The 115096-nt window shown below is 50.9% G+C and overlaps 2 protein-coding genes across 3 annotated transcripts; one reads left to right on the top strand and one right to left on the bottom strand.

The window, feature by feature from the left end:
• Positions 1-7492: 7492 nt before the first annotated feature.
• On the top strand, positions 7493-39515 carry MATCAP2 (microtubule associated tyrosine carboxypeptidase 2; the record flags this gene model as incomplete). The annotated part of the gene is made up of 8 exons (XM_081102007.1): positions 7493-7609; positions 25238-25301; positions 27916-28613; positions 33052-33195; positions 33772-33904; positions 34401-34706; positions 35716-35813; positions 36860-39515. 8 exons carry the CDS (start codon positions 7493-7495, stop codon positions 37019-37021), a joined length of 1722 nt encoding a protein of 573 aa, XP_080958133.1. The 3' UTR covers positions 37022-39515.
• A 5227-nt stretch (positions 39516-44742) lies between these two features.
• On the bottom strand, positions 44743-113498 carry EEPD1 (endonuclease/exonuclease/phosphatase family domain containing 1). Of its 2 annotated transcripts, none has more exons than XM_081102379.1 (8): positions 113054-113498; positions 111724-112728; positions 69733-69784; positions 55176-55286; positions 53375-53509; positions 51220-51358; positions 46879-47073; positions 44743-45355 (listed from the first exon to the last, which is right to left on the bottom strand). In XM_081102379.1, the coding sequence occupies exons 2-8, from the start codon at positions 112599-112601 to the stop codon at positions 45156-45158; spliced, it is 1710 nt and encodes a 569-aa protein (XP_080958505.1). In that variant the 5' UTR covers positions 112602-112728; positions 113054-113498; the 3' UTR covers positions 44743-45155. The 2 variants fall into 2 exon arrangements, with proteins under 2 accessions (XP_080958505.1, XP_080958506.1); XM_081102380.1 differs by having other exon boundaries at positions 113066-113492.
• Positions 113499-115096: the final 1598 nt, after the last annotated feature.

The raw sequence follows: 115096 nt of genomic DNA, 5'->3' as shown, positions 1-115096 counted from the left end.
AATAAAAGGCGTATGATCTCAACCCAGGAATGAGTTTTAATACAGCTCCTGGAAAGTTAGTATTTTTAAAGAGTCAGGATGTAAATTTCCTAAGGTCAGTTTCACTGGTTGTCTAACCAAGTATTCTTGTTCTGGCAGTGACCAAAGCTGTATTAGTAAGAGGCTATGACTGCCCTTAGCAACATCCATCTAAGTAAAATACAGCATGAAACTTTCTACTCTTCTGAAACTCATTTTCCATTGACCTAGCTGATCATTTTTAACATGTTTCTATTTTAACATGCAATACCACCTGGAAAAACAGAATCCTTTACATTTACAGTTCTTGTGAACAACAGTAAATACCTACATTTTAGCATCAAAATGTAGTCCCAACCTCTGGTTTTCAAGCACACAGCACTCACTATGTGATTGTACGAACCCATGTCACAGCAAAAGCAGAAGATCCTGGACTGAGCCAGGCCTCTATTTTCCTGGCCGAATACCATCTATATGTAACGTATTCCCCTCCCTTCCCTCAACATAAATATGTGAAAATAAATTATCATTCTATGGTTAGTTTCCAAAATAACTGTAAGCCAGCCCCAAGCCCTTATCTCTGTAACCTCTTTTTCTACCTGTGCTTTAAAAGTTATACCAAGGATTATCTCCAGACTATTCCACACTCAGAATAAGTTTGCATTGAGGAAAATAAAGTTCAACCGATTAATTTGAACTATTTGTTAAAGGAAGCTCTGCCATGGCCCAGTAGGGTCTAACATAAAACAAATCCTGGCACAGAGGGAGAAGGCTGGTCGCTCCCCAGGGGCTGCTACGTTTGCCTCCCCCGGATGCTGATTCTTGCACATGCACGAGGAAATGTTTGGGGCTCCTCTCCTTCCATCACCTCACAGTCCTACCTTGCACCCCGGGCAGGGGTTGCTGGTTACTGGCTTCTGCGAGCGGCTCTCTGGCGCGCTTGGCGAGAGGCACCGACCTCGGTGCTGCCGTGGGCCTCTCGGCCATCTTCCTCTGGAGATTTTCTCGCCTGGCACGGGTTCGTTCGAGTAGTTTCTACGTAGATAATATTTAAAATACGGTTTAGTCAAAGCCTCACTAAACTTCAGGTAACTTCTAAAATCACCAACTGCCATGCAGAAAAAGAGTTAAATACATTTCAAAAGTGAAATCCCAAGGCACTCAAGATCCACTAAATGAGCACTCCAATGTCAAAATTACACCTGATGTAATATGAACATTACAGGGGGAGTAAAGTCCGGCTGGTGTGGCTCGGTGGACTGAGTGGTAAGCAAACAGGGGAACCCATGCACCAAGAGGTCACCGGTTCGATTACCAGTCAGGGCACATGCCTGTATTGTGGGCTCCATCCCCAGTAGGGGATGTACAGGAGGCAGCCGATTAAGGATGCTCCTCTCTCATCCCTCTCCCTTCCTCTCTCTAAAAATCAGTAGAAACATATTTTTAAAAAAAGAAATAGTGTGGTCATTGTTTTAAGCACTAAGGTAGGTGGGCAGAATAATGGTCTCCAAAGATTCTCATATCCTACTGTCCTGAAACTATGAATATGTTGCATGGCCTAAGGAAGCTTGCTGGTGTGACTAAGTTGAGAATCTGGCGATGGAGAGACCATCATGGGTTATCTGGACCGATGTAATCACAATGGCCCTTATAAGGGAAAAGAGGGGCAGGAAACTCGGAGGCAGAGAAGAGGTGGCAGGGGAAGCAGAGGTCAGAGTGACGTGACTGGTGGCTGTGAAGGTGGATGAAGGGGGACAGGGCCCTAGAAGTGCAGGAGGCGCCAGAAGCTGGAGAAGGTTAGGAAATAAATTCTCCCCTAGAATCTCCAAAGGAACCCAATCCTGTCTGCACCCTGATTTTAACCCAGTAAAACCCATCAGACTTCTGACCTACGAAGCGAAGGTGTGAATCTGAGCCACCAAGTCTGTGGTCATTTGGTACAGCAGCAGCACGAATACAGCCACTGAGATCTGGGGTGGTAAACAGCAAGAGATAACTGAAAACATAAGACACTTCCTAAGAGGAAAAAAATACACTAACCAATCTTAATGTTTTACTTAATTAAATGTCAATATAAAAGTTTTATGTTGAAATCTGAGCCATTTCATAAAGTTATCAATACTTTTATGAACTCTGACGCTCCTGTTTGAATTGTGGCAAAACAAACACGAGACCCGTAAAACAGCTCATTCTCTGCCAAATGCACACAACTGAGGGAGGGCAGATTGCTGGCTGGAGTTTATGTACTGCCCTGCAGCACAGGTATAGTACTTGGCAGACTAAGAAATTAAACTCCATCTGGCCTTTTCATTCCTTAATTAAAATAACTTTATTTTTAATCCTCTGAAGCATGAGCTAAATTGGGAAGAAAGCTCAACTCTCTCTTCTCCTCAGGATGATTTCTAGCTTACAGTCCATTGAGCCCGGGCCAGTATGGCTCCGTTGGCTGAGTGTTATCTTGTGCAGAGAGGCCAAGGGTTCGATTCCCTGTCAGGGCACATGCCCGGGTTATGGGTTGGATCACCAGTAGGGGATGTACTGGAGGCAGTAGATTGATGTTTCTATTTCTCTGTCTCTTCCCCACCTCTAAAATCAATAAAAAAATTTTTTTTTAAAGTTGGTTGAAAAAAGTGACACAAAATCTAAATGCTCTGGCACTGACAGGATGATTTATGAACCAAGTGCCTTCCAAAACACAAAACCTTCCCCCTTTAAATAAAAGTCTTGCATAAACTCAAAGGTGATAGACAAATTTATGTCTGATCATTTCTCCAGCAATAAAATCACTCCTCGGACAAAACTAGCCTAATTATATTCACTCATGGACATGCCCACATCCCATTCCAGTCTGTTAGAATACTTGTGAGTCAGTGTATCTTCAGTTACTATGAGCAATGGGTCACAACAAAAGAATGTGGTTGTGTCATTCTAACTGACACAACTGTCCTATTGTCTACTCTGGATCCAAATTTTTCCAAATTAAAAATAGATAAGTAAAAAGAGAAAAAACAAAACAATCAAACAAAAAAACAAGTTCCCTACTCTGTAAAATAAAAACTAATAAATACCGAAGGTTATTAATTTAAAAGAAATGATATACATATAAAAACAACAGCTCAGTAAATGTAAGTCACCCTTCCTTATAATGGTGTATTAGGAAGTTAAAGATTCTTTTGTTTATAACGTACATTCCTTCAAAGAGTAGAGGAATAAAAAAATAAAACATTGCAATAATTAACAGAATTAGGACATAAGATACTCCACATAGATGAATCTAAGACAACTGAAGCATATAGTCCCTAAGCAATTTCTGCCACACACACTTTGAATCATTTGTGACAAAAATTTTCTAGGAAGGATTACTGACTCCCTGCCTTCTTAAACAGAGTAGATTCAATAGAAATTAACTTATTTTTTAAATATATTTTTATTGATTTCAGAGAGGAAGGGAGAGGGAGAGAGAGACAGAAACTTCAATGAGAGAGAATCATTGATTCGCTACCTCCTGCACGCCCCCTACTGGGGATCAAGCCTGCAACCCAGGCATGTGCCCTTGACCGGAATCCAACCTGGGACCCTTCAGTTCATAGGCCAAGGCTCTATCTACTGAGCCAAACCAGCTAGGGCAGAAATTAACTTATTATTCTCAGTGTACTCCAGTAGCATTCCCTCCTGGGTCAATAGAGACTGTCACAATTCTGGAAAATAAAAAAGGCTCCCTTCAAAACAGTAACAGCATGTTTGTTTGTTTTTATCACAGGGAAAGGTGTTTTATAAAGTACGTTCATTGTAGCCTTTTCTCTTTTAGCGTTCCTCCATAGAAAGTTCTGACTTGGCACACCTAGCCCTGGTTTCCCTATGCTCGTCTTGGACTGGGATGACCATTGCCCACGGGTGGATCTTTAAATTAAGAGGCTAACACCAATGTTATGTGTAAGTGTAAATTCACCTAACAGTACAATCACTAACACTGTGTAGGATTTAATATAAAGTACTTTCAGTGTTTGCACACATTAACTCATTTCATTTTCAAAGCCTAGAAACAAAAACAAAAACCACCTTATGTGGGACGCTCTCTTTTTACTGCTGTTTAGAGATGAAGAAATCCAGGCATGGGTTGCATAACAAGCCATAGGTCACAGAGCTAAGGAAAGGCGAGGCAGAATTCAAACAAGGGCTCCTGAGTCAGGGATCTTACTTTGCTATAAACTTGTCTTTTGACAAAATCCAATTGCTCATTTTAAGAACTTTTGTCAGAGAACTAACTTCATATCATCAACATAACTTTTTTAATGCTATCAGCTCATATCAGATCATAATAATAAACATCTGCTGAAACTGCTTGTTCGCGCATGAACCGAGATGCAGTCATTACTTCCGGTTGGTCCATGTAAAACTTTGAAGACCCTGTCTACATCCTGATTCATGTAAACTGCAAAAGCATTAGACGCTTAGGGAAATCTGAACATTCGCAGGATACCTGATGTTAAGGAACTGTTACTATTTAGGTGTGATGGCATATTGATGTTTTGCTTTTAAAGTCCTTAGCATTTAGTGGTAAACACTGAAATACTTAAGCATGAAATTATATGACCTCTAGGATTTGCTTTCAAATAATTCAGTGAAACACTGGCCTGTGCTGCTGGGTAATGGGTGCATGAGAGGTTATCGTGCCTGTGTCATTCGAAATGTTCTACACTTTAAAAACACTGCTAAAATGCCCTAACAGCTACTGTGGTGTGTAATTACTTGATTGTAAAGTAATAGCACGGAATGGCTCTCTCCTATATTAATTCAGCACTGTTACTGGGTGTGCTTGAGGTGAGGGAAACCTCTCTCTGAATAGAAAAAACAGGCCTACCTTCGAGAAGCTTACATCCAGCAAGTAACATGCTCAAGAGGTAAATGCAAGTGAGCTGAGCACTGTGAAAGGTGTCCTCTCCTCTGAAGCAGGGAGATCAGTGTGGCCAGAGGTTAAACCAGAGTTTGCCAGGCAGAAGAGCAGGGAGCAGAGTGTACCAGAGAGCACCAGCGGCAGCAGGGAGGACCCAGGAAACGGAGGGTAGGGGGCTGCAGCCTTTCTCAACCAGTTACCTGGAGAAGCAAGCCCCGGCTCCCTGACATCAATGTCACCAATACAGTATCTGCCGTGCTTGGAGGAGGGCACGGGAAAACTGAGGAAACGGTCTCTGCATCTCCTGTGCTCTATGGTCCTGATGAGAACTGCGCGTTGAGGAAGTCATTTCAACTGACTTTCAGTCCTTTCAGACAAGGAGCTGTGCCAGTTCCCTTCACTGTGCAAAAATGTGATGAATGCTGTAATGAAGCACCTACTGGTGGGAACCAATTCAAACAGCTCACTCACTACCAATTAAGGGAAAGATGTCAAAGCCATTTATTCCAACGGCAACGGACCGAACTTTTCATAATACAAACCATACATATTAAACAATACATACTTCTGAGCACATGCTAAAATGAAAGGTTTCTTTCAAATAAAGTTTCTTTCAATTGAGATTTGTCCTGCTTCAGAATGACATTTTTAACATTTTCAGCCAACATTCAAAATGCTTTGTTCCTGTTAGCTCCTTGGGAGAATAAAAAAATAAAAAAAACTATTCAGAACACAGAGGACTAATGTTTTAAGGAATCCCATTCTAAGTTAGTAACATTAAAAAAATATCCATGAGAATTTCAATTAAGTGAAAAATATGGTGCATGACCAGGCCTATTCTTTAAAGCTGATACAAAGATGTGTTCTGAAAAAAAAAAAAAAAATTCTGGCTTTTTGTGAGAATTTTTAAAAGTAAACAGCCCCTCTCTCTTCCATTCTCGCTAAAAAAAATAAATGGTAAAAAATATCCTCGGGTGAGGATTTAAATAAAATAAAATAAAAATAAAAAGGTAAGCGAACTGGTGTTTTCTCCCAAGATGATTGAGAACTTGAAACAAAAATACTGTTGCCCCAGCTGGTGTGGCTCCGTGGATAGAGTGTCAGCCTGCAGACCAAAGGGTCCTGGGTTCGATTCCTATCAAGGGCACCTACCTCAGATACAGGCTGCACCCTGCCGGGGCCCTGGTTGGGCGTGCAGGAGGCAACCAACCGATCAATGTGTTTCTGTCTTTCCCTCTCTCTTCCACTCTCCTTAAAAATCAATGGAAAAACATCCTTGGGTGAGAATTAAAAATAATGATAATATGCCCTAGCCGGTTTGGCTCAGTGGATAGAGCCTCGGCCTGTGAACTGAAGGGTCCCGGGTTCCATTCCAGTCATGCCGGGGTTATGGGCTCGATCCCCAGTGGGGGAGCGCAGGAGGCAGCCGATCCATGATTCTCTCTCATCATGGATGTTTCTATCTCTCTCCCTTACCCTTCTACTCTGAAATCAATAAAAATATGTTTTTAAAAAATAATAACAAATACTGTTGTGTCTGAAAACAAGTAAAGTCTAACTGTTGAAACTTTTAAATACCTTACACTTTATGGAATTGTAACATTTCCAAAAAAAAAAAAAGTATTACTCTCCAAAGCATTTAAGTTTTTTAATCTGATGTAGAGACGTTTAGGTTCCCTTTGCAGAAACTCAAAAAACAACAGTTTGAAGCTTGTGCAACCACCTTAAAAAGAGGAAGAAAAGAGAGTGGACACAGCTGGCAACACGCAACCCCTGAACCGCCCCTGCCGCACGGGTCAGAGCCGGAGGATTAATCACACAGTAAGAATGTAATTACCCGCATCCAGTCCCCCGGACCGAAAGGGGAGTGGAACCCTGCGGCGATGTCACCCATAAACACACATAAAAAGGTTTATTTCTTTACTCTGGGCCGTGGGCTCGTAAACTTGATTTGTACACGTCCAGCTACCGCTTTCCCTTTCAATGTGCGGCCAAGCGGGATGAACCTTCAGCCCGGCCGGCCGAGCGGCGGGATCTGCAGAACCGTCTGACCTTCCGGGAGCGGAGGCCACGGTCTCAGGCGCCAGCTTATTCCAACGCTCGGCTGTTACCTCGGGAACCGCAGCCTCAAAGGCACCCGTAGCTCCCGGCGGGCCGCACGGATCCCGCAGATCCCATTCCATCTCCCGGCGGCGGTTGCACATGCAACGGTGAGTCACCCGGGCACCGGCCTCCGCCCGAGCCGGCGCGCCGCGGGCGCTCCCAGCGGGACCGGTTCCGTCGGACCCCACCCTCCCTCTCGGGGGGACAGGGTCCCACTCCACGGGGGCATCCCCTTAACAACCGGGCCGACCGGACGTCTTTCACTACCTTTAGGGACAGACTCTACACGCCCCTCCCCAGGTTTCCCGGGCGGGAGAGTGCGGACGGGCCGCCGAGGTGGGCGCCCCGCGGCCCCTCCCGGCGGCCCCCGCGGGACCCCGCACGCAGGCTCTGCGCACGCGCGCGCACGCGCCCTCCGCCCGGGGGTCCCGGAGGTTGACAGGAGGTGGGCAGGGCGGGTGGGGGCCGAGAAGGGTCATGCCCGGCGGCGCCCCCAGGTTCCCTCACCTCGGTAAACGGGTCCATCGCCCCGGGCTTCGCGTGTCGATTGCGAGACGACGGAGGCGGTGGTTCAAATTCCGGAAAAGGAAAGAAGTGAGTCCCAGTTCGGCGTGTCGTCGGGAGAGAACGAGGAGTCCAGGGCCGGGACACTCTTCCCAGCCTGCGCTCCTGCCCCCCGCAGCCTCCAGTGTGGGACTCGGGCTCCGGCTGCCGTTCAAATTTGAATTTCAGCGCCGGGAGCCGCGCGCATGCGTGGGGGGCGGGGCGGGGCGCGCCTCTCCCCGCCCCCGCACTGGGTCACGTGGCCGCGGCGGCCGGGAGGTTCCCAGGGCGGCTCCGCTCCCCCAGCTCAGCCCCGGCCTGTAGCCCGGCGCCCGGGCTCCGCGGAGGGTGCGGTGCTGCTGGTACAAGAACCGCCTCGGGCCGAAGCCCCGCCTGCAACGTTCGCGCACCCCACCCGCTCCCTTCCCCCGGGCTGGGCTGGGGCGTTCCCCTGCCTGCATTCCTCAGGGCGGGATTGAGAGCCCTGGGTTCCTGTGAAATCCCCCCGGACCTTGCCAGGCATCCTCTCCGCCCACCCTGACATCACCCAAAGTGGGCTGCAGGCTGAGCCTTACTAAGGGGCAGGTCTAGTGCGTCCCCCAGACACTTGGGGTTCATGACCGCTAGCCCCCCTTGGACGCTGGAGGCCTTTCTCATGGGGAAAATGCGGCCGACATTCACAGGCTGTGCCACGAGTTTATACCCATTGGCGCTCCTCAGTCCTGTCCAAGCTGCAAAGGTGGTGGAGTGGGAAGGGTTCGGAGAGAGCGATCCGCTCTAATCCTTCCTTTTCCATCTGGGAGAAAGGGACCCTGAGACGTACGGTAACCGGCCCAGGAGAAGTGAAAATCCGCTCATGGTCTGCTTCCCGCCTCCAGATCGAGAAGCTGTGTCTCAGGATTTTAATTTTTTCCGTGATTATTGTTTATAGATTACTCGCAATTGTAAAATACGTTACATAGCCACTGCGTCAGATTCCTTTTCTTAGCAAGTTTGTGCTGGGGCTTGTAGGAACAGCTCTTGACTTGTTCGTTTGAAATATAACACCCTGTAGATTAGAGGGCCCAGCAGCTGGACAAACTCCCCAAATAAGGTGTTTCCGTAAATTGAATAACACTTGCGCCTTAGCGGTGGGTAAACAGTACAAATCGTATTCCACCAGTAATAGCTCCAGTTGGAAGGCTGATGCTGTGAGTTGTAATGAGAAGAAGGCAGGGTGTGAGGTCGGAGGAAATGGCTTGGGGTCTTGGCTGCACCAGGACCCTGCTTAACCCACTGTTTCGTAAACCTTCTGGGGGAGTCGTGAACTCCTTAACAATACCATTAACGTTAACCCTCAACCTAGAAAAGTGCCCATTCAGTCATAAGCTACTTAACATAGGAACTCATGAAGTTCATGGTCACACGCGCTAAGGATTTCTGAGGTAGCCTCTTTGGGTTTAAAGTTTACGCATCTGTAAAACAGGAATGATCAACTGCCCTTCCTCGGAGTTGTTTGGAGGATCAAGTGAAAAATTGAGAGCGATCCAAAAGTATTCTGTGATAAGTAACAAGGCACTAATCCAAGTGTTTGGTGGATCGAGCTATTAAACTTTAACTCAAAATATGCTGCTTAAGAACCAAAGAGAAAAGATGTTTGCATTTTTTTCAAATGCTAGACAGGGAAAGGGTGTGTGTGTATCTTGGCGGGAGAGAGTGTATGTTTTAAACAACATTGAAAAATGAGTCATTAGACATGTATGTAGCCTTGAGCCTCCTGCCTTTCTCTGAGCCTTAGATTCTTTATAACTAGATTCTAGGTAAGACCAAAGGATAAATAAAGCACCTAGTACAACATAGCTACTTGAAACATTTTAGTTTCTCTTTTTTCACAGGCCCCCCAATGTCTTTGATCTTTGCCCTGATGATGATGATGATGATGATAGCAACCACCTCAACAATAACTACCATTTGTTAAACACGGACTATGCCAGAAACTGCTAGATACCCAATTCCACCCTTCAGGAGCACAGCGAGTGTCCCTAACGTGCCTCCTCTCTCCCTCTCTTAGCCCTTGGTAGTTCATGCTTCAGTTCATAAGCTAGACTTACTTTTCTCCTTTTAAAAGTTGTTATAAAATATGTCCAGTTTACAAAAACATAATGAATAAAATAATCATGTACCTAACACCTAGCTTATGAAATATGGAATCTCATAATTGAAGTCTCCCGCGTCCTTCCTTAATACCATTCACCTTCCACTCCCCAGGAGTAAAATTGTCCTGATTTTCATGGTTATCCTTCCCATGACATGTATGTACTTTTATTATATCTACATATATAGTCATAACAACATGTTTTACATAAATTTTATTATCACTATACATACCTTTCTGCAGTTTTCCCCTCAATATTCTCTTTATGAGAGTCAACCTCATTAGTAGCTCCAGCTGCATTTCATTCATTTTTTTACTGCTGTATACTTGTAACTCCAAGATTCCATGATGCCATGAATATTTCGATGTCTCCTTATACACATAAGCAAAATTTTCTCTAAAGTAACATAGGACTTAGAGGATCATTTCAATCAATATATTTCAATATTATTGCCAGAAGCTAAAAATAAAAGCAACAACAAAAGTGGTAATAGGAATAAGTTAAAGAATTTAAAGATCTTCAGGGAAGCACTCTATAAATAAACATTTTTGGAAGATATAAAGCACACCTGCCCTAGCTGGTTGTCTCAGAGCATTGGCCTATGGAATGAAGGGTCCCGGGTTCGATTCTGGTCAAGGGCACATACCTCAGTTGCAGGCTCCATCCCTGGCCCTGGTCAGGGTGCCTATGAGAGGCAACCAATCAATGTGTCTCTCTCACGCTGAAATTTCTCTCTGTTTTTGCCTCTCTCTGCCACTCTCTAAAAATCAATGGAAGAAGTATCCTCAGGTGAGGATTAACAGGAAAAAAAATTAAAGTAGGCCTAAATTAGTGAAGATATATCATGTTCATGAATGCAAAGTCTTGATATCACAAAGATATAAATTTTCTCCAAGTTATGTGATAAATTCAGTATGATTTCAATTAAAAATCTCAAGAGGATTTTTTTCCTTTATGAAGCTTAACAATCTGATCCTAAAATGTATAAATTGTATCTTTTAAGATATATTTTTAAACTATCTATTACTGGTATAAAGGAACATAAGTAATCATTGCAAACTTATGAACTATGAGGGATCTTTTTTCCATTGATTTTTTTTTAGGGATCTTTTTAAAATGTAAATTATGCAGTGTCAATTTCTTGTTTAGGGTCAGCTTATGTCTTCCATTGCAATTAGAATAATATCCACATTCTTTATTATACGTGACCTCAACCCTGTCTACCTACTCCTCCTAATATCCTCTGAATATCATAACACACTCCCCTTTTCCCCCCACTAGTTTCTAACTCCATAGGCCTTTAATCTGGTCATTTAAAAATGCTAAATTCTTTCCTGCCTCAAGAACTTTCCACTTCCTGGATACTGCTCCTCTAGATATACCCATGTCTCTCCCCTCATTAGTTGGGTCTAAGCTTGAAATCTCTACCTCCTCAAAGAAGACGTCCCTGATCCGATGGCCACACCCCTTCTCTATGCTCCCCCATCACTTTTCACCCTGTTACTCTGATTTATTTCCTTTATTTCATTCACCACTTACATGGAATTATTTTAGTTCTGTGTTTTTGTTTCTTATTTACCCCTCCTACTATACTGTAAACTATGGAATGGCAGGAGCTTGTCTTGTTTATAGCTGTAACCGAGCATTTTGGGGCTCACAATATATGTTGAAGGAATGAATGTAAGGTAACTATTTTTCCTGTTTTAGAGATGTGGAGACTGAGATGCGAAGAGGCTAAATGATGGCCTAAGACCATCAGCATATCATTTGAACCAGATCTACCTGATTTCAAATCCAGTTCTTTATACTCTTAACATTTCAGTTTATTTATTTTGATCACCAAAGATATAATACTGCTATGTGTTCCCTTGAGCTATAGCTTAAGTGCTAAATAAATACCAACCATGTGTGTTTTTTTTTCTTGGAATTGCTTGATTTAAAAAATTTTTTAAATTATTAATTTAGGAGAGAAAATAAATGTGTGCCATATTTGCATGATTATTAGCTATACAGTTTGACCTAAATGATGTTAATATTCTAAAAGTCATCAAAAGTGTCTTCCCTAGTTATTTAAATAAAAACCACAACCTTCAAAGTTATTTAGGTAAAGACCACAGGTAATTATATTAATTTAAGGATAAATTCAAAGCCCCTGAAGCAGAGATAATGAGAGATTAAAGGTGGCCTTGTAAATGAGTATTGATTCTTCCTTTTCAACAAAGGAAATAGTAATCATATCTTTCACAGACAAAATTAATGGAGGGATGAAAAATACAAAATTCAAAAGTATTTACTTCAGTAAAGACACTCCAAATGGAATATATTTACAGTTAATTTTCAAAATATATTTACACATTCTCACTTCACTCACAAAATAATTACAATGCCATAAATATTCTTATTTTTACAGAGCGTGCAAAGGCCAAGATCCAACCATAAGGCAGCGGCAAGAAAGATTCAAGCCAAGTCCTGTGCTTCAGGTTATCTGGCCGAAGGGCCACTTCTCCTATACGGTTATTATAATGAAGGAATAAGAACCATCAAAGGATGTTGTATACATGTTACAGAAAAGGGCCATTTTATTTGTTATAATCTCTGCTGTTAATGGTACTTAGCATTACATTTTATTGGTCCTTAGCACCAGACTTTTTTCTCTCTAATTGAATCATTGACTTAAAGTTTCATATTCCACAGTGAGAGAAAACAGATTGTGTTTGCTGAACATAGTACATGTATTGTTTCCAAAAAACAATGCAACTACAGGCAGATTTCCTTTATCTTCCAAACACTTCAATAGGCTCAAAATTTATACAGCTTTAATTTCTTTTTTCTTTTTTCAAGTGGTCAATAAGGGTATTAGGGAATTCACTTTTTAATGTTTTTTATTGGTTTTAGAGAGAGAGAAGAAGGGAGAGGGAAAGAGAGATAGAAACATCAATGGGCTGCTTCCTACATGCTCCCCACAGGGGATCCAGCCTGCACCCGGGCATGTGCCCAGACCTGGAATCAAACCAGTGACCTCTTGGTGCAGGGGATGATGCTCAATCCACTGAGCCAGGCTCGGGAATTCACATTAACAGACCACAGTAAATCCTTTCATAAAGAGGAAGAATTCTTTTATGTACTTATCACACTGTAATTCATATATTGATAACATTACTTTTCCATATCTAAATTTCTTAAAGCTATATTCACAGATCCTATTTTTAAAAGTAGCTCTTAAATATTTAAAAATAGCAGAAGCAAATGTTTCTTAAACATCAAATTTCCTTTATTGAACAGCAAAAATAAAATCTCCTTAAGTTTGATATAAGAAGAAGGTTCATTGTACTCCATTGATGTCTGTTGTGACCTTTGTTTTTCAAGCATTTCAAAAGTTTCTCCTTATTGCTTCTCGGCCTTTTGGCTAAGATCAAGCGTAGGCATTCTGTTTTAATCAGTTTAACATCTGATACATCCTTTATCTGTGGGCCACATATTGGATGGAATTTTGGAAGGGAGAGATGGAATAGGAGCTTGCTCCGTCAATAAACAAAAAATTTGTCTCCTTACACACTAGTTCTAGACCATCGTTCTTCTCCTCTCTCTTTAACCCTTCCAAATTTCTGGTGTTCATGACATCCACATTCATATTCTCTCTCTCTCTCCACACACACGCACACACAAACACATATACACACATATATACATGTATTTACTCTTAAATACATCACAGTATGTATATACATGGTGGAGCAAAAGTAGGCTAACAGTTGTGAGCCTATGAAATAGTTTATTCGTGTATTATTATTTATTAACATTATTTTCCATACAGACAACTGTAAACCTACTCTTACCCCACCCTGAATATACGTACTGTGATGTATTTAGGAGTAAAGGGGCATCATGTTTGCAAAGTACTCTTAAACAGTTCAGAAAAGAGAGAGAGAGTTATATAGTTATGTGTCTATTGCTGTGTGTGTGTGTGTGTGTGTGTGTGTGTATAAACCTTTGTTGGCTCCTCTTCCTGTGCTTCACCACTAAATGACTAAACTCAAAATTCTACTCTTGTCTACCTTTACACACACTCCCTAGTCAGTGGTCGGCAAACTGTGGCTCGCGAGCCACATGCGGCTCTTTGGCCCCTTGAGTGTGGCTCTTCCACAAAATACCGACTTCTGCGCATGGGCCACGAAGTTTCAATCACACTGTATGTGCGCGCCCACACGTGGTATTTTGTGGAAGAGCCACACTCAAGGGGCCAAAGAGCCGCATGTGGCTCGCAAGCCGCAGTTTGCCGACCACGGCCCTTGGTGATCTCTTGGTCCTATTGCCTTAAAGTGCCACCGTATACTGATGGCTCCCAAATTTATTTCTTTTCATGATCTCTTCCCTGAGCTCCAAACTCTAATATCCAACCACCTATTTGAAATCTTGACTTGTACCCTAACTGCCAGATTGAACTTAACATTTCTGAAATAGAATTTCCCCAGCAAGCCTGTTCTTCTTCAATCTTCTCCATTTCTTTGAATAGCACCACTAGCTACCCAGTTGCTCAAGCCAGAAACCTAGGGGTCATGTCAATTTCCTTCTTCCTTTCCTCCCAGCTATCCACATGTCCAACCTGCAGCTATATCCTGGGTCTTCTTCGCTCCCTCTCACAGCTTCCTTTTCCCTCTCAGCCATCATCACCTCACTTGGCCCCCTGCAAGAGTCTCCTATCTGGTTTCCCTGCTTCCATGCCACCCTCTTAGGCACTGTCCTCAGAGCAGTCAATGCAATCTTTTTTTTTCTTCTAAATTTTAATCTTTATTGTTGAAAGTGCTACATAGGTCCTCCTTTTCCTCCATTAACCTCTTCCAGTTGTCAGTGCAATCTTAAGAAGAAGAAAAAAAGCCAATTATGTCACTGCTCTCTTTAAAATCCACCAGTGGTTTCTGATTGCACTTAGACTAAAAGACAAATCCCTTTCCCCGGCCCCTGCCCGCCTCTGAGATCTTTCTTCTATCACTTTTCCCCAGCTCCCTGGACTCCAACCATGCCGACCTTCATGCAGCCACAGGGATTATGTCAAGATCATTCCCATCTCAGGGCTTTTACCTTTGCAATCCCTCTACCTAGGATGCGTGTGCTCCCAGATTTCCTACGGCTGGCTCTTTTCCTTCAACTCTCAGCTCAAAAGTTACCTCCTCAGAGGCATTTTCTGACACACACACACCCTTATCCACATCACCACCTAGCATACTTCCCTGACTCACTGTGCTTCGTAGCACCTGTCTGTACCAGAAATTACAGCGTTTGTGAAGTTCATGTCAGGTGGTTTCTCCAACTGTAACATAAGTTCCAAGAGAACTATCTGGTTTACTCACCAGAGCATCCCTGATGTATGTGTCAAGGACTGGTTGATATATGTACATCATGTTTACATACATAGGTGTGTGTGGACTATCGGTAACTTCTGAGGGCAGGATTGTGTCTTTTTCCTCTTTTTGTCTTGCACATAGTAGGCACTTAATAAATATCTGTGGCATAATTAATGTACATCCTATTTTCTTCCAAATATGATAAAGATGGGCAGTATTTTTGTCTGATTAAAAAATATCTGTCCACCCCAATCACTTACAACAAAATGTCCTATTTTTAAAAATCACTTTCCCAGGATTTTTTGTGCTGTTCTGACCATTTTCATTGACGTGCAAAGGCGGAGGCGGTTTCACAAAGCATTCTCTTATTGGCCTTCCACGTAATGCTTTTCATTCTCCTGAAAAAGACATACTGAAAACATTCCATTCTCAGGACAGGCATTTTGAAAGCTCTCAAGCTTTGCCGACAATTTTTTTAAATCCACAAAACCAACGATTCCGTGGATTTTGGTCTAAGATAAATGAAGGAACGTTGTTGCCAGCCTGCCCCCGGGCTTCTGTTAATGCCGCTTAGAATCTGGGTTAGAATCTGGGTGTCGCAGCTGAGTTGCCCTGTTGTTTTACAGCAGAAGCTGCAGACCAACTCTCCTCAAGTCATGCATTTCCATAACATAGATTATCATAAATTGATTCCAGTAGAACAGAGAAGAAAGTCTTTTCTTGAAGCTTCCCCTCCCCCAGTCTTTTAAATTCTCATGTGAAATTTATATTTTAATGTTCTAATTTTTTAAAGTTACTAAGCTAACTTCTCCTTAAGAAAGTAAACTTTTCTCAGTTCCCAGCCTAACATACGCTTGATCTGTTCTCAACGAAATGAACTTTTGCTGGAAAGTGAACCCTTGCAGTTGTTTGTCTCTCCCTAGCACGAGCAATACTTGGGAGCAGCCTTCTCTGGTCTCCACCACCCCTCTTCCTCTTTCTTGGTCTTTATTACCCGCTCCTCCGTTGACAGTAAATGATCAGATGTGTTCTACGACTTTCAAAAGGAGGATGTTAATCTTTTTTCTTTAAAAAAAAATCCTCTCTTATTACAGAGATTTTTAGACCGGATTTTTATTATCCCCAAACTCCATCAACTGAATAGTTTGCCATGTAGCATGGAATATACAGATTAACATATGAGTTAACTAAACAAAAGTTACTGATAAAATAAGAAAACTTTAAGCTCTTTATTCATAAATAAAAATCCCACATAAAAGAATAATATTTCTATTAAAGTACCCATTTCCTTATTTTTGTATTTAAATTGAATGGAAGTCATCATTAAATTAAAATAATCCACAACTAATGCTGGTAGTGCACAGGGAGCTGAGCATAAAAGGGAAGTACAGTAGGATAACTACAATGGTATTCTTGGCTAGTATTGGAAAACTTAAGTTTAGTAAAACTTTAAAGAGGGGAAAAGGTGCATCTTTAAAGATAAACATAACTTACTAAAGTCAGTTTTAATATATTTTGATTTTATTTTACATTCAGTGCTTTGAAATGGGTAATCACATCAATTCTCTTGAAATTAATGGTTTATATAGAATCAGGTATAAAGATATACGGGTCTCAGAAAAATGGAACTGTTCATTGTTCTGGCACATATGCAGAGACAATGCTGACTCAAAAGCAGCCAAGTGGGCAGCTGCAAATGGAAATACTAGGCAGGCATAGCTCGAAGCAGTAATTAACAGAGCAGATGCAGAGCTGACGAGGATGAATAATTGCATAGACAGTAACGGTAAAAGGAGCCGATAACAGTACTAGTTTTGTAAGAAGTTAGATAAGCTCTTTGTGCTCATGGATTTGTTAGCAAGAGCACTTCAGTGCCTAATAGCACAGGAAGATCTTTTAAAATGCTTTGATTAAATTGACATGCAACTTTATATAATACTTATCAGTAAAGATATTTACAAATCAGTCAGACACAAGAAAATGTAGAGTGAACATAAAAATAATTTTGAAAGTAAAGAATGAAATAATATTCTAGGGGCATCCGACTGTTTTTTGGAATTCGTAAGTTAAATGAACCTTTGAAGGAGGCCCCTTTAGTGCGCATCATTTCCTAATGTGTGTGTGATGGATGTATAAAACGTTCCCTACTAACCATAACCAGCAAGGCTCTTGAGGATAAGTTTCATGTCTTTTATGTACTCTAAAAGTACAAGTCCCAGTGACTGTGTATAAATAAATGGAATGAGTGAAATAATACATTTTGGTTTCTTCAAAATATAATGAAAATGGACATTCTGATTAAGCATGCTTTAGTAAAAACATTCAGAGTAATGTTTAAATGGATGGTGACATATGACTCGGAAAAATCAGGAGTCTTTATATGTTGAGAAACAGTGACTTTAAAAACTAGAAATATGCAGGAGTAATAGATGCATTTATAGCAAACTTGGAAAATGGGTTTCAGAGTTTTAGGTATACAAAGAAGCTAAGGGAGGCATATAAGGAAGCTTGGTATGTACGATTCATTTACAGCCTCTTAGGACATGTTTTGCAAGGATAATTGCTCTTATGAATGCAAAGGATTCAGTGCTCATTACAATATCAAGTGCTTTAACCTAGAGAGTTTTCTTATATACCCATTTTATATCATTCTATTTTCCCTAAGTTATCATTGAAAATGCATACTTTCTATTGTCTACTTATTCATTAACTCACAAATAATTGAGTACCTACTGCATGCCAGGCACTATCATAGATGCTGGAAACATTGCAATGAAACCCCTCTCCCCCCCAATTTTTGCACTTACAGAAATTTTATTCTAAGGACAGACAAGACAAATCAGAAAATATATAATAAAATGGATAATGTTAAGTGTTAAGGGAAAGAATGAAGCAGAGAAGGGGGATAAGAAATCTGAGAAAGGAGTGGAATTTTAAATTGAGTGGCCAGGTAAGTCCTCACTGAGGCGTGGCATTTGGACTAAGTTCTGAAAGAATTGAAGGAGCTGGTCGTGGGCATCTGGGGGGAGAGCCTTCCAAGCAGGGGAAATCCCAGCCTGCAAAGGCCGTGAGGTGAAAGTGCTTGTCATAGTTGCAGAGCATTGAGGGTGCCCCGAGGGGACCAAGGAGGCGAGAGTAGAGGGAGATGAGATCAAAGGGGTGGCAGCAGACCAGGTCATAAAGGACCTCATAGGTAAGAAAGGAAGCCATTGGCGTGTTTTACTTAGGGGAGTGACATTATCTCCCGGCCACGGGATCACACTGATCACCAGTCCTATCAATACAATTTGTATTGTAGCATTGAGGATATCATGCAGGGGTACTCAAATGGTAAATGTATCTGGGCTTCCTCCAGTAATAAAAGGTGCTCATATTACCCAGCTCAACTTCAGGTTTTTAGCTTTTCCGCATCTTCTAAGTTAACTGAAGGGCGGAGAAGACTGGCTTTGCAATTCGCAGCTGGGGCTGAGTTTCACGTCACAACCCCTTCCCTTGTGAAGCTACTGCCCAGTTAAGCCCATTTGAACAGCGCACAAACGCCGGTGCGGGTTATCAGTCAAAACGCGTGCGTCGCAGGAGACGCGAGCTGTGCACGCCGGGAGTTGTAGTTCTTCCCTGTCTCGTGCTGCGAGCCCGGCCCGGACCCGCGAGCGCCCCCAGCGGCGCGCAGGCTCCGGGAAGCGCAGCTCCTGCGGACGCCAGGAGCGTTTCCTAGCAACGGGGGAGCGGCCACGTCACAGCGCGGGTTCTAAACGCTGCTACCCTCCGTTGGGCCGCGGTGTGAACCTTCAGTCACCTGCGTGCTGCAGGGAGCACGGCTCACAGCCCCGTGTCCGTCTGTCCTTACCCGCATATCCTGCCCCAGGTCGCTGACCGCTACCTCCCCCGTGACCTCGTCTCTGAGGCCCCGGCCGGCCCGCCCGGCTCTCGTCCCCCGCGCCCGCGGAGCCCACCGCCCGCGACCTCGGCCGGACGATGCTGGAGTCCATTCGCGTGACGGGTGAGTGCGGAAAGGGCAGGCCGGGTGCCGCTGTCTGTCCCCCCTGCTGGCGCCATCCTGACAGCCCCGAGGCCCAGGTAACGGTAGATGCGGGCGGAGATGCGGGACCAGGAGATGTTGCGGGGGGAGGGGGACGGGAGGGCGATGTGCAGAGGGGGACGAAAAACGGTCCCTTTTCATTTTGTCACTTATTATCATGCACAGATTACTGGCCCTACAAATGCACAGTCTAAACACGCATTGTTAAATTCTATTTCAAAACACAGTATGTATGTCAGTAGGCATTATAGTGCCCTAGGACATAATTTTCTAGACTGCTCATAAAAATCAGAGCTAACCAGAAGAACACATTTCTGTGTGTACGTATTTATACTGCTTATTTGTATGCTTGCTTCTATAAGGTCAGTAAGGCGTTTTGAGATGATGTTTTTAAAAGGTCACTTTAGTATGTACTATACCTAGGTCAGAAAGTTTACTGACTTCATTATTTTTTTAAATAACTATGGATATTAATCATTTAAAAACTATCTCACATAATACTAGGGTAATTCTCTAGCCACGTTCCCAGCATTTGGTTCGTATAACGTTTCTGCGAGACAGGGCTGGTGGTAGTCCGGTGTTCTGAGGAAGAACAGAGTAAGAGGAAACGCCAAATTCTAACACTAGGCATCACTGCAAGGCATTGCAGTAGCTAATAAACCACCTTTTCTCTGAATATTTTAAGTGTAAAACTAAATTCCTTTCCATATATCCATGGTCTTGATTTTGCACTATTTTATTTCAGTTCTGTAGTATAAACTAGGGGGCAGATTTTGCTCGGCCATGCCACTGCTGGGGTTTATCTCATTGCTATGTTGACAGGAGGTACAGACAGTTACAGGATCTAAGGTCTAAGAGGCCACTTAAATTGGCATTAGATTTTTTAAATGTGATGTGATGTAGATGCTATTTGCATCTTAAAAGACAATGAAAATGTTGAAAGTGACTTAAAAATGCCATCCCATCTTTTTGTCTTGGAGCAGGGCTCCCAGCCATGGCTCTGTAACATTGAATTGATAGAGAACGGTTGGTTGTGGGGCTGTTCTGTGCATGGTGGAATGTTTAGCAGCATCCCCCGCCTCTATCCACAGGTGCCAGGAGCAACACCGTCCCTTACCCAGTGGTGACAGCCAGAAATGTCCCCAGACATTGCCAAGTGTCCCCTGGAGGGCAAAATTCCGCCCCCCTCCACCCCACCCTCATTTGAGGGCCACTGCCTTATACAGTTAGATTCTGTCAGAGTGATAGTTATTAGGTAACAATTTAGAAGTAAAATCAATTAAAATAACTTCCCCAAGGCATAACAATCCTTGCAGAGAGAGTACGATAGTATTAGAAAGCAGATGTTCTGACCAGCTAGTCAGCGATTTTTTGTTTTATATGCAGAGTTGGAAGTCTGAAGAGAGCTTTATAAAACAGTAGACACAGACCTCTTGCCTCAACTCTCTTCCTGTAATTTAATGCAGTGCATGTATCAATGTAGCGCTTCATGTTGAATACCTTGAGAGAGAGAATTTGGCAGTGAATTTCTATAGTTTATTAAAAATTCAAACAGCCATTTGAGACAACTCAGGCCTCACATTTACAGCCTCTTTAAAAAGAATTGACCAGGTCATTTTTCAGAATAGTTTCCCCATTTCTTTGACATAGTGCTTGACCAGTTAGGATGATAGCTCCGGAGCCCTAGGCCAGCTTTCATGGCCATGCAGAATGCGTTATGGAGAGCATTTAGCCGAGAACATGCCCCCTCCCCCTCACTATCCCCTCACTCTTCACTCATGCCCAGGAGGCCCGGTCCTGGCTAGCAGGAGAACTTAGTTATTTGGGGTGAGAGTACTGATGGAAATGTGTGTGCGTTTGATTTTTCAGCTCTAGAAGCGCCATAAAGTTAGGACAAACTGGTGTCTATTTCAGGACTGAGCAATTAAATGTTTCTGAAATCACTCCCTATGTGATATCTTACGCACTTTTGACTTATTCGTCGTGATTTCATATAACCTAAATACAACATTGTGGTGTAACTGCCGATTAGGAGAACTATAGTAAGAAAGTTGTGTGTGCTGTGTATGCTCTGTATGCTGTGTGAAGTGAAATCACGTCAGAAAAGGTTTCTGTGCCTTCCCACAGCTTTTTAAAGAAGATAGTTGATTATACTAACGCCACAAAAACGTTGGTGGTAGAATGCAGAATTAATTGCTTAATGTTAAATTTACCTGGGAAATCCAAATTTAAAGATTCTAAGTATTTTCCCATTTATGTTATTTCATGGAGTATTTCTATAGGAGCTGAATAAAATAATTGAATAAAATAATGATACTGATCATTAACACCGGCTGCACTGGTCTCAGCACTTAAAAGATTAACTGTGTTGTTCCTCGCACCAATACTATAACGTATGTAGCTTATTATCCCTTTTTACAGATAAGAAACACAGCACAAAGTTCAGTGACTTGGTCAAGGTCACAGCTACTGATAAAGATTCAATTCAGCTGAGCTCCATCCCAAAGTCCACGTTCCCAACCACTAGGAAAGGCACGACACTGTTACAAAGACTATACGACACAAATTCAACATGAAGATCTCATTTAACAGCAGTGGCACATTATCTGGTAGCTCACGCAAGTTTTTATCACAGACAAGTCTGTAAATTTTGGTCTGAAAAGACCATATTTTACTAAAAAAATGTTTGAAAATAAAAAATAAGACATCGAGCTCATTCAATGAGGAGCAAGTGCTGTCAGAACCCATATAAGACTGTGTCAGTTTATGGCTTCTTACTGCCCCTATTTTGTATGTGACATAGATGTGATCGATGCGTCATCTGGAAATGAAGCTCCTTTGTAACAAAAGTGAATGTTTAAAATACCGGGGACCAGCGTCGTCTTGAGCTCAATGCGTGGACTTATGGGCTGAAACACTTCGGCACAGTGCTCCCGTGTGTCCCGCAGCAGTAGGCACCTGCCATTAACACTTGTCTTCAACACCACTAGTTGTTTCTCTTTTAAAAATATTTTTAATTGATTTGAGAGAGAAAGAGAGGGTGAGAGAAAGAGAAACATCCATGAGAGAGAAACATCAATGGGCTGCCCCCCCACCCCCTACTGGGGATTGAGCCCACAACCCAGGCATGTGCCCAGACCTGGCATCGAACGGGCAAACGGGTGACCTCTCGGGGCATGGCAGGACACTCAACCACCTGAGCCACGCCAGCCAGGGCAACTAGTTGTTTCATTTTCTTATGCTGGACTGGTATGACTTTTTCTCAACCATCACGCATTCAAATCTTATATTTTTTCTCGCCTCTCAGATTTTCTCTTCCCTTCGCTACATCCTTGCATGATCAGAGCAGCGAGCAAAGACGAACACAATGTCTCCGTAAGGGATCATACAGTTTCAGTGTCGGGGAGGCCATCATATAACAAACGTAAGGCCGCAGCCATGGCACGTGCTTGGAAGACCCCCCCAGAGGCTCCTGAGCAAGTGGTGTTGAAGTGAAGGACGAGGAGAAGTGTATCCAATAGAGGGGAGGGAAGAACTCGCCAAACACAGGGACAGTGTGAGGAGGTGCTGGGTCTGGAAGGAGAGGTGAGCGTGGGGCTGATGCGTGAAAGGAAGCTCCCGTGGACTGAGTCCGGGAACTGTGCAGGGCGCGGCCGCGGCAGAACTGACCACGAGTGACCATGTGTGCCATGGTGAGGGGTTTTCTGTTCATCTTAAGTGGAAACCAGGGGGAAGTTCGCCGCTGTTCTAGATGGTGTTTAATGCTTCTCTCACCACAATCATCATTTCTGGCATTATAGACACTGCGTATTTCCAACTGTAAAACAATAACACCACAACAGTTTCTGACCAAAAAACAAGTGTCACGTTATAAAGAATCATGGCCACTAACAGAGTAACATGAGGTGCTCCTAGCTGGGACGGTGGCATTTTTAGGAATCCTGGAATACAGTTGTGTTCCTCAGTTCCTGGAATTGTAATAGTAGGATCTTTTTGTTTCATCTTTCAACTTACAGTTGAGAAACTATAGTGGGTGCTGTTGGATTTAGAGATGATATAATTAACTAGAGGCCCGGTGCATGAAATTCTGCCTCGGGGCCCTGCGGCCCTGCCCACTGGTCATTCCGGAAGGTCGTTCTGCCGTCTGGTCTAATTAGCATATTAGCTCTTATTGTATAGGATAGCTTTTCTATTATAATGCAGACTGTTGGGGAACAAATGTGTTTTCAAAGATACCGATAAATCATTTTAAAAAATTAAGGTGTAACTTACATTCATTAAGGTTCACAAGTCTTAAGTGTGTTGCCTGATGAATTTGCACATATGTAACCACTACCCAGAACAAGATGTCGAACATTTCTTGCACTCATTACCCTGGTACCTCCTCCTAGTTATAACCCCTCCCTCAAAGCTAACCACTGTGCTAACTTCTGGTTTTGAACTAGATATAAATGGACTTATATGGCATGTGCTCCTGATCTGGTTACATTTGCCCATTATTACCTGTAAGCTTCATCTGTATTGTTGCTTGCAACCACGGTTTGTTCTTTTCATTGCAATATACTATTCTATTATCTGAATACACCACAGCTTGGTCATCCTTTCTACTGTCCACAGAGATGATATCTTTTGAGGTTTAATTAATTTAATCCCCAAATAGGATAAACACTTGATCTTATGTGGGGATTATTTTGTTTGGCTTAGCCTTTTCTTCTGTTTGTCATCAAGCAACCTGTTGTTTTGTGGTGAAATTACCCCAGGTTCTCAGGTTTCATAAGTATTAGTGAACCATATAAAATTGCCGTCTTGTGGGTCAAAATCGGTTGAATGGTAGTTTTCCACTAGGCTTTGTTTCTGGTGATGTAATCTTCCTTTCAGCCCAGGGCCTCCTAATTACTGTGAAACCTCACCTCCTCACAACCCAGAAACTCTGAGAGCCAGTGCGCAGTGCTCCCCGCTCCCCGCTCCTCTAGAAGAGGAATGAGAGGCACTGATGGGCTGGTGATTAGACTGATGTTACAGAGAGGCAATTGAAAGCGCTGGGAATGGACGCCAGGGCTCCTGGTACCTTTGCTCCCGTTCTAGATACAAACGGAGCTTTCATTGTGTTGGTAATCTCAGCGCACTCACCTAGTTGTGTGAATATACTGAGTATCAGTTCTAATGCAATATTTCCCTTTTTGCCTCAGTTTGAGTAATCAGGTTGGGATGAATGATTTCTTTGATCAACAAATGATGTTCATTTACACCCTTCCCTTCTCCCCCCCCCCCCCCCCCCCGTTCTAGTGCAGCAGATTTCGAATGGCTCAAATGCCACTTTAGTGACTTTTAATATGAGAATGTTTGATTTTTTAGTTACCTTATTACGCTTCAGAGGGAAAATGAGTTACACTTCCCCCAAAGTTTAAATTTTTCGGGAAAGAGGAGTTAGAATAGGATTTTCTTCAGTGAAACTCCTGATTGGGCTTTTACTATGTTCTTATGCAGGTTTAAACGTCATTTTTCTTAAACAATAGTATTTAAAATTACAAAAAACTTTCAGGTTCTCTAATACTTTTCATGTAACTGAAAACAAGGTTCGTGTGCCTACTGTGAGGAATTAATTTATATCCTTCTTGTGGGAGTGACGGGCCACCTGCCCACGTTCATGAACTTCGTGGGATGTCAGCATTTGGCAGGATTGGCATTTACTAAATCAAAACCCGGGGGCGCTCCCAGACTTGACTCAGCAGATGGGGCTGAGAAAGGGCTGAGGCTGGGGCTCTCAGGCAGACGATTAGCACGTGAAGGGAGATGCTGCACCTGCTGGGAGGGGCCGTGTCACAGGCTGCTGCAGGCTGCCACCTCCCCGCCCCGCTCCTCCTGGAGGGTTTGGCAGATGGTTCCGGACTTCGTTAAGGTACCCGGAGTGTGCAGGCTGTTGGAGGTGGGACAGAATTACGGAGGAACAGGTCACCGATGCTCTATGACAAAACAGAAGAGCTCTGTGAGCTCCCGCTTTGGTCACGGAGCTACTGAGTCTTAGGAACCAAAGAGAGCACTTTTCCTTGAATGTTCTTTTTAAAAAATCAACACAACATAAATGCAATAACTTTCAAAGTTAGAAATTCCTCAGAGTAGTTTTCTGCATTGACTTTCATTGGGCAACTTCCCCTCTTTTCAGGCGAGAGCCCTGTTACCTCCCTCGACCTTCCTGGCCGTGCCCAGTCCTCACCTGACTTTTCTAGGTGTGCGATCCCCTGTTCTTATCTCAGTTCTCTTGCTCTTTCCCTTTTAGTGTCCATTTCATTCTTCCTTTCTTATCTCCTGAACTCCTGGTGTCTTTGGAGAAACTGACCTTGCCCGTGGGCATTGGGGCTGCAGCCTGTGACCTGGTGTTCCTTAGCCCGTGTTTGCCCGGCCTGCCCAGCTCAGAGTACCAGTCGGCAACACTTAAGTCCGAAACCCAAGGAACCGGGACCCACCCACCGCCGTGAGAGTTTGTTTGTCCCGTTGATTTTTGGCTGGTCGTTAGCATTGATTGAATGGCTTCTTTATGCGGTCAACCTTCAACTTGACCTGTGCAGTCTCGCTCCTGCCTCTCACCTCTCAGCTTGGACATGCAGTAGACATTGAACCCCCATAAGTTCATACTTTCATGTTATTGTCTAGACACCAGAATTCAAACTTCACATGTTGGCCTAGAAAATGTTAAGTAGGACTTTTAAGTACCTTACATGTTTGGATTATTATCCACTTTTGACCTGGTACTGTTTCTTTACCCTCAACCCTATGAATTTCTGGACTTTAAGTAAACACATTTAGAGCAAATGTCTCTACCGTGGCACTGTCTTCGGATGAGTATTTTGTTGCCGGAGCTGTCCTGTGCATGGAAGGATGTTTAGCATCATCTCTGGCCTCTACCCACAAGATGCCAGTAGCTCCCCCCATAGTGTGACAGAAGAATGTCTCCAGACGTTGCCAATTCCCCATTATATTTCCGCTGGTGCGGTGTCTCCTCATGTAAATACAGAATGCTCCCAGAACTACTTACACCTGCTGACCCACCATGGTCGGAGAGTGGCATGTTCAAGGCCATGCTGTCCTGTCAGTGTACATTTACGGAATGTCTGCCTGATCCCAGGCTAGATGTTGGAACGAAAGAGAAGCCTAAGACACGGTCCTGGCACCTGTCCGAGGACATCAGCGTCCACATTACACGTCTTCCTGGGGCCGGGCTCTCTGCAGAGAAGTGATGTGTGTGGTGCATGCAGCCGAGTTAATCCTGAGTGTCTGTGGGTAACTGAATGAGTGACCCTGCACGAGAGAATGAGCATGGAGCCTGTGACCAGACACACCTGCATTCAAACACACTTTGCTGTTTATTACTCTCGTGTCCTATAACCTTGAGCCAATTACTTAACATTGCCAAGGCATGATATAACGTACAGTTTTGGTGTGAAATCCCAAACTCACATAAGTATGGCAGCAGATGACGGCGCTATTGTTGTTATTATTTATTCCTACTTATTGTGGAAAGGATCCCTGAACGCCTCATCTTGAATGGGTGAATGACAGATGTGTGTGGATAAATAATTTTTTAAAAAATGAAAATGAAATAAAGCGTGTCTTTCTTGGCAAGGTAAGCACTCGTCCAAGTCAGCCAGCATTGAACTTGCCTCAGTGGGAGGGTCCCAGGGTTGCGGGCTAGAGGCTCCACGGTCCAGGAGACCTGGGAGCGAGGCCTGGCTGAGAACCACAGTGCATCCCATCTGCAGAAAGGAGTTAGAACAGGATAGTGACCAGACTATGCCAGATGTACAGGTAGGACGTTGGCTGGAGCCTCGTTCAGACCAGCAGGATGAAGGCAAACGCAGCCGCTGTCAGTGTAGACTGAAGCTGAAAGCCCTGAGGCTCTGCTGAAACCCCCTCATCCGTTTCCCTTCACGTTGCTCTCCTCCTCTCTCAGTCTAGGTTATAGCTCCTGCTTTTCATGTTTAAGCTTCTACTCCCTTGTGTTACTATGCATGTCTTCCTAGGACTGCCTCGCCTTCAGAGCCAGATTAGAAGCTGGTTGAAGGCAGGAACCATGCATTTGTGCAGATGTATTGTAAGAATACTTAGTCACATTCCGAGTATTTGTGGAAAGAAGGGGTGCAAATCCAGTCTTACAGCAGCACCTGAGCAGCAGTATATCAAGTGATTCTTGTCTTTTTAAGCCACTTGGGAGGTTTAAAGACAAAGTTGACTTCTCCTTAATTTGCCATTTGATATGCTGGTGTCTATGTAATAGTCATTACAATTTTTTTTCAGACATGGCAAGAAAAATCCTTGATTTTCTTTCATCTTAATCTATAGCCTAGAATTAAGAAAACCAACCAGCTAATACTGAGTGACATAGCTAAAACATGCTTGGACATAAGCATATCATTTTTAATCTTAAAAGTGGTTTTCAAGGTCAATAAGGCAGTGTTATTCTTCCTTTACCGATGGCTACCTTTGTATAAACACTCTGATTTCAAGATTGTATTGGCTTTGAAGGTGACTCGGACTTATGAAATCCCCGTTCTTTGGTAGAGTTGAGTAGTCAGATTAGTTACATGTGCCGTCTCACATCTATATTAAACCTTGATCATCGAGATGGTTTGGAGCTGTGGACCTCTTTAGATAACTCAGAAGTGACAATGTTTAGCATGACCACAGTTTAGTCACGTCTCCTTTTAATGCTTAAAAGGTCTTTTCTAAAGATGGTTGCACAGTTATAAAGTCTGCAGAACCTTCAGCACCCTTCCCATGTCATCAGCAACTCGCTTCATGTGGTGTCTTTGTTATTTCTTGTGTTTGATTTGTTTACCAACACAGAAAAGCTTCACTGGCCCGAGCAGGAGCTGGCCCAGAAGTCCGTGCTGCACGCGGAAGAGGCCGTGGCCGCGGACTGCCGCCGGAGCGCCCCCCAGCTACCGCCCGGGATCCTGAAGGACATTTTCACCACCGGCACCAGCAGCTACAATGTCCTCCTCCAGAGCAGAGAGGAGAAGAGGCATCCGTCGCAAAGGCGGCCTTCCTCCGCCCAGCCCAAAAGATGTAGGAAGCCCAGCAAGTCTCCCTGCTCGCCTCACAGCAAAGAGCTTCGCAAGACGAAGGCCCTGGTGCCGGGGCTGAGCAGCGGCGCCTGGTGCTGCCTCGACAAGCAGTCCGCTGCCCTCATCACGAGCGCCCTGTCGAGTCCTGTGGCCTTTACACATGGTATCTCTGTTACAGGGAACGGCATAGCCCTGACACCCAAATCCAAACACAAGGTCAAGCAGCACCATTTCTCCCCTCTCCCCAAGCCGAAGCCGCAGCCCCCGCCCCAGCTGTGTCGGAGTTTTGAGAAAGATGATTCTTCTGGGAAGAAGTTTTGTATTCTGACGGCCATAAAGCCCACCAACCTGGAGAGGGAGAAGCTCAAGTTCTTCAAGTCCGACTACACCTACGACCCGCAGTTTGAGTACTCGAACCCCTCTCTGCCCAGCGTGCTGGCCAAGCACAGCCACGCGTCGGACCGGTTCCTTAAGCAGGTAAAGCGCCCCTGCAGGAACGGTGTTTCATGGTTACGTAGCTGAACAGTTATTTGCTGTCTTATAAAACGAAAAAAGACTTTAAAAGTATTGCAGGTGTTTACACGTTATAGTCAATCCCCATCCTGTCCACCTGGACACGTGACAAGAAATTTCCAGGTAAGCGGCACAGCCTCTATGTAAACTCCTTCACGCCCCATAAAGAATCTGTTTCATCGACTCTGTGGCAGGAGGACTCTTTATTAGATTTTTGTTGCTGTTGTTGTTAATCCTCTCCCGAGGATCTTTTCCCATTGGTTTTTAGAGGGAGTGGAAGAGAGAGGCAAAGACAGAGAGAAACATCGAAGTGAGAGAAACACATCCATTGGTTGCTTTCTCTACAAGCCCTGACCAGGGCCCGGGCTGGGGAGGAGCCTACAACCAAGGTATGTGCCCTTGACCCGAATCGAACCTGGGACCCTTTGGGCCGCAGGCCGATGCTCTATCCACTGAGCCACACCGGCCAGGGCAGGAAGACTCTCTATGAGGAAGAAAGCTTCAGATCTGGCTCCCGGCTTTCCTGTGGGAGTTACAGGCCTGGGCCGTTAGTGAGCCCACAGGCAAGTGCAGCCCTTTTCCATTTGAGCGGAGGAAATGGGCTGACTGGTTCTGCTTGGCTCTGGACCGCAGTCTCTGGTTCTCCTGGTCGGATCCCACCCCCAGCTGGCTCAGGCCCCACCACACATGGGGGCCATGAGCTTTCTAGTGCTTTGCTCACCTAGTTTATCACCATCAAGTCAATATGTAGGCGCTCATTTAAAGAAGAAAAGGATGAAAGTATAAAAGTTATCTTCAAGGTTCGCCAATCCTATGTGACTGGCATGAGCAGCACTTTCCAGAGTCCCGTGCAGACACGCAGCCCATAGCTCCGTGGCATGCGTGTTAGGGCTAAACTTCTCAGGTACCTGAGCTTCACCTGCAGGGCACGGTGCGACCGGCAAAGGCAGACGTTTGGTGAAATTAACCTTGCCCCGGCTGTTCTGGCGCAGCAGGCTCGGCGTGGCTTTGTGGGGGCTGCACGGCGCTGGCAGGCGGGGTAGCACGCATGGCTCCACCGGCCTGGGCCGCGTGCCCTGTGGTAGCGTTTCTGCCGCATGCGGTTCTTTGGGTTTGTGCCAGCAGGTTTGGTGGTGTTACAACTGACATGCAATCTGACCAATCATTTAAGCCATTAGGTAGAGCTGATTTTAAGATGAAAATAATTTTCATATTGCTATCTAATTTCCTTTGCTAGAAGAAACCTTTTTTACCACACCTCTGTTTTTTTAGAGGGCAGTCACTTTTTATTTAAATGTGCTGAGATTGTGCCAAACATTAATGTAAAAAGTCAGCTGTTGCTTTTATTCCTATTTTGGCAATCACTTTGTGATTTTTTTGGTGGAAATTGCAATTGGTTGAATGTGGGGATATCACATTTTAAATTTATGATAATCATTAAAAAGCTGTTTGCTCTCCCCTCCTCAGTGCTGAGAGGAAGGGCTGAGATTTATTCGCCAACACTTTCTAATTTGGAGTCCCACCCCAACCCCTGCCAGTCGGGAGAGGTTTCCCGCCACTAAATCCAAGCGAATGTGCTCTCATTTCTGTGGGAGGCGGTGAGGGAGCAGCCGCAGCCGCACAGACTGAGAGCTGACATGACTTGGCCTGTGGCCCCACAATCTGTGCTTCACCCAATTCCCATGTTATCCTATTCCTTAGATTATGTTTCTCAGAATAACTGTTATTTGCAAATACACTACGTTTTTGATTACACATATTACTGGAAGGAAACCTTTATATGGATTAGCTCAGGTGGAAAGGTCGTTCCCTGCTCCCTCCCTGGAACAGCTGTCGCCAGGGCAGCCCTTGCTCTCCTGCGGTAACAATGCACCGGGGCGCAGGTCTGCGGGAGGGTCAGTACAGGGAGCACGCGCGGTCAGAGGGGGAGACGCAGTCATAGAAGGAGCCACCAGTGGTGGTGTGGGAAGGAGCGTGTCGGAGGAGGTGATGTTTAAAAACAAACACCTCAGCGAGAATGCACCACTGAATTGACTTACAAAGAAGAAGGCTGTTGAACCTGTGATTTGGTCCCAGGCATCTTGCATGGTAACCTGTGGGGGGAGAGATGCAGTGAGGAAAGACGAGGGACTAAGTATTGAGGTGAAGACAGATGTTACAGCCAGTGACACCGGCTTCATTTCTTACGAAACGATCTGTCCAGGAGCAGAGCTATGTGACTTTAAATATGGCCCCGGAAAGCAGTGTCTTGCTTTTAGAGTTTAGAGTGTAAGAGGAACAGGTGACTCATTGTTGTTTAATCCAGTATTTTCCAGCCGCATTTGGCCACGGAGCCCTTTTTAAAATGATACTTTGGCCACCACTTTTCCACAGAAACAGTTTGGTCAGCACTGGCCTAGGAAAGAGGACTGTGACCTCTGGGGTGACCTCCGGGGGTGATTCAGGATTGGGGGGGGGGGGGGCTCTAGATGGTAGAGTTTATAAAAGGGGGGAAGTGAAGGGAGGGTTGGAATTGAGTGGAGGTCAAACCAATGACCTTAAATTCTAAAATTAAAACCCAGCCTTTCATTCTGTTAAAACTTAAATACGATACACAGGCATATGGGAAATAGACAACAAACCCATTCAGTCTCTCTTCCTGTCGCCTCTTTTCTAACTTTGTCCTCACAACAACCCTGTGAAGTAAGTAGGACACACATTTTCATCTCCATTTGCCAGCGGAGAAACTCAGCCTGAGAGGGAGGAATGACATGCCTGGGCTGTCACAGCCCGTGAAGGGCAGGCGCCAGGTGAACAGGCCGGCTGGCCGCCCGTCTCCCGCCCCGTCGCACCCGTGTCCCTATTGCACCGAGCGACACGGCAGCTGAGCAGGGAGATAGCTTTAAGCACATGACTGGTGAGGTGGCTCGTGACGGATGGTCAGATTTCCAGCTTGCTGAGCCGTGGACAGAACCAGCAGGCCAGCCAGCAGCAGGTCCCTCACAGAACGTGTCAGAAGCTTGTTGGACCCGAGACGCTGCTGCACAGTTTGTACGGATTTTTCATTTCCTGGGGTAGTGTTTAAAAGTTACACAGTGCCATTTGATGCACTATTCCTTTTTATTATTGTTTTTATGTTACTTTTTAAAATAGATTTTTATTGATTTCAGAGAGGAAGGGAGAGGGAGAGAGAAACATCAATGATAAGAGAGAATCATGGATCGGCTGCCTTCTGCACGCCGCCCCCCCCCCCCCCACCCCACCACCACTGGGGACTGAGCCTGTAACCTGGGCATGTGCCCTTGACCGGAATTGAACTAATGACCCTTTAGTCCCCAGGCGATGCTCTATCCACTGAGCCAATCCAGCTAGGACTGGACTATTCCTTTTTAAATGACAGCTTAAGATAAAAGTCACATGCCATGCAGTTCACCCACCTACAGTGTACAGTCAGTGATTTTCAGTATGTTTAGAATTATGCAACATCACCGCTATCCAATTCAAGGACATTTCACCACCTGCTGCAAAAGAAACTCTGTACCCATTAGAAATGACTCACCGTTTGCCACCAACCTCTCAGCCCTAGGCCAACGCCAGTCTACTCTCTCTTTTTCTATGGATTTGCCTATTCTGGAGATTTCATATAAATGGAATCATTCAGTATGTGGTCCTTTGTAACAAGCTTCTTTTACTTAGCATAATGTTGTCAAGATTCATCCGTGTCGTAGCTTGTATCAGGACTTTATTGTTGAGTAATACCCAAGTATGTATCTCACATTTTATGTATCCATTCATCAGTTGATAGACATTTGGGTTGTTTCTGTTTTTTGGCTATTATGAATAATGCTGCTATGAATATGTGTGCACATTTTTGTGTGGACCTATGTTTTAAGTTATCTTAGGTGTACACCTGGTAGTGGGTCATGTGTAGTTGGTCATATGGTGGTAGATTGTGCAGTAGTGAGTCATTTGTGTTAAAGAGAAGTGAACACATTGGAATCTTGGAGGGAAGGCAGGGGAGGGTGGGTGGGAGGTTATCAATCAAAGAACTTGTATGCATATATGCAAACCCATGGACACAGACAATAGGGTGGTGAAGGCCTGGGGCAGAGGACGGGAGTGGGTTGGAGGGGGTTAGTGGGGGAAAAAGGGGGACATATTTAATTATTTTCAACAATAAAGATTTTTAAAAGAGAGAAGTGAGTACAGAAAGAGAGTAGTATTTGTAACTACAGATGTTTGTGAAAGTATGTGCAAGGGCGTGAAAGCTGCTTAGGATTAGAAAGAGGCGGTGCCTCAGTTGTATTTTCATTTGGGATCAATAAACACAGACACAGTCACGATAAATGAGAGTATTGCCGGCTTATTACTCCCCTCGAAGTAACGGGAGGCTGTTCGCTTCCGCGATCTCTTTCTTCTCCAGTCCATCAATATCATGGAGCTGACTTTGCAGAAATACGGAAGCTACGAGAAGTTCGAGCAGGCCACGGGCGGGAGCCTGCTCTCCAAGAGTCGGATCTGGAGCCACGTCAGGAAGTACATGATGAAGGAAGGCTGCCTGGGGGAGGTGAGTCCTGGCGTGAGCGCCATGGGCACATAGCCCTCCTCAGGGCCTGCGGCGCTGGCTGCAGGCTGTCTCTCTCCAACCCTGTCTAGCTCCTTAAATTAGTCATGCAGATTTCTGACTAAATACTGTAAGTCTGATTTCCCATTGCATGGAGTTGTGTTTAATTTCTTTTCTTACTCCCATTTCTGTATCGCTTGTGGGAACAGGTGAGCAGTTTCATGAAAACGGTCAATGAAGGGATTGCCCTGGTGGCCCCTCCCATTGGAAGCCAGGTCCTGGCGTTGAGTGTGGACATAGCTCTGGCCGCAGTGAGCAGGCCTCCGCCTACACCCGCCCTGCGTCTGCAGCCGGGCTGAGTGCAGCGGGACAGGGCCCGGTCCTCGTGTCTTCCCCGCAGAGCCCTTGCCTTCCTTCCAGTCCAGGGAGGGCCCTGAGGTCCCACAGGCTCAGCATCGGAAGGGCCAAGGGACCGGCCCTCAGTTCATCCTCTTGGTTCTGGGAGCATCGGGGTGTTCCTGGGCTGTTCCCCCACCTTCACATTTGCTGACGTCTCCGTACCCTCCCTGTGGCCCTCAGGTCGTTGTCCACCTCACCGAGGACCTGCTCTCCCGCGCCTCCATGACGGTGGTCAACGGCTGCCCCACGCTGACCATCAATGTGTCCACGGCCCGTGAGCACTGGCTGGAGGGGATGCTGAGGCACGAAATCGGTAGGGCGGCCCCTGCCCCGCCTGCGTCATACCGAATGAGCCCCACAGACACGCCCTTTGTAATGGGGCGTTCGCTGTTGTATTTGGCAAAAGGCCATGGAGTTAGTTATTAGGCTTCACTTGAACTCGAGCTTCGCTGATTAACGTCCCATTTCAAGTCAGCTCCTCGGGGCCTGTCAGCAGCATTAAGCTTAAAACGTCACTGACCCCAGGATTTCTGTTCCTTGACCTTAAACTGAAGGAACTGAATGACCTGATCTCTGAGATTCTTTTCAAATACCAAGTCTATGATTCTTCCCTTTAGAAAAATAACCTCTTCCGAGGAGCCCTGGGAGCCTGGGGGGCGGGAGGGGAGGGGGCAGTGTGCTCCTTCCCACCAGAGGCTTTGGGTGGCTGGCTTCTGCTCTTGGGGTTGATTTGGGCTGAGAACGGCCGGCAGGGTCTTGGGGGAGGAAGTACAGACTGGCGTTTCCTGCGTCCCCGGCTCCTCCCGCAGGCACACATTACTTCCGGGGCATCAACAACCTGCAGCAGCCCTGGGGCAGCTGGACGGGCCGCAGGAAGCACGAGCTGAAGCCCAACAACCCCACGGAGGAGGGGCTGGCGAGCATCCACAGCGTCCTGTTCCGGAAAGACCCCTTCCTGTGGCGGGCGGCGCTGCTCTACTACACCGTGTTCCAGGCCAGCCGCCTGTCCTTCTGCCAGCTCTTCCAGGACATCGGGAAGTTTGTCAAGGACCCCAACACGCGGTGGGACTACTGCGTGCGGGCCAAGAGGGGCTGCACCGACACGGCCCAGCCAGGTGGGTGGCCCCGGGCCCGAGGTCCTCTGACTTGGGGTGAGGATAAACAGAAAAAACAGGAGTGATGAATGTGCCCACTGAACCCTCGTTAAACACGACGCAGGCTTAATGATTAGGAACCACTCTCTGTGGTTCACCAGTTGTCCTTAGAGTATTTGAAACCAATTCCAGACATCTGTCCTTTTACCTGCAGATACTCTTTACGCGTCCCAAACCGATAAGGACAACTTGTTCACAACCCCCGGGCCATTAGCATAGCTAACCAAATCCACAATGTCAGAGCACAGGACTCCGGTATGGTGGGTTTCAGTACACTTAACAGCAACATTTAACCAATTCACACGTATGTCATGGTGGGAGGAGCGTTTTCTTTGTAAATGAACACTTTTTTTAAAAAGGATCAGATCTCATGAGCTGTTTCTGCTCATCATGTCTTCATCCACATTTTTTCTATTTATAAACCCCATATTCTTTAAAGCCCAGTCCTAATTCTGGATTTCTTAGGGAAGAACAGTATCAGAATCACCTACAGTTATTTTAATGGTGTGTGTTTTTAAACTAGTAGTTCAGACATCCTGTGCTTCCACATTGCCCCCATGAGACCTAATGCTGTAAGCCGACCTCCGCCCTCCCCACTGGACACCTGCATTGCATCATGGGAGTTAAGGCTGCAGTCGGAGGGTGGGGTGGGGGTGAGGGTGGGATAATTATTTATAGGAGTCGTACCATTTAAGTTACCAGTGTTTCTTTATAATTAGGGAAATGCCATTTTAATTATGGGGATGGGGACCTGGGGAGGAGAGATTCGTAGAAGGGAGCTGCTGGTCTCCGTGTGATCCTGGTCTTGCAGAGACCTTACACTGGATGTTTCAGAGACAGAGCAGTTACACACAAGGACACGCGGCACCTTAGCAAAGCCTTCTGTACAGGCCGGTTCCTAGACGGGATGGTCAGCACCTCATTCCTGGGCGCTGTCTCGGACTGGGGTAACAGGCTGTGGTCCCCGCAGGCTGCTTCAGTAAGGACCAGGTGTACCTGGACGGCATCCTGCAGCTGCTGCGGCACCGGGCCTCCATCGACTTCCCCCTGCTGACCGCCCTGGGCAAGGTGAGTGACAGGGAAGGCGCCAGGCCCCGCGCAACGCGCAGCACTTCCGCCCTCCGCTTTGTGATGACATCCGGCGCAGGTTCAGACTGCTTTTATCTGTGCTCGGAATTAGCTTCTTCAGCGTGATACAGGAGGGAAGAAATGTGTTCTGTCACAGAACCGAACGGCAAAATTTCTTTGTGGCCAACGAGATAAAGAAGGGAATAGGAAATGTGGGGATGCGGTTTCATTTATAAATATCTTTTTAAAATACATTTTATTGATCTTTTACAGAGAGGAAGGGAGAGGGATAGAGAGCTAGAAACATCAATGAGAGAGAAACATCCATCAGCTGCCTCCTGCACGCCTCCCACTGGGGATGTGCCCGCAACCAAGGTACGTGCCCTCGACCGGAATCGAACCCGGGACCCTCCAGTCCACAGGCCGACGCTCTATTCACTGAGCCAAACCAGTCAGGGCTATAACATCTTTTTCTAAAACATTTGAAAGCAGTCTGTAGATATAACACTACCGCCTCCCCCCTTTAAAATATATTTTTATTAATTTCAGAGAGGTAGGGAGAGGGAGAGAGAGATAGAAACATCAATGATGAGAGAGAATCATTGATTGGCTGCCTCCCACACACCCCACACTGAGGACTGAGCCTGCACCTGGGTACACATACAAGAAGCAACCAATGAATGCATGAATAAGTGGAACAACAAACCGATGCTTCTCTTTCTCCCTCTCCCTCCCTCCCTCTTCTCTTTCCTCTTTCTCTCTAAACTCAAATAAAAGGGTCCCGGGCTCGATTCCAGTCAAGGGCACAGGCCTGGGTTGCAGGTTCGGTCCCCAGTAGGGGGCGTGCAGGAGGCAGCCAATCAATGATTCTCTCTCATCATTGATGTTTCTATCTCTCCCTCTCCCTTCCTCTCTGAAATCAATAAAAATGTATTTAAAAAAAAAATAGTCCACATACTTAAAGTTTACTTACTACCCAGGGAAGAAATTGCTCTTTAAATGTGACTGATAGTTACATTTAAAACGGACCCGCCTCCGTTCCTCAGGTCTCCTATGAAGACGTGGATCGCCTGAAGGGCCTGGGCGTCACCGAGAACATGAGGGTCCCGCAGTTCCTGCTGGACCAGGAGCGGTACATGGAGCACCTGGAGAAGATCATGGAAGTGAATGAGCTGACCGACCGGGAGCTCAGAGACCTTATCTGTTAATTCGTGTCCTTGCGAGCAGCGCGAAAGTGTACCCTTATCTTCCCGTTTGGTGCCTCAGCACCGGCGGATTTGTAAAGAAGGACTGTTTACATGAGTTTCTGCAGACTGGTCGGCAGTATTCAGCTGAGTGTTTAGGATAAGTACAAACCTGAAACTGTTTCCTAAAACGGGTTCTACAGGCTGCAAGGGAAGTGACCTGTTTTCATCTGATTCCATCCGATTCTCAACGCACGGAGTCAGATGAAAATACTATAATGAGCGTTTTTGGAGAAACTTGGTCAGACTGAGCGATGAGCTTCTGCCTGAGCACCAAGACCAGCTTCGGCCAGAGCCTGCCCCCGGCTGTTCACACGCCACGGTTACGCTTTATTTTCCGAGGATGGTCGTTATTCTCCTCTGAAAAGTTAGTTTTTTATGCCCCCGAACAGCTCCATCTAAGGTTTCTTATTTCTCTTATATGTTAAGTAATGTTAAGGGGGTGGGGACAATTTGAAAAGTTTCATTACTTCTTTATATCTTATTTTTTCACCTTACCAGTTTGTAGGAACTCAATTAGAGAATTGTGTCCAGTTATCCCTTATCTAAACTCTGTTTTCATTTGCTGAAACATATTATACCCCTTGTAAATTTTAACCAAGGTTTAGGGTCCCTCCCTCGCTATTCCTTTATAGAAATGTAAGTACAGGTTCCAGAGAGGCTTGTCTGCGTACATTGGAATAGTTGGGGAAGAGAGAAGCTACTCACCTTCTCATTAAATGGAGCAACAAACAGGACAGGTAGGCTGACCCACTTCCCACTGGAGCCAGATGTCGACAGGTAGCGTCTACAGTGCGCCTGACCTTGCTCTGAGAACTGGCATTGCCAGGCCCTGCCATCGGCTGAACCGTCCCTGTGATTGGCTTGTGTCCTTGATCAAAACCTTTGGCTTCCCCAACCCAACAGTGACATAGTTTAAATTTCAAAAATGAGAGTTCTGATTGGCTACATTTCTCCTGCCAAAAGCTTACCCACCTGGCTTTGTAATTTATTTTGATATATACTTGCATATACATACTTGGGATCAAATGGCTCTTCAAACAACTTATTTTAATGATCAGAAAGAATACTGCTGTAGATAGCCCATCCAGAATTGCTATTGTAACAAAATTGAAGAGTAAAGACCCCCCACCCCACAAAAAAAGTAACCCACACAAAATTGCTACTGAAATTTCTACCTAAAGCTACCTGAGAGTTTATGTTTACCTCACTTCAGGCGTAAATATGGTGCTACGATGGGTGGGTGTCCACTGACAGCCTGGCCATCATGCTGGGAAAGACTGGGCACCCTCCCGCAGGCCGCAGGCTGGTGTGTGATTGTTCTCCTTCACGTGGCCACAAGGGCTTGCCTTAAAGGAGATCGCTGCAGCAGGCAGGGTGTGGCTGCAGAGCCCTGCTTCCCCCTTGGGGGCCGGGAGCCAGCCCTCGGCCTGGGGTGGGGCTGCACATCTCCGTGGCTGGCCGTGCGCTGGCCTCACACACACGGCAGCACCACTGTGGACCCACTGCACTGCTTCCTTGTAGCGGAGCCCTCCAGGCTCAGCTTCATGTTTTGTCTCTGATTTCATCGTCAAACTTCTCCAAGGTGACTGTGGAAAGTGTCTGATTAGCTGGAATAGAAGCATAGGCAGAAACGGCAGGATCTGTGTCCTGCGACTTAAGCTCAATGCTCGTGAGCTGAGCATCTGTGGGCAGTGACACGGCTCCCCCTGCGGACGATTCCGCTGCAGAGGAAGGTCCAGTAGCCCTTGGCTCCTGGGTGGGCGGCCTGCGTGTTAAGTGGGTGACATTCTCTGTCTGGTTTGGGAAAGGGAGACGTTCCTGCCTTACGGCTTCCAATAAAAACAAGAAACATGAGCACCAGCCAGACAAAAACAACTTTAAATCACACCGACTGTCTTGGGACATTTTAAAAGTTAGCGAACCAAAAGTAGTTTCAAATGCGCAGAAAAGCTAAGCTTTAAAAGCTGGGATTGAAGATTTAATTAAGGTAATAATTCTCTTTCCTGAGATAGAATTCTAATGTCAGTTTTATTCCCTAAATAAAGGTTTAATAAATAGAAAATTATAGCAGCAGTACTTAGGGGAATAATTGAAGATCACCTTTTAGAATTGTAATAGTTATTTGTCCTAGACTGTTTATGCTTAGGATTTCATCAGTGGTGTCTACTGAAATTCTAGCAGATAGTATCAAATACCCTTTCTGATGCACTGTCTGGTTTTCACACAAGACAGGACTCAAAGTGAAATTGTTGGCAAACAAAATTCCATAGTCTTCATTTCTCTGTATTTTCACCTTTGTACACATGTTTAAAATTTGTATGGCTGGTTTTGTAAATCTCTGGGCATTTTGTGTCTAGATATAACAGAAACGAGCACTGAGGTTCTTCGTGGAGTATGTGACTATATGTGCATGCAGACTTCTGTCCTTTGGAACCTAATTATATTTTTCTTGTGGAATTTCTGGGTGGCTGTGTGGTGATTATTGAGAGGAGCGTGGATCACGTTGAGCCTTATTTATAGAGAAAGGTTACATTTGCCACCCTCCACCTCGCCCCAGTTAGTGCAGCTTGTATTCTCATGGGAAAGGAGAGAGGGATCATTCTGTCTTTATTTACTGCCCTGTTCATTGAGTAAATTTTGTTTAATTTTTTTAATTGATAGAGAGAGGAAGAGAGAAGGGAGAGAGAGAGAGAGATAGAAATATCAGTGAGAGAGAATCAGCTCTAGCCAGTTTGGCTCAGTGGATAGAGCATCGGCCTGCGGACCAAAGGGTCCCAGGTTCAATTCCGGTCAAGGGCACATACCTTGGTTGCAGGCTCCTCCCCAGCCCAGGCCCTGGTCAGGACTCACACAGGAGGCAACCGATCAATGTGCTTCTCTCACATCCATGTTTCTCTGTCTTTCCCTCTCTCTTCTATTCTCCCTAAAAATCAATGGAAATGTATCCTCAGGTGAGGATTAACAACAACAACAACAACGAAGTTGCTACACAGCAAAAGAAAACACAAAAAGACAACCTAAGAAATGCAAGAAAATCATATACCTGATTAGTTAATATCCAAAATATGTAAGGAACTCCTAAAACTCAATAGCATAAAAATAATCTGATTTTAAAATGAGCAGAATTGGCCGAAACCGGTTTGGCTCAGTGGATAGAGCGTCGGCCTGCGGACTGAAAGGTCCCAGGTTCGATTCCGGTCAAGGGCATATACCTGGGTTGCGGGCACATCCCCAGTAGGAGATGTGCAGGAGGCAGCTGATCGATGTTTCTCTCTCATCGATGTTTCTAACTCTCTATCTCCCTTCCTCTCTGTAAAAAATCAATAAAATATATTAAAAAAAAAAAGAAAGAAAGATATTTTGAGTTAAACCCAGTTCCTGGGAAGCCCAGCTCTCGTTTCAGTCAGTCAGGTTTTGTGGTTGTGGGCTCGATCCCCAGTAGGGGACGTGCAAAAGGCAGCTGACCAGTGATTCCCTCATCATTGATGTTTCTCTCTCTCTTTCTCTCTCCTTCTCCCTTCCTCTCTGAAATCAATAAAAATATATTTTGAGAGTTTTTTTAAAAAATATATTTTATTGATTTTTTACAGCTCAGTAAAGCTGGGGGGAAACAAGACAACCAACTTCACTATTTGTGTGTGTTGTGTGTCCTTCCAGAGATAGCTTATGCAAAGACTCTGCCGTACTTCCAGCACAAATGATAGATTGCTACACGTTATTCCGTATTTTGAATTTTACATTTAATCTTGGAGATTATTCTATGACATGAACTCTTTAAAGTTATGGGGGTCCTTTAAAAAAAACAGGTGGAATTTCAGTGGCTGTCAATTTCAAGAGATTGGGAGGCTCGGGAGACCTTTTCCTTCCCAAATGGGGATGAGTTAAACCTGAGAAAACCCTATCACCATATATATCTAAGTCCTGAGGCGCAGCACATATGTAAGGACCTAAGTGTTACTATCTCAAATTTAGATAAACCAGATATTTGGTTCTCTTGCCTTTTAAAAATAACCCTGATCATATTTATAGTTTATAACTGTATTATGTCCAAGGAAAGCAAGTAGCTTGGCTCTCCCAGGTAAACGGGCTTCCTGGATTTAGGAAGACTGATCCCCTCTCGAGTCGGAAGCTCTGATTTCGGGTGAGCTCCAGCCAGCCTGGGTGAGCGGCTGCGTGCCGCTCCACAACCGCCCACTAGAGGGGCCACCAGCCTTTTCCTCATTCTGGCCTCTCTGCCTCTGTTTCCGGCTGGAGGCCCTGGGAGCGGGTCAATCTTGCTGGCTGACCTCAGGGCCAGTCCCAAACCTGCACCCTGCCTTTCAGCAAGCACGGCTCCTCTGGGGAAGACATCGCCTGAACGGGCTGGAGAGAAGGGTCCTGAAGTCTCCCGCATGCTCGCGGCAAAAGCTGTTTGCTCTTCGGTCCGATTTCAGTCTCCGCCTGACAAGTTCGTCACAGAACTCCTTGAGCTGAGCCGAGCCGGGGACTGTCGCGCACCTGGGCCACCACTGGCCACGCTCAGCGGGACAGCAGCCCTCTCAGTGGCATCGCCCAGACCGGCGATGGAGAACCTTCTGAGCTCGGCGTGTCAGCAATTTGAAAAACCCTAACAACTCTGGTGCCGTGTCACATATAAAAATTTTTTGATATTTGCAACCATAGTAAAACACATATTTTTGATATTTATTTTATATATTTAAATGCCATTTAACAAAGAAAAATCAACCAAAAAAATGAGTTCACGTGTCACCTCTGACACGCGTGTCATAGGTTCGCCATCACTGGCCCAGACAGTAGGACGCCCCCCTCCTCTCGGCCCTGTTGGAAGGGATCCCGGTGGCCCTGCCCGACCCAGCCTCCGGACACCAGTCCTCAGCCGCCTGGTGCCACCGTCCAGCCCAGACGCCAAGCCCAGCCCTCTTCCTGCCTTCCTAACCTAACACACAGGGAGTTCTGGAAACCTCAGTGCTACCTGTGGAAGCGTGGGCCACGCAGAGAAGCCGGCTGGCTCAGCCCACGGGTGCTTTGAAGGGTGACCTCCATTTTCTCAGGGCACCCCTGAGGCTGATAAACGGACCCCCTTCCGGACAAATCAGCCCCACCAGCATCACCCCACACACGTGGCTCCAGCTCCGCGGAGCTGAGCTTGGGGGAGCCACGCACCCCAGCGGCTGCCCCAGCTGGTCAGGGCAGTGGGCACTGGAACCCGCTGCACTCGCTCCCGCTGTCCCAGGTGGGCCTGCCCCCCACCCCCTGCCGCTCTTTGACCCCTGAGTGGAGGGCGCAGGTAGCAACAGTGACACTGCAAACCCCACCACCCGCCCTCCTGGGCCAGGCTCCCTGAGCCTCCGCTGCAGCCTCTTCCTCTCACTGAAAGGCCCCCGCCCCCCCAGCAGCCCCCCCAGCCGGAACAGCCTTCCTCTTCCTTAGCCTGTTGTCTTTGAAGATCGGGCCTTTGGCTCCGACTAGTCTTTCCCCCAAAACACAGCGTCAGCTTTCAGCACAGGGAACTCTGCTGGACACTTCCCTCCCCCCACACCCCTGCCCTCATGTTCCCCTGCCCCGATGCCATCCCCCCTCGGCCACGCATCCCCTCGTCCTACCTCAAGTCCCAGCTCCAGAGACACCTCCCCCATGAAGCCGCCTCGGATCTGCCCGGGGAAACACCCTCTCCCTCCTCCGAGCCACAAGCATTCCCGTGTCCACTCCTCACCGGCACCCGGCCCCTCAAGAGCATTTCAACCATGGCCTTCGGACCAGAGCTGAGTCGGAATCTCGACCTTGTCACTCACCGGATGGTTACTTACTGTCAAATGGGGGCGGTGCATCAGCCTCGCATCCTCAAACAATGTCCTCAGGTCAGCTGTGTGAGTCCCAGGCGGGGCACGCCCGGCAGGCAGCATCCGTCCTCCGCCCCCCCCCCCCCCACCTCCCCGCACCAGGGCTCCCAAGACCCCTTAGGCTGAGGATGCCCACCTGTGGGCGTGCACCTGTGGGGCGGGCGCTTCCTGGGCGGACAGACAGACGCCAGAGGCCTTGCAGCTGGGAAAGGGAGCAGGTGCCGCAGGTGAACTCCGCTGATATGATAGTCCCAGCCGGGCAGGGAGCTCCCCTGTCATGTCCTCTCGCTGCCCTTCCTGCTAGTGCAGACCTGCCCCAGGGCCTTCCCAACAGGCAGGGCTGCTGGCCTCTGGGCGGGGAGGAGGCAGGCAGGAGACCCCCGTCTGCCGCACGAGCTGAAGATGAGGAGGGTCCTCCTTCAGCCACATAAATCAGCTGCGTGACTCCCTGGTGGTTCCTTCCCTCCGTAAGCCTTTGGTGAAGGCTGCCCCTCCCTGTCCCAGCCTAGGCTCAGCTGGGCGGCGGGTGGGAGCCATGAGGGGGCAGTTGCCAGCAGCAGGGAGGGGCTCGGGTGGAGAGCTAACAGGGGTGGGGGTGGGTGGGTGTTCTAGCCAGGACACCATCTCAGGGATCACCAGCCTGAGGTCTCCGTGTTTGATTTCATTAGGGGGCCTGTGTGTGTTTTTAGAAAGGAAGGGAGAGCGATATAGAAACATCAATGATGAGAGAGAATCATTGATTGGCTGCCTCCTGCACGCCCCACTGGGGCTGAAAACACAATCCAGCCACGTACCCAGACTGGGAATCAAACAGCCACTGAGCCACGCCAGCCGGGCCTGGGTGTTCTCCCAGGTGATGGGAGAGGCAGGAACCAATCGAAGCGAGTTGCCTGGCCGCTGCGGGAGGCGCCGCAGAGGCAGGAGGGAGAGGCAAGGTTTCCCATGGCCTGACACTGGGATCCCTGCAGCCACCTCTTCAGAGACGCTGCAGCCCCTTCTCCCAGGCTCCCTTGGAGGGCACAGGAGACCCACACATCCGGGGCCTGCAGCTGCTGACCGGCACCACCCAGGTCCAGGACCGCGTTGGAGCGAGCCCTCGGCCCTGCCCTTCCCCAGGGCCTAGCCTGGCGGGTGCACAGTGTGTGCTGAATGGGTAGAAACACACCTTTCTTCTCTTCTCTCTGGCGCTTTCCATCTACAGTCCTGGGAGGCAGGCGCAGGGGCGGGAGGGGCGGGAGGAATCGGCAGAAAGGCCACACTATGGACACGGGGGTCGGGTGGCAGGGACTCTGGAGGAGGGTGGGGGTTAGAAACAACCCACAGAGGGGCAGACAGAAGTGGCGGGATATTACTCAGCGAGGACAAGGCGTGAGCTGTGGGGCCACGCAGGACCCAGAGGAGCTTAAACGCAGTTGCTAGGGAAGAAGCCGATCTGAAAAGGCTACGGGCTGTATGAATCCAACTATAGGACACACTGGGAAAGGCAAGCCCACGGAGAGAGTACAGACCAGTGGCTGCCACGGGTTGGGGGGAGGAGGGATGAGGAGGTGGAGCACTCCATCATGACAGACCTCCTAGCAGAGGGGGCCCCATGGTGAGGTGCAGACTTCAGAGAGTCTGGGGCAGGGGGTGGCATGGAGCTCCCTGGAGGGGCTGCTCTGTGTTTAGGACGCTCAAGCCCCCCCCCCCTCGCCACGCCCAGAGGCATCCAAAGTGGGCACCAAACACCCACAGCTGGGGACCCAGCCCCCGACTCTCCCCGAAGCCAGGCAGCTTCATCTGTTTACATTTCCAAACAAAACTAACCACCACCCCTCAGAATATTTGAGAAGAACGCTCAGTCACAGTTAGAAGCTTTATGTAACTTGCAGCCAGAACATCACAGACTGGCGGTCAGAGACGAGAGCTCCCGGCATGGCTCAGCCAGGCCTCGCAGCCCGGAACGCTTTGCACACTCCCTTCCAGCCTCCACGACTGTTCCCTGCGCTGCAACCCAGGCGGGATGGATGGCCGCGTCTGCAGAGGTTGGCGGGCCAGAGAGCAGAAGGCATTCCGGCTCCCCGCTGGGTTTCTGGTTTGGCCACCGGCACCTCCCTCCCCAGAGAGGTCCTCAAAGGTCCGCGAAGAAGGCGGGCAGGTCGGGGCCCAGCGCAGACGGCGGGGCGAAGACCACGAGGCAGCGCGACGCCGTCTCTCCGGGAAGGGCTGCCTCCCGCCGGCGCCCCTGCGGTGAACAGTGGGAAGCCGCCGAGCCGTCACCGCTCGTGCTTGATGTTGGCCTCGCTGCGCTCCAAGGCGACCCCGCTGCCGCTCCGCGGGCCTTCCCTCTTGGTCCCGTCCTTTTCCGCGAAAAACTCGGCCAGCACGGGGCAGTGCTCCGACGCCACGCCGCCCCACGACCAGTTGTCCGGAATCCACGGGTTCGTGAGGCCTTCTCTCAGCACCGCGCAGTGACCTGGGGGAGCGGGACCAGAGTCAGGGCGGGGCGCAGGGCTGGTGGGCGGGGCCCGGGCTGGTGGGCGGGGCCACGGGCTGGTGGGCGGAGACAACTGCCCCGCCCACACGGCTACCCGGAGCGCCCTGCCACTGAGATGCCGCGGCCACTCTGATTCTGAACAGGTGACGCTGATCGTTTAGGCCCTGAAAGCCCGCAGTCCAGGCCGCCTGCCCACCCACACCCGTCGGCCGATGGTTGGCCGCCTCCTCGCCACGCACACTTCCAACCTGGGAACAGGAGTGTCTGACACAGGGACAGACGTCTCCCGGGATGACCAACGCAAGGCTGGTGGGGGGTCAGTTCCATAAAAAGGGGAACAACGGGCAAGTTACAGAGGCTTAGGAGCCAGTAAATATTTAAAAACTAAAGATTAAGAAATATATGAGGCAGGAAAACAATGAAATAGCTCCAAAAGCCGGTGCAGAGCAGTGGAATGTGAGGCTGTGGCCTTGGGGCGGAGCCACGTGGGCCAGTGTGAGAGGCTCAGGCCGCTCTGGTCTGAGCCATGGCCTCTCCAGGTGGTGGGATCTCCTCCCTGTGCCTCAGCTTCTACACCTGAGCAGCACAGCACAGGTGACCTGCCTGGTGGCTTTCATAGGGCCCTGTGTTCTTGGGCTCTAGGCTGGCTTGATGAGAACAGTGCCTATGGTGGCCCCCCCGCCCTGAGCCCCACGTTCCCCCTCAGGACACAGTCCCCCAGGAAACCAGTGTCCAGGCTGGGCTTTCTGGCCCTAAGGACCTCAGCCCGGCTGCGTGTCCCTGTCTCCCAACGGCCCAGGCCTGGTCCCTCTCACCTGTGACTGTTTCACTGACGTTTCTGTGCAGCCACTGGGGTCCCAAAGCCTCCAGGCAGCACGGAGACCCCAGTTCCTGTCTCTCAGCAGAAGCGCCTACGGCTTCCACATTTCTCATTGTTTTCTGACCCCAAACAGTCATCTCAGCAGGCTCCTGTTTTTGGGGTGGGCTGCTTTTCAGTGCTAATTACCCACAACACCCCGGTCCTGGTGGGGTCCTGTCTAACGTGCTTCTCCCGCCTTATCGGTCACCCTGACCCTCTGCTCACCCCGACTGCGCTCCTGGGCACTGCGTGTACGTAACCACAGGCCACACACAGCACCTGGATGTGACAGGCTGGAGAAATGCTGGCTGAGTGGCTAGGAGTCCTAGACTTGGGGTAAGGTGTCAGTTCATCTCTGAACCGGTCTCTGCTAGCCCATCCCCAGGTCTGCCCGGGACACACTCCATGTGCCTTGTTGTCAGTCAGTGAATGCCTTTCCATTCTTTTTCACACCCACCTTCACTCTTAAAAGTGGCTCAGTTGGAATGAGTTATATGGTGACTGGAACTGTAGCCCTATCACTGCCCCCAGAGGCGGTGGGTAACTCCTGCCTCCTGCTCAGCCCAGACGAACGGCGCTGCCGGTTCAGACGGCTTTCGCTTACTTCCTTCCCGAGCAGGAGAGGAGGCGCGACGGGCTTTACCTGTGAAAACCTTCCTCAGGCTCTTACTGATCCAGATGTTGTCCAGGGACTTGGAGCCCTGCGGGTTCTTGGAGCTGATGTTGGTGAAGGTGTGCGCGGGGACCAGGGGGTGGAATCTTTCTTTCCGCAGGAGGTCATGGTCACTGCTGTCCGGGCCCTGGCCGAAGTCCCCCAGGACAACCACGTCCTTTTCTCCTGGAAGAGGAAGGAAGAAAATCAGGAGAAGTGGCGGGAAGGACACCGGGCGCTGACCACAGCCCATTTGTAAGTGGGACCGCGAGTCTCTGATTTGATGCCCCCAGGGGTTCGGACTGCCGGTGGTTCTCATTCTTCCAATTTCCCCAAATTCCTTGTGCGAAAACCCGCAAACCTTCCAGAGGAGGTTAGTAACACACTGGGTAATGGGGGGCCGTGTGTGCAGAGGTCACCCCTAGTCCAGCTCGTGTGTTCCAAATCTCACAGCAGAAGCAGGCCTAGTCTCGCCCAGAGATTTTACAAAAGCTCAAAAGAATCATTTCCTGAACACAGAGGGAAAAGGCCCATGTGACGATACAGGGAGAAGGTGGCTGTCTGAAAGCCAAGCACAGAGGCCTCAGGGGAAACCAGCCCTGCTGACACCTTGGCCTTGGGCTTCTGGCCTCAGAACTGGGAGAAAATGCATGTGTTGTGCAAGCCGCCAGCGGTGGTGTTCTGTTACGGCAGCCCCAGCAGACGAATACAGAGCCGCCCTGGAGAGCTTTTCTCTTTAAAGCGTTTTCAACGTTCCCCCCACGGTTTGATGTATACTAGTGAGTGGGACAGCTACGAAGAACTGTCCAAAGTGAGCAGACGTTCCGAAAGGGCAGTGGGCCCCGCTGGGCTCAGCGAGTCTCATGGACTGCCTGACCATCGCCTCCTGTCTCCGGTTCCCTTCAGGGAGCCATGACATCGCAGGGTGCAGTGTTTCGGTCACACCTTTCTTTTTTAAAATGTTTTATTGATTTCAGAGAGAGGAACAGAAACATCAATGATTTACATCCCCTGCTGGGGATGGAGCCCACAACCCGGGTATGTGCCCTGACTGGGAATCGAACCGTGACCTCCTGGCTCATAGGTTGATGCTCAATCACTGAGGCTTTGAAGAAAGCAGTTCGTAGCCGAGAGCCCACTGTACCCGACACCCACCAAATCCTTTTCCTTGACCCGAATCTGCTTCATAACCATTGTTAGGGGAAGACTCGAAAGTGAAATGGCACAAGCCACCAGCAGAGGGCACGCGTGCACCGCAGGGGACCCTCCTCTAGGGGCAAGAGGGACAAAAAGGGGATGAGAGGGAAGCAGAGATGGCCCCTCAGCCTCCATCGGAGTGGCCTGTCTTCCAGTGGGAAAGCTGACCTGAGGACGATGTTCACAACAAGTCAAACCCGGCCAGTGTTAGCCAGCCACTGAGCCCTGGCCCTGTGCCAGGCCCTCGCTGCAGGTGAGGCACTGAGCCAGCGCCCCAGTCCTGCATCATCCCTAGAGCTGGGGTGGCACAGCCACGTGGGCATGGGTGGGGGCTCACCGCAAACCCCCGGTGCCTGGAACAGGGCCTGCCGCACCCAGGCCCTCAGTAGACACACACGGACTAAACAGGGGAAAGGCTGAGAAACCCTCAGAACTAAGGTGCCGCTCAGGTTGGAAAGGAAGGGAGGGGGGGTGGCTGCCTGTATTGACGATGGAGGAAAAGGTGCTAACAGGCTGAGGCGGAAGGTTCCCACAGTGAGAGGTGTCCCTGGGGGGCAGGCCTGAGGACGGGGGGGCTGGAAGACCCTTCTCGACCAGGAGGGATGCTGGGTGTGCAGGCTCCACAGGCCCAGCTCTGTGACCGCAGGAGTGGAAGGCACGCTCTTCTGTCTTCCGTGTAGGAGGCCACAGCTCTTTCTGCACAGGCGCCGCCCGCCGGGATCCTCACGGCTCCTCTCCTTTAGGTGACGGCGGCGAGGAAGCCATCGAGACACTGCTTGTCGCTGAGAATCTCAGGGTGCAGAGGCCTGGGTTCTCCCAGAGAGCATCGCCTCGGCTGGGCTCCCCGGTCACGTCCTTGGTTCCCAGGAGGGAAGGGAGGATGCTCGGGGAGATTTCCTAGACGGCCCCGAGGCATGTAGAACGTCAGTGACATGACAGGTGCCGGTCCCCTCGGAGGGGCCGTCCACGCAGATGCCGGGCGCTACTCTGTGCCGGCTTTGGTCTTGCCCCGGGGGGTCTGAGAGAAGACGCCACCGGATGACGGGCACAGCTCCCGCTGATGCCAGCCTGGCACAGCCTCCGACATCGGCAGGAAGGTTGAGCCCGCTAACCCACGGCTGTTTGCTCTGACAGCCTGTGGAGCCAGGCCTGGCCTTTGTTTCAGCTGAGCTGCCTGGGCCCGTGATTGCCCGCTGCGCCCGCGGCAGGGGCACTTCCTGAGTCCTCGGGTGGCCGAGTCCTGGGGGGACACCGGCAGCGTGAGTCACTGCCCGCACCCGGACACGTCAAGGCCGCGCCGCTGTGGGTCAGCGGCCCGCTGGGGACTCGGAGCATGAACCCACCCAGGCTTTCTGATGCAAACCTGACTGCTCCCTGGTGCCAGAGAGAAACGGGGAGTGCCTGCGGTTATCAGAGCAGCAGAGGCCTGGCGGGTTTCCTCTGTTTCCACGTTAAAAAAAAAAAAGGCGGGGGGAGCTTGAGATCAAGAGCAATAGGAATGGCCACAGGTTCTAAAAGCCATCCAGCCACCCTTTGAATAGGTCACAGACTAGCTATAGGCGAACAGTTTCCCACCTAGCTGCTCCCTTCTCAGCCCAGAGACTCATCTTTTCAGGAGAACGCGGGTCCCAGCACATCCTGGCCCCGGACGGAAGCCGCATTTTGATGTTCATAGCAGCCGGAAGACGGAAACAACCCACGTGCCCACTGGCGGATGGACAGGTCAACCAAACTGGGGGATGGACAGGCAGTAAATGTTCAGGGTGGGGCAGCAGTAGGTGTACAGTTGTTTGTGTGGGAAATAATTCAGTAACACATAGTCATGCAAGGATAAACTGTGTTTCGAATACCCACAACTATAAGCCTACTTTTGCTTCACCTTATAGGCAACGGTATGGCATCTGGCTTTAAAAAGAAGGAAATCCTGGCACGTGCTACAACATAAAGGAAACTTGAGGACATTGGGCTAAATGAAATAAGCCAGACACAAAAGGGCAAAGACTTTAAGACTCTACTTCTAAGAGGTCCCTAGAGCAGTCACTTTCACCAGATGCATAAAAAGATCCAAAACTAATGAAGATGAAAAGCTAATAGAGACAGAAATGGATGGAGGTTCCCAGGCATTGGGGGTGGGGTAAGGGGAGCAGGGAGAGTTAGTGATTCAGGGGACAGAATCTCAGTTTGGGATGAAGACACAGTTCTGCAGACGGAGGGCCGTGATGGTCGCACAACCAAGTGAAAGTACTTCATGCCACTGACACTCACACTTAAAAATGGCTAGGATGGTACATTTTATGTTATGTGCATTTTACTGCAACAAAACAATCTCAAATGTAAGACCGTAGAGTTTGGCCAAATTATTTTTGTAGTCGCTTCTTCATTAATTGACTACATTGTGAGAGGCCAAAGTAAGAAGAAAAATGCTGAGAAAGCTAGAGGATATTGGTCAGAACTCAAAAACGTGAAAGAGAATTCCAGGCCCTCACCAGAGAAGGCCAGCGCCCCGAAAACCCGAGCCCAGCTGAAACATCCCGGCTTCGCTGCCCGGCAAAGCGCACACAGATCTGCCTTTTCATGTGCTTCAATCCCTCTGGAACCTTCCGAGGCAACTCCCGTCCACCAGCACCGATGGGCTTGGTTCTCGCAGTCAGCGAGCCCCCAGGCACTGAGGGCGGCACTGTTGGTCCCCATCGGTGATGTGTGACGAGGTGTCTGAGGCCCTGCAGCTGCTGAAGGACCGAGATGAAAAGCAGCTTTTCGGAGAGCTCTGGCCCTCAGCCGTCTCTCCTTCACAAGATGAGCGGGTGTAGAGGCCCAGGTGGCACCAGCAGGTGGCACAGCCGAGGCGGCGTCATCAATCCCCCCAACCCTTTCCAGCACCGACAGGTGGAGCCACACAGCCGATGCTGTGGGTCCCGAATGCTAGATACGCAGAGACAAGGAGGTCCCTCTGCACGGGCACCGGCTCCAGAAGGTGCAGGCGTGGCCACCTCCTTGTGCGCCTCCTGTGCCCTCACCACGCACCCTGCCCATCCAAGGACCAGCCCGCAGGACAGAGTTGCTGGCAGAGCCCGCCCCGCCCGCCCCGCAGAAGCCGGAGCCTCGGCCCCGCCCCAGAGAAAGACCAGTTCCCACCTCTCAGGGTTTCCTGCAAGGCCTGGGCGAAGCTGGCCCCGCGGGGGCCGTCGCTGTGATTCCTGCTGGGGTTCTCCCCCGCCGGGAGGGGCAGGGTCGCCAGGTGAAGGTTCACGAGAGTCAAGTCATGACTTCCCACCTGGACAGGAGGAGACAAAGCAACAGGGACGGGCTTAGATGCTTCTATTCCTGGTTCCCGTGAGGACCGACTCGCCGTAGTCCATACACAACGTGGACAGCAGGAGGCGAGGCGGGCGTCCCTGTGAGATGGGTCAGGGGCACCTCCAGGGTGAGCCCTATATGTTCTCTCACCCCCCACCCCCTGCAGGGCACACCCCATGCTGGGCCTGGGCAGGTGGCCCAGCTGGAATGCCAGGGTTTCCCTCCTAAGCAACTACAAGGGAGGGGCGGCAGCTCTCGCAGCTGCTTATTAGCAACGTCCAGGGTCTTCCCCGGGGTGGGGGCTGCCTGGATCCTCTGCAGGCCCCACTGTGGGCCCCCTCTTCCCATCCCCCATGCATCCCCCACCACGATGCCTTCTTCCCCCTGGAGGCCCTGCGCCCCGATGTTCGCTTTCACCTGCCGCACAGGCTCTGCCCTGTCCTGCGTCCCCAGGGGGCCGTGGGGTGCAGGGGGGCTGGTCCCTGAGCTCGCACTGTTGCTTGGCTGCTAGGGCTTGGCAATCCTGACTTCCGTCTGTCACGGCAACCACACTACACACTGATCGGAAGGGAGGGGGTGCTGGGGCCCCGGGAAGTGGTGGCTGCCAGTTTCACAGATGTGAGCCCTCCTGCCCCCACCCCCCGCCGGGAAGTCTCTGCAGCTGTGGCTCTGACCGCAGAGGCCCCTCTTCATGTGGGCAGGGAAACCCCGCCTGGGGAGCCCCGGGAGAGAAGCCACGCCTCTGTCCTGTGCGCCTGCCTGGCCTGGAATGGGGCCTGAAGCGCCTGACTAGGGGCTGCTTCATCTGGAGAATGTGGGCCGATCATTCCGACAGGAGGGCATTTTCTCACTGGCCATTAAGGACGGCCCGCCTCTCACAGACACCACGGGCTCTGGCTGTCGCCCGCATGGCCAAAGCTGGTACAACCAGTGAACGTAAAAAGGGATCCGCTGTTGTGAGGAGGGTTTAGAGATGATACCAGCTGCTCTCCACATCGGTACCATGAGCACCCCCCCCAGACACCCCCAGGTGTGTGCTCAGGAATCCCTGCAACTCTACAGCCACAGGTGGGAGAAGGGCATGAGCCCCAACGCAGGCAGCCCACCCCCAACGCAGGGCAGCCCACCCACCAGTGGACCCGGGGCCCAGGGAGAAACTGCTGGGTGGGGCAGCTCTCAGGCTCCGGACCTGCTCTGCAGCCCATGGAAGGGGCGGCCCTGACGCCCAGCAGGCGGCCTGCCAGCTCTGAGTGAGGGACCCCACCTGCTGGACCCTGTGAGTCACAGGTCAGTGCCGTGGGGGTCAGGTCAATGGACTACCAACTCCGTAGTCTGTCCTGGCCGCTGGCCTCTCCTCCCCCCGCCGCCCAGCACCTGACCGCCTGCCGTCCATCAACTCTGCCCCGGCATCCGGGCCTGAGAGGCAGCTCCGCCAGGTCTGCTGGCTGCTCTTGCCTCTGATGGGACAGACACTCGCACAGGTGAGGGCGCATCTGCAGTTGTCCTGGGCCCACACCCCAGAGGCCCCTCCCAAGCCCCCTCCAAACCCAAATGATCCCCCAAGGGCCCCCTTCTGCCTGGTAAGGAGGAGGAGGGCCTCGGCTGCCCGGCCCCTGACCCAGCGCTCCGTGTGTGTGGGGGGGGGGGGGGGGAGGGGAGGGGGCGGGGAGGTGCTTGAGAAGCTGGCCAGTCCTGGGCCCTGTCCCGGAGGGAAACTCCGTAAGGCTCGGGGTCCAGGAGTCCCCGAGTGTAAGGAAGTCTCCCCAGGGGATTTGGTGTGTCAGGTTCGGGGGCCAGCGCCTGCCGTCCCTCCTGCCCAGATGTGGGGATTCTCAGAGCCCGGGTGCCCCCGAACCCCCCATTCCTGCCCTGGGCAAGGTCACTGACAAGAGAAACCCAGGGAGGCCAGCCAGCCGGGCTTCCCTGGCTCCCAGCTCACAGGGACATGTCCCCTTTAGGAGAAGCGGCCTTCGCGGTGACACGGAGCGGGTACCTTGAAGCGTGCCAGGTACGGGCTGGGGCCTGCGGGCTTCCCGTGCCCGTTGCCCGGGGAGCTCTCCTGCGAGGCGGCGTCTCTCAGCTCCACCCCGGCCCCCACGTCCCACAGGAACCCCAAGAAGCCGGCCCCCTGCGGAGAAGAGAGGTGTTAGTTTGGAGAGGTGGGTCTCGGGGCTGGGGACCTGGGGGACGAGGCCGGAAGTCCTGGGTTGCACACTCAGGGGCTGTTCCTGAAGCAAATCTTACCCTCCAGGCGTCTCATACCACCAGTTTCCCAATTCCCAGGGCTTTCCAGACAGCCCAGTGCCTGGGCGCTTCTCTGGTGTGGGTGGGTGCCTTTCTAATCATCCCATCCTGCGAGGTAGCTACTCCCTCCCCCACGGGCCAGAGGAGGCCAGACTAGGCTGCTCAGAGAGGGTAAGTAACTCCCCTGAGACCCCACGCTGGTAGATGGCAATGCTGAGAACCCAAACAGGAAGACTCCAAGGCCTGGGTGTGCTGACCCGTTACCTGCTGCTCACAACACACGGGGCCTGGTAGACGCTCCCTAAATATTTACAGGTGAGTGGGGATCGGGGCTAACAGTGCCAATGCAGGAACGGGTTAAGCCCTCACAGGTGGACAGGACCCCGGGGTCTGCAGCCGGGAGCAGGCGCTGTGAGGGCCGGAAGGGGGCAGGCAGACAGGGCTGTGTTGGCAGCATGCGGTGTTTGGGGCTGCCCTTGTCATCCCTGGCAGTAGGCGGGGAGGGGTACTTGTTGAAGGGATGACTACAGAGTGTTAAAGGGACTGTAAGAGCATCATGAACCTGCATATGTGTAAAGTGCGATTAGCAACAACAACAAAGCAAGGTGCTATGATCTCTATGTGGACTGAGGAGGGAGACCCATGGGCCAGAGTGGTAAAATCGAGACCTAGTCCATCCAATTCAGCGCTATTCCCAGCCTACAGTGAGCGTACAGGGCTGCCTCCCACAGTAACCATCTCCACCCCAACACAGAAAACCCAGAGAAATGAGGTTTATGCACGTGTTTAAGTAGTAGCTAAAAAGAGAGCTGATGGCCAGCAAAGGCTGGGAACTGTAACCCAGCACACCGTTATCATGCAAAAGCCCCGAATCTCAATGCCACTCGCAGGAGGACGATGCCTGTGTCCTTTATAAGCACATTTGCTATATTGGAGATAACAGGATAACATCTGCATTTATAGGGAAAGTATGTGATGACACAGTTTCCAAGCCACGATTAACTAACAAAAGTCTATGTTAAAATCTAAAACTCCACAGATATCGAACCTCCCAAGTGAGCAAAAACTGGTCTTCTGTGTGATGTGTTTGAGTGCTGATGTATACAGACAGCCACGTGGGTGACGCTAATGAGAGACAACGGGAAATTAAAACCCGCTGAGCGCTGCCACCATTTTCAGTTTCCAGCACCCAGAGCGCGCCCTTGGCGAGTGAATTAAGTGGCTCCCAAGTTTTCAGTCCACCAGCAGCCGGCTCTCCGTAAGCTCGGCAGAGGACAAAGGGCAGACACACCCCATTTGTTGCCTCAGCTCCAGACAGGGTTTCTGCCCCCTCCCAGCGCCCCAAACTCCATTTCCGCCCGGGGAGCCGTCCGTTCCGATCTCAGCACAGACTGAGAACCGGGCGTTTAGAAATGAGTGGAAAAAGTAGGCAGAAAGACAAAGCGACATCCAGGACGATGGCCAAGGGAATTACTAAAGGTCTGTGACGAGGGGGAAAAGGACGTTTCCGTTAAATGGGAAGAAACGGCCCACTTGGGGGAGGAGGGTACCTTCTGGAGCTGAGTCGAGGGCGTGTCGGCGACCACGGCCTTCCAGCATCCCCGCGGCCCCGTCCACCTGCGGATGTTGGGCAGGACCGGCTGGTTGAGCTCCGCACAGAACTGCAAAGACAGAGCGGTCAGTGAGGCGGGGCCCCGGAGCCAGCGGTGCGGGGTCTGACGCAGCGTCCTCACGCGGGCTCCATCGCGGTGCAAGGCCCCGGGTGGCGACACCCAGGCACCGCACCTCGAAAAGCGGACTGTGTGTCTGTGAAACGCACAGCGATCCCCAGGGGACTCTTTTGTAGCCTTCGGGCACACACAGTGCAGAACGCGTCGTCACAGCCTTTGTGTCCTTGCAAAACTAGTGCAGCCGAGGTCCCAGGAGGGCCCGGGTCGGCACCCATGCAGGGAGAGCGGGTGGCTGTGCCGTGGCCTTTTCTCCCGGGCTTGGCTAGGTGGTGCAAACACCGACCCCGGCTCCCTCCCGGCCGCCACACCGGTCACCCTGGTTTCGTCGGAGAAAGCCCTGCTGTCGTGGGCGGCTTCGTGCCAGGACCTGCGGACACCTGACAACAGGTGGCTCCCCTGTTCACACCGGATACCCGAGCCCAACCGACAGTCCCCTTCGCAGGGATGCCACTTTGATCGGAGGGCGGCCACGAGAGAGGTGACCCCGGGTCACAGCTTCCCATGTTCACCCCCAAAGACAGCCTTGGGGAACTCAGGTGGGGCCGGTCGGAGCGCAGTCAGGATCATCTGGGAACTTAGGGGACATGCAGAGTCCCAGGCCCCGCCCGGACCCACGGAATCCACAGGGTCTCTGGGTGGGGCCCAGCACGCTGAGCCAAGTGCCGCAGGGAACAGCCAAGCCCAAGTGTGAGTTTAAGGTCAAGGTCACGCAGCTGGAAGTCAGAGGGAGGGATGAAGCCAGGTGCGCCTCCTGCCCTCTGCCTCACAGGGGTGGGCCAGCCGGCCTGTACCAGTCCCCAGTCCTTCCTTGCTGGAACCTCCAAGAACAAAGGCACCGAGAGCCCTCCCATCTGAACCCCCCCCCCCCCCCCCCCCCCCCCCCCCCCCCCCCCCCCCGCCGCCAGGGCTTTATTCAGAACAGCTGGTTCCCGCCCACTCAGTAGGGGAAGAAATGCTGCTCTAGGAAGTTGGGCTGCTCACCAGGGCAGGCGGTGGAGATGGAAAGGGGGAGGCGTGTGTGGCCGCAAACAGTCTCCCAGGTAACCGGGGCCTGCACACCTGAGCGCGCCTACGCTCCCCCTCCCCCCACACCAGCTGTGCCTCTAAAACCCCGGCGGCTAACCCACCCCCTGCCGCCGCCACGCGGGCAGAATCTCGCTGGTTCTTGTTGGTAAACCCACAGGTTTGTGGGCCCGTCCCTGACGGAACCGGAATCTCTGAGGGCCCAGCCAAGGTGTGCACTATGACGGTTCCCCAAGCAGCCCTTTGGGGTTGGAGAAGCTGCGGACAAGCCAGACATCACTCAGTTAGATTCGAGACACTCTGCCTCTGGCTCTTCGCAGACAACCTGTGGGGTAAGGCGTCAGGGAGCCGGCACGGATGGCTCGCAGCAGGCCTGCCGCAGGTACCTGCAGACAGATGACTCCAAGGGGCGTCCCTCTCCACGGCTTCTCTCTCCCAGGACAAGTGACAGGAAGGACCACGGGCTAGACATGAGCGGGTGACAACACCTGGCCCACAGCTGGGCAGACGGCAGAACCCAATCCCCCAACCCTTTGGGGTGGCCATAGGGGGCTCCAAGTCAGGAGTGGCAAAAGAGGAAAAATGGGGAAGGAAATACAAGATTCTCACAAACATTAAAATCTTTCCTCCCTCTTCCTCTGTCATGATTGCTGTGTGAACTCTATGAGGAAGGATTCCATCTGAAGGAACTCTTGCAAAACTGCCTGGAATAAAAGGTTTTTTAGAGAAAGAGAGAAGAAGGGAGGGAGAGAGAAACATCAATATAAGAGATAACATGGATCAGCTGCCTCCCGTATGCACCCTGACAGGGACGTGAACCCCCAAGCAACTGAGCCTCCCGGCCAGGGCAAGTTTACTTTTAAGATCTAGTAAATTAATCCATTAAGTTTGGGTAAATCCAAAAATAGTCAGAAAACACTGGTGGCCAACCTATGACCAGGTTCGCTTCTGAATCTTTAAACGACAGGATCCGAGCGGGAGGTGGGGGAGGGGAACCAGCATCTATTGAGTGCCAGGCACGGCTCATAGCCGGTCACAGGCGACCCTAATGACGACCGGAGAGGTCACAGGCCAAGCTCGCTCCCTGCCAGCAGGTGGGCCAGGCAGGGTGCAAGCCCAGGCTTGGCCAAGTCTAATGCTCAGTGCACTTAGGAGAGACTCTGGCTCAGGAAACACAAGTCAAACCCACGACCCACGCGATGTCACTGCGCCACCCGCATCACATGTTTTAGGTTCTCTGGAGCGAACCCATCACCTGCCAGAGTCAGTTTCATCATCGGTGTGTCGGCTGCAAGGTCCTGGGGACACAGCTCTCCCAGGGAGGCCAGCACGGCGGACTACAGCCTGTGGCACTGCCTCTAGCACGTCCCCTGGTGAGGACCGGGCGCCTCAGCACACAGCCAAGGGTTTGCAGATTCGTAGGGCAGCCCCTGCTCTCCAAGCCCAGGCCCCGCTTTCATCCCTGGGGAGCAGTGATGAGCTCACAGCCCCTCAACACCCTGCCCACCACCCCCTTCAAGGTCGGCTCCGTGAACACGCTCTTTCCCACTTCTCCCACTCCTGAAGGACCTGGAAGGAGCTGGGTGACATATCCTTGCCCAAACCTTCTTATCGTGCAAGGAAGGTGGAAAGCAAACAAGGAGACATTTCCTCGGCCACCACTGCCAGCTGACCAGTAGCTGCTTTTACAGGCAAGGTGGTGACACCACAGGCCCTCCTGTCGACAGACGGGCTGGTGTTTCCCATGTTTTCTGAACGAGGTGGTTAAAAATAAGCCGGGGGTGGGGGTGGGGGGAAGGAACTTTCAAGGGCAATTAAAATATTTCTTTTGCAAGGGCTACTGCTCACTGGAGAGTAAGGGGAAGTTAGAGATTCCGTGGAGATGAAAGTTAGAGCAGGGACGGAGGTGCACGAGCCACGGAACGCCGTGTGACGTTCACTCCACGTGGCACCACCCTGGCCATCCCTTCCGGGACGTGCCCACAGTCGCTCTCCTTCTCTGAGTCCTTGGATGTTAAGACCCTTAATCTTCGATGGGAGTTAAGACTGTGACGATAATGTTGTGCTCTTTCCCCTTCTCTTTATTCTTTTTAGCCTATTTTTAAAAACATGGTTTTTAAAATTGATTTTAGAGAGGGAAGAAGGGAGAGGGAGAGAGAGAGAAACATCGATGAGAGAGAAACATCAATCAGCTGCCGCCTGCATGCCCCGGATTGGGGATCGAGCCACAACCCTGGCATGTGCCCTGACTGGGAATCGAACTAGCGACCCTTCGGTGCACAGGCCCTTTGCACGTCCTGGGTTGTAGTCTTGATCTCTGGCCCTGGTCGGGGCATGTGCAGGAGGCAACCAATTGATGTGCCTCTCTCACATGGTTTTCTCTCTCTCTCTTCCTCCTTCTCTTCCACTCTCTCTAAAAACCAATGGAAAAAATACCCCAGGTGAGGAGTAACAAAAAAACTGACTTGGGCAATGGCCTCGATGTTTAAGCCGAAGCAGAGGAGCCACTCCTTCCATCCAACACACAGACACCAGGTGCTCCAGCCGTGGGGCCCGGGGCCAGGCGGGGAGCAGGGGCCGGTGCCACCCCCTCGGGGACCTGCCGCCGGCAGTTTATTCCAGCGTTCCCTCCGCTCGGTCACCGAGCACCTGGGAGGGGAATGTGCAGCCCAGTCATTTCTGGAACGTAGGCTTTTCAGAGCTCAAAAAAGACAGTTTGGGGACAAATAAAACAAGCACTTCTTCCCAAATTAGGCATAAACTTGTGAGTAATGATTGAAACTAATTATTCCAAGGGGAGGCAAGTCTGAAAATAGCCGTGCGTTTTGGAGGGTTCGGGGCTATTTTCGGCGAGCGTAGGAAAGCTGCAGGCAGAGCCAAGCGCCCCGATCCCAGCAGAGGCCCCGGGGTGCCGCACGTGCCATTCCACGGGTGCCGATGTTTTCACGTCGCTTGAGAAACGTGCCAGCAGCGATGGCTGAGGAGCCGGATTCTCATTGGTTCTTCCTAATGACACGCTCACACACCCCCAGGGAACCCAAGCACGGACGCCACATTTACCTGCAAGCGGATGTCCCATGTCACCCCGCTCGTCAGATGAGGGTAACTCATTTCCTGAGACAAGCCGCAGGGATTTAGCCAACCGTATGCTCGCTTTTCTAGAGTCTTCTCCCTCTTTGACAACGTCAGGGGAGCAGGCTGACGCGCAGGTAAGGTGGGTGCAGACAGGGGAAAGGGCCTCTGAACCCACATGAAGGGGCAGGTGATCAATCAGAGCATTTCGACCCTGAGGTTTCAGATGAGGCAACAGAAAGGGTGAGGACCGGGAGGAGAGAGAGGCCAACACACTCGGGTAGGAAACATCCCGGAGAGAACAATGCAGGAGCAGAACAAAGCCGGCCGTTTCCATCAGCTGCCCCTCCCCACCCACGGGGACACCCTCACAGTTTTAAACCCCAGACACAGATCTTCTCAGCCCATAAACACGAGGTCACTCTCAGACTCACGTCAAATGCAAGACTCCCAGCATTTCCCACGCGTTTCTGCGAAGAACCCCGAATTCCTTAGGAGCCGTCCCATGGAACAGCTGGTGCTACAGACCCTCGGGAACTGGCTGTTTGCCCGCCGTCAGCTCTTCTAAATGGCGCTTTCGCAGCCTGCCGTCCTCGGAGGCAACCACCATGCACACAGCGCCTGCAGAGCCTGGGTTACGGACTCATGCCTTGTTTTATTTTGAGTTGCATGATGCCACATCCTAGTCCTGAAAGCCTGCGCATTTCCTACTTTATCTCGGAGTAAACCACGCAGATTTGGTTGTTCTTTTCTGTGCAGGCAGCCAGGGATGCTGGTGGTGGGGGGCGGGGGGGCGGAGGGGGACTGTGATTTTTTGTCCCAGACACCTGATGGCGGCAGGAGTGACAGCCATGAAACAGCGCCCTCTTCCCAGGGTGTGCGGACACGTCCTGTGCCGACAGGAGAAAAGGAGAGCCAGCCCCCAGCCATCTTCCCGAAACCGCCCTCTCCTATTACATTTCTGCCAGAGGCATTTAAAAATAGCCAACCTGCCTGACCTTAGTTTCACAGGCTTTCCAGGCTCCTTCCAACATTCTGGGAGTAGGTGGCACGAAAGCAAACAGGACAGAAAGAAGGGACGTATCACAAAACCAAGTGGATGAGAAATTATGTATGAATCAGATCAAGAGTGTTTATCCGTCCGCTAGGAGGCTGGCCGCGTGCCAGGCACCGGTGCACGCTCCGTACTCAGGTCGCTGCTGAGACTCACACACAGGGCCCTGCCACGGAGGCATTATTCCCACCGGAGAAATGAGGAGCATGGGGCCGGAGGGATTAAGATCAGCCAGAGCCAAGTGGCCGAGCCAGGACCCCAATCCCAAATCGGACTCCATTATGCCACTCAGCTTCCCACCAGGTGACGGAGCAATATGATCAGACTTGTGTTTTAGAAGAGTTACTCTGGCAATGATATAAAGGAGGGACTGGACAACAAAAGTAAATCACAGAGCCCGGCTGGTGTGGCTCAGTGGTTGAGTGTAGACCTATGAACCAGGAGGTCATGGTTTGATTCCTGGTCAGGGCATATGCCCAGGAGTGATCCCCAGTAAGGGGCGTGCAGGAGGCAGCTGATCGATGATTCTCTTTCATCATTGATGTTTCTGTCTCTTTCCCTCTCCCTTCCTCTCTGACATCAATAAAAATACATTTTTAAAAAAGTTAATCACAGAGACCAAATAGTAATTTCATTTTTCTTTCTGCCTTCACATTTTCTAGAAATTTCACTTTTCTGGCCGTAATATAAATACTGATTAACTGGCTTGAAGTTTATCCATGTAGAACACATGCATGTGTGCATGCACACACACACAGTTAATTCTTTTTCATAAGTAAAAGCTGATTAAGTGCTGCTCATAAATAAATTAAGGACCAAAACAACATTAAAAAATGTCCCTGCCCCATCTTGAACCGATGCCTAAAAATACTTGATTCTTCGTCCCCTCTTACTCTCAAATGCAGCCACTCAAACTGACTGCACCACACGCGTGTCTGGATAACAAGACATGAAATGAACAATCGATATGCAGCAATCTATTCCTCAGTGGGGTGCTGGCCAGGTGGAGACAGGGGGGCAGACCAAGCTTGCTGGGTAGAAATGATGAGCACTAACACAAACTACAATCTCACACCCTTATCATCTGGGGTAAAGGCTTTACTGATCCCCCAGGAGCTGGTGTTAATGGTGGGGTTCAGGCAGAACCCCAGAACATGTCCCTTTCCTTCCAGGTTCAGCCCTTCAGCTGGCAAATGCTGAGGATCTTGCTTTAGTCCCGGGCACTCGTCCCTGTGGATTCCCGGAGCTGAACACATCAGAGGGGTGCTTTGTGACTCATCATGAGTCTATACCGCCACTTAGACAAATCTCTTGCTTGGCCCCGGGTGTTGGAAGCCAGGACAGGCAACCGGGAAGGCAGGTAATTCTGGAGGGACTCACAAACGGGGAGCGGCTTTGCTGTCCCTGGCTGTCCTTCCCCACCTCATTAATTCTGCATGGGAAAGTCAGTCTGTATTTCATGACAAGAGTTTGATGGGACAGACTTAGGGCAAGGGAAGGAGTGGGGAGGTAGCCCAGGGCAGAGTGTTGTAGGGAAACCACGTCCAGGATCTAGAAACGAGTCTTGGATTCTGTTCGGAAGGGGTGTCAGTACACTTCAGCACTTCCAGGCAGACAGATCAAAATCTAGGAAAGCAGGTTGGATGCTTTCCCAGGAGTTTCAAATCTCATTAAGGCCTCAACTCACCCTTTCAATGCCACCCACACCGTCTTTTATCACCTGTAGGAATCACTCATGCTAAATGGGTAGCTAACGATTTGATAGATCTCTCCATGGAATCAGTTTTGTCAAAGCAAGCCTTCCTGACCAGCTCAGTCATCTTACCTGCAAAGAACATCAGCATAAATGTTTTCAGCCATAGAGCCAAACAGTTGTACCTGCCTGCCCTTCTGTGTCGTTTAAAATGACAAATTAGCCTGCACTTGGCTGAACACAAAGATGTGCTCTCAAGAAATGAATGAATCATTCATGAAAAGTCTCAGAATTCTGTCAAAAAATGAATTGAAAGTTCTCTCATACCAACTCATTGTTAGCATTTCCTGATAAGAGAAGCATTTGAGGGTGGACCGAACAAGACAGGAAATTGCAAATAACTCTTGTCACCATGGCAATGTGGGTATTTCCATGAGGTGGTGGCCACATGCAGCACTTTGAAAGGGAATGCAATGAGTTGCACAGATTTTCTTTCTGTTGAAAAGCAAAATAGAGTCAAGAGACTAACAAGGCAGGAGGGAGAAGTGCTTAGGATATACCCATGGCCAAGCAGGGCCTGTCCAGGACTGGAAAAACCCCAGGGCAAGCCCTCCTTCCCTTCTTCCAAGCCAATAAATAGTCTAGGACAGCAGTTTTCAAACATTTTGACCATGACTCATGGAAATAAAAAGTTTTTATATGGCAATCTGGTTAACTGTCTGCCTGCCAACTATGTGTGTGTATGTATCCTATATAATAAAAGGCTAATATGCAAATTATCCCCTCGGGAGTTCGACTTCTTGCTATGACATGTGCTGACCACCAGGGGGTAGCGCGGAATGAAGGAAGGCCCTGGCTAGCAGCCAGCAGCTGGGGAAGGAAGGCCCAATGGCCCTGATCACCAGCCAGGCCTAGGGACCCTACCCGTGCACAAATTTCATGCACCAGGCCTCTAGTGTGTGTGTATATATGTGTGATATACATACATACATATATATATATCAATCTACCTACCCATTCATCTATCCACTCATCCATCCATCCATGCATCCATCTATCCACCCATCCATTCGTAAACATGTATAATGAAACAAATGCTAGTTGCAATTTACTGAATTGATTTAATAACATGTAATTTGAGAATCAAAATCCGGTATTTCTTAGTACAAAGTCCTTGGTCTTACAAGAATAACATGATGCTCTCTCTCTCCTTTTCATTCTTCTTTGCCAGATTATGTGAAATGTTTTGTTGGACTTTATGTAGAAAAAGCCTTCAAAGTTTCCTCAAACCAGCTTTGGGACATGGAGTAAGTGTGAGTCACTCTTCAGAAACCCAGTAAACGAAATACCCCTTTAGTAAACACGGTGCCGAGGCATACATCCAGCCGGCCAGTCCCTGCTCCCAGTGCGATTAACAGCTGAATGTGCATCCACAACATTGGCCAGAAGGCAGTGGGATGACATATTCAAAGTGCTGTCACCCAAGAATCTGAACACATGGCGGATGGATCACGGGAATTCACGTGTTTTCTGTTCTAAGGCTTGTGGACAATCATGAGAATTCTTTTAAAAGGTATTAGCTTGTAAGAACATGTAATAAATAACTTCAAAATGCAAGGGGTGTTTAATTTTAAAGCATGCCTTTAACATTTATGTGAAACGTTTTTTGTACTCATTCAATAGAAACTTATCTAGCTACTGGGTAAAGCTAGCAATAAAACTACTGGTCTGCAATGTGTTAAGTTCAGAAAAACCACCTTTCAAAAGGGAAGATGCAATGCACTCCCAGACGAACGAAACTGTAAGAATTAGTTGCTAGCAGGCCCTCCTTATAAGAAATATTAACATTCTTTAGACTGAAAGCAAGCGACCCCAGACCAACTCAAATCCTCATGAAAAAATGACGAGAATCAGGAAAGGTCATTATGCAATTATACAAGGCAGTATACGTGCATATTTCCTCCTTTCCTCGTGTTGTATAAACAACATGTACACGTTGTATGACTGGGATGTAACATACAGAAATTGAATATAGTGGACAACAGCCCAAAGGAGATGGGAAGGAGCAAAGCTGCATTAGAATAAGGAAGTGATGCCAAATGGTAACGTGCATCCACAGAAAGAAAGAAGGAAAGCCAGAAATGGAAAATGAGAAGGTTAATGTAGACAACTCTATAAATATATGTGTGCTCCTTTCTCCTCTCACCTTCTTTAAAAGACGGGAGGATACGTAAAGCAATGGCTAGAACAATGTATAGTCAGGCCTGTAACATATGTAGATGTAATATGTGCACCAACAGCAGAAAAAGGGGAAGCGGGAATAGAACCACTTAGGAGTCATGTGTCTATAGCTCACTGAAATAAGTGAGAGTAAATCTGATGAGTGAAGATGCATATGTTAAACTCTAGAGCAACCACTGAGAAAGTAAAGCGCTCAGAAGTTTCAGAGAATAAAGACAAAGTTATGAAACCACCAAGGACGGCCTCCCATGGAGAAGACGGCACTCAATTCTGACTCTCCGAGTGCAGCAGCGACCTGGATGAAACAAGTTCTAGGCGTGAGTTCTTTCCTGGCCATTCCTAAATTCACAGCATTGTCTCTAAACGCCTCCAAAAAATTTTTAAAAAATATTTCCAACCTAAATTCATTAAGTGTTCATCATAAAAACAAATACACAACAACTACACAAAAAAATGAGCAATTACATTATATAAATTTTCACTTCTAGGTAAAATTATTTAATGATAATTTCTAATGACAGAAAGCCAACATTTTTTTTAAATGACAATGTTTGGGGCTTGGTTGGAGGTCAGCTCAGGTAAACCATGATTTATTGGAGTCAGACGACTTCAAGCTCCCAGGAGTTACAGGCAGCCGTGCAGGGTGAGAATTCATTCAGAGAACTACAAGCTCGGAAGAGAAGAGAAAGAGCACAACAGGAGAAAGTAGGACAAGTAGTGACACATTCCAGGTTCTGGGCTAAATGCGTCCGAAGTCACCAGTGGAGGACCTGATGCTGGAAGAACGGGGGTGCAGACATTCTACCCACCAGATGTCCCCTCAGAACAGCCACTATGGGATCAAACCGCAGTCACAGCCTGTAACTGAGGGCTGTGGTTTCTGCACCACTGGGGCGTGCGCGGTGTTGTCTCACACCGACTGGGCCCTGACCACACACAGAGCACTCCTGGTGAACCTGGGCTCTCTGTCCCTCTCTGGGGAACGTTTCTGCACGGGGCTACGTACTGTAGAGGACTGAAGCTATGACAGCTTTCCTGGGTGGAGAAATGAATCCTACCTCCACCAGCGCCCAGAGCTGGGAACCTGAGAGTTCCATGGAGAAGCTTCCGGAACATGTGAACTCCCCTGGCAGGCGGCTCAGCTGGTTGGGCAAGGGGGACACTTCCACTCCTCCGGCCTCTGCCTTCTGCCCGCAAATGACAGTTCTGATGGGATGGTTTGGGTGGTCCCTCAGCTCCGACATCCTGGGATCCTGTCCATGCCACTCAAATGCATCTCCATCGCTTCACCCCCTTGGTGTGCAGTGCAATTTAGGCCCAGAGTCAGCATTCAACCGTCACACAGGCTAAGTTAAATGGAGTCCAAATCACAGGAAACATTCTGGAAGCGTGTACTGCAACCACAGAGCCAATGCTCATGTATGTACACGTGTGTATGCTCAAAAACACCATCACCAACCGCAGGTACAAGCATCTTTAGGTTCTTCACACGCATCTACGTGACAGTTATCTACCTCCGATTTCCTTCTGAAAAACTCTCAAATCTATTAACTTCTAACTCCACTGAGCGAACCGCAGCTCCTGGGTGCAAGTACCAAGTTCAGTGGGTCCAGTCCAGCTCGCTGGCGAAGTGCACACACTTTATCTCACGCATGAAGCCCCCAGAAGACTTAGCAGTTAATTCCCTGCTCCACCTACAGAACGGCTAGACTAAGAGCCAGACATCAAAGCTGAAAGTCTGGGAGAAACATCTGGCGGCAGCAGGCATGAAAGACCGGCAGGCATTTGTCCTAGACAATTTGGCAAGAGAGGTGGGAGGGGGACTCCTTTTTAACATCCACTAATGGCGACAAATCAATCTCAAGTTGGGCTCCTCAAGCGAGAAGGAGGAGGAAGTTATCAATGGTGACGATGATGATATAAGAGATCAATGACCACAGCAGCAGCAAATTAGCAGCAGTCGGAATAGACTTAGCCACCATTGCTCTGGTGCTTACCGTATACAAAATCCCTTCTAGCTCATACATTATCTCACTTAATTCTCATGAAGTAGGTATCATTGTGACACCTCCCACCCCCATGCTATAAAGAAACCGAGGCTTGGCAATAACCCGCCGAGGAAGTCCCACAGCTAGGAGACCGCAGAGTGGCCTCACCCGCTCTGTGCAGCCTCAGAGCCCGGGTTCTAGAGGACGGAGATGGACGCGGTCAGCTTTGATGGACAGCTGAGTAGTAGCCTGCAGAGGCCGGGGAGCCTGGAGGGGGTGGGGGTGGGAGTGGCACAGGCAATGGCCATGAGTCGGGCAGATTGAGGGCTGGGTGGGCCAGTGCTCTGCCCTCTGGCCTTTCGGGGGAGGGTGACCTCCAGCTGGAGGCCACGGCCAAGCTATTGTTTGCAGCTTTGCAGGAAGAGGGTTGAAAGGGCCGTTGAAAAATGATCTTACTAAATCAAGCTGTACCAATATTTTTATTTCCTTTCATGCAATGCCCTGTTTGAAAGGCATTAGGTGGGCCTGTTTATAAAGCCTGGGAACGAAGTCTGTGTGACTTCAGTTCAGGAAAACAAAAGCGTCTTGCCCTTAAAGCAGAGAGAACGGCCGGAGGGCAGCTTCCTTCTCAGAGCAGGTCCTGGCACCTGAGGGATGTTTGACAAAAGCCCTTCGGATCCAAAAGGCGTCCTGAGAGGATGCCACGGGTCCTGACATTTATGCGATTTAAACCACCCTCTTGTGGGTCTAAAAGTTTTATTTTTTTAAACAAGAAATTGGTAGACAGACTTAAGATGATTAGTTGCAGGGTTTATAGCTTATTGTTAAAATATTTTCATTGATTTCAGGGAGGAAGGGAGCAGGAGAGAAAGAGATAGAAACATCAATGATGAGAGAGAGTCATGGATCGGCTGCCTCCTGCACGCTCTCTCCTGGGGATCGAGCCCGCAGCTGGGCATGTGCCCTGACCGGAAGTGAACCGTGACCTCCTGGTTCCTAGGCGGGGGTCTGGGCGGGGCCCGAGAGTCCGCATTTCTAACTGCTTCCGAGGCTGCTGGTCTGCAGGCCAGGCTCCGGTAGCAACGCTCTCCGAGTTACCAAGAGCTTTTCCTGGTGGGTCCCCCGCTTGTCCAGGTGGATAAGCACCTGTAAGTCCTGAGGTTCCTGTCATCTTCCACCTGCCACTCACATGCAGCTGGCCACCACGCGCATGTCCACTGGCTGCCTCTGGACTTCTCTGAAGTGCCAGCTACCTGCCTGGCACGCAGAGAGCGCCACAGAGGCCAGCAGTGCGAGCGACTGAACTGACGCGCACACCACACAAAAGAAGGAAGAAGGACGCGGCCCCGTGCCCATTCAGACCCTCGTGGAAAGCTGTCTGCGGGTCACGGATGGAGACAGGGAACAGTACAAAGCCACGGCCAGACCTGGTGAGGAAGAGGGAGGAGAGGGAGGAGGAAGGAGAAGGCACAGGAGCAGCAGCTAACTTTGGGGGGGTCAGTCAGAGCCAGGGGGGATCATGTCGACTGTCTACTTAGCCTTTTGAAGACCTCCGTGGGCTGGGGATTACAAGGATTTCCACTCTACAGACTGGGAAACCGAAGCACAGAGAGGATTAGCAACCCCAAAATAACACAGCGAGGAAGGAGCCTGTCTGAGCCACACTGTGCGCCCCGCCCCAAGCAGCCCCCTCTCGGCCGGACCCCGCAGCCCTTGGCTCCCCAGGTGGGCTTCTCTGTGCGGCCCCCCAGACCGGATAGTAACACAGCTCCAAAGACCTGGCTTATGATTCCCTGCCGGCGTTCTCCGGCCTCCGCGTGTTTACCAGTTTGGTCTGTTGTGTTCTTTTGTTTTTAGGCAGAAGTAAAACCAGGAAGTGCAGTGACTACTGAGAGAGGCTTGTTTTAGGAGAGGTAACTTTTCCAAAGTTTCAAGCCCGTCCAGAGAGGCTTCATGCACTCCTGGACCTAGTGCGCCTATGGCTGGGTGCATATTAAGAATTCATGTGTAATTAAGAATTAATACGGCCTGAGTGCCTTGGCAGCTAGAAAGCCCTTCCGCTACACCCACTCATCCGGGTGTCCTGCCGCCTCTGAGCTCGGGCAGGCAGCACGCTCCTTGCTCTACCCAGAATGGAAATGAGGCTGATGGGATGCGAGATTCAGAGCCTGAGCCCGGGTCCCCCACCCTCTCCCTCACATCACAGCTTGATGCCTAAAAACTTAATTTGCTTCAGTGTCAACCTGCCATCCAACCACTAATCCAAACAATTCTATGAATAAAATATCACGTCAGTGCCTATCTCTCTAACCACTTTAAAAAATAATTGTATTGATTTCAAAGAAGGGAGAGGGAGAGAGAGATAGAAACATCAATGATGGAGAGAATCATTGATCGGCTGCTTCCCGCACACCCACCACTGGGGATCAAGCCTGCATGGGCCCTGACTGGGAATCGAACCATGACCTCCTGGTTCATAGGTCGACGCCAACCACCGAGCCACGCTGGCTGGGCTCTAACCACTTTCTCTTATGCTAACATTATGTCTTCTAATTACTGCCTGTAATCACATAGTTAGAAGAGGCCGAAGCTCCCGAGGGGAGCAGCGGGGTGTGAGTCTGGGGTCTGTGAGTGGCACTGGAGAGCCTGACCCCCTTGGCACCTGCCCAGCCTGCTTTTGGGAGCCCCACCCGCCTCGCACACAGACCTCAAACCCCCAACCGGCCCAGGGTCCCAGCTGTGTCTTGACAAACCTAAAAGCCGAGGTACACGGGTATCTCTTCCAGGGCACAGTGCAAACCTTGGTTTGAGGCAGGGAGGGGGTTCCCCATTCCTTAGAAGTAGCCCAAAAAGGGCCTTGAACTCATGAACTGGTCTAGGAATTAGAAAAAGCATCAGCTTTCGAAATGGAACCACGGGATTCCATTCCTTCCTCCGCCACTTAGCTCGTCGCCTCGCGGGGCCTGGGTTTTACCATCCACTAGCCCAGAGGATGACGCACAGCAGGGATGCAGGGGAGTGGCTGTCACGGACCCTGGCACTCGGGTGGGGTCCGGAGCACGGCGGCTGCCCCAGAGCACGGCCCACGCGGGAGCCTCTGCCCTCACACAGCCCCGAAGGCGCGGTCTGCACGTGTTAGCAGCATAGGAGCAACATGGGGGGTTTTGACTACAATTTTTCGTGGTGCACTGACTGTCAGGATACAAGAAACAGCCCAGCCTTGCAGCCAACTCCCTCTCTGATGGCAGGGAGTTGCAGGTTTGTTTTTTTGGTGTGGGTGTGGGGTAGGAAGAACAAAACATTTACCTTGTCCAGGGCCTCTCTGTCAAGGAGTTCTTGCACAGCGAGAAGCTTGATGCTGTAAGAAAATTAAAACCACACTTGAAAACAAACCATTTCATGTCAGCGGGCATCAGGCAGGTCACAGGGCAAAAGGCTGAAATTTCAGCCGCATTTCTACGTCACCTCCCCTCGTACGGTGGTGGCCTTGGGTTTGAGCTGAAATGACCATTACGGAACTGTTAAGCATGTTTCTAAATGGTGGAAGCGACTTTACCGTCGGATCCAGCAATTCCGCTTCCGGCAGGTACCCAGAAGGGCTGAAAGCCTGGACTCGAGCAGGTGTCTGCACCCCCATTCACAGCAGTCAACAGGCGGGAACAACCAAACGTCCATCGGGGGGCACATACGCAGTGGAATATCATTCAGCTTTACAAAGATGGCAACGCTGGCCCTCGCCGGGTTGGCTCAGTGGATAGAGCGTCGGCCCATGGACTGAGAGTCCTGGGTTCGATGCTAGACAAGGGCACATACCTCGGTGGCAGGCTCCATCCCAGCCCCAATCTGGGCACGTGTGGGACGCAACCACTCGATGTGTCTCTCACATCAATGTTCCTCTTTCTCTGCCTCTCCCCCTCCCTTCCACTCTCTCTCAAAATCAATGGAAAAATACGCTCGGGTGAGGATTAACAGAAAAAAACACCCAAAAACAAAAACAGGAAGGACACTCTGGCCTGTGCTACATGGATGGACCTTGAGGACATTATGAGGTGAAATGAGCTACATAGACACAAAAGACAAATCCCGGGTGATCCCACGCCTCCAAGGTGCCTAGAGCCGTGGTCGGCAAACTGCGGCTCGCGAGCCACATGCGGCTCTTTGGCCCCTTGAGTGTGGCTCTTCCTAAGCCTTAGGAGGACCCTAATTAAGTTAATAACAGTGTACCTACCTATCTAGTTTAAGTTTAAAAAATTTGGCTCTCAAAAGAAATTTCAGTCCTTGTACTGTTGACATTGGGCTCTGTGGACTAATGAGTTTGCCGACCACTGGGCTAGAGTGTCACATTCACAGAGACAGAAAGTGGAGGAGGTTCCCAGGCCCTGGACGGGGGTGGGGGGTGGGAGTTAGTGGTTCATGGGGACCGAGTCTTGGTTTGAGATGAGGACACAGCCCTGAAGATGGATGGTGTGATGGGGGCGCAACACAGCGAGTGTACTTCAGGCCACTGAGCTGTACAGATACTCGGTTCAAGTTAGAGTGAAGTTTATGTCATGTACATTTCACCCCCAAAAATTCTGAAAGGAACTGACAGCCGCCTCTTGTGAGGAACCTGAATAAAGTCGGAGGAATATAGAAAAGGACACCGGGGCCATGAGCAGTGGCCATCTTCCCCGACGGCCCTCGGAGGATGACAAGAAAGAGCAAGACCACTGCTTACGGAGGCCTGCTCAGGGCCCGCTGGCTCACTGCACCTGGATCGAGCCCCACTGTGCGGGGTAACCGGGGTACACGCTGACTCTGACTTGCTCCCCGCCCACGAGGTGCTCACGGCCCCTGGGAGGCCATAGTCAGACCAGAATATGACGTACAGTGTACCAAGGGGACGGCCGAGGCTCAGAGAGGAGCCGGCCCAGCTGAGGTCAGGGAAGGCTTCCTGGTGGAGGGGCCGGTAAGCTTTGCCGGGGGAGGGGCCAGGGATGAAGGCGCCCCACAGAGAATCAGCTGAGGCACAGGAGCCAAGGGGAGAGAGGGCAGGGGGGACACAGCCCACCCGTTTCCAGTCCAGGGCCAGAGCCCAGGCCGCAGGCAGCACCTCGGTGAGAGACTTCGGAAGTGGATGGGAGTTTATCGGGGAGGTACTTCCCCTTCTGTGACGAGTGGCTTCTGCAGTGGTCAGGTCAGTGAGCAGGCAGCCACGGTGGGCTCATCCGCGCAGGGAGGACGCAGCGAGCTCGGCGGGGTGCTGAGGGAGGGGTCAGCTGTTGATGGTGTCACCAGCTCCCTCTTCACCCTGCTAATCTGCTTATGGTCGCTGGTCCCTGTGCCCCACCCCCCACCCCCCAACGGGCTCTCTGCACAGGCTCTCTGCAGCAGAAAGAAAGGAGCCCCTCCTGGACCCCGTGCCTCCCTCCCAAGGGGTTCTATCCACAATAAGGTTCACCTTAATTGACAGGACTCTGCACAATGATCTCTCTGCACAACTCAGCAAGCACCAGCCAAGCAAATGCAATGAGTTACTTAAGAGCAACTCCAGGAAGTGCAATGGAAGTTTCAAGTCACCACCACTAGCAGCAGCAACAATTCACAGACCTCAGGGCTCCTGGCAGGGCACTCCCTCTGCTTGGTCACACGGACATCCCCTCCCTCCCTCCCAGCCATGCTTGCTTCGTCTTTCTTCCTCCTCGCAGCAGCTGCAGTGCTAAGGTGTGTCCGGATGGGTCCTGTTACATGATATCCTGACGTTATTTCTTGCCCGGTTAGAGACTATCTGAGCGGGGAGTCTTTATTTCACGTCTCTGGTACCAGATTCTTCTAGCACATCGGATACCCCCTGGGAGGGAGTTCACACGTGAAGGAGCAGCAAACCCATTTACCAAACACGCCATTCGACACCTCTAACGTCCCGCCCTGGGAGGGAAGCTCATCTCTCATTTCAATCCGGCTCCTCCTCTCCTTCCTCCCTCCTCTCGCTAACTCCACAAACACACTGAGTCCGACTAAGTGTCAGAAACGGTGCCGGGCGCCAGGGGGGCCAAGATGAGCACAGCATGGTCCTGGCTCCCACAGGGCTCCCAGAGCCGGGATGCTGCCTGGGCCCAGGCCCGGGGGGCCTGTCTCCCTGAGACCCTCCGGGTCCCCACGTGGACCAGCAGAGCCGGGAGACACGGGGCATGTCAGCCGGTGGCCTGGGCTCGGCCAGCGCGCGCTGAGAACAGCCCAGCTCCTGCATGGCGCTGCAATGCCTTTGTCTGCGCTGGACTTTGAGAAGAGAGGCAAATCCCACAGAAGCAGTGATTTACTTAGAAAGATGGCGACGGCAGGGCCAGTCCTAAAGTCAAGACGGGCATCGCTTAGAAAGACCTAGAAGGTGTGCAGTCATGGCTGCTAGACAAGCCACAGGAGGAAAGGCGCTGAGGGCAGAGGTCTTGCTCAGCGGGCGGCATCTGCCACAGTGAGGCCTACACAGAATGAGAAGTGGCAGGCCCGACCCCGACAGCAGGAGGAAACACCATCAGGCCGAAGACGCAGAAGACAAAGGGGGCTTCGGGGGCAGGCTGAATGAACCTCACTGGCCCTGACCAGGCAGGTGGAGGTAGCCCTGTGAGTACCGCAAACATGTCTACAGGGTGACACGCCCCCCTGCACCCACGCTCTCCGAGTCAGGATCAATCTCTAGCTCCCTTGTCTGGCACTTTGAGTGTCACTGATTTACAAAGTGATGCATTTTAGAGGATGAGATTCGACAGCAATTGCACAGACAATGCAATGTGGAGCCGTGCAGTCACCGCACAGATAAAATACTAGTATGTAAGGGTATGTACCAGGCACAAGTGGGCGTTGGGGATTCATTGGGAGCAAACCCAGCCTCAGCCAGGCGAGGGCGCTCCAGGAGGCGGAGGCAGGCGCTGTGAGCTTCTGCACCAAGCGGAGAGGCTCCCTGGAAAGGGGCCTCAGCGGACAGGTCGGGGGGGGGGGGGGGGGGGGGGTGAGGGTGGGGGGGGGTGCAGGCGCAGGGTGGGCGGGAGGAAGAGCAGGAGCTGTTCTCAGCAGCGGCTGTGCACAGATGGAAAGGCTGGCTCCTCCTCTCCCTGCAGGCTCTTCATTGTCCACGTGGGAAAAGCACCCCAAAGAGAACCCGTTTCCGAGTCAGGTCCTGCTCCTCCAGGCCCCAAGGCACCGGCCTCCAGGCTCCTGAGACCCTGGCAGGCGCCCCAGCTCTCGGCTCCCAGGGAGACCCTCCGTGTGGGACCAGGGCAGCCTCTTCTGGAAATCTCTTCAAGCACAAACCACTGGTCAGAGGTGACAAGGCCACACTAACAGGAAACAGCAGAAGATGGTCAGACCCCATGTGGGAAGCGGCCAGTGGAAGTGAGCCTGGCTCCCGCTGGAGGCTGAGAACACTTCCCCACACCACACGCCCTTTGTCAGCAACACACTCCTCACCTGGTGCCACTTTTTAAAAAATATATCTTTATTGATTTCAGAGAGGGAGAGGGAGATAGAAACATCCATGATGAGAGAAAATCATTGCCGGCTGCCTCCTGCACGCCCTACACTGGGGATCGAGCCCACAACCTGGGCATGTGCCCTGCCCGGAATCAAACCCTCACCTCCTGGTTCATGAGCTGATGCTCAACCACTGAGCCACACTGGCTTTCACTGACTCCTCTTTGGCTACTCCGGGGCTTTCCTGGGGGAAGTGGAAGAAACCACCAGGTCAAATGAGCTTTTGCGTCTACTGCAGGGACAGGGTCGCCTCCTGCACGACCTCACCTGGTCGCAGGTGAAGACTGTGGCTGACCCCATCTGCTCTGCACCTCCACTTGCCCGTGGTCCTCCCGTAGGAAGGTGCTCAGAGCCCTGGGGGATGCGATCTTCCAGGGGTGACCTTGTCTTTGCTTCCCATTCCACTCACCAGGCTTCCTTCCAACATCCTAATCTTTTGCATTATGTAAAAATTCTTTATGAGCATCAAATCCTGGGAGAATGAAAGTAAGCAACACACGTTTTGTTTTGTTTGTTTGTTTTTATGCACGCTGACCAGCTATCAAGTCAATAATTAAGGGTTTGGGGTTGCAGTTTTGTTTTTTTTGCTCCCCGTATTTTTGTATTTTGGGATTCACAGGGGACTCCTGGTCAACTGTTTTTTCCCCTATAAATGTCCACAAGTTTAGGATTTGCCATGTAGTTGCTCTGTCTTTTTGCTCCCAATATTGTAATCGTGAACATTTTCAAACCTCCAGGAAAATGCAGAGAACGATACAGGGAACAGCTCCCCACCTACCCCCCCATGTCATCATTGTTGGCATCTCACCCCATTTGCGATAACACACCCGATCACCTACTAGCCACTCGCCAGCCCAGCATCTTCTGGACTCGCTGCAAAGCAAGCTGCAGCCCCAAGACCTGGTTTCCGATGAGACTTCACACAAAGGCGGGCCGCAAAGCACTGCCTCTGATTTTTCAACTGAACCACATCCTGCAGATTCCCGACACCATCGTGAAACTCGCCCTCAGTGCTACTTACAACCTACCCTCCCGCCCCCCTAAATGCTCCTCCGCCAGGGCTTTCTCTCAGGCGCCCCCTTAAGCTCTCACTTACCGAAGCCCCTCTAACCTGGATGGAATCACCAGTCTCCCCTCCTCCTGCTCCCCCCTCCTCCTCTCCCACCCTCTCATGTTTCCTAAGCCGTCAAGCCGCCATTAAATGCATATTCCTAAAGCTCAACTTCACATGCGATCCCGGAGACCCATCCCGGAGACCTGGCCCTGCCTTGGCCCCTCCCGCCCATCACCCAACTTTCTGTAACAAGGAGAGTCCCAGAAGCCCAGCGAGGCCCATTCCTGCTGCTCTCAGCTGCTCATGACCACCGTCTAAAGAACTTATTTATGTTCGTTTTCTGGGGAAGAGTAAGAGCGATTGATTGAACATGCGAGAGACAAAAAGTTCCTGTTCTCAGGACACGCTGAAAATCAGACAGTTACCTCGCACAGTGCACTCAGTGCTCCAGCCCGAATTCCTCATCTGGCTTTGGATGCCGACCTTTCACCTCTTGTGAGGCTGCCCTTCCTTTCGGGCCAGAAGAAATGCACCTCTGGGTTTTGTCAGAGGCGGCGGCCTCATTAATCAGCGGAAAGCAAACATTCGCCCCGGCTTGTAATACAGAGCAGCCAGCGAGGCTCTCCGGCTGGAGCTGTTTAAAGGCCCCAGCCAGAGGGCACATTTCACAGGAGTCTCTCCTTTAAGTTATCATAAAAAGGTCTTTACAGAACACCCGCCACTGCGGAAAATTTAGAACACACGCACACACTCACACACACACACACACAGAAATGAAAGAAACATTAGCACAATCTTGCTGCCTAGAAATGCCATTAACATTTTGATATCTATCCTTTTAGACTCTATACATATTGTACAAGCTCTATTATTTTTAACTGCCATTAAATTATAAATTATTGTCATTATTGACACGATTCCATCTCATTAAGTATTTTTATGTAATTGAATGGAGATATATATGTAGATAAAAGCATCGCTATATGCTAGAATAATCTGTCAGACATTAAGGCTGTTTGAAATTTTTCACTAATGATCACTTTAGTGCAGTGGTTCTCAACCTGTGGGTCAAGACCCTTTGGGAGTCGAACGACCCTTTCTCAGGGGTCACCTAAGACCATCGGAAAACACATATATAATTACATATTGCTTTTGTGATTAATCACTATGCTTTAATTATGTTCAATTTGTAACAATGATAATACATCCTGCATATCAGATATTTACAGTACGATTCATAACAGTAGCAACATTACAGTTATGAAGTAGAAAAGAAAATAATTTTATGGTTGGGGGTCACCACCACATGAAGAACTGTATTAAAGGGTCGCAGCATTAGGAAGGTTGAGAACCACTGCTTTAGTGGAAAACTCTGCATGTACTACTTTTCGAATACCTTTAATTGTCTCAAACAATGAATTTCCGGGCAGCCACGGCGATGTGCGTTTTGAAGATTTTAAGGAGCTTTTGCAAAATTGCTTTGTAGAAGTGGACTTCCACCAGCCGCTGTACACTCTGACCGGCTCCCTTACATGCACGCCCCCCTGCTGGGGATCGGGCTGCGTAATTTTTGTTAATCCTCCCTAACCCAAAGGGTGGAAAGGTGTTATTATGCAGTTTAAATTTACATGTACTTGACCACCAGAGAAACTGGACTTTTATTGGCCAATTTCAATCCTTTCATCAGAGCGGGTGGGTGGTGGGGAGGGAAGTGGCCTGGGGCGGGGCAGTCAGCGACCAACAGGACCTCAGCGACGTAGCTGACATTCTGCAACCGTGCTGCTCACTCCTCTCCTTCGTTCCCCGCCCCCCCTTTTTTGGTTAATCCTCATCAGAGGATGTGTTTTTCACTGATTTTTGGAGAGAGTGGAAGAAGGGAGGGACAGAGGGAGAGAGAGAGAGAGAAAGAGAGAGTGAGAAAGAGAGAGAGAGAAACATTGACGTGAGAGAGACACATCGATTGGTTGTCTCCCCCACGCGCCCCAGACGGGCCGGGGATCGAACCTGCAATCCAGGTACATGCCCTTGACCAGGAATCAAACCCTTGACTCTTCAGTGCTTGGGCTGCGCTCTAACCACCGAGAATACGGGCAGGGCCCTCTCCTTTGTTAATTGGATAGAATTCGCTGGAAACACTGGATCAGTATGCATGGGAATTTTACATTATCGCACGGTCTTGATAAATAACAATTATCAATATTTTGCCCAAAAAAGTTTTGTGTAGGGGCCCGCCAGCTGGAAGAAGTATGATTAGAGGCTACTCACCGGAGAGAAAAATTAAAAACAACCAAACGTGTCTGGGAAGCTTTACCAGTTGGCTCAAATCATTTGGGGGCACCAGAGCCAGAGCCGAGGTTTCCATCTCCCCTGTGGTTTGGGCAGCACGGGAAGGCTCACCTGCACAGGCACGCGAACTGCAAAGGAATCCCGGTTGATTGGACGCGGGACTGCGGTCTGCCAGGAGGCCCAGAGGTTCTCCCCGAGGGCAGAAGGACCAGCATCAGGGCACAGTGCCGGCCCTAGGTCCCCAGGACAGGACGTCCAGATCCTCGACCAGACCTCTCCTGTGGCCCAGCCACCCACAGCCCAGGATCTGCTCTGCTCAGCAGCACAGAACAGACGAACACGGACCCGGGCAGCAAGGCCCCCGAGCGCCGTGAGTACGGCTCTCAGAAGGTGAGTGAGGTCCCACTGCGGGACAAGGGCACCGCTCTGTGCCCAGAGTCTGGCTATCTGGGCTTCCCCCCCTCAGGCTTTTGAGTCAGCTCCAGACATGGGGGACCTGGCTGGTCTCTGGATGTCTGTCTGTCCCTCGAATTCCCAGGGGGAGAAACCCTGGCCTCTGCAGCATGCACGCTGGCTGCTGTGTGCACACGGCAAGCTGCAGCGCGGGGCCAAGCCCCCAACAAGCAGCAGCAGCTGCCGCCACCGCCACGCTTTGATCTCCGGGGCACCCAAGGGGCACGAGGGTTCAGTGACCCGGACGGTGGTGGGTGGGCCGCGGCTGGTTTTTGTTAAGCAGCAGCATCTTGGTCTTCAAAGCCAGAGGTCCCCCGACGCCACTGCTATGAGTTCCAGCTGCTGTGTGCGAAACCTTACCCTCCGGCCTGCAAGCCAGGCCCCTCTGCTCCTTCCCCGGCTTCTCTTCAATTTAAGACACTGATTCAGGACCCAGGAGGCCCCTGCCTTCCCAGTCCCCGCCCCCAGCCTCCCCAGCACAAGCTGCCTGGGAACCTCCTGTGCAGAGTCGGGTCGGGAAGCTGCCTGGGACCCGGCAGAAACTGCTGGCCTGTAATTTGGGAGGTGCCCCTGCGAGACGGGACCTCTAACTCTGCCGCCCAGCTCTCCAGCTCAGGGCTCCAGGTGACAACCGCACAGGCCCTTCGGGGAAGCAGGCGGGAGGCAAGGACGCGGCTGCCTGGGGCTCTCGTGTTCCTGTCCCACAACCATCTGCCTGTGTTTTGGACTGAGGACACTGGCTCTGGGCTGGGGGTCAGTGAGTATCACCTGGGTGGCCCACCCCTGAGTTTCCTCCTGAGGCAGGGCTGCCACGGGCCTGAGAACTGGCATTTCCAACACGTTCCCAGGACGGCAGAGGCGGCCAGCCCGGGACCGCCACTCTGCGACCACCGGCTGAGGGTATGACCGCTAACTAAGGTGACAGGTCCATGAAGACTGCCACACGGCCACCTTCACATGGGACACATCGGGGAATCCCTCGAGCGGACCTGCAGGTCAGGGCTCGGTGGGGAGACTCTGGAGGCTTGGTGGGGATGCAAGGTGACAGTACCACTTGACTTTCCCAAGCCGGACATCGATTCCTGTGGAAACTCTGTGCCAAAGGTCAAGTGTCACCAACCGAGAGGCCTCAGCCCAGCTGACCTGAGCCACGCGTCCATCTCCCTCTGACACGTCTGTGCCACGCTCGTGCACCCCACCTGCTCAGCGGAGCTCCTCTCTCTCCAGGACCTGAGGCCAAGTCCCCTCTTAAAGACATCCCGCCCCCTCCCCGCCCCCCTGACACTGGTCTCCACTGCTCTTCCCCGGGCCCATCCTTCCCGACCTCCAACCATTCAGACTGGTGCTGGGGCCTGGCCGGTTTGGCTCAGTGGACAGAACGTTGGCCTGTGGATTGAGGGGTCCCGGGCTCGTTTCTGGTCAAGGGCACGCACCCCGGTTGCAGACTTTAGAGGCAACCAATCGATGTGTCTCTCTCACATCCACGTTTTTCTCTCTCTGTCTCTCCCTTTCCCTTCCACTCTCGCTAAAAACCGATGGAAACATATTCTCGGTGAGGATTCACACACACACACACACACACACACACACACAAGTAAACTGGTGCTGGGCCTGCTGCCCCCTTGGGCTCTTCTCCTGAACCTCTAGATCAGTGGTTCTCAACCTTCTGGCCCTTTAAATACAGTTCCTCATGTTGTGACCCAACCATAAAATTATTTTCGTTGCTATTTCATAACTGTAATGTTGCTACTGTTATGCATTGTAATGTAAATATCTGATAAGCAGGATGGTCTTAGGCGACCCCTGTGAAAGGGTCATTTGACCGCCAAAGGGGTCGCGACCCACAGGTTGAGAACCGCTGCTCTAGATGGTGTCCCCTCTAAAATCCACATGTGGAAGTCCTAACCCCCCAGAACCTCCAAGTGTGACTGTAATCGAGACCTGGTAATTGAGTTAAAGGTAATTAAGTTAAAATAGGGCCACTGGAGTGGCCCAACCCAATGAGGGGGCCTTGTAAGAGGCGATCAGGACACGGACGTGCACAGGACTAGACCATGGGAAGACACAGGGACAAGACGGCCTTCTGCAAGCCAAGGACGGAGGCCCCGGGACGAACCCACCCTGCAGACCTCTTGCCTTCAGACTCCCGGTCCCCAAATTGCGAGAAGATACACTTCTGTTGTGTGGCCGCCCTTTCCATGAACTGCAAATGGGGCTAAAACTCCTATTAGTCATGATGATGGAAGGGAAGCCATGTGACCAGAGTTCAGACCGTCCGGGTCCTAACCAGCCCTTCCCCATGGCCACAGCCACCCCGAGTCCCAGAAGAGACACCCTAGGTCAGGGGCACGTTCCCTCCTGGGCAGGCTCGGCCCACAAACCACACGCGGCCTTCGCGCATCCGCCCTGATCACGCAGCCCACACAACCCCCTGGCCTGCGGTTTTCGGTGGTGACTCAGCCTCCCCGGAAACCCAGTGGCAGGGGAGCATCAGAAATCCTCACTGAGTTGCCTGACAACCACCCCCAACAGGAGGAAAGAACCCCCGCCCCCTGCCCCCAGCATCCAGACAGACATCGCTAATCGATAATGGCATGCACATGCCCAGCTCAGAGTTGGCCTTAAAATCCCTCTTGGCCTCCGAGCAGCTCCGCTCCCACGAAGGAACCAGAGCTGGCGATGAGGAGGAAACCCTCCTTGCTAGCCTGGACCTAGGGAGCAGCCCACATTTTTTTGCAGAATGAGATGGTTTAACAACTAAATGAATTAGATTTCTAAGGGACAGCTCTACAGTAAAATGAGGAAGTGGCCTTGGGGTCAAACAGACGGGGATCAAAGCCAACAGACCTTGAGCGAGCTAGAGCAAACACTTAGGATGTGCCTCCCGGTTTTAACATTCGTTACCTAATGCAATCCACACGGCCCATGCAGAAGGTCCTGTTCGCACCCCACTCTGCAGACGGGGACACTGAGGCACAGAGTGGCTGTCCAATCTGCCCGTCCTATGCCGGGGCTTGGGTGCAGGGGCTCCAGCTCCGTGCCCTCACCTCTCAGGAGGGGTTCCCAAGTGCCGGGGTGTGTCTGGGTGCCTGGGGGGCTTTGAAAACAGAGATGGCCCCTCTCCAGGTCCTCATGCCGGAGCTCCTGGGCGTGGCCTGAGAATCTGCACTTCTTTTTCCATTTTTGTTCCTCTTTACTTGAGGATATTTTTCCATTGATTTTTTTTTTTAAAAGAGAGAGTGGAAGGGGTGAAGGGAGAGACACACAAAGAGAAACATCGATGTGAGAGAGACACATCGATTGGTTGCTTCCTGCATGTGCCCCAACCGGAGCCAGGGGTCGAGCCTGCAACCAAGAACTGTGCCCTGGACGGGAATCAAACCACAGACCCTTCAGTCCATGGGGGGATGCTCTATCCACTGAGCCACACCGACCAGGGCGAGCATCTGCATTTCTAATAGGCTCTCAGGTGCTGCTGCTGGTCGGGGGACCATACTTGGAGAACCGCTTCCCTAAGGAAGGAAAAATGCTTCGAGGATAAGCTCCCTCAGCCACGTGGGAAACACCTACCGAGGAACCGTGCTTAACACTGGCGCTGGCACAGCGCAGGGGCCACAGGGTCCGGCAGGTGGTCTGCCTGCCTGTTTCTAAAACTCTACCATGTCATCCCCTAGACTAGAGCCTGGGCAGCCGCCGCTGACCACTCACTTCCAGGGGAAGAGCACACCCCACGCCGGGGCCCAGCCTCAGAGCGTGAAACCTGCTGCTCCCATTCATCAGCGCAGATAAAACCTCAGCGGAGCCAGCACGCGTGGACGCCAAAGCCGAAGGCCTGAAATCTGTCACCGGCCAAATGCCGAGAGCTACACACGCTGCATTTGTGTTTCTAAATACTAACATCCAAATTCTGCAAACTCTGCTTGTTCTTTTAGAAGGGCTGCTAGGGCCCTCGCTGGTTTGGCTCAGTGGATAGAGTGTCGGCCCACAGACTGAAGGGTTCTGGGGATCAATTCCGGTCAAGGGCATGTACCTCCGTGGCCGGCTCGATCCCCAGTCCCGCTCCAGGCATGTGCAGGAGGCAACCAATTGGTTTCTCTCTGTCTCTCCCCCTCCCTTCCACTCTCTCTAAAAATCAATGGAAAAATATCAGGTGAGGATTAACCAAAATAAAGAAATAAATAAAAATTAAAGGGCTTTTAGGAAGAGGGTAAGGGAAGGATACAGGCCCAGTCCACCTGGGGCATAATGCTTTCTCAGTCTAAGAACCTGTCAGTCTGGCGGGCCCTTCTGCCCCTGGCCAGGGTGAGCAAGCCCCATCCGCCCCCACGCAGCCACACAGGGAACCCCGTCGCTGCCACCCCAGCCCGGGGCCTCTCTGAACTGGAGTAACCCGGTCCCGCTGGCCCAGGCCCAGCCGACAGCGCATTCGGGTCACTAGGATTCACACTTTATAAAGAGGCACACGCTGATGAGATCAAAATGCAAACTGCTGAGTGCAGAGCAGGCTCGCCATTCCTGGAGGGCGTGTGGCACTGCCTGTCCTGCCCAGCCATGGCCGAGGGCCCTGTGTGGACAAGGGCGAGACGCTCCCTGTCCGGGCTCAAGTCCTGAATGGAGATTCCGGATGGGCGGCTGGAAACCCGGAAGGTGATTTCTCCCCCAGGTTCCCTGATACGACAACAGAGACACACACACACAGCACTTACAGCACAGCCGACGGAACTTTCCCGCAGAGACAACACAGGACCAAACGCAGAACACTCTTATTTCAGATCTCAAAACGGAAACTGGAGTCGCAGGCCAGGGCCTGGAGCGGAGGTCACAGGTCACCCAGTGTCAGGGCAGGGCCCTCCCACACCGTCTCTGTGTCACAGGTCACCCAGTGTCAGGGCAGGGCCCTCCCACACCGTCTCCCACAGACCTTGCCCTGGCCTTCGCTTTCCAGATGAAGAGCTGCTCTGGGCACAGCAACCCCAGCTCCTGGGCTCGGGCCCTGCTCCTGTGCACCCGGGAAGGGTTCAAGCAGGCGGCCTCACCTGGCTGGGCTGTGAAGTGGACAACCAGGCCCAGAGTTCTGACCCAATGCGTCCTGTTAGGAATGCATCTCCCCTTCACCCCGGTCATCTGCCTGGCAGAGGTCCCCTCATTCCGCATCTGTCCACTCAGAGACCCCCCTTGGGAGAGTCCCCTGATGCCGGGGCAGAGGAAGGTGTTCTCTTGTGTGTCCGCAGCCCCTGCTCATGCTACAGTCCTGACCACGTGGGCACGGGACTTGCTTTCTCCTCCGCTGGAATCTGAGCTCCAGGATCTGGCACCCAGCAGACCCTGGATTAACTTCTGCCAAAGGAACGGGACCTGCTGTCTCCCTCGCAGCTATAGGTGCGGAAAACAACACACTGAAAGTAGCCTGTCACAGAAAAGCCCTACGGGAGTGTGAAGAGCTACTATCGATAATTTATGAAGGTTGAAAGCTTTTTCTTTAATAGCAGAAGAATGCTCTAAAGACCCTACAGCAGTGGTTCTCCACCTTGGCTGCACATTAGAATCACCTGGGAATCTTTTTAAAATCCTGATTTCAGAAATGGATTTTAAAAAGATTCCCAGGTGATTCTAATGTGCAGCCAAGGTTGAGAACCACTGCCCTACAGGGATCCCAGGAGCCCAAACAGCACCCGGGCATCTTCCCGCCTGACTCCACGAGGCGCCAGGGAGTCAGCTGCTGGGCCTGCCCTCGCCTATACCACAGCCCTGGACACGCCTGGTGACGGGGCGCTTGCACGGTGCGGGGTGCAAGCTGAGAGGTGCTGTGGAGGGTGAAACCCGCCCTGGATTTCGAAGAATACCCAAAAAGAACGTAACACGTTTCATTAGTAATTTCTATATTGATGATGTGCATCAAATGGTGAATCTTAGTATTTTGGATCTATTGGGTTAAGTAAACAATATTAAAATGAGCTCCCGCTGGTTTGGCTCAGTGGATAGAGCATCAGCCTGTGGACTGAAGGGTCCCGGGTTCAATTCTGGTCAAAGGCACATGCCCAGGTTGTGGGCTCCATCCCCAGTGTGGAGCATGCAGGACGCAGCGATCCATGATTCTCTCTCATCAATGATGTTTCTCTCTCCCTCTCCCTTCCGCTCTGACATCAACAAACATATATTTTAAAAAAATGAATGCCAAGGTCTGCTCATTTCTTGGGATCTGGTTTTTTTCTTTTTAAAAGTTAAACGTATTGGGGTGACATTGGTTAATGAGGTTATATAAGTTTCAGGTGCACCGTTCTGTGATCCATCCTCTGCATATGGCATGTGTGCTCGCCACCCGGGGTCCAGTCGTTTCCTGTCACCAGGTATTTGGTCCCCTTCCCCCTCTCCATCCCCCACCTCACCCTTCTTCCCTCCGGTAACCACCGTACTGCTGTCTGTGTCTATGAGTGTGTTTTGTTCATTCATTTGTTGCGGTCTGTTTTCTATCCCACACATGAGTGAAATCATATGGTTCTTGACTTTTCCCATCTGACTTATTTTTGCTTAGCATGACATAGTCTTAAGATGCATCCATGTTGTCGCAAATGGTGGTATTCCATCCTTTCTTATGACTGAGCACATTCCACTGTATATATTTAGCACATCTTCTTTATCCAGTCGCCCATCAAAGGACACTTGGGTTGTTGTTTCCACGTCTTGGGATTCTTCCCATGAAATCCTACTCCATTGTCTGTGACTCTGTCCAGGGATTTAGCCCGGTTCCCACCCACCCAGCCTTCGAGCAGGCGCCTGGTGCCAGGAAACCCTCTGTGGGCGGGTGGGGGCGGCCGGCCGTCTTGGGAGAGCAGCCTGCCTGTCGTCTGGGCCTGAATGCACACAGGGCCAGCGTGTGAACACGGGGCACCGTGGCCTCGATTCCGCCATCCTGGCAACAGGAGCTCATTGTGCTGGCGGATTCCTGCCCTTATTTAGGTCAGTGGCCCCATTACCCCGGTGCCCGAGAGAGAGAGTGCCATGGGTTCTGTCTTTGCCGCTCTTTGCTACCCTGTCCCCTCTTTGCAGAAAACACCCCTTCGCGGAGGCACTGGAACTTGACACTTAGCAGCCAGAGAGTCCGTGTCTGCGTGCAGCTCGCTCCCCACCCTGACCGGGTGGCCTGCGCACAGAGGGAACGCGTTCCCATTTTCAAAAGTTAGAAACATAATTCAAAACCGACACCACCTCACTCGGGGTGGGGATCACAGTCCCCGCTTCCCGTGGGCAGTGCAGCTTTCCAGTTCCCACCGGAGACAAAGGCTGCCACCTGCCCCTCGCGCTGGGGCTGGGCCCAGCCCGAGGGCACGTGGGCCGTGAAAGGAGAAGCCCTGTGCACATCCCCGCAGCTGGGCTCCCTGACAGCCCAGGATGTTGGTACCAGGTAAGCCGGGTCTGCTGTCCCTCCTGTGCTGGGATGCAGCCTGCGATGGGTTAGGTTCCACGGCTCGAGTCCCGGCTGATTCACTCTGGGATCAGACGCAAACTCCGTCATTCAGTTTTCTGTGCTTCTCGGGATGGACACGAAATTATTCAGATTCAAGAAAAGAGAGAGAAGGAATACACACACCTACAGGTGAACATCATCCGTGCCCCGGAAATCAGAGACAAGGGAAGGTGTCAGCTACCCCGGAGAGGACAGAATTCCCTGCCCCTTCGTCTGCTCGCGCCACCTCCCCCCGCTGCTCAGAAATGCCGAGGGCTGAGTTTCCCCTCAATTCACGTCTCATGAGGAGTTAGCTGCATCTGCGTGTGTGCTTTCTTCCTCTTTAAAAATAATCTGTGGTTTGTGTGTTTTTACACAATACAGATTAGCTGGCTGCTGAGGCGTCATTGCTCGCACACCACCAGTCCCTGCATTTAAAAATAAACATCACATCTGCAATGCAAAGCTCCCGCCCGCTTTCAGAGATGGGAAGGCAGTGCCCAGTGCCCCCGGGGCTGTGCGGAGCTGGCACAGGTGAGGCCCTCTAACCGCAGGATTGCGACACCAGGGAGAGTCTCGGTGCCCCCAGCCTGGATCTCCCACAGCTGCCCGGGCAGCCTTCTCCAGGGCACGGGACAGGGGTCACGACAGCCTCAGGATCCCAAACCAGAAGAGGCTGCGCCCTCTGGCTACACACTGTCACCAGGAGAAGCTCCCCCCCCCCCCCCGCCCCCCCCCCAGACTAACAGAAAAGAGCAACCTTGCCCAGCAGGTGTGGCTCAGTGGTTGAGCATCGACTATGATCCAGGAGGTCCTGGATCGATTCCCAGTCAGGGCACATGTCTGGGTTGCAGGCCTGATCTAGGGAGGGGGTGTTCAGGAGGTAGCCGATCAATGATTCTCTCTCATCACTGATGTTTCTCTCTCTCTCCCTCTCCCCCTTCCTCTCTGAAATCAATACAAATATATTTTTTTTTTAAAAAAAGAGCAACCTTGAGTCCCACGGTGAAGACACAGAATGAAGCGTGGGTGGTCCGTGCCTGCGTGGCCATGGGATGGACAGGGCCTCGGGGTCTGGTTTTATCAGAGGGCCCAGGTCCCACCTCCTCGGATGGCTCCCACAGCCCAGGGACCTGGAGGCATCACTGAGCATCCCCAGCTGAGAGTCCTCCCGAGTGTGGGCCCAAGGTCTCACTGTGGGAAGCGAGTGGCCGTCAGCCTCTCGGACGCCACCCTTGGTCTCAGCCATGACGGAGGACTCAGCAGGCCGGCGGCAGCTGCTTCTGGGCTAGCCCAGTGCCCGTCCCCATCTCCTGGTGCCGCACGCTCTCCCACCCTCTCCCACGCTCACCTATGCAGCTGTGGGGTCGGGGCTGGAACCTCGATTTCAGTTCTGAAGTAATGCCATCCCCGTGGCTGAGCCCGGGCCCAGGTCCTGGTCCTCTTCAATCACTGTTGTGGGTCCCAGCACGGGTTTAATCTTAGGACCCTCCCTGAGCGGCCCCAGGTGACCACGGGCACTTCATTACCGACACCCACCTGGTCCTTCCAGCCTCGCCCGAGGTTAGGCCTCCGGGTCAAGGTTCTGAGTCAAAGAGAACGGGGAACCTGTTTCAAGTTCAAACCCTCCGAGCATTTTTCTGGGGAAGAGGTCAATGACCGGCAGTGACTTCAGGGAGGACGGCTGGCAGGACACCAGAATGAGGAAGCCGGCCTCTGGGTGTGGTGGGTGGAAGTCACGCTCAGCCAGCAGGTCCAGCGCCAGAAGGCGGAGGCCAGGAAGGATATGTGGTGACGTGGGGGTGGGCTTCTCCTCTCTAAAAATAACCCGATGATGGAGTGCCAGGCACCACCCCCCGATCCCCGTGCTCTCAGAGCAGCTGCTTCACATCTGGGCCGGGATCAGGGCTAGTTTGTGTGCCAGGCTCCCTGCAGGTATCAGACCGGAGAAGCAAACTGAACCCCCAGGCACAGGGAAGCAGGTGGAAGGCGCCCTAAGTTCTCACAAGTCCACGCAGGCCAACCCGGGGGCTGGGTCCTGCTCCCAGGTCCCCCCACGTGGGGCTGGGGCCGAAGAATGAATGAGACACACGGCCTTTGGAAAGCCAAGCAGGAACCATTGCTTGGTCAGGCGCACACTGATTCTTGTCTCATGGCGTCACGGGACTTGAGGGTGGAGAGAGATTCCGGGCCAAGCCATGAGTCGCTGAGCTGGACACAGAGGGTGGTGCTGGCTGCACGTTTTCCATCCGCCCCAGGAGCCCTGCCTGCATTTCTCACCTGCATCTCACCCACGTCTGAGAGGCTCCTGTTCCTTTCTTAGTTTATAAGTGGGGAAACTGAGGCACGGGGAGCTGATGTGAACCCTGACACCGAGGGACAGGGCGAAGGATTTGAACCAAGTCCACTTGAGGACCTCTGCTCCGAGCCTCAGTGAGTTAAGCAGCCTCAGGAAGAAAGGTGAGCCATTCATTCCCGGAAGCCCGGCCTCTCCGTCAGCTGGGGTAGCAGGAGGGCGAGCACCTTCTTCTCTCCCCGAAGCGCTGAGCGGACTGGAGCCCTACCCACCGCAGGGACTCAACAAACACCGACCGACAGCAAGATCCTCACGTTCCAAAGCAGATAACACAGCCGGGAACTTCAAAAACATTGAGCCAAACCAGTGTCCACTGATGACACAGAGAAGTGCGACGTGAGGCCATGGTCACTGCACATTTAACACCTTGTTTGCGGGTAGTTTTTATCGCGCGCTAACAGGTGGTGCGGGCCATTTTTGCAGTTGAATAGATTGATTACCGTTATACCTGGAAGTACATACATAATTCACCATTGTACGTGTTAGAGACCCAAATTTTGTCCTTTGGAATTCGTATATCTGCATGTTAGCATCCCTTTAGAGCAGTAAAAAAGTATAAAAATAAACGTATTTATACGTTACCCGCATTCTACCGCTAGTCTATAAAAAACGGATTAATACGTGCCCCGTGCTCTACTACCAGTCAACGTAAAACGTATAAATACGTTTCCCGCATACAATGTGTTAACAACACCAGCACTAGGATTTCAAGACTAAAGGAACCACCCACTGATGTTTTTCAAGGACTTGGCATTTAAAAAAAATCCCTACTTTTCAACCAGACAAGCGTTCCATCCTTCAGAATTCAGAGTCTCTCACTTGGAGATTCCATAGGCGGGGTGGGCCGATCAGTACATATATTTTTGAGGACCACACAGTGCCAGGCACTGGGCTAGGTCCCTCCCCCCCAGCCCCTGGCTGTCTCCGCTGCATCTCACGTCCCTTGGGGACTGATAGGATGGAAACGGTCTGACACCTCCGCACATCAGCCCCAGAGGGGGGAGGAGGGCGCGTACCGCCAGGGCACCGGTTACCGTATCAGCCAGCCCAGGGATCCCACACCATCTGTCCAGCGGAGGCCACTGAATGACACTCTGTCTGCCACGCACTCAACGGAAAGTTTCTAAACGCGGAAATCGGCATTTGCTAACGAGTTGTTATAAAGCATTTCCAAATATGAAATTACAGAAACCCCCGACAACATGGAACACGCATAATAAAACATCGGAAGTCACCATTGGGCCTCCTAGGCATTCATCTCCTCATTTTCCAAACATATGTAAAAATAAATATGTGTAATTAGCCAGTTACATATTTCAGAGCTCAGTGTGTGCGTGTGTGTGTGTGTGTGTGTGTGTGTGTGTTTAGCGCAACCCACTCATTTCAGCCAAGGAAAAATACGGCCTTACCTCTCACCACCTGTTGACTGCAGATCTCACCTGAGGGAGGGAAGGGCCCGGTTGAAGTTTTGCCTTTTATTTATTTATTTTTAAATATGTTTTTATTGATTTTAGTCAGAGAAGAAGGGAGAGGGAGAGAGAGAGAGGCAGAAACATGGATGAGAGAGAAACATCGATCCACTGCCTCCTGCACGCCCCCTACTGGGAATAGAGCCAATAATCGGGGGGGGGGGGGGTGTCCTGACCGGAAATTGAACCAATGGCCTCTTGGTGGATGTGATGACGCTCAATCCATTGAGCCGCACCGCCCAGGCATGTTTTGGTTTTTATTGACGCTGATCACTGGCCACAGCCTGTGGCATCGCCAGGCGCTCCCTCCCTCCCACAGGGCTGGAGGACAGATGCCCAGCCTCCCCATCTCAGCTGCAGTCACAACGCTGCCAGCTGCAATGTCCTACCTGTCAACAGTGTTAGGGGAATCGCAGGCCATTACCACAGCCCCTAGGCTGACCCCAACGCCGTGCGGGCAGGTGCCAGACACACGGAAGGACCGATAAGATGACACCCTTATGACTGACGTGGGGAGAACAGAAAATGCTTCTTCCTGCTCACTCCCGGCCTCATCACCCAACACAATCGTTACTGCCCAAATGACTATCAAGAAGCTCTCCGCATCCTGTGGTAAAAATAATAGGGCTTATTTAGAAAACGGAGAGACAGACCATACGAAACGGATACAAATTTGTACCCAGCGGATTAACAAAGCAAGTCACAATTACAATTTTAAAAACGACCCGCACAGTTAAAAGCGAGTTAAATTACTAACAAGCGGAGAAATAGGACTGGCAGATAGATATTGATATGCCTGTCTTCACAGCAGCATTACTCGCAACCGCCAAATGGCGGGAAACCACGTGCCTACAGGCAGATGGACGGGGAACAAAACGTGGTGCATTGTTCAGCCTTAAACAGGAAGGGACCGTGGACACGGGCCACAACACGGGTGAGCCCGAGGCTATGATGTGAAGTGAGACAGCCAGTCTCAAAGGCCAAAGGCTGTATAATCCCGCTTACATGAGGGTCTTGTAGTCACACCACAGAGACAGAAAGTAAAGGTGGTGCCAGGAGCTGGGGGAAGAGGGGGATGGGAGTTCGTGTTTAATGGGGATGGAGTCTCAATTGGGGAAGATGAAAGAACTTCTAGAGATGCCGGGTGGTGATGGTTGCACAGCAATGTAAATTTTTTTTTCCATTTTTTTTTAACTAATTAGTTTTCTTTCTCTTTTTAAAATATATTTTTATTGGTTTCAGAGAGGAAGGGAGAGGGAGAGAGAGAGAGAGAGAAATATCAATGATGAGAGAGAATCATTGATCAGTTGCCTCCTACACACCGCCACTGGGGATTGAGCCGAAACCTGGGCATGTGCCCTGACCGGGAATCGAACCGTGACCTCCTGGTTCAGAGGTTGATGCTCAACCGCTGAGCCACGCTAGCAGGGCCAATGTAAATGTTCCTAATGCCAACGAACTATATACTCAAAAGTGGTTAAAATGGTAAGTTTTATGTTATGTATGTTACACCACAATTTTAATTTTTTTTTTTTAAAGAAAGAAGACTTCACAGAAATTTCTAAAACCTAGGGTGGCCTGACTGAGGAGGCAGTGTGGAGGGAGGGGTAAGGCTGGTGGCCTGCAATGACAGAGCTGAGAAGCGTGCAAAACCGCCTCCGAAACAGAGCACGCAGCAAACACACTAGGAACAAGGGGAGTGGGCCTGTGCTCAGCTACGGCTGGCAGAGTCCGGCTGGATGGGCGCACCACTGCCAAGATGAATATGCGGCAACCACAGACTTCACGGTATACAGCATCTGCCCACAGGGACAGTCACCACAGCCTCCGACCTACCCCATGCGACTCACGTGTTGTAGCAAAAACTGTTTGGTGTTCAGCGTTTCCAATAATAGTTCCTGAGACAACTGGAAGAATGATTTGCTTAACTAAATTCTAAACAATCCAAATTTTGCATACACCCCAGCGACGGTGATGACCCTGCCTACCCCTCCACCCACACAAATGCACACCCATGCGTCCTTAACTGCACATGTATTTTGAGTGACTTTTAACTGCTTGCCTCAAATCATTCTCTTTCCCTTAGACCTGTGGTCGGCAAACTGTGGCTCACGAGCCACATGTGGCTCTTTGGCCCCTTGAGTGTGGCTCTTCCTAAGCCTTAGGAGTACCCTAATTAAGTTAATGACAATGTACCTATCTATATAGTTTAAGTTGAAAAAAATTGGCTCTCAAAAGAAATTTCAATCATTGCACTGTTGATATTTGGCTCTGTTGACTAATGAGTTTGCCAAACACTAGATTCTAGAAACGCCTCAACTGGGCTTACTGGGCACTTCAAGTCTCTGCCACGTAACTGTTCCATGCCAGTAGCTGCCTCAGGAATGTCCTCATGGAGATGACAGAAACACAGGAAAGAGCAAGGCCTCTCGAGCTGTAGACTTAGAAGCACCATACTTGCACTTCTGCTTCATTCTATTCCCCAAAGCCAGGCACATGGTCAAGACCAGAGACAGAGGCAGAGGACACTTCAAAGTTAAATGCCTAAGGGGGTGGATGCAGAGAGGGTAAAAGATCATTCAACCCATCAGCAAGACCTATCAATTCTACCTTAGAAATACTTTCCACACCTGTCCAATACTCCTTCGATCTTATTGCTCCCACCACTTCAGTTCACCATGATCTCTCTTACCTATCACCACCTGACTGCTCTGTCCAAATCTTTCCTGTCCATTCCTTCTCAGACCACTCTCAATGCAGCAACGAGAATAAACTAAAAAAAGAAAACCTGCTCTGACCACTCATTTCATTAAGTCTGCCAAATGGTTCCCTATTGTTCTCAGGATAAAGGTGAAAATCCTGACGAAGGCCTGAATTGCTTTCAATTTTCAATTGAGGAATTATTTTAAAGCAAATAGGTGAACTTGGTGAAAGGGAGAAAGAGAGTGAACAGGGAGTGTGGGAAAGAGGCTTTGTAATGACTTCCATGTGAGGACAGCCCGAACCTGAGACCCTTCAGTCCGCAGGCCGACGCTCTATCCAGAGGATTTTGAATGCGTACCAAAAGAAGGGATAAAGAACTGTACTTGGACACAGAGCAGTCCAAGTAAGACCCCAGAGGCTTGAAATAGTGTACAAGTTGGGGAATTATGATGTGTTCCAACCATAAAGTGAAAGAAAGAATGGAAGGAGATGAGGTTGGAGAAAGGGGTCCCGGGCTGTCCTCACATGGAAGTCATTACAAAGCCTCTCTTTGCCCCACTCCCTCTTCACTCTTTTTCTCCCTTTCACCAGGTTCACCTATTTGCTTTAAAATAACCCCTCAGTCAAAGTCTCAGGAAAAAGAAGAGAGGAGAAGAGCGCAGATTGGTTTGGCTCAGTGGATAGAGTGTTGGCCTGTGGATTGAAGGGTCTCACATTCGATTCCAGTCAAGGAAGAGAGAGAGCGGGGGAAAGGAGGGGAGGGAGGGGAAGGGCAGGCCTGAGGATCAGCCATAGCTGCTTGCTCCGCCCTATTGATTCCCTGAGACCCCGCCCCACCCAAGCTGCCGCAGAGGCTTTTGCATATGAATGCCCTGGCCCTTTGCAATCTAAAAATTACCTAACAAACAGCAGCTGGGCCAGACAGACCCAGAACTTCCAAGAGAAGGCCCAAGGCCCCACAGCAGCTTGCATTGCTTCACAGCTGGGCCTCATTTGGGCACCTCCAAACACCAAACAAGGAAGGGGAATCTGCAGATCTCTTCGTAGCTCCTGCTGGGTAGCCTCAGGCAGAGGCTACATTAGCACCTCCTTAGATCCAAGAGCCAGTGTACCCAGTGGTCAGAGTGGGACCATCCAATTACAACTCCTCAGATCCTTAAGGGACACACTCAGGGGGAAGACTCAGTTAGCACCAAAGCCCCACTGAAGCAAGTCTTGCCTCATAAGGGTGTCCTCAGTACAGAAGTTCTCCCACCGTAGACACAGCTGACTCTCTCAGCCAATTGGCCTGGAGGTCAATTCCTCCCAGTGATACCTATAACAATCAAGGCTTAACTACAACAAGACTGTGCACAAAGCCCACAAAGGGGTGCGCTAAGAGTGTCCACCTCAGGTAATTGGGGAGGCTGAGCCACTGGGCCCTATAGGACGCCTAGCACACAAAGCCACTCTATCAACACAGGGAAGCATAAAAAATGCGGAGACAAAGAAACAGGTCACAAATGACAGAAATGGAGGAAAGCAAACGACTGGATATAGAGTTCAAAACCACACTTTTAAGGTTTTTCAAGAACTTTCTAGAAACCGCTGATAAATTTAGTAAGACACTCAAAAAGACTGGTAAGACTGCCGATAAATGTAGTGAAACCCTCAAGAAATCTAGTGAAACCCTCGAGGTTATGATAAAGGACCAATTAGAAATTAAGCATACACTGACTGAAATAAAGGATATTATGCAGAGTTCCAACAGCAGACTAGAGGATCGCAAGAATCAAGTCAAAGATTTGAAATACGAAGAAGCAAAAAACACCCAACTGGAAATACAAAAAGAAAAAAGAATCCAAAAATATGAAGATAGTGTAAGGAGCCTCTGGGACAGCTTCAAACGTACCAACATCCAAATTATAGGGGTGCCAGAAGAAGAGAGAAAGCAAGATATTGAAAACCTATTTGAAGAAATAATGACAGAAAACTTCCCCTACCTGGTGAAAGAAATAGACTTCCAAGTCCAGGAAGCGCAGAGAACCCCAAACAAAAGGAATCCAAAGAGGACCACACCAAGACACATCATAATTAAAATGCCAAGAGCAAAAGACAAACAGAGAATCTTAAAAGCAGCAAGAGAAAGACAGTCAGTTACCTACAAGGGAGTACCCATACGAATGTCAGCTGATTTCTCAACAGAAACTTCACAGGCCAGAAGGGAGTGGCAAGAAATATTCAAAGTGATGAATACCAAGAACCTACAACCAAGATTACTTTATCCAGCAAAGCTATCATTCAGAATTGAAGGTCAGATAAAGAGCTTTCACAGATAAAGAAAAGCTAAAGGAGTTCATCACCACTAAACCAGTATTATATGAAATGCTGAAAGGTATCCTTTAAGAAGAGGAAGAAGAAGAAAAAGGTGAAGATACAAATTATGAACAACAAATACACATCTATCAAGAAGTGAATCTAAAAATTAAGTGAATAAATAATCTGATGAACAGAATGAACTGGTGATTATAATAGAATCAGGGACATTGAAAGGGAGTGGACTAACTATTCTTGGGAGGGAAAGGGGCGTGGGGGATGCGGGAAGAGACTGGACAAAAATCGTGCACCTATGGATGAGGACAGTGGGGGGGTGAGGGCAGAGGGGGGGTGGGAAGCGGGTGGAGGGGAGCTATGGGGGGAAAAAAGAGGAACAACTGTAATAATCTGAACAATAAAGATTTAATTTAAAAAAAAAAACATGTGTGAATAAGGTTGGTCAGCAGATTGACAGATGGGTAATGGATGACCCTTTGACCCCGCGCAGAGAAAGCCTTCCCAGCTCCAGGGCTGTAGGATCAGAGGCTGGGGGGAGGAAGAGTGCCCCCGTGGGAACGTGCCACCCCAGAATGCCAAGGCCATGACCTCCTCTCTGCTTTAGGTCAGACCTCTGGACGACAACACAGAGCTTCCTGTTGGATAAAAACCCAGGGAGAGGCAGGGTGCAGGCCGAAGGCTCTTTGAGGTGAACAGAATGCGCTCTTGGATCAAGTTGGTTCCCTGGGTGATTAATCAGAGGTCAGTCAGCACTCAGAGGCCCAGTGGGTCTGCAGGGACCGTGGACCGCGAGCAGGCACTGCTGGGGCTGCGACCAGCATGGAGCAGGAGGCCACGCTCCACCCGAGGGCTCGTGCTGGGGGCAGGAGGAATTACGGCAACGGCAATTCAGAGAGACTGTGGGGGACACCAAATTGAGGGCCTCACAGGGGCACCTGCCCCAGGTATCACTGGACACTGGCATCTACAGGAGGAGGAGGAGAAGGGAAGGGGGCCGTCAGGAGGAGCCCAGAGGGGAGCTGGGAGGATCCCCACTGGAAGGAGCATCGAGTATTGAGGGCTGGGCGGTGGCCGGAGAGCTTCAGATGGGGAGCAAGAGGCCCCAGTGTATGTGTGTGACTGTGTGGGAGAGTGTGAGTGTATGTGTGAGTAAGTGTGCAAGTGTGTGTGAAAGTGTGTGAGTGTGTGTGAGTGTATATGTGAGGGTGTGTGAGTGCATGAGAGTATGTGAGTACGTGTGTGAATGTGAGAGTGTATGAGTGAGTGTGTAAGTGTGTGTGTGAGTGAATGTGTGTGAGTGTATATGTGAGAATGTGAGTGTGTGTATGTGATATGTGTTTGAATGTAAGAGTGTGTGAGTGTGTGGGGGGTGTGGGTAACGGGGGCTCTCTGTTTGAACAGGGTGGTCTGGATTCCATCTAAAGTGCTACAGGGAACCACCTGTAAGCAGCATTTTCAGAACATTAGGTTTTTTTAAAAAAATATACTTTATTGCTTTTTATATAGAGAGGAAGGGAGAGGAATAGAGAGTTAGAAACATCGATGAGAGAGAAATATCGATCAGTTGCCTCCTGCACACCCCCCACTGGGGATGTGCCCGCAACCAAGGTACATGGCCTTGACCGGAATCGAACCTGGGACCCTGCAGTCCACAGGCCGACGCTCTATCCACTGAGCCAAACCGGTTAGGGCAGAACATTAGGTTTTTCTTTTAGAAAAATAAACTGCAGCGTGGAGAGGCAGGACCTGGGCCAGAGAGAGGCCAAGGCCAAGACAGAGAAGAAAATGACAATAACCAAGAATATGATGACGATGACGGTGGTGGTGACCACGAGACGAGGAACCAGGGCTGTTGTCAGTGCTTTACACTTAATTCAGTTCCTGGTCCCAACAACCTGTGTAGGCGCACGAGGCCCGGAGAGTTTAAATGATTCCCCAGAGGTCAGACACTTGTTGAAAGAACGAATGAAAGAAAGAGACGTAAACACTACTGAGACGTCCAGCGAGACACCATCCAAGGCGCAGAGCAACAACGCTGATGGCTTCGGTGAGGTAAGACTCACACACCATAGACGCCGCCCCTGGCACGTGCACAGTTCAGTGACTTTTCAGGAACTTTCTCGTGAGGCCATCATCACCACAGCCCCGTTTCTGAACACTCAGGCCTCCCCAAATTTCCTGGTGCCCATTTGCAGCCAATCCCTGCTCCCACCCCGGCCCCAACCACCAACCCACTTTCTGTCTCTAAAAATTTAGGCAACAGCATTCTAAGTCAAAGCACATTTAATTATTTCTGTTCTTATTCTTTTCCTTTCCCCTGAAGACATTCACAGTACCTATGAGCTACTTGAGGAGAACCAGGGGGCTTTATTTTTAGGTTCCACCTATATATAGAATGTATACCATATGCTCTTTCCCCTCCCACTTCTTTTCCTCGCTGCAAAGGATGTATTCTGCTTTTGGGAATTAACAGTTTATTTAGGATAGGATTTATAATAGAGTCGAGCACATATCAAGAAACTGTGATCGAAAGTAAAATACAACTATTTTCCAATTTGAGATGTTTCTCTTTGTACAAAAAAACATTTTACTTCTCAAATGCAATTATTTCTCTAATTTGAGAGGTTCCTCTGTATACAAAACTATTATTTTACTTTGACTAAGTTTTCCTCTTATTTTAAGGGGTCATTACTAAGGAAGTGTTAGGGTCTCCCCGACAGAAGGAGGAACCCTAATACCCTGAATGCTGAGCCCTGCTAATACTTTACCTGCAGGCTCGCCACCATACACGGCACCTCCCAGCATGCGAACGGAAATAATTTTACCCAAACAGCCATCGCATAACAGAACTGGTAGGATCCGCCAGGCTCCCATGAGACCCGGTTTTTCTACCATAAAACAAGGCCCAGGAATAACTAACCCCCCTCTCCCTCCTTCCAGATTCCCACTCTGCCCCAGCTGTGTGAGCAGGGGATGCTGTCCAGGCCCCTCCTGAAGCAACCTGCCACCCAGGAAGCGTGGACACCTCCTCCCTCCAAGCCTTTTCCTTCCACGGCGCCTTTGCTTGGCTTAGCACCCTGCCCTTCCTGCATCTGAACCCTGCCCCCTCCCAGGCTCACCCTCATCAGGACGGTGGAGCAGATCGGGGCTCCCAAGTTCCTCCTTCACTTGGTTGTCCCACAGAGGGGTGGGGCGCAGAGGGCCCCTGGGCCTCACCTCCTCGGCCTTGCCTCCTACTCCGCCTGTTCCCACCAGCTCCATCCGTCCCACACGCTCGATGGCTAAAACAGTGCCTGCCAGCCTCCATCCACCCCCCACCAGATGCAGGGAGTCACCCCCAGCTCCTCTTCAACCTCACCGGCCCAAGGGGTCTCCCTGTTAGCCCTGTGGCTCCGTCCTTCCTGTCCAGCCCGGGCCCAGGGTCCAGCCCTCTCCTGAAGCCACAGAAACTCTCCTACCTGAGCCAGGTCCCCATCGTGGCCAACACGCTCTGTGCCTCCCTGATGAGTGGTTCCAGAGCAGTGACTCTCAGCCAGGGACAATACTGCCTCCTTGGCACACTCACCTGGCGATGCCTGGAGACATGTTTGGCTGTCACACCTGGGGGAGGGGGTGCTCCTGGCATCACGTGCATAGAGGCCAGAGATGTCGCTAAACATCCTACAATGCACAGGCCAGCCCTGGCCCCATTATCTGGCCCCAAATGTCAACAGAATGTGAATCTATAATAATCTCAAAAGTGCAAATTTTTTTTTTAAGTCAAAATTGCCAATGTTGAGAGACGCCACCTTTCCATGTGAGGGTCAATTTCAGCCCTTCCTGCTTATGGACTGGTATGTTTTTTGTCTTAAAAATGGATTGTGTTTGAGGAAGACTCTGAGACATGTAACAAATGTCCCCTGGTCCAGGTGTCCACGCTTGTGCAGGGTCTGGCAAGGGCCAGGTGTATGGCCACTTCCCTGCGGAAAGTGATCGGAAAGTGGAGAAGGCCAGGCTCTTGGAAGTGGCCACCAGCCACACTGCCTCTGTCCCAGGGACCTGGTCCTGAGTAAACTGTCCCCAGGCTGGAGTGAGCTCCTCGGAGCCCCTGTGCAGTCACTGCTACCCAACTCAGCGGGTAGAACAAACCCACCAAGCAGCAGAGCCTAGGCCCTAGCTGCAAAGGATGCTGGGAAAGTGAGCTTTTGCATTTCCTGCATCCCCATGGGCGGTGGACTCTGGCACAGAAGGGATGGGTGGGAGGAGCCTAAAGAATGACAGTGGACATTAGGACTCTGGATCCTCAAGAAAGGAAAACGCACTGACAAGAGGGAAGAGGGGGCCCAGGTATGGTTTATACACTTTGTATGTTTTAAATGTTTCACATCAAAACGAAAGGCCCTGACTTGGACACCAAAAACAAACTCCACAGCCAGGCCTTGAAAAGAGCGAGGTCATGGCATCTGGCCCTGACTTGAGCAGCACCAGGTCATTGGGAAACCAGTTCTAGAAAAAGAAACTTCTAATATTCACCTGGTCCCGTTGGGCTTGGCTGGAAGGAACTACAGGGGAGAGAGAGCTCACACATGCTCAGGAGACGTGTACAGCCAACTGCATCCAGTCCTCCCACAGCCGCCCGGGCACGGAGAAGGTGGGAGCAGCAGAGAAGTAACTGACACTAAAGATAAAGATCTATTTAAAAACATGGTAACTGACACTAAAGATAAAGATCTATTTAAAACCATGGTATATTTATAACTCACGCAGAACCCGACACTCTGTGGGTGGAAGCATGTTCAGACCTATGTCTGTGGCCACACACACAGGAATCCACGGACTCATGAGAAGCAAAATAGATTTAAAAAAAACCAGACTCAAGATCTGATGCCTAAACTATATATGATAATTCCAAGGTCTGTGACCTCAAATTTGACCTACAATCAAGTCTGACTCGCGGCTAGAGTTGTTCTGCAGAAATAAAATTAATTTTAATTTTAAACATTTATAATTGGAGGTCCCTACATTTTTTTTTTTTGGTTTTGTTGTTCAGGCTTTTCCACTAGGTCCACTCATATTTGTATACCCACTCAGACAAGAAGGACTGTCTGTGGCTGAGAGTATAGCTAGAGAAATGATTTATGCTGGAAAAATACGAATCATGGAGAAAAGCGAAGTGAACTCAAGTTACTCAGGGTGAGACTAGCAGATGGCAGGAGATTAAACTTGAGGCCCCCAGTACACAGAGAGGCACTGAAGGCTGATTGTTACTTCTACGAGGAACAATTGAGAACCACGGGCCCAAATGACAAAGGACGTACAGCGGGTGGAGAAAGAGCCTCAGAGTGATAGGGACAGTCACGCATTGAAGTGAGTACCAGCAAAACTGTGGAACTTCATTTTCTGGGGATTTTTAAACATAGGGACACAAAGGATCTAAGATTTAACCTGGGAAAGAATGCACAGAACCTTCATGTTGAGCTCTATTACAAGTTCCAAAAGAAGGTTCCAGTCAAGAGGGTGGAGTAGGTGATCACTGCTCGCCTCCTCCCACGACCACATCAAAATGACAACCAAATGCCTGAACGATCAGTCTGGAGAACCACCTGAAGAATAGCCAAGCGGAAGTCCTATACCTGAGGATAGGAAGAGGAGGCCACGTCGGGACTGAGTATAGGAATGCAACAATAAATATATAAAAGTTCCCAAAGAAGCTTAACTCAATGAAGAGCTATGGATGTTCAAGGAAAGGATGAGGTGACATTGCAGTGATGTCAACTTTTCCCAAGCTCCATCTGTAAAGTCAATGCAATTGCAATCACAATTCCAGCAGGATGTTTGAGAAATGCAACCTGAGCCTAAAATGTGTGCGGTTAAACGATTTTTCATAAGAACAGGAAGGAGACTCACCTGACCAGATGCCATGGTATTAGACACGGAAAAGGCACAGGAAAACATTAAACTTGATGGACACATACGATAAAGGAGGCGGCCCCAACCAGTGGGGAAAAGATAAGTTGTTCACAGACGATACTGGGAAAATTCCAAAAAAAATAAAATCGTACCCTTGGCTCCTACACAAAGGCAGACTCCAGAGAGGTAAAAAACATAAGAAGCTGAGAGGAAAATGTAAAACCAAGAAGAAAAGGTCAGGGTGAACTTGGGGTAAGATGAAATTTGCAAAGCAGCACCCAAGGGGAAATTAATCAATTTGATTGTAACAAAAATCAAGAATTTCTCTTGTAGAAAGCGTATCACAGGCAAAGGGTCATACTCGACCTGTCCACTGGTCATTTAGCAGCTGTCCTGGTTATCAGATGGGCCCACTCCTTTAAACTGATCTTTTCACACGTTCTAGACATGAAAAGGCTAGCCCACACTGTCCCTCCCTTCTTAACCTCCTGGTCCTCTCCAGGGGCGTGGACGGGCTGCCTCTGAACTGAGAGTCTGGGCTCTGAGTAATTCTGCCTGGCACTGACTCTGCTCCCTACTCGCCAACGCTGGGACTTCTGACAAGTTTACTATACATTCTTTTTTTCTTTTTTTAAATATATTTTTATTGATTTCAGAGAAAAGGGGAGAAGGGGGGAGAGAGAAACATCAACAATGAGAGAGAATTCTTGATCGGCCGCGTCCTGCACACCCCCAACTGGGGACTGAGCCCACAACCCAGGCATGCACCCTGACCAGAATAGAACCATGGCCTCCTGGTTCATAGGTCAACGCTCAACCATTGAGCCACAGCAGCCGGCTTCTCTTCTGTGTCCTTTACCATGTTATTCCTCACCTTTTTTGAGGGCAGGAATGAATATGTGTAAGGTGGGGATATTTTAGCTGCTGCACTGGGATGGGGTGAAGATTAAGTTAGTTAATGAATATAAAAATCTTAGCCACGGCACTTGGGGCAAAGTAAATAGTTAATCAGTGTACAGTCTAGGGTAGGGGTCCTCAAACTACGGCCCGCGGGCCACATGCAAATACAAATATTGTATTTGTTCCCATCTTTTTTTTTTTTTACTTCAAAATAAGATATGTGCAGTGTGCATAGGAATTTGTTCATAGGCTTTTTTAAACTATAGTCCGGCCCTCCAACGGTCTGAGGGACAGTGAACTGGCCCCCTGTTTAAAAAGTTTGAGGACCCCTGGTCTAGGGGTACAGACTCATCGCACGGGCCGGTACTGCAGAACGGCTGCTGGGGCGCCCCACAAAGAAGCCGGGGAGCCGAGCCAGAGTGACTTCTGAGGGGTCCCTCTGAGCTTCACCTTCCTCAGCAACTCTAAAGGGCACTGAACTCTAAAGGGCAGATAAACATCACGTGTCACCATTACCGGGGCCAAGGGCACGCGCGGTACTTGGCAGGGCGGAGCTGCTGCCTGGTGGGGGTGGGTCGGAGGTTTCAGGAGAACACCAAAGGCTGGCACGTTGGCAGGAGAGTTCCAGGGAAGCAAACCCAGCACCTAAGAGCCAGTCCACGCTCGATGGGGCCCGCATAACGCCATTCCTCTGCCTGCAGACTGTCACTCCCCAGCTCGGACATGCGTTTCTCTAGCGTTTACACTGTGAAGCATCATCGTCTCTCCAGGAAACACCTGAAGGAGTAGGTGCTTCACACACGGCCACGAAGGAAGTCCCAGGGCAGTTTCTCTTACACCATCTTGTTATGGGTTGAATCGCGACTCCTACGCTCACCCCCAATTCATATGTTGAGGTCTTAACCCCCAGTCCCTCCGGATGTGACTGTATTTGAAACAGCATCTTTATTTATTTATTTTTAAATACATTTGATTTCAGAGAGGAAGAGAGAGAGGGAAAGAGAGATTAAAGATGAGAGGGAATCATAAATTGGCTGCCTCCTGCACACCCCCTACTGGGGATCGAGCCTGCAACCCAGGCATGTGCCCTTGACTGGAATCGAACTGGGAACCTTCAGTCCACAGGCTGACGTTCTATCCACTGAGCCAAACCGGCTAGGGCTGAAACAACATCTTTAAAGGGGTAATTAAGGTAAAAGGAGGCCATGAGAGTAGCCCCAGCCCACGATGGCTGGTGTCCTTATAAGAAGAAGAGATTAGGCCCTAATCGGTTTGGCTCAGTGGATAGAGCATCAGCCTGCGGACTGAAAGGCCCCAGGTTCAATTCTGGTCGAGGGCATGTACCTTGGTTGCGGGCACATCACCAGTAGGAGGTGTGCAGGAGGCAGCTGATCGATGTTTCTCTCTCATCGATGTTTCTAACTCTCTATCCCTTCCTCTCTGTAAAAAATTAATAAAATATATTTTTTAAAAAAGAAGAGATTAGGACACAGGGACAGAGGGAGATATGGGAAAACAGGGAGAAGGCGGCCATCGACAAGCCAGGGAGAGAGGCCTCAGAAGGCACCCGCTCTGCAGACACCTTGATCTTGGACTTCCAGCCTCCAGGCCGTGGGAAGTAAATTTCTGTGGTTTAAGCCACCCAGGCTATGGTACTTGGCTATGGCCACCTAGGAAACTAACACACCTCCTACCTCTAGGAACAAGCACTTTCCCTTCGCAGAACGAAGGCTTTTTGGTGGAAATAGTGGTCATTTCCCCTCTCTGTGGAACAAGCTTCAGGGTTGAAAGGGACCTTTATGATTTAGAAGAAATGTATACATTTAAATACCAAGCCTTTACTAACACATCAATCAATAAAAATACCAGAGCTATTATGACAAACACAAATACTGTATTTGAAACCAGGGGTCGTGGGTGTCTGCAGTCTTAGCTCTCACTCACCATCCCGTTTATGTCTATTCCTGGCTTTGTCCACCAATGACAAGACATTCCTTAACTGCAAAGGTCACAGGAATGGTTGCAAATGGTAACACAGTGAACACCATCAGATCATCTCAGGTGCCCTTCAATTAACTTTACCCCAACGCTTAAAAGAGCAGAAGCACCTTTTAGTCCTAAGTTGATCAATATCTAACGACTCACATAATTATAAATGTTGGAGGCACCAAAACTCCTAACAGTCTTGCCCGGATTTTTTTCTTTTTTAATCCTCACCTGAGGATATTTTTCCATTGATTTTTAGGGAGTGAAAAGAAAGGGAAAAAGAGAGACAAACATATCAATGTGAGAGAAACACATCAATTGGTTGCCTCCTGCGCGAGCCCTGACCAGGCCGGGAAGGAGCGTGCAACTGAGGTACATGCTCTTGACTGGAATCGAACCCAGAACCCTTCAGTCCACAGGCCAGCGCTCTAACCACTGAGCAAAACCAGCTAGGGCTTGCCTGGACTTAACTGAGTGTAGCTTATAGGTACAGCTACACAGCAGCCTCCTGCATGTCTCGCGCGTCTGGCCATGTAGTTAACATGAACAAAATCCAAGCCTGAAAATCAAACTCAGAACAGTTCGAAAAGACGGTGCAGAGCCACGGACTTGGAACGGTTTTAACTGACCACCCAGGCCAGTGCACCTGCCCAGCTCCCCCAGCTCCCAGCTGTTCAGGAGTCTGCAAGCTCGCCATCTGCCACTGAAGGAAACGCTGACCGGCACAGGTCTCAGGACGAGCAACAAACATTGCTCGTTCCCCTCCTCTACCGCTAACATTTGCAAGAAATTTCTGGAGGGGTAATTGGGACAATGAACTCTTAGCCTTCTCGCAACATGGTTCCATTTTTGAGTCGATTTTCTGGAGAAAATAGTGGGTCAGTAACCACCTCCAGTCACTGCGGGTGTGCGATACACACAGACGGCAATGCTGTCTCCAGATGAATCAGCACTATAACTTAGGCCCACGTGCTCATTTACAAACATGATAGATGTTCTCCTAACCAACCTCTGCTCAAGGGGCCCACCAGACTGCCCCCCATGTCTCCGTAAAGCCTGCTGGGGGGTGGAATCCCTGGTCACGAGCACCCCCAGCCGGACAGCGGTGCACTGCCACCCCCCAGGAGCCCCCACCGTGTGCTTGCCAGGTCGCCTGCGTCGGTGGCCCGACCTGTTCATGCCAGACGTACATATGACTCTTGTCTCCTAAACAGGCCCTCAACTGAGGAACCAGGAGTGAGCAGGAGAAGCTGTTTCTATGAAAATTGGCAGCTCCTATAAAAGCAAGTTGTTTACAGAAACTGCTATCAAAATAGCTGTGGGCAAGAGGGTCGTAAAAGAATGAATATCATAAAAATATGACTGCACTCAGCAAGCATCCTTGCTCCACTTTGAAGAGACAAATATGAGAACACACACACACACACACACACACACACATTGTGACATACCAGCATGCCTATGAAAAGTCATGACTTAGGGAACGCAAAACAAGCTGTTGAGAGAAATCTAGCCTAACACGCAGGCTGGGGTGTGAATAAAATACAAACAGGTGGAGAGAGCAGTGAGCGCAGGGAGCCTGGGCGATCAGTCGAGCACTCAGGGCTGTGTGACCTACGGAAGTTTACCCCGCGCCCCTGGGCCGGGATCCATCCCCAGCGGCAGCACCTGTAAAAGGGCGAGTAACCTCCCCACCCGTCAGCCTGCTTGCTGAGCTCTGGGCCTCAGCCACGGTCATTATCAGTGTTAACGACTGCTCTTGTTCTCAGCACAACTACAACCACCGGACGCTGAAAATAAAACTCCTCCCATTAAAAATGACTGGGGACGCCTTTGAAAAGAACCCACAACGAAGAAAGCGACACAGTGACCTGAAGCTGCAGAGGCCCCTCCCCTCGAAGCGAGGAAGCCCAGCGCCCACCACAGGGTCCAAGGCCCAGTGGCGATCATCTGCACGTGGAGGCCCCCAAAACGTATACTCTCCCCCATTTTAGAAAAGGGAGACGCAAAACCACTGCGCAGACTGGATGTGCTTCCTGAAATCACATTCTAAGGAAGCGGAAAGAAAGAAAATGCATTCTGGAGTTCTGGGTGCTTGTTTTTTGTTTTGTTTTGTTTTGTTTTAGTAGAAGACTGGCTCAGTATTTGTAAAAGCACCATCACCCAAGACCTCCCTGTCGGCCCAAGGCAAGGAAGACGAAGTCCCAATTTCACCCTCCGGCTTTTGTGAGCAAACAGGATCCAGGTCCCCAGAAGGCGATACAGCCACACCCCGAGCGCACGCAACCCTAAGTGTGTACACGGGGAACAACATTCTCTGGGCAGAGCACGGCATTTCTGGAGTTGACAGCGGCCTCGAGATAAAAACAATTGAAGGCCTCCCTTAACAGCTTAATCAGGTAACGGCTGAACCAAAATAGAATCCGCAGGAAACAGGGGCTCGTGGGAAGCAAACAACAAAGCAACAGGGTGAGGGAACTGTACGCAGGGAAGAAAACCCAGGGCTTCTTCATCAGGGGCTTCGTCGGAGGATTCGGGGCTTTCCTTTCTAACGAGATGCCTGCTCTGAGCCCCAGGGTTCCCAGCTGCTGGAATCCAGCTGTTTGACAGCTGTCAATCAAACCATGACACTAAAACCTGTTGTTGGGACCAGGCCCGTGTACGAGGCACAGGGTTGGGATGCTTCTGAGATCCCTAAATCTTTGCTGAGGGCTGGCAGCTGCAGGCGGGGCCAGGCACCCCCGTGGCCCCTCCTGGGTGTTCGGGCGCCAGAAGTCACTGGTGGGGAATTTCCAGTCAGCCGTCCAGGCCTCCACACAGACCCCGAGTCTGTGATGAGCACACAACATTTTGGCGAAATGCATCCTTTGACTTGGTGCTGGCGGAGTTCGTTATTAAGGAATTCTATCTAGGATAAAATCTCCGGTAAGGCGGGGTAATTTAGAATTAAAAATAGCACACACCTCGCTGCTGTTCTCTACTGGGAGGCACCGAGCGTGGGAGCCTGCAGGTCCCTGTCAGAACATCCCACACTATCAGCCTGGGCGGGGGGCACACTGGCCCCCAGTGCTGGGAACTGACTGCGGCGTCCTACTCCTCAGCTGTGCGAGGCAGGGGGTGGCTGACTGTCACACCGATGGCCACCAGGCTCTCCTCCAGACCAACTCGCTCCCAGCCACCTGAGTTGGTCCTGTCCCTCACCTTCCCGACACTGAGGTCACACACTTCCAGAACCTGGCAGGCGGGTAGCAGGTCTCTGTGCTTAAGCTGTACCTTCTCCCTGTGTCCCTGACCTCACCCGGCAGTGGGCACAGCGTAGGTGCTCAATCAACGCTGAATGAAATATATGTAAATATATGTAAATAGTCACTAAGGTCCTGCCCCCCTCCCAAATATGCCCTGTTCTCTAGGGAACGGATGCCAAAGAGAAAGTCAGACGCCAGTCTGCAGAGAGCATAGCTCTTCCTCCACCCGCAATGGCCCAGGATCCACGCCTGTCCCGAGCTAGACAACAGCAGAGGGGAGGGGTGAGGTCGGCAAGCTGCATCGTGTCCACACAGCACAGAGGCACGCTAGTCGCCCCGGGAATTCTTAACCGCCTCTGAGCCTGTCTCCTAGAAATCCAGCAGTTAATCCCCGCCATGTCCAAAACATGGGCACGTCCTGGCAGTTTTCACCTCTGAAAGATCCTCTCTTCTCCACCCACTTCCCCAGCTCCCAGCCACTACCGCCTTCAGCCTTTCCTCCACAACAGCCTCTCTACCAACTCCCAGGCCCCACGCCCAGGGCCCCAGCAGCCAGAGCCACCTGGTAACACGTAATTCATCCACCTCTGCTGCTAATCCTCTGTGGCTTCCATGTGTGGTTAACAGAGAGCCTTGGAGGCCCCACCCACTGGCCCTGCCTCTCCCTGCAACCATGGCCACCTGCCACTCCCGACCTCTGGCTTTCTGTCCGGAACAGACCCAGGGCCTTGGCCCTGGCTGGTTCCTCTAGTGGGGCACCCTTTCCCCCACTGTTTCCATGCCTGGCCCTGCTCCTCCATCAGCCTTTAGCTGAGGCCTCCCTGACCCCATCGACCTCCAGGCTTCTCTTCACCTCCCCTCCATCCTCCTCAGCATCAGCCACTGTCTGTAATCGTTTATCCACATGCTGACGTGTTTATCTCTCCGCCTAACGTGGAAGTCCCCTGAGGGCAGGGACTGTGGCCTGTTCTCCGCTTTATTACCAGAGCTGGACACAGCGCCTGGCACCTGGTGAGGGCTCCACACCATCGGTTGAATGAATGAGTAAATAATAAAGCAACGAGCATCCCCGGGACCATCTGTGCTATCAGACCTCCCAAACCAGCTCCCAAGTGGGCCCAGCTCTCTTGAGAGACAAAAGGAGCATCCTTCCCCCGAGTGAAACAACCCCCACGCCATGCCCACACCAGGACTTCTCTCCGTCCACACCCCCTCCTCCTGCTGCCCGGCCAGGAGGTCCCAGTCCTGACCACCTTTCTCTCTGGAAATGACCCAGCGCTCCTTGGCTCAGAAAACCAGAGCTCCACCCTGGAGGCGAGCAAGGTCACAGCCTCACATTTCAGGGGCCGGGTGGAGGGACCCTGAGCCCTCAGCATGGCTCTACCTCTGGCCATCAGCCTGGTCCTTCAGAACAAAACAGGAAGAGAGCAGAGGCCTCCGGGACCTTGCTGAGGGCCCAGGAGCCTAGGTGAGGCCTGTCCAGCCAGAGACCCAACACAGGGAGGAAGCAGCAGGTGGGCCAGGGGTCAGTCCAAGGACAGGGAGTTTGGGAAAAGACAGCTCTGCTCCCTGGCTCTGCAATCAGACAGCGGCCTGGCTTCAAACCCTGACTCCCACATCTCTATCTCAGAAGGCCACAGGGCTGCTACCAGTCGGAGCTTCAGTGTCCACAGCTATCAGGACAAATGCCACAGCTGCCATGTCTGGCTACATCTACCCACACTCCAATCGCCTAGGACCGTGGTCGGCAAACTGCGGCTCGCGAGCCACATGCGGCTCTTTGGCCCCTTGAGTGTGGCTCTTCCTAAGCCTTAGGAGTACCCTAATTAAGTTAATAACAATGTACCTACCTATATAGTTTAAGTTTAAAAAATTTGGCTCTCAAAAGAAATTTCAATCATTGTACTGTTGATATTTGGCTCTGTTGACTAATGAGTTTGCCGACCACTGGCCTAGGATGAAGGAACCCCATATTCATATGGGCAAAATCCAGCCAGATATCAGTCACACTCAGTGGCTTTCTAAAAATAAATAAATAAATAAATAAATAAATAAATAAATAAATAAATACATGAATGAATACATCTGGGTTTCCCGGACGGTTCCGAGGCTGGGCCGTGCCAGCTGATTCGCATGCACTTCACTCTGGTAAGTGCAGGGCCACGCTGACTCTGGAGTTTAGCGAGTGCACGTCCACGGCAGCCATTCAATACGCAGTTTTTCAATGAATGAATCAAAGGACAAGATGAGCTGTGTCTATAGTGATCCTAGTGATCAAGTCGGATAAACGAAAACCTTGTTTAGCAATTGGGACGCATCGCCAGGCACACATTCCCCTTGTCCTTTGATACCACAGACAGACATGTGGCAAGAACACACGTTTAGACCATTGTCAAGCTCAGGACTTCGACACAGCTCCTTCTGAGGGAGGCCATGGGGGTCTGGGTAAGTGGAACATTAAACCTCTTTACATTTTTTTTGGAGATTATCTGTCCGTTTCCTGGGGCTCATTCTTTCAAACTAGAACTCCTCCTCAGGGAAAAAAAAACAACAAAAAAAACAAAAAAAAAAACCCAACTGAACAATCTTCATTCCATATGTTGCCTGTCACTAAATTTCTGCAAGGATATTTGGCAGAAGCACTCCTCTGTCAGTCTTGCTCCATAAATAGTGAGCGAGGAAAAGCATTGCCTAAGACAGACCTGGCAGCGGAATCTGAGGAAACCTGTCAGTTCTGCGTCGCGTGTCCCTGGAGGCTCCTGGTGACTGTGAGTCTCTAGTTCTCTGCTGTCCTGCCTCAGCCTTTGCAGGCAAAGCACGGTTTCTTGGAGCTCCCCGCCCCCTCTCCGCTGGGGCAACACCTCAGGGCAAGGAAGGCTCTACCTGTAGAGTCCCATCTGGGTGCCTTTAATCTAAGGAAAGGCCTCCTAAAGCAAACGCTCAGAAAGGACAAGAAGGGGCTAGCTATTTCCTTTGCAGAAGAAGTGCCTCATTTTTTCTTGAACTCCATTTAACAGATGGGAAACCTGAGACCTGGAGAGCTTAAGCAATGTCACCAATTTAACACAGAAGAGGTGGAGCCAGGGTGTTTTTGTTTGTTTGTTTGTTTGTTTGTGTTAAATGTATCTACAATGGACTTAATGTAAGAAAATGTGACTGGCACACAATTTGGCACATGTCCTTGAACAGGCAGAGTGTAGGATGCCTGAGCAAGAGGTGGATAAAAGTGACTTGCTTACCAAACATGGCATGCGTGCGAAGAACACAGGTCTACCGTCGGAAGGTCTGGGTCCGAGCCCAGCTGAGTCACTGATGAGCTCATCACGGAACTTCTTTGCTTTTAGTTTCCTCACCCAGAGATGGAGATCATTAATCAAAGCAAGCCTTGCCTTCTTCTCAGAACTACTGGGGAAGTCAGGCGAACGGGGAAGCTGTAGGAAACTAGGAGAGTCGATCCAGAAGCCAGGTGGCCCTTGTACGTACACGTGTCTGAGAAAAAGCGCCGCCCGGGAACCTACCTGCAGCTACCCTTGCTCACACTAACCCTATTTCCTCTTACTAAGAAGAGGATCCGCTGGAATGCGAGGGACTTTCGTGAATCAGCTCTAGCAGAATGCGCACTGCTGGTCTGATGACACGTGACTGGCGGTCCGTCAGCCCTCTCTCGGTGCCCTAGGACAGTCACACAGGCCCTAACACTATTGCCTCATGTTTACCAGACCCTAACAAGGTGCTTGGCGAGCCCAGAACACTGAACACATTGTGAAGAGACAAAAGGAACCACCTCCCCACAGGACAACAGGTGTGGCAGGTGTGAGAAATGAGAGATGCGGCCACGGCCACGCGGATAAGAGCTGCTGACGCTCCTCTTCACGTGCCCCGGGCGCCCAGGTCTGCGCTGTGGGGAGGAGCCCCCTGTGGCCGGCTGGCTGTCCCCTGCGCTCCCTCCCATTTTCCACCCTGACATTCATCTATTCTAGAAGCCGGATAAGCCCCTTCACATTCTGACCAAAGGCCATCATATGGTTGAATAAATACAGGGATGATCAGAACAACCACAGATAATAATACATAAAACCAGTACCGAGAAAGAAGAACCAGCACGGGGAAGGCGCTATACAGAGCACACCCCCGGGGCACACGGTCCAACGGGCTCAGCCTTGAGTGTGCACCAGAACCGGCCGGAGTGCGTGAGAAAACACAGACACCAGGGTTTCGACTCGGTCTCGGATGCCAGCGCTGGTCCGTGCCAGTGCAGTTGAAAAATCACTGTCACGGTAAACGAGCCAGAGCTGCCAGGCTGTCACTCTCACTGGGGCGACTTCAGATCCTGATTCACCCACCCCCGAAACCCCCAACATGAGCCTTGGGGAAACTCTTGATGGGAACTGAACTGCCATCAGCCCTCCGCCGCTCCCGTCCCGTACACACATCCGTGCTGCTGTGGATGACGACAGCAAGCCACGCCGGGTAAATATTTCCCAGGACCGAGTCCGGCTCTCACCTGTGCACAAGATGATTTTGCCAAAGGAGTGAGTCGTGCTGCAAAGCAAAGGACAGGGCGGCGCAGGAAGAAGGCTCGGGGCTCCGGGGTCCAGGCCTCTGAGCCGGCGCATGGTCCCTCCATCCTCAGTGACGAGAGGGCCCCTGGGACGGGGCCAGTGAGACGCTGTGACCTGGTTTCTCCTCACCCGTGTATCCTGACACTCTGTCACCGTGCGCTGTGATTCCCATCCCCCAACCCCAACTCACTTCACCAAATGGTTACGGAGCCAGCCTCACCCACAACCCGGCGCAAAGGAAAGCAGCGAGCCCCCACCAGCAGCCACCACCTCCGGAGGAGTTCTGACCTGGAAGGGACCCTAAAAACATCTCTTTCCTTCCCAAAGCTGATTGCATTATACAGTTCACTATTTTATTAACAGCAGGAGTTACTGCTACAATAATATTGTTTCATTTTATGGGGGCTTAGCGGAAGTTCCTACAGAGAACTCTGCTGGGAATACCGCCAGCTCTGTGACAAGAGCCCGCCCCCCAGCCTCTCCTGCGGGTCAAGTGGGAAAATGTGGCAACTATTCACCCCACGTCCGTGTGGCCTCTGCTGACTATGGGACAGAAGAGGTTGCAGACATTTGGGGCTGCCACTGTGGGCCTGAAAGCCAGCTTCAGGCTAAATAAGGAGAAAGAATGAAGAGTGATTCATTCATGGCATTTCGGTAAATATACATCACGCATGTGTTTGCAAATACCTGGTGTTTAAGCTGATTTTGTGCACACAAATAGGCCTATTTAGGGAAACAAATGGCTTTCCCGCTCACACACACACACACAAAAAAATCCAACTAGCTCTTTCTCACATGCAAAACTGAGCTGTCATCCCCAGGCTCTGAGGGCCTGGTGGGTATACACCCACGAAGACTTGAGTCAAACTCCAAAGCAGTAACACCAATACGACCTCCACTCACCCACAAACTACGAATTGACCTCAGCTATACCACATTCATGAAACCGGTCACAAGCCCAGGCAGCTGTATTCTGAAAACTATGGAGCAGAAGGAGACCTCAAAGGCAGGTAACAATACTGTCTGGGGCCTCGAGGACACTGATGAAATACCCTTGCCCTCTTCCTACGCCCCCCCCCCCAAAATCCACTCTGCACGCACCCCAACACCTGTGGTGGTTCCGGTCCTCACCTGTTCTCCAGGAGCGTCATGCACACCACCTCTCGCACCCCGGGGTTGTTGGCCTTCTCCAGGGAGCAGCCCTGCAAGTTCCACGTAGCCAGCCTCAGCACAGGCCGGCCGTCCCTGGTGCCTCCAAAGGCCTCCACCGAAGGCCGCGTGGAGATGATCTGAGTGGGCCCGCCGGGCGGCAGGTCCAGGTCCTCACTCTGCAGGCTCAGGGAGGTGGGGCTGGGGTGAGGCTTGGCGGTGAAGGTCAGGCCCCCGTTGGTGTGGGTGGACGGGGGCCGGGACCGCTCCGCGAACACCTGGTGCCGGATCCTGTCCAGGAAGGCGGCGTTGATGCCGTCCGTCTTCACCAGGTCCTCCACGCTGCGGAAGGGCCCGTGCTCCCGGCGGTAGTCCACGATGCTGGCGGCCATCTTCTCCGTGAGGCCTCGGACGCTCAGGAGCTGAGCCGGGGTGGCCGAGTTGATGTTGACGCGCGGGGTGAGGGGCATGGCCGTGGCCAGGTGGTGAGGCTGCTGCTCGGCCAGCAGGTCCCGCCGCGTGGAGCTGGGAGAGTGCTGCGCCGAGCTGCCCTTGCTGCTCACGCAGATCTCGAACTTGACCTGCTCGAGCTTGGTGGCGCCCACGCCGCTGACCAGGGCCAAGTCCTCCACCTTCTTGAAGCCGCCGATGTACTCGCGGTACTCCACGATGCTGCGCGCCACGGCCCTGGTCACCCCCGGCAGGGTCATCAGCTCCTCCTCCGTGGCCGTGTTGATGTTCAGCCGCTCCTGGTTCACCAGGATGTTGCTGAAGTTGCAGGCTGCGCTGAACTTGCGGCTGTGGGACAGGTCCGAGGGGTCCCGGGGAATGGAGCGGTGGCAGCCCAGGGTGCTGCCCATGACCGGCCCGGCCCAGGGGCCCCGGGAGGCCGCCCCGCCGCCGCAGAGGGACTCTCTGCCCGGGAAGGAAGCCCAGTAGACCTGGCAGGCACAGAAGGGCGTCCAACAGCAGCTGCCCCGTGGCCACCTGGAGATAAATGCATCAACACAAGTCAACGGAACCGGTTCATCCTTGCGCACTCGCTCCCCTACCCAGAGCTGAAGGTCTTCACCAGGAGCCCCAGCTGCCGGCTGCCCTTGGACCCCGAACCCGCACGGAGGCTGGCCGCCGTGGGTTTGCCTCTGGAGAGGTCCGGTTTTATCACATTGGGACCCCAAAACGCCACCAGTCTTTTCTCTTGGGAAGAGACCTATCCCGCCCGCCCACACCTCCTGCTCCTGCCTGAATTCCGTCCGCACTAGTGCGTGCGGCGCGGGGGTGCTCATCGGCTCCCACCAGACCCGCCGCTTACCCCGCGCCCCACCTCTCGGCGCTCCCCTGGGGCGTCCTTCTTCCACCTGCGGCTCCACGGCCGGAGCCCAGCCCCGGACCGCGCTGGGGCCCTGCCTCAGCCCTGGCGTCCGCGCGGGTGCGTGTCGGGGCCGGGCCACGGGATCCCTCCCACGCCGCCGCGGGCCGCGCGCCCCGGCTCCTTCTGCGGGAGAAACTCTCCGAGTCGCTCTCCTAGAGCCGGCGGAGATGCAGGGCTGCGGGGAGGCAGCGAAGGCAGCGAAATCCGCCCGCCGCCCGCGGCTGCACCGTCTCGCGGCTGCACCCGGGCTGGCGGCGTCACCGCAGTTGCGTTGATCCCAGAAAAAAGTCCTGCGCTCCACTCGCCCGCAGGATCCGCCAGAACCGCATCCAGCGTCCCGCACCAGCGCCCGGTCCCTCTCGCCGCCCTTGTCAAAGCCAAAGTCCGGGCCCCGCCGCCCGCGCCTCCGCCGGCACCACGGCCACGCCTCCCCGCGCGCGGCAACTCCTCCCCGGGACTCCCAGGGCACGTGGGGGCGGGGCCAGCGCGCGCGGCGGGGGCGGGGAGCGCGGAACCCCGGGGCGCGGGGGCGGAGCCCGGGAGTGAGAGAGGCGGGGCTCTGAGTGCGGGGGCGGGGCCACGGGCGAGGGGGCTGGCCGAGCGTGTGTGAGGTTAGAGACCCAACTCGGGAGTGCGGAGGCGGAGCTATGGCGAGAGGGGCGGGCCTCGGGGCGGGGGGGGGGGGGGGCCTCAGAGGCGGGACTTAGGGCCTGAGGGGCGTGGCCTACGCCCTGTACTTTGCAAAGAGTCACCTGAGGGCAGAGGGGGAGTTCCTGATCCTGGCTTGGGGTTGCCGCGCTAGTCCGAGGGCTGCTGTGCGGGTTGGGGGCTTAGTCTCTTCCCGGAGGTGAGGCCTGCGCGGCTGCTTTTGGCGGACGGAGCCCCACAAAGGAGAGGGGCGCCCAGGGACGGACACTACCTGGCCTCCAGCCGAGTTCAGCTCTCTCTGGGGCTTGGGGCAGAGCCAGGGCACTCCCAGGGAGTGCCCTGCAGTTAAACCTGAGGATGTTCGAGAGGGGACTGGATGGGATTTTTAAATTTTATTTTATTGATTTTTTTTTACAGAGAAAGGGAGAGGGATAGAGAATTAGAAACATTGATGAGAGAGAATCATCGATCGGCTGCCTCCTGCACACCTCCTACTGGGGATGTGCCTGCAACCAAGGTACATGCCCTTGACCTGAACCGAACCTGGGACCCTTCAGTCCACAGGCCGACATTCTATCCACTGAGCCAAACTGATTAGGGCTAGATGGGATCTTTTTAACTTCTGTCCCCTCACTTTCGGCCTCTTTTCTTCCGCTAGAAAGAAAATGCTCGTTGGAAATGAAGGCTGCTTCCCAAAATTCACAAGTTTTGGGGTCATACCACAAAATGACAGTGAGTTAGAGAGTAACGATCCTGCTGCATTACACTGGACACACCAAACTAGAGTATTCAATTAAACAAACCGCGTGGTGACCATTAAAAACATTGGCCCTAGTCCTTTAATGCTCTCGGAGGTCTCATCCGCAACCAGTGTCACTGCTTTCAAGTCCCAGGGCCAGGTCAGCAGAAACAGTCACCCTCAGGGAGACATGTGAAAGGAGAGGCAGCCAAGGCTGGCACAATGCTACTGCCTTTGAGGTACAGTCCCCTAATGTGCGTACTAGCAGGGACTCTAAACTGCAAGTGACAGAAATCCCAGTCACACTACCTTAGACACAAAAGGCGGGTGTCCTGGTTCTTGCGTGGAAAAGTTAAGGAGTAGATCCCTCCTCAAGCATGGCTGCACCCAGCTCAAATGATGCCGTCAGGACCTGCTCGCACCCCCTCCACCTATCAATTTCCACTGCCCCACCCGCCCATGCTACACTACATTGTGCCCCTCCCTTCCTACTGTAATTCGGTTGAAGTAAGAAAAAAATTAAGACAAGCAGGAGAATCCCTTTTAGAGGAGGGAAAAGTCTTTGTGGAACAGAATGCTGTGCTGAGCTTTTGTGG

The sequence above is a fragment of the Myotis nattereri genome, assembly GCF_964212035.1.
Source record: "Myotis nattereri genome assembly, chromosome: 11".
In the NCBI taxonomy this organism is placed as follows: Eukaryota; Metazoa; Chordata; class Mammalia; order Chiroptera; family Vespertilionidae; genus Myotis; species Myotis nattereri.
The sequence above is the reverse complement of the archived record's forward strand: the minus strand, read 5'-3'. Positions and strand labels throughout refer to the sequence as shown.

Coding starts and splice junctions, on each gene's coding strand:
- EEPD1 (XM_081102379.1), bottom strand. CDS start 112,601: ATGGGCAGCACCCTGGGCTGCCACCGCTCCATTCCCCGGGACCCCTCG. Junction 69,785..111,723: donor ATGACGCTCCTGGAGAACAG/GTGAGGACCGGA, acceptor ATTTTCTTACAG/CATCAAGCTTCTCGCTGTGC. Junction 51,359..53,374: donor CGTACCTGGCACGCTTCAAG/GTACCCGCTCCG, acceptor CCTCCTGTCCAG/GTGGGAAGTCATGACTTGAC.